Source organism: Dromiciops gliroides, chromosome X (genome assembly GCF_019393635.1).
Source record: "Dromiciops gliroides isolate mDroGli1 chromosome X, mDroGli1.pri, whole genome shotgun sequence".
Taxonomy (NCBI): domain Eukaryota; kingdom Metazoa; phylum Chordata; class Mammalia; order Microbiotheria; family Microbiotheriidae; genus Dromiciops; species Dromiciops gliroides.
The window spans coordinates 24128442-24272620 of record NC_057867.1 but is presented as its reverse complement, the minus strand read 5'-3'; the positions used below and the strand labels follow the sequence as shown (position 1 = coordinate 24272620).

At 42.5% G+C, this 144179-nt stretch overlaps 1 protein-coding gene across 4 annotated transcripts; it reads left to right on the top strand.

Moving 5' to 3' along the window:
- Nucleotides 1-65921: 65921 nt before the first annotated feature.
- ACSL4 (acyl-CoA synthetase long chain family member 4) lies at nt 65922-142529 on the top strand. Of its 4 annotated transcripts, none has more exons than XM_043973904.1 (17): nt 65922-66071; nt 74996-75078; nt 89788-89830; nt 104640-105167; nt 105672-105849; nt 113235-113344; nt 114246-114384; nt 118421-118571; nt 118763-118886; nt 124650-124721; nt 127681-127820; nt 129765-129937; nt 131276-131350; nt 135163-135354; nt 136132-136246; nt 137487-137644; nt 140028-142529. In XM_043973904.1, the coding sequence occupies exons 4-17, from the start codon at nt 104817-104819 to the stop codon at nt 140183-140185; spliced, it is 2136 nt and encodes a 711-aa protein (XP_043829839.1). In that variant the 5' UTR covers nt 65922-66071; nt 74996-75078; nt 89788-89830; nt 104640-104816; the 3' UTR covers nt 140186-142529. The 4 variants fall into 4 exon arrangements, with proteins under 4 accessions (XP_043829839.1, XP_043829841.1, XP_043829840.1 ...); XM_043973906.1 differs by having other exon boundaries at nt 65923-66071; nt 104931-105167; XM_043973905.1 differs by having other exon boundaries at nt 65923-66071; nt 104928-105167.
- Nucleotides 142530-144179: the final 1650 nt, after the last annotated feature.

Genomic DNA, 144179 nt, shown 5'->3' with positions numbered 1-144179 from the left:
GGCCTTTCTTTTTTTTTTTTTTTTTTTTTTAGTAAGGCAATTGGGGTTAAGTGACTTGCCCAGGGTCACACAGCTAGTAAGTGTTAAGTGTCTAAGGTCGGATTTGAACTCAGGTCCTCCTGAATCCAGGGCCGGTGCTCTATCCACTGTGCCATCTAGCTGCCCCTTCCAAGGGCCTTTCTTGTGCCATGATTCTCTAATTCTAAGAGCAGCTGGATGGACAAATCTGGAGGAGTATACATCTCCTACTGTAAGGCCTCCTAAACTTTGAGGATCAGCGTCCCAGGCTCCTTCCTGACAGAGAGGACTCAGCACCTCACAGAAAACCCCCAACAATGTCTAGGCACATGACTAAACCAAGCAAGGTGTCTTGTATTGGAAACAAGGAGGCAATGGTCTCTGAGGTCCCCTGTGGCTCCAGGTTAATAACAATAAGAGCATTTATTAAATGCTTACTATGTGCCAGACACTGTGCTAAACACTCTACAAATATTATCTCATTTGATCCTTACAACAGCTCTGGGAGGTGGGAGGCTGTTATGATCCCCATTTGACAGTTGAGAAAACTGAGGCAAACAGAGGTTAAGTGACTTGCCCAAGTTCATATAGCTAGTAAGTATTAGAGGCTAGATTTCCATTCAGGTCTGCCTGACTCCAGGCTCAGTATTCTATCCATTGTGCCAGCCAGCTGCCAATAATAAGAATTAGCACTATTATAACAATAACAACAACTACTACAACAACAGCTAGCATTTATATAGCACTTCAAGGTTTGCAAAGCACTTTACAAACACTATCTCAATTGATTCTCATAACAACCCTGGGAGGTAGGCAGTATTATAATCAATCCCCATTTTCGAGTTGAGAAAACTGAGGCAGAGAGGGGTTAAGTGACTTGCCCAAGGTCATATAGCCAATGAGCCTATGATCCTGTAAAGGAAGGTTTGGAATGACCCAGTACCTTCTCTTTTCCTTTTCCTCCTTCTCCAGAGAACTGCACATGATTAGCGAGCATAGGAGTCACTTAACACAGGCCACACTGTGGTCCATTAGAAAGAGCTCTAGAGGGGGGTGGCTAGATAGCACAGTGGATAAAGCACCGGCCCTGGATTCAGGAGTACCTGAGTTCAAATCTGGCCTCAGACACTTGACACTTACTAGCTGTGTGACCCTGGGCAAGTCACTTAACCCCCATTGCCCTGCAAAAAAAAAAAAAAAAGAAAGAAAGAAAGAGCTCTAGAGTCAGAGAGATTTCCCTCTCTGATACTCAGTAGCTGTATGACCTTGGGTAAATCACTTCCCATCCCTGGGCTTCCGTTTCCTTCTCTGTAAAATGATGGGTTTGGATTTGACGGCCTTGGAGGGCCCTTCTAGCTCTCGATCTGAGATCCCATGTTCCCCCTTTGTAAAATAAAGGGGTTTGACTCAATGACATCAGAGGTTTCTCCTAGCTTCCAATCTCTATTTGACCTTGAGTAAGTCATTCACTTCCCTGGGCCTCAGTTTCCCCTTCTGTAAAATGAGAAGGCTGAATCAGATAGTCTGTGAGGTCCCTTCCAGCTTTCAATCTATAGGTATGTTCAATGGATTCTTGCAAGGCCAGTGGAATGCAGACTTGTACAGGGAACGTTCTTTGGAAGAGTGCCGGGCTTCTTTAGAACCCCTGGAAGTGCTCCCCACTGAAAACAGGAGAGAATAAACTGAGCATGAATCATGAGGGAAACCAAAGAGGGGAGGGAGAAAAGGCCGTCTTTCCATTGACAGCTCCCTGATCTTCCTGGGGACCTGATGTGAGGAACCAAGGATCTCCCATGTACCTTTGGCTTGTGGCCTACTTTCTTTGCCCAATTTACCACTTCCTTTCCACCCCCATTGCAAAAAACAGCCCACTCATGCTGCTGATGCATCAGTGTAACTTGTGGGAGTTCTCAATAGGCCAGTGACTCAGAGTAAGGAGAAGGAATAAGCTGCCCTCGGTATTTGTATATGTCTGTGTGTACATGACATAGGAGACCTGCCAGAATGGGCCGTGAACTCTACAAAAGCAGCTAACTGTGGCCCAAACATGTAAGTTCCAACCAGGAAAACCCCAGAGGCCCTGTAGAGGAGTATTTCTAGATCAAGTAAAGGAGATGGAATGGCAGAATCTCTGTTCAAAACTCCCATCCAGCCATGACTGGAAGACATGAACTGTCAGTCAGTCAATAAATATTCATTAAGCAAGCACTAGGCACTGTGCTAAGTCCTGAGGCTACAAAAAGAGGCAAGGATCTCATGGTCTAACAGGAGAAACAAAATGAAAAAAACCATGTGCAAAAAAAGTCATAGTCTACACTGGAGATCCTCTCAGAGGGAGGGCCCTATGATTAAGGGGGGACCAGGAAAAGCTTCCTGCAGAAAGTGGGATATTAGCTGCAACTTGAAGGAAGCCAAGGAATCCAGGAGGCAGAGATGAGGAAGGAGCATTCCATGTATGGAGAATAACTAGTGCAAATACCTGGAGGTGGGAGATGCACTGTCTTTAGAACAAATCTATTTCTATTCAAAATCATGGGATTCTAGACTTAGAAGTGAAAAGGACTTAGGAGTCCTAAAGCATTGATCTGAAACTAAAAAGTATGCATTGTTTCAGTCTTTCTATTTATATTATTCCCAGCACATAGCACAGAACCTGGCATACAGCAGGCATTTAATAAATGCTTGTTGAGTCATAGAAGTCAAGTCAACAAGCATTTAGTATTAAAGGGGATTGGGAAAGATTTCTTACAGAAAATGAAATTTTGGATAGAAGAGGCCTCAGAGACCAGTTAGTCCAACCCCATCATTGTGCAAGTAAGGAAACTGAGGCACAAATAAATGAAGAGACTAGCCCAAGGTCACACATAGTATTCTAGATCTAGAGCTGGAAGTGATCTCCTAAGTGGTCTCCTAAGACCAGGTAGTCTAACCCTCTCATTTTACAGAGGAGGAAACTGAGGCCCAGAGAAGGGAAGTGACTTGCCCAAGATCATATAGGTTATTAAGTGACAGATTTGAACCTAGGACCTCTGACTCCAACACTGCTCTCATTCTACCATCCCACCCTTCTTCCCTATTGATTATAAAGGGAATTGAGAGAATGACTAGCTCCTGACTAGTCAACAGTAGAATTTGTTCTCTCTTTTTTTTTTTTTTTTTGGTGAGGCAATTGGGGTTAAGAGACTTGCCCAGGGTCACATAGCTAGTAAGTGTTAAGTGTCTGAGGCCGGATTTGAACTCAGGTCCTCCTGAATCCAGGGCCAGTGCTCTATCCACTGTGCCACCTAGCTGCCCCAGTAGAATTTGTTCTCAATGCCTTTCTTGTCCTTTGGTCAACTCCCTCTGCTACCCCCTGGGTCCATCCCTGGGTTCCCTTCCTGTTCCACCCTCTCCTGAAATGCCCCATGTGCTTGACCAGGGTCCCCCAATAGTCCAATTGTGCTAAAAAGAGAGATTTTAAAGCCCAGTCCAGCCAATCTTTGGGCAGCCTCTGCCTGGGCATTTCAAGTAGCAAAATTCTGGAAGGGTTATCATTTGGGAAAAGAATCACCATAACAGAGCCGCATATCAAATATGCATAATCAAAGAACAGGAAGGGACCTCAGATCCCATCTACTACAAGCTTCTCACGTCACAGATAAGGATACAGGACCCACAGAGTGGAATGGCTTACCCATAAGGCATCATGATCACAAGGCAAGAGCCCCAGTGTTGGAGTCAGGAGAGGCTCGGATTTGAACTTCGCCTCTACTGTAACCATGAGCCTCAGTTTTCTTATCTATAAAATGGGAATAATAAATCTCTATCATCCTTCACCATGTGATTGCGAAGATCCAGTGAGATAGTGTAGAATAAAGCAAATCCTGGAGCAATATGGTAAAGTTACCCATTGGTATGACCATTGTCCAAGTTTGAGCATTGTGCCCTGAAAAGTTCAATTCAACTCAAGGCAGTTCAAGAAGTATTTATTGGAGCAGCTAGGTGGCGCAGTGGATAGAGGACTGGCCCTGGATTCAGGAGTACCTGAGTTCAAATCCGCACTCAGACACTTAACACTTATTAGCTGTGTGACCCTGGGCAAGTCACTTAACCCCAATTGCCTTACCAAAAAAAAAAGAAGAAGTATTTATTAAGCTTACACAATGACTAAAGGAAAAACGACACTGACAGACATCAGAACTCTTCAGGGACCTTCTCCACCCACCTTGGCTGCTTCCTTGCTACTCAGTCATAGTCAGGAGGGAACACAGAAACAAATAGGACCACTTTGTTCTTACCTTTTTGAAAGTTAATGTAAAAATTGTATGACATATATTGAATTGCTTGATTTCATAGGGAGAGTTGAGGAGGGAGGGAGGAAGAAAAATTTAAGAAAAGAGAATTATCTCAAAGACCTTAACCTCATCAGAGTGGGTGAAAGGAGGTAATAACACACACACACCCAATTGGGAGGAGTAATCTATTTAACCCTACTAGAAAGTAGGAGGGGAAGAGGATAAGGAGTGAAGGGTGAATGAAGGGAGGGTAGAGCTGGGGAGGGGGCAGTCAGTAGCAAAACACCTTTGAGGAGGATTAGGGCAAAATAAGATAGAAAATAGAGTAAATATCATGGGAAGGGAATAGGATGGTGGGAAATAGTTATGATGATTGACTACAATGGCAAAATGTATGGTACCTACTCTGCTGGGCTATTGTGAAGAAAATTCTTTATCAAGTTTAAGGTACTATATAAAAGTTATGATGAACAGGATGCTATCAGAAAAACCTGGAAAGACCCACATGAACTGAAGCAGAGAGAAATGTACTGTATACAAAATAAAAGCATTAGTGTAAGATGATCTGCTGGGAAGCATGTGGTTATTTTCAGCAAGGCAATGATCCCATATAACTCTGAAGGACTTATGAAAATTGCAATACACCTACAGGGAAAGAACTGATGGTATCTGAAAACAGACTGAAACACATTTTTTTTGACAACTCCTTAATCTGAAGTCTTGTTTTTATCTGTTTTCTCTCACAACCTAGCTAATGTAGAGATGTTTTCCATGACTATTCATGTATAACTTACATTGAATTGCTTGACTTCTTGGGGTGGGGGCTGGGAAGGGAGGGAGGAAGAGAAGTTGGAACACAAAGTTTTAAAAAATTGATGTCAAAATTTGCTTTTACATGTAATTTGGAAAATAAAATTCTAAACAATTAGAAAGTTAATGTGAAAATTGTATAAACAGAGTAAATAAGGAAAATTTGTGGCATCATGTAAAATTAGTTTGTTCTTGTATTTGAATTGTATTTGAATATCAATCAACAAAAATTTATTAAGCACCTGCTGTTTGCCTGGTGGGGCACCTAGGTGGGTGGTACCAGTGGCTAAAGCCCCAGTCCCTGGAGTCAGAAAGATCAGAGTTCAAATCTGACCTCAGATACTTACTAGCTATATGACCCTGGGCAAGTCACTTAACCCTGTTTGCCTCAGTTTCTTCATCTGTAAAATGAGCTGGATAAGGAAATAGCAAACTGCTCTGGTGTCTGTGCCAAGAAAACCCCCTGTACAATATTGAAAACACTAAATGGGCCCTTAGGTTGGAAGGGTCTGGTGAGCTATAGTCCATGTGGTCTCTGAGAGTCAGACACAACTGAACTGAACTGAACAACAAATATGCCAAGCAAATGTGCTAAGTACTTGGACCACAAGGACAAAAATGAAACAATTCCTGCCCTCAAGGAGTTTCGATTCCTTTAGGGAAGACAAGATGTACATATGTTATCAAATTGCTTGCGTCTTAGGAAGGGGGAAGGGAAGGTGTTATGGGCCCAGAGCACCCTAGAAGTTCTCTGGGGCACATCAAAGAACCTTCTCCTTGAGAAGCTAAACCAAAGGACAGACACACCTAAAGAGATAAGTGGAACCAGATTGTAATGAGCTAGCTTCAGGACCTCCACCCTTCATTCTAGTCTCCCTCTACCCAGGGGAGATAAGATTAGGTGTGGCTGCTGCTTTTGTGTCCTGAGGAGATGGCTTGGGAGATCTGTAGCCACCCCTCACCCAACTCCTCCTCAGGAAGAAGGGAGAAATTTTGGAACTCAAAGTTTTTTAAAATAAATGTGGGGCGGCTAGGTGGCGCAGTGGATAAAGCACCACCCTGGAGTCAGGAGTACCTGAGTTCAAATCCTGTCTCAGACACTTAACACTTACTAGCTGTGTGACCCTGGGCAAGTCACTTAACCCCAATTGCCTCACTTAAAAAAACAAACAAACAAAAAATTAAATTAAAAAAATGCAAGTAGCCCTGGAAGGGCTAAAAACAACTTTGGGGGTGGTTGGAGACTAAGTTGTTAGAGATCACCAAAGACAAAATTTACAACTGAAGGCAAAGAGAACAACCCAAGGAACTCATCCAATCCCCTTCATTTTACAGATGAGGAATTTCTGTGTCTGCACCAAATGGAATTGATGGCCTATGGGCTCCAGCAATTTGTCTTTTGTCACACCTACTCTTCTGAATGCAAATTCCATCACAGACAAACAATAATAACAATCTTACCTAACCTTAATCACTGAGTGGGTTTCCTCAGGCCTTAACTTAAAAGGTCAAGGTCTCTCACTGTATCAGGGCCATCTCTAGTTGTCCAGATATATATCTTGCCTGTGGAGCCTACATGGCTCCAGAAGAGACAGTGATGCTGGTGGCTTTGCATAACCCTACCTTGCTTATATGCAATTCACTGCAAGTCATGACATCAGCTCCCCATGTCATAGTCCTCTTCAACAATAAAAGACAAACAACAAGAGCCCATTCTAAAAATCTCAGACCTACTTTCAGCTCCAAATCAGGTTAGGAGGGAGCTCAGAGGCCACCATTGAGGACAGGCCAAAGCTGCAAAAGAAGCCCATGGAGACCTCTCATGGGTTTGGGGGAAGTCATTTAATTACTTCCTCCATTGTTTCCTCCACCTGGTTGTGTACTTGGTCTGTATCATCACACATGTTGTTCTCTGCTTTAGCAAGCCGTTTCTCTGTTGGTCCCTTCTCCTGGATTTTTTCAGGTTTTTCTCTTCCCATGTCGGTCATTTGAATAATCATTTCCTCCCTCTCTTTCTTAGCTTCATTTCCTCCCACAAAAAGTAAATCGCACACTTCTCTGTGTCCTGTTCTTAGAGTCTTCCCTGGATTCGATCTTGTTCAAATTCTTTAAATGTGTCTTCTATGTGTCTATCTGAGCTGGTCTGAAGGTGTTTTGCACGACTTCCAAGTCCAGCTATTGGTGCCAATACTTTGACTATTTAAATGCTCTGGAGCATTTGGGGAATTGTCCCCTTTATTCTTTCACTTGCTTATTTTATTTTTTGGTTATATTTGCATTATTTCATAGGATTCTGTAAGCCGTTGTCCTTCTCTTTGGTGTCTCTGTTGTGTCCTGAAGTACATGAAAGAAATGACTCCCTTGAACTGACTCCATCTTGACTATAAAGTCCTAGGAATCTCCTTGAGTATATCTCTGAGAAGTGGTTATGGCTAGGGGCAGGTAGGTGGCACAGTGGATAAATCACCGGCCCTGGATTCAGGAGGACCTGAGTTCAAATCCAGCCTCGGACACTTGACACTTACTAGCTGTGTGACCCTGAGCAAGTCACTTAACCCTCATTGCCTCGCAAAAAAAAGAAGAAGAAGCCAAAATCTCCCTTGGTGTCTTTGGTTATTGAAGTGGTTAAGGCTCTGTCTCACTCTGTGTGAGGCTGCTGGATGGGATGTAATGAAAATCTCTGGGGTGGAAACATAGGGGTTCTGTTTCCAACTCCCCCTTACCCTCCAAAGGTATAGTGAATAGGATGATGGTCTTAGAGTTTGGATCCTCTACTCACTAACTTTGTGACTCAGGACAAGTCATTTAACTACTTAGCCTCAGTTTCCTCACTTACTTCCCAAAGTTATTGTGAGAATCAGAAGAGATACAACAATATACACCAAGTAATTTGCCAACCTTACAGCTAGATGTAAATGGTAGCTTTTATCATTACTGTTACCTGGCTGTGTGACTTTGGGCAAGTTATATGTCCTCTCTGGGCCTCATCTGTGAAATGAAGGGCAGTAGATAAAGTGATCAGATCCCTTAAGTCTTGTTCTCTTTGCCTTCAATTGTAGGATAGGCAATTGAGGTCGGTCCTTAGACTTGGGAAAGGAAGTAGAAAAGAGTTTCAGAAAACCGTTAAGAGTATTTCGCCTCCTAACCTCTGTCCCTCTTAGCAGCTCTCCAACCAACAAACAAACACCTCTTGTTTGATTTCTGAAAAGAAAATCGCTTGAAAGGAAGGGATAAACTTGTTTGTGTTCCATTCACTTATCCTTTTTTCATCATTGAAACTGAATGGTGAATGGTGAATGGGTTAGCTGGCTCATAAATTGAGAGGTCTTTACTCCCTGCAAGCTTTCTACACAAAGCACCTATGGCTCCATTAGCATGGTTGGTTAGAGCCCAATACTGGCAAGGCTAAGGTCATGGTCGCTTACATTTGCTTACTTGTCTACCCTTAATTCTGGCCAGCTGAAGTCTTGTTGACTAATGCCACTGATCACCAGGGAAATGGGAAAGAGTGCCTTGCATCAATGTCGTACCTCCCCACTCTTCCAAACCAATTCATAGAATTTTAGAGTTCTCTAAAAGGAACCTTAGCAATCATATCTTCCACTCTCATTATACATGTAACACAGATGGGTATTGCTGTGGAGTGTCTAGTTGGCCAGCTGGTTACACAGTACTTTCTGCTCCCTCTTCCTTAATGGATAGGATTAGAGGTGAATCTTTTCAAGGCCCTTTCTATCTCCTCCCTGGGAGGTATGATCTTTTCTCCAGTTACCCCCTTTCCCTCAAGAAATTTAATCAGTCACAGCCTGTTACAAGAATTACCTTTCTTTTTATCCTAGGGGCAATATAAGGGCCCTCAAGCCCATGTGGTTCCTTTCCCTTTTTTATAAAGTTTATAGCAAAAAAAAAATTATTATGATCACAATAGCTCAGAGCCCCCAGTTAGGAAAATTCCTAACATTTAGACAAAAGTTTGCCTCTCTTCTAATTTGAAATTTTGCTGATCTCTAGCTAACCAGAAACATTTGCAAAAAAGAAGCAACTAGGTGGCGCAGTGGATAGAGCACCAGCCCTGGAGTCAGGAGTACCTGAGTTCAAATCCGGCCTCAGACACTTAACACTTACTAGCTGTGTGACCCTGGGCAAGTCACTTAACCCCAATTGTCTCACTAAAAAAAGAAGAAGAAGAAGAAGCAACCAGAATATGTTACAGTATCTTTTACTAGACAAGCACACAGAAGGGAAGTTGGAGAAAGGGCAGACCTTTTTCTGAAACTTCCTTCAGTCCTTACAAAGATGTATGCAACTGGTTGCTTCAGCCTGAGTCTTTTGTTCCAAGAGGCCCGTGACCAATAGTATACTTTGATCTCCCTTCTCTGCCACAATTGAATCTTCCTTTCACTTTCTCCATTCATCTGTTGCCCCTCTACCACTGATTCTGACTCAGCTTATTAACCTCTGGGCAGAGCTGAGGCATCTATCTCAGAACTGCTTCTGTTGCTCAGCCCTTTAAGTCCCCACTCTTTCCTCACACATATGTTCCCTTTAAGAACTCCGAGAGGGGGGCGGCTAGGTGGCGCAGTGGATAAAGCACCGGCCCTGGATTCAGGAGTACCTGAGTTCAAATCCGGCCTCAGACACTTACTAGCTGTGTGACCCTGGGCAAGTCACTTAACCCCCATTGCCCCGCAAAAAACAAAACAAAACAAAACAAAACAAAAAAACAAGAACTTCCAGAGGGGGCAGTTAGGTGGCACAGTCCATAGAGCACCAGCCCTGGAGTCAGGAGGACCTGAGTTCAAATCCAGCCTCAGACACTTGACACTTACTAGCTGTGTGACCCTGGGCAAGTCACTTAATCCCAATTACCTCACCAAAAAAAAAAAAAAAAGAACTCCCAGAAAAAAATGCTATCCACCTCTAGAAAGAGAACTGATGAACTCTGAATACATATTGGAGCATCATTTTTTCATTTTATTTGGGTTTTTTTGTAAAATGGCTAATATGGAAATATGTTTTGCATGACTTCACATGTATAATGGGTATCATATTTCTTCTCTTCTCAATGAGAGAAAGGGAGAGAATTTGGAGCTCAAAAGAATAATTAAAAAGAAAAAAAGAACTTCCAGACATGACTCAAGTCAACTTTTCCATTCATGACAGTTCCAAATAGCTCTCTCAGGGCTGAGGGAAAATGTTTATCTCTATGAGCTTCAAGTCCTAGAACAGACCAGCTCAAACACCTCTAACATCAGATGAGCACACCAAGATCCAAAGATGAAAATGACTTGTTTAAAGTCACACTGCTACCTACCCAGCAAAACTGATCATAATCTTTCAGAGGAAAAAATGGGACTTTAATGAAAAAGAGGACTTTCAGGTATTCGTGATGAAAAGACCTGAACTGAATGGCAAATTTGACTTTCAAATACAAGACCCTAGAGAACCATAAAAATTGGAGTTGGGGGGACATACCTGGGGTTGTACAGTGGGTGACTGTCTTGTGTCTGAGGATGGGTTTGGGCTGGGATCCCCCTGGGTCCAGGGGTAATGATCTGTCCACTGTGTCACCTAGCTGCCCCATGATGACATCTTTAGGGTTAAATTGAGGGATAAGGGGAATGTGCTGGGGAAGGGGGAAGGGCAGAAGTTAAATCCTACATGAAAGAAACAGGAAAAGGCTTATGGAGTGGGGGAAGAGATGGGAGAGGAACAGGGCAGTAAATGAATTCTACACTCATCAGAAAAGGCTCAAAGACCTTAAACTCATCAGAGTTGCCTCAAAGAGGGACTAACACACACACCCAACTGGGTGGAGTAATCTATTTAATCTGGGCAGTAAATGAGCCTAACACTCATCAGAATTGGCTCAAAGACCTCAATTTCTGTAGAATTGGCTCAAGGAGGGAATAATGCACATATTCAGTTGGGTAGAGTAATCTCTATAACCCTGCTGGAAAATAGGAGGGGAAGGGGATAAAGAGAGAGGGGCAAAAGAAGGAAGGGCAGAGTGGGGGAGGGGACAGACAGAAGAAAATCCTTTTTGAAGAGAGATAGGATGAAAGAAGATGGATAGTAGAATAAATATCATGGGGAAGGGAAGAGGATGGAAGGGAAACAGTTAACAATAGTAATCATGAAAAAGAGAAAAGGGGAAAAATTGTACAAAAAAATATTCATAGCAACTCTTTGTGGTGGCTAAGAATTGAGAATCAAGGGAATGTCTATCAATTGAAGAATGATGGAAGAAGCTATGCTATATGATTATGGTGGAATGGTCTTGTGCTATAGGAAATGACAAACGGGATGATCCCAGAAAAACCTTGAAAGACTCATGAACTAATGTATAGTGAAGTGAGCAGAGCTGGGAGGACATTGTGCATAGTGACAGCAGTATAGTTCAGTGAGCAATTGTGAATGATTTAACTACTCTCAACAATGCAATGATCCAAGACAATCCCAAGGGACTAATGAGGAAGCTTACTATCCACCCCCATAGAAAGAACTGATAAAAAGAATGCTTGTGGATTGTACATATATAACTTCCTTGCAATCTTGTGGAGGGGGGAGGAAAGGGAGGGAGGGAGGGAGAAAAATTTGGAACTCTAAGTCTTATGAAAATGAATGTTGAAAACTACCCTTACATGTAACTGGAAAAAATAAAATAAATGTTTGTTGCAAAAAAAAATAAAAAAATAAAGTCACACTGCTAGTCAGTGGTTGAATCAGCCCTTAAATATCATACTCCAAACAAATAACTCAAAGTATGTACCCCCTAATGGTAAATCAGGAAGTGTTGTTTTCCTATACAGAGGATTTCATGTGGACTTTCTGGGTGCAGAGGATGTGTGTGTTTGTATTTTAGTTGAGGGAATAAGTGGCGTTCAGAAAGATATTTATTTAAGTTTAGATTTTATTGATGTTTTTTGCTTTTTTTTTTTTCAGCAGGTGGCTCAGCGGACAGAACAGTGGACCTGGATTCAGGAGCACATGCATTCAAATTCCAGCCTCAGATACTTATCTGCTGTGTGACTCTGAACAAGTCAGCCTCTCTTTACCTCAGTAGCCTCAACTGTAAAGTAGGTGTAATAATAGCACCCACCTCCCAGGATTGTTGTGAATATCAAATGAGCTGTTTGTAAAAAGCACTTAGTACAGTACCTGACATATAGCAAGCATAATATAAATGTCAGCTATTGCTATTATTATTACTATGTCATAGTTTATCCCTGATCACTTCTTCCACCTCTACCACTGAACAAAAAACAGTTAAGCAGTACTGAAGAATAAAATTATTATAGCCGGGGGCAGCTAGGTGGCGCAGTGGATAAAGCACTGGCCTTGGATTCAGGAGGACCTGAGTTCAAATCCAGCCTCAGACACTTGACACGTATTAGCTGTGTGACCCTGGGCAAGTCACTTAACCCTCATTGCCAAGACAAAAAAAAAAATTATTATAGCCAGCAATGTATACTTTTCTGCTCCTGTAGCCCCCCACCCAATGAATCAGAGGCCAGCGGCTTATTTATGTCATTTTTCAGTAATACTTCAATAGTGGTTGTTTCTCTTTTTCTTCTGCTTCCATTTCCTTCATTCGGTATCAATTCATACGTGTCTCTACATATTCCATTTTTTCTTACTGTGCAATAACACGTATATCTGTTTAGTTCTTCCCCCAGTAGACAAAAGGTTGAGTATTCGCTTTGTTTCCGGGTTTTTGCTACCACAAAAAGTTCAGCAATTGAGTTACAGGTCTTCAAGATAAAGTATAGCCAGTCTGGCCAGGAACGCAGCCCATTCTTTGTATACAAGCAGCTGGCTAGGATTTAGAATTCTATATACTACAGGAATAGTTCCTTCCACAAATAATGCTCCAAGTTCCTGAGTCATGGAACTGTCATTCAATGGACCACTGATGTTTGGGTGGTTGCAACCTCTGTCCCCTAATCCCAGGTGAGCATCTTCCAAAGTAGCTAAATAACTTTGGGAAATGCTGAGTTCTGACCAGTGCTATGAGATCAAATGTAATTGATAGCTTTGCCCAGAAGCACAGAATCTCCAAGTGAATAATCAACAGTCAGTAAGCCTCTATTAAGCACTTCATATGAGCTCACTACATGCCAGGCACTGTGCTAAGTGCGTCAAATACAAAGAACAACAAAGACAGTCCCTAGGGAGTTTCTAATCTAATGGGGGGAAGCAAAAAAGTAGGGGATATGTGGAAGGCACGGGGTCGAAAAGAAGGGACCCTGACCAGGGGAATGAGAGAGAGGGCCAAAGATGTCTAAAAGCAGTGTAGCTGGTGATAAATGGGGAGAAGATTGTATTGAGCCTTCTCCTTAAATAGAGGCCCCAGAGCCCATGCCCCTGCCCTCTAGTCTGAGGCTCCAATTAGAGGGGCAAAGGGGACTGAGGGAATGAAAATACCCAGACAGATTCAATTCTGTAAGCTAAAAGAGAGTTCCCAATCATGAATTTGCTGGGAAAAGAAGGCATGTTGGAGAGGTCCAAGGAAGTCCCAAAGCAGGGTAGCGGTAGGAAATGGACCAGCCAATCTAGATGGGACCAAGAGCCCTTTCTCCAACATCCATGACAAGTGACCATCTAGCTCTGGCTGAGGAACAGCCTGAACCCCATTCCACTGCCATGGCAGCCCATTTCACGTCGCAAGGGTGTCAAAAATGTTCTATCTCTCTGCGTCTGCCACCAAGTTCTGCTTTCCAGAGCCAAACCTACCAAGTCTAAGGCCAGCCCTTCAAATACTTGAAGACAGCTCTCATGGCCCCTAGAAATCTTCTTCAGAGCAAACACCCCCAGTTCCTTCAGCTGATGTTCATATGAAATGCTCTCTAGTTCTCCTGGGCACCTTTTTTCTTCTGGAGGTACCCAGAGTGTTTCTATCTTTCCTAAAAAGGGGTGCCCAGAGCTACACACAGTACTCTCGGTGTGCTCTTGACCAGAGCAGAGGATAATGGATGCCTCTTCCTTTCTTTCTTCTCCATGCTAAGTCTCCCTTGATCTTGCTAGGATAGCATTTTGTTTTCTGGGCTGTCGTAGCCCTGAAGTTGGAAGGACCTGAGTTCAAATCTCATCTCAGACACTTGGTAACTGTGTCACCCTGGGCAAGTCACTTAACCCCAATCACCTCATGTTGAGGTATATCTTGCCACTGGACCCAGGTGGTTCTGGAGGAGAGAGTGAGGTTGTACAGCCCTCCCTCACTTAAATCCAATTCAGTGCAAGTCATGATATCACCCTGATGTCATGGTCCTCTTCGAGAAAGAAGGACAAACAACAACATATAATACTGTTGACTCATGACAAGTTTATCATCTACCGGACAACCTCCCTCCACTCCCTACCAAGACCTAGGCAGGAGGGTACTAGAGTCAGCTCACAGGCCCTGATTTCCCTGTTGCAGACACTGACACCTTGGAAATCAGCAAATACAACAAATCAGGGCTTGATTTAGTGGCCAGGCTTGATACAGAAAATGTTAATAATGCCAATTAAATTGAAAAGTGTATCCCGCCAATTTCTGGAGAGCTACTTTGCCAGCACAACCCTGTCAATTAGTCAAATAAGCATTAATTAATTAATTAATTAAAGGTTGTCATGCCGGGGTGGGAGTGGGGATAAGCTCCCACTCTCTATAAAATGCTCCAATGGTGTGCATCTCAAATAGCCTCTGACAACCGAAGCCCAACTCCTGGCCTTCTCATGGCAGAACTGTTTCCACTAACAGGAGAAGGGGCGAAGGCGAGTCATTGGTGCCTTAAAACCAGTCTCTTCGGGCAGGTGGGGCTCATCAGCCTTGGCCGGCAACTTGCCTAGGGGAAGGAACCCTGATTTTAAACGTCCGCTGCCTTGTGGCTATACCCATATATGGGAAAGGCTTCGGGAGTTAACCCCGAGGAAAAATCAGGAGTTGGAGTCCCTTAGGCAGTTGGATGTTGGACATCACATCCCTCTGGCAACTCCTGTGGTGGCACTGGTGCCAAACTGTATTGGCTCTGCCTCTCCTTTGGATCCACCAATGTCGCGGAGAGGGAAAACCTGCTGCTTGAGCAACAGCTTGTTTTCCATATTGATCTGCCCAGGCCACCGCCCTGGAGAGGACACTCCAGCTACTCCTCATGGGGTAGATACAACACAGGATGCGGCAGTTACTGGTTATAAGTCACTCAGGAGCTGCGGCTCCCGTATCAGACTGCACAGCCACACTGTGGCCTGTGGCTTTTCAAGGAGCTGATCCATGGTCGTCTGCGACTGGCGGAAGCCTTCTGCTATTTGCCAGACACTGTGCTAAGTACTTTACAAATATTATCTCATTTGATTCTCACAACAATCCCAAGAGGTAGGGGTTCCCCTACTTTTCAGTTGAGGAAACTGAGACAAGTAGTGGTTAAGTGACTTGCCCAGGGTCACATAGCTGGGAAGTGTTTGAGGCTGAATTTGAACTTAGGTCTTGGACCCAGAACTCTCTCTGCTGTGCCACCTCTAATATCTCTAATATGGAAGACAACAAATATATTTAAACAAGCAATATACTGGGGGAGGTAATAATTAATAGAGAAACAACACTAGTATGAAAAGGGATTGGCAAAGGTTTCCTGGTACAAGGTGGGATTTTGGCTGAGACTTGAAGGAAGCCAGGGGGCAGAGATGAGGAAAGCATCCTAGGCATGGGGGACTGCATGGGGCAAATGCCTGGAGTTAGGAGATAGAGTATAAAATGAGGGGGTTGGATTAGATGACCTCTTTCTTTCTTTCTTTCTTTCTTTCTTTCTTTCTTTCTTTCTTTCTTTCTTTCTTTCTTTCTTTCTTTCTTTCTTTCTTTCTTTTGGTGAGGCAATGAGGGTTAAGTAACTTGTCCAGGGTCACACAGCTAGTGTTAAGTGTCTGAGGCTGGATTTGAACTCAGGTCCTCCTGACTCCAGGGCTGGTGCTTGTCTACTGTGCCACCTAGCTGCCCCTAAATGACCTTTGAGGTCATTTCTAGCTCTAGGTCTATGATGATTCTATAATGAGGGGAGCAGGTAGGCAATGGTATCTACACTCGGTGATTTTGTTGTTCCCAGAGAATAGCAGGAAGAATTGAGTCCCCAAAGTCACCTCCCATCACCCCTACCCTTTTGCTTCTATGGTGAAGTGACTCATGCAGCTGTCATGGGCCCCTAAGCCCCAGCTGGAAGCTGTCCCCAGATGCACCTAGGCTCTGTCTTTGCCCTTAGATCCCATAGCATCTTGACCCTCAGATAACCTGAAGAAAAGGCGATAAGAAATCTTGAAAAAAAGAATCCCTTAATGAAGCCAAGATCTCTCATTTCCAAGGAAGCAACAAAAACCCATGGCTGAGCTAGGCTGGGCTGGGCTGGACTGGGCTGGGTGGGGTGTAAAACACAATGAGGTCATTTCCCCAGAAAAGTGAGATAGGATGCTTACAGGGAATACATTTCTCTGTGGCTACTTCTACACTCACCTGCTAGGAGGGGGATTCATCTATTTGAAAAGCTATTACAAAAAAAAAGATGAAAGCTATTACATTAGGCTTTTCCGGTCTGGGCCAGTCAAGTCAGATGGTTTAGAGCATTGGCACCAACGACGATCAAGTTTCTAATTTGCTAACATTGTTACCACCCTCACCCCAGTCACCCAGGCTCACAACATCAGTGTCGTCCTTAACTCTCCCCTCACACCCACTACACATAGCCAGTGTGGTCCAAACCCTGTCTGCTCATGCCTGGATTAGTTCAAGAGCCTGCTGGTTGGTCTCTCTCTCCCTCCCTCCCCCACATCTATCCTCCAATATTAGCAAGATTGGCATCTGGGATGAATTGGAGATTCTAGATCCAGGGAGGACAGTTAGGGAGTTAGAACAATAGTCCAACAGACAGGTGATGAGAACTCTGAGGATGGGAGAGGGGTGATGGGCCGGAGTCTAAAGGAAGAGAATGAATATATTTCAGAGGTAGAAACAGCAGAACTTGGCTGAGGAAGAGGACCATGTGCTTCTATCCCTTACCGGTACCTCAAACTTCACATTTATAAAACTGAACTTATGAGGCAGCTAGGTGGTGCAGTGGATAGAGCACCGACCCTGGAGTCAGGCGGACTTGAGTTCAAATCTGGCCTCAGACACTTAACACTTACTAGCTGTGTGACCCTGGGCAAGTCACTTAACCCCAATTGCCTCACCAAAAAATAAAAAAATAAAACTGAACTTATGCTCTTCCTCCCCAAACCCACTCCTCCTTCCAACTTTCTTATTTCTGTTCATGGAGTGGCCATTGTTCCCCTCAACCAGGCTCAGAATTTAGGAGCCATTTTAACTCCTCTCTCCTTCAAGGCTCAATTTTCATGCCACCTTTTTCATTAAGCCTTCCTCATCACAGGATCATGGATGATAGGGAAGGAGAGGACCTAGGAGGTCATGGAGTCCAATCCCCTCATTTAACAGAGGAGGAAACTGAGGCCCAGGGAGGAAAAGCAAGTAAAAAGAATCTCTCCTTTCTCATGAAACTTTGAAGATAACATTCTACCTTGTACTATATTTATTTGTGTAAATGTCACACACACACACAATCTATTAAAATCAAAGCTCTGAGAGAGCAAGGGGCTATCATTTTTCAATTCTGTATTTCCAACAGCTGCCGCAGAGCCTTACACACAACAGGCACTTGGTGGTAAATGTTTGGTTTGAATTGAATTGAGTTTCTGTCAGCATTCCAACTCTTCAGTGGGCAGAGCGCCTTTAAATTCCTGTTTAGGTGTGGTTGCTGACTCTTGGCCTTCTGTCAGAAAAGAGCCCTTGGAGCTACCCCAGAGCAAGGTAGGCCGCCTCTGGAGGTGGCCAGGTCCCACCATTTGGCATTCAGATTCTTGTGGCATTGGCTCTGTCCATTTTTTCCTGTATTCTTCAGAGTCCTTGGCCATGATGTCACCAGCAATGACACTGCCCTGCTGTCATGAGCTGTTCCCCTCCTTCTTCACCCATCTGTGCAGATATGCTTTGTGACTGCAGTCTGGCTCCAATTCTCCAAGCCTCCAGGTGCTTCTCAGTCACAGCCCAACTAGTACTTTTGCTAGGCCCTGTACTAGACCCCAACATAAAGCAGAACTCCTGCCCTTGAGGGGCTTGGAGTCAGTTCCTTCCAGGCATTTATTCAAGCCAACCTTAGGCAAGTGTCTATCCCCAGATTCCCTCATCCCTTTAAAAATTCATTCTCATAATACATATATATATATACATATATACACACACACACACATATATACATACATATATATACTATATATATATATGTATATATGTCAACCTGAAAATTAATGAAACAATCAATATAGAAGAAATAAGGTCTTTAATCAGAGGAGAGGAGCTATAACTTGGAGTATGCAAAGCAAGAATGCTAGGAATACCCAAAGATGGGGATTGAGGACTGGGTTTATAGGGGGTAACAGAACAAAGAGAACTAGGGAAACTGCTCTTGAGTCAAGTATAGAAACTACTTAACTACTTAATGTAAATGAACCTTTAAAAAAGGGAAATATAAGACTGCCCTGGAGTTAAGTATAGAAGCTACTTAATTCTAAATAGAAACTATGTAATGTAAATGAATCCTTTTACATAACAACCTAAAATCCAGAGAGTAAGGCAGGGAATCTTTGGGAGGATATAGTTTGTTTGGGGGACATCCGGAAGACAATCAAAGGGGCAGCTAGGTGGCACAGTGGATAAAGCACTGGCCCTGGATTCAGGAAGACCTGAGTTCAAATCCAGCCCCAGACACTTGACACTTACTAGCTGTGTGACCCTGGGCAAGTCAGTTAACCCTCATTGCCCTGCAAAAACAAAACAAAACAAAAATAAGACAATCAAGTCTGGAACTGACAAAAATGAGTTAGTCCCAGGCATTTCATTGGCCTGGGAATGGGGAGTAGGTTTGGAGAGTAGGTGGGGATCAGTCAGTTCTCAGTAAATTGTGGTTATCATTACATACATATATTACATACAAAGTGACTTACCCAGGGTCACATAGCTAATGAGTGTCAAGTATCTGAAGCCACATTTGAATTCATATCCTCCTGACTCCAGAGCCTGTGGTGTTATCCACTGTGCCACCTACCTGTCCCTTATATCGCATTGTAAATATATGTTCATATATCCAGTACACGGGTGCACTGGATTCAGCTGGAACCAGCTTGCAAGAGCCCATTGTTAAATTTTCAGTATGAGCATTTATATCTTGGAAAACAATGGATGCCACAAATCAGGACTTGATATATTGTTTTTTTTAATTGCCTAGATTTAAGAAAGTGAGGGAGAACATTTTGATAATGCAGAATAAAATGAAAACTGTGCCCTGCATATATATTTTTTTTCAGAGAGCTGGTTGTTAAACATTTACATAAATATCTCCATCTACACAGACATACACATGTCCATGTAAATATACATGGATGTACAAATACATATGCATGTGTGTATGCATGTTGTACACATACATATACATGTACACATACACAAATCAGCACAATAGCTCCCCAGCTATCCTTGTCTGTGTTACCATCTGAACTGCCTTCTTTGGATTTTCTTTAAATGTTCCCTTTTCTTCCATATTTTGGCATTGCGATCACTAACCCTTCTCCTCCTCCTCTTATCTCCCCCCCCACACACAAAAAAACCCTCTTGTAACAAATTAACATAGTCAAGCAAAAAATTCCACACATTAACCATTTTCACGTCTGAAAAGATATACATCATTTTGTACCTTAGTCCATCATCTATATGTCTCATCATCAGTCTTCTCAACTCATTTTTGGCTACTACATTGATCAGTATTCTTACATCTTTTAAACTTCTTTGTTTGCCTTTACGATATTGAAAAGTTGTTATGTAAATTATTTTCCTAGTTCTGCTCCCATCACTCTGTATTAGTTCATAGATGCAGACCTCTCTGAAACTGACCCTATTATTATTTATTAGTAAGTATTGTGATGTTTAAAATCTAATGTGTGGTCACCTGACCTGACCCCAGTGTGGGGGAGAAATTAGCTAAAATTTACTGATAAATTCAGCAAGAGTTTAGGTATTTATTAAAACACATGGAATTTCATAACACCAGAAAAGTCTATCTACTTTCTTCTTTTTCTCTGTCTGCCAGCAAACCGAAGGCCTGGACAAAAAGAGTGATTCAGCCAGACAGCCTCACTTTCCTACTTCCTGTCTCCCTCCCCAAAAGGGGAGATCCTTCAAGCTGATTGGTTGAGGGTGGTCTTCTGTTGATGTCATAGTCCATAGCCTCTGAGAACAACACCCCAATCAGGGCCAGCCAGCTGTGGTCTCGATTTAATCATCCTTAAGTAGGTTCTCAGTCAGTCTCTCAGTCTCACCCAATTCAATCAATTCCAAATCAATCTTCAGGAGGGGGCCCCTAGGCATCCGCCAAATCCCATTATTTTATCACAGTATTAATATGCTAGAGGAATCTAGGGGGTACCCTAGTGGATAGAGCACTGAGCCTGTGGTCAGAAAGACCTGAATTCAAATCTACCTCAGACACTTCCTAGCTGCATGACCCTGGGCAAGTCACTTAACCCTGTGTGCTTCAGCTTGCTCATCTGTAAAATGAACTGGAGAAGGAAGTGGCAAACTACTCTAGTATCTTTGCCAAGAAAATCCCAAATGGGGTCAAAGAGAGTCAGACACACCTTAAACAATTCAACAACAAAAACTAATATCCTGGAGGCCACTAGGTGGCTCAGAGCATTGGGCCTACAGTCAGGAAGACCTGAATTCAAATCTGGTCTCAGACACTTCCTAGCTGCATGACCCTGGGCAAGTCATTTAACTCCTGCCTCAGTTTGCTCCTCTGCAAAATGAGCTGGAAAAGGAAATACCAAACCATTCCAGTATCTTTGCCAAGAAAACCCCATTGCCAGTATTGGCATGGTATAGTCCAAAGGATCCGAATCAGACCTGACTGGACAACAACAATTAATATACTATGACATTCAAATGCCATACTTAATTCAGCTATTCCCCAATTGATGGGCACCTCCTTTATTTCCAATTCTTTGTTATAATAAGTGCTTCTCTGAATATTTTTGTACAGAGGCATAAAAATTTTGTAAAAGTGGCCTTTTGTCTCTTTCTTGGACCTCTTTGGGGTATAGTAGTGGTATCATTGGATCAAAGGACACAGCTTAGTGACTTTCTGGGTTTAGTTCTATAAGGGTGACTAGGTAAGAACACATCTTAATTCATCACTCAATTGAAAGACTATAGGCTAAGTAGAATCAATCTTTGAAAGGCCTTGGATGAAATAAAATGAGGCCAGACAAGAGGTCTGTTCCGATTGGCTACAGATTTTTGTTATGGATCCTCTATAAAAGCACTGTTAGCTGGAATGGGAAGATTCCAGAAATTGAAATGTGTGGTTTTCCCTACACATTCATAAAGAGGAGCTGATGGGGAGAAGAGAGGAGAGGAGAGGCCTCAGCTTCCTTCTAGGCCAGTTGTCATCCCCTTCAACTAGAGGAGGACCATGTCAACTTCAAAGGGGTCCAGAAGATGTTGGACCACTTGGCCATGGTGTCCTACCAATGTACTGGAACAGCAGTGGCTCCCATCTTCTCCTTGATGTCCAATTAGTGTTCCTAAATCAGTTGGTGGCAGTATTGTCAACTGGAGTCGAGGACAGATGAATGCAGATTCATCATACTCAAGGGAAACTTCTTGAGCATCTCACAAGTGGGAGAAAGGGACTACCAGCAACCAGAAACTGTAGCTTTCTACCCCTTTGGCACATATACTCTCTTGGCTTTATCCCACTTTCCCCTGGACTCTGTATGCACTTTTGGAAGAATATGTCATATACTTTTGAGGGTTGTCTAAAAAACAACTGCCTTTATTGGATAACCTCACTAAATGCCTTTTTCTAAAAGCTACTTAAATTTGGCTGACTAACTTATTCCCAACTGAGAATCTTCACAGAAAGTACACTAGTGAAGGCTCAAGATAATGGCATTAGGGAATCACCCCTGAGAAGTAACCAAGCTTGGGGGGCTTATGAGTTGTCAATAAGAAGAGGAGTTATATAATAAGTTAGAGTTCTAAATTGCTTTTCAGAATGATTGAGCCACTTCACAGCTCTACCAACAATGAATTCTTTAGTGTTTCTGTCCACCCAAAGCCCCTGCAACAATTGTCCCTTTTTGGTCATCTTTACCAGTTTCATAGACTTGAGGTGGAACCTCAGAGTTGTTTTAATTTGTACTTCTTTTATAACTACCGATGTGGAGAATTTTGTGGAGAATTTTTTCAAATGGCTGTTGATGTGTTGCTTTTCATCTAAGAACCTACTAAAGGTCATTTTCTTTGGTCAACTATCTATTTTTTTTAGTGAGGCAATTGGGGTTAAGTGACTTGCCCAGGGTCACACAGCTAGTAAGTGTTAAGTGTCTGAGGCCAGATTTGAACTCAGGTACTCCTGACTCCAGGGCTGGTGCTTTATCCACTGTGCCACCTAGCCACCCCTACACCAACATTCTTGAAAGGAGGATGAAAATGATTACCAACTATGAAAATTGATAATGTCTCCTAGCCCTCCTTCCCTCCCAGGAGTCTCCCATGTCATTGGAGAAAAACAAAAAAACTAAGAATGGGAAACTGAAGCCCAAAGGGTCTAAGTGACTGAGAGAGAAAAAGAGAAATTGCAAGAAGATAACATTGTCTCCCCTGACCAATAAGAATGAGATTATGGAGCAGCAAAGCCAACAAAAGGCCAGCAATTTTCCAGCCCAGGATAACCTAGGAGGTTGGCAGGAAAGGTCTGTCACACTGGGGTGGTGGTCTGGCCTAGAACACAGTGAAGGCTATGCTGTGGCAACACAAACAGCAGGCCTTGGAGACAGTGGCATTAGTAGCAACAGCAGCTTTGGGAGCTCTCAGCCAACAAATAGTAGGGTTGGACAACTGATCAGAAAGAGATTACAAGGGATCCCTTGCTGGCACTGGGTTCAAGATCCTGTTGCAGTGCCTATATGTACTTTCTGAGAATCAGAGCACTACCAACCTGCTGAGAAAGATATTGCAGGGAAGCTCCACCATGAAAAGAAACCATGTGACTTAGCATCCAAAAGTGATCTTTCTGGGGTTTTGAAGGTCAGACTGGTGTCAGGAAGTATTGTCTGTTGCCTGTGGGTCGTGTCAATCAGAGCTACCAGCCAATTAGCTTGAAGCTGTGTGTCTGGACCGTCCTGTTTCCTGTTTCACAGGAGGCTTCTGGGAGAAGCCAGGAGAAGTGGGGATCTTTTTGTTTCTAGATTTCAGCTTGGCGGCAGGGGAAGGTAGGATAGGGAAAGCAGGCAAATCTCATTCTTTATCCACGTGTTTCTTTTTAGTAACCCCTAATATACTTTAATAAATACTTAATGGGGGCAGCTAGGTGGCACAGTGGATAGAGCACCAGCCCTGGAGTCAGGAGGACCTGAGTTCAAATGAGGCCTCAGACACTTGACACTTACTAGCTGTGTGACCCTGGGCAAGTCACTTAACCCTAATTGCCTCACTATAAATAAATAAATAGATAGATAGATAGATAGATAGATAGATAGATAGATAGATAGATAGATAGATAAACAAACAAATAAATACTTAATGCCCAAAGATTGGTGCTATACATTTCTAATTTAAAACAACCACTCATTACATTTTAGACATCACAGTTAGAAATTTAGACCTTACAAGTTCCAGGTCACAGTCCCAGGACAAAAAGGAGTACTATTGTTTTCAGCACAGTAAGATTTATGGGCATAGTACCAGGTAGGAGAAAAGTGTGGTCTCTCACAAGGGAGTAGAGACCTTCGTCTCAGTTCCAAGGCAGAAAGGAGTGTTATCACTTTGCAGCTAGAAGAGAACAGGGGGATTTCAAGGGCAGAGCCAAGATGGTGGAGGAAAGGCAGAAAGCTCTCGGAACTCGTGACACCATCAATCCAAGAAACTTCCAAATAATGCCATAGGACAATTCCTGGAGCAGCAAAACCCACAAAAGAACAGGCTGAGATCATTTTCCAGCCAAAGATGGCTTAGAAGGTCAGCAGGAAGGGGCTACTGTGCCAGGGTAGGAGTGAAGCCCATCCCCAGGGTCACACTGATACAGATCCAGTACCAGGCAGACCAAGCCAGGGAAACAGACCCCTGGAGCCTCTGAATCAGCTGCAGCACCAGTGTTGTCTGGAACTAGGGTCACAGTCTGGTGAGAGGGCTGAGCAGTTGGCAGGGGAGAGATTACAGGGGTCTCTGCTGGTGCTGAGGCAGAACTTGGGTTTTTCATCCCTGCTGGGAACCAGGAAACAGGCTTGAGTAGCAGTGGCCCAGGTGGGAGAGGAGCACATGCTCCTTGGAGCTAACAACCACAACACACAAAGTTTTTCTGTCTGGTTAATTAGCAAGTTGGCCTGGGTTATCTACAGACCAGGGAACAGGCCAGGTGAGTGAAGAACCTGCCCTTCCTTAAACCAAAACACCTGGGACCCTCTAAAGCTTGGGACAGTGTAGCTTGGAAGTAGAGGCCCACTATAAGAGGGAGTTAAAAGTCAAGTAAAAGAGGAGAATAGGGGACCTAGTCAAAGTTCCAGGGCCAAAAGGAGCACTAGCAGTTGTGACCACAGGAGAACAAGGTCCCCTCCTGGGTAAAGACCAGACTACAGGCCAGGACAGCGGTGACAGAACCCCAGAAGTATCTCTAAAAACAGCAACACAAAGGGGCAGCTAGGTGGCCCAGTGGATAAAGCACCAGCCCTGGATTCAGGAGGACCTGAGTTCACTGAGGAGGACCTCAGACACTTGACACTTACTAGCTGTGTGACCCTGGGCAAGTCACTTAACCCCAATTGCCTTCCCCCCCAAAAAAAACCCCAGCAACACATCTTAATTCCTGAAGCTTGGGACAGTGCCCCTTCTTCCCCAGAAACAGAGCCCAACCTTGACATAAAGTTAAAAGTAAAGGAATAGGCTGAAAAAGAGGAACAAACAACAAAAAGAAGTTGACCATAAAAAATTACTATAGGGGCAGCTAGGTGGCACAGTGGATGGAGCATCAGCCCTGGAGTCAGGAGGACCTGAGTTCAAATCCGGCCTCAGCCACTTGACATTTACTAGCTGTGTGACCCTGGGCAAGTCACTTAACCCTAATTGCCTCACTAAAAAAACAAAAACAATCAAACAAAAAATGCTATCCACATGCAGAGAAACAACTGATAGAGTTTGATTGCAGATCGAAACAGACTTTTTAAGCCATAATATTCTTGGTTTGGTTTGGTTTTTGGTCTGCATTTTCTTGTGCTACATAGCTAATATGGAAATGTTTTGCGTGACTGCATGGATAGAACTGTTATCAAATTGATTGCCTTCTCATCGAGGGTGGAGGGGAGAGAGAAAATTTAGAACTCAAAATTTTAAAAAATGAATGTTAGGGGGGCAGCTAGATGGCGCAGTGGTTAAAGCGCTGGCCCTGGATTCAGGAGTACCTGAGTTCAAGTCCGGCCTCAGACACTTGACACTTGCTAGCTGTGTGACCCTGGGCAAGTCACTTAACCCCCATTGCCCCGCCAAAAAAAAAAATGAATGTTAAACAGCCCTGGATTCAGGAAGACCTAAGTTCAAATTCGGCCTCAGACACTTGACAGGTACTAGCTGTGTGACCCTGGGCAAGTCACTTAACCTTCATTGCCCCGCAAAAATAACAAACAAACAAAAAAAAATGAATGTTAAAAGAATTTTATATATAATTGAGGTTAAAAATAAAATAAAAAAGACTTTAAAAAATAGTCCAGGGACTCCAGGTTAATGTCCCTTGCTCTAGTCTTCAGTCTTCCACTACTTCTGTTATGGCACAGTCATATGGTCATGTGCCTCATTGGTCTGTTCAGCTTGGTCAACTTGGGGATTAGAGATAACATTGTACCTTTTGCAAACCAGGATGAGTAATTTCTGAAGGTCAGTGGTGGTGTCCCGTGCCCCCTCTCTGTTCCAAGCAACAGGTCTATTTGGAATCAAGGGGGCATGACCTGCTAAGAACAGAAAGCTGTTCCTTCAATTCATTGTCCTGAGTCCTATTGTTCTGGCTGGAGCCTAGTGGGTAAAGAACTCAAAAGAAAGAATAGAAGGAGATTTGGCGAGCTTGGGACCTATGAAGGGGAAGATTAGAGATCGAAATTTAGAAGGACTCAATGAGAAAGTTGGTAAGACTACCAGGTTTGTCTGTGAAAGTGTCAATGAAGTGATTAAAGTGAGGTGGGGAGAGGACTCTGTAGCATAATAGATTTAGAGCTAGAAAGAGCCTTGGAAATCATCTAGTCCAGGGGCAGCTAGGTGGCACAGTGGATAGAGCACTGGCCCTGAAGTCAGGAGGACCTGAGTTCAAATCTGGCCTCAGACACTTAACACTTACTAGCTGTGTGACCCTGAGCAAGTCACTTAACCCCAATTGCCTCACTGGGGAAAAAAAAAAGGAAATCATCTATGGTCCAGCCCACTGATTTTACAAATCTGGAAACTGAGGTCCTGGGATATATGGGTAATCTCATTACACAATCACATCACAAGTATCCCTGCTCTCTCTTTTTTTGTTTTTGTTTTTGTTTTTTTAGTGAAGCAATGAGGGTTAAGTGACTTGCCCAGGGTCACACAGCTAGTTAAGTGTCTGAGGCTGGATTTGAACTCAGGTACTCCTGACTCCAGGGTCGGTGCTCTACCCACTGCACCACCTAGCTGCCCCCTGCTCTCTCTAGAATTTTCAATCTCTCCCCTTCTACTGGTTCCTTCTCTGCTATCTACAAATATGCTCAAGTCTCCAACCTTTAAAAAAAAAAAAGCCCTGACTAGATCCGACATCCCCTCAAGCTATTGTCCTCTATCTTTCCTTCCTTTCTCAGTCAAACACCTGAAAAAAAAGCTGTCTACATGTGTTGTCTCCTTTTCTTGCAGTCTGGTTCTTGGCATTGTTTGTCAACTGAAACTGCTTTCTCCCAAATCACAAGGGATCTTATAATCACCCCATCTAATGGTTCTTTTTGACCTCTCTACAGCCTTTGACCATCTCCTCCTGGATAGTCTCTGCTCTCCAGGGTTTTGTGACAATATTCTCTCTTTCTTACCTATCTGACCATTCCTTCTTAATTTAATTTTTTTTTTAGTGAGGCAATTGGGGTTAAGTGACTTGCCCAGGGTCACACAGCTAGTAAGTGTTAAGTGTCTGAGGCCAGATTTGAACTCAGGTACTCCTGATTCCAGGGCTGGTGCTCTATCCACTGCACCACCTACCTGCCTCTGAGCATTCCTTCTTAAACTCCTTTGCTAAATGGTCATCCATAACCCCTTAATTATAGATGGAATCAAAACTCTCTCTTACATTCTATTCTCCCCGTATACTATCTCACTTGATGATCTCATCAGCTCCCAGGAGTCATCTATGCAGATGACTCCCAGATGTTTCTTCTGACCTTGGGTCCCTAATCACTTACCACCTATTAGACATTTGCAGCTGGACATCTCAGAGACATCTTAAACTCAGTATGTCCAAAACAGATTAATTATTTTCCCCTTGAACTTTCCCTTCTCCTGAACTTCTCTTTCTCCTCCTCACCCATGTTCACAAACTTGGAGTCATCCTAGCTGACTTACTCCCTGATTCCACTTTATCCAATAAGTTACCAAGTCTTTTCTATCTTTCTTCCACAACATCTCTCATATCTATTCCTTTTTCTCCACTCATACAGCCACCACCCTACTTCAGGACCGCATCATCTCTTGCTTGGGCTAGTGCAACAACTAATTTGTCTCTTTGCCTCAGTCTCTCCTCTCTTCAATCCATCCTTTTTTTTTTTTGCAGGGCAATGAGGGTTAAGTGACTTGCCCAGGGTCACACAGCTAGTAAGTGTCAAGTGTCTGAGGCCAGATTTGAACTCAGGTACTCCTGAATCCAGGGCCAGCGCTTTATCCACTACACCTAGTTGCCCCCAATCCATCCTTTCTGCAAGTTGCCAGAGTATTCTTTCTCAAGCTCTGTGCCATCACACACACCCCCATTCCATAAAATTGAGTGGCTCTCTAGACCTCTATGATCAAAATACAAATTTCTCTGCTTGGGGCACCTAGGTGGTGCAGTGGATAGAGCACCAGCCCTGGAGTCAGGAAGACCTGAGTTCAAATCTGGCCTCAGACACTTAACACTTACTAGCTGTGTGACCCTGGGCAAGTCACTTAACCCCAATTGCCTCACTAAAAAAGAAAACAAAAAACCAAAACAAATTTCTCTGCTTGGTATTTAAAGCCTAGCTCCAACCCATCTTTCCATACTTATTATCCATTGCTCCCCTTACTAAATTATGGTCAAGCCAACTGGCCTTCTTGCCATTGTTCCCATGACATCCCATCTCTTGCACAGGCTGTCCTCCATGCTTGGGATGCTGTCTCTCCCCTGCTCTGCTTCTTAGAATTCTTCCGCTCTTCTTTCCCCCAGCTGGTGTTCTCTCTCTCACACTAAAAACAACCTTGTATTTGTTTTGTACACATTCTACAGCACACGTCTATGTGACAGTAGAATGTAAGCTCCTAGAAGGCAGGACCTTCTTTTACCTTGATAAATTTTTCTGTAGCAAGAAGGACCATTGGTCTTCCTGCAAAAGTACTGCCTGGGGGGGGGGGCAGCTAGGTGGTGCAGTGGATAAAGCACCGGCCCTGGATTCAGGAGGACCTGAGTTCAAATCCAGCCTCAGACACTTGACACTTACTAGCTGTGTGACCCTGGGCAAGTCATTTAACCCTCATTGCCCTGTCCCCCCCCCCCAAAAAAAAGTATTACCTATCTGTCATCTATCTCTCTATCTCTGTCTCTCTACATTTATATGTCTACCTCCATCTATCACTTTATTTCTCTGTCTGTTAGATTATGCGCTCTTTGGGGGCAGGTAGGTGGTGCAGTGGATAAAGCCCAGGCCCTGGATTCAGGAGGGCCTAAGTTCAAATCTGACCCCAGGCACTTGACACTTACTAGCTCTGTGATCCTGGGCAAGTCACTTAACCCTCATTGTCCTGCAAAAACAATATAATAAAATAAAATTTTTTTAAAAAAGATACCATGCAAAAAAAAAGATACTGCACAGGGGCAGCTAGGTAGCACAATGGATAAAGCACTCGTCTTGGATTCAGGAGGACCTGAGTTCAAATCCAGCCTCAGACACTTGACACTTAACTAGCCATGTGACCCTGGGCAAGTCACTTAACCCTTATTGCCCTGCAAAAACAAAACAAAAAGATACTGCATTCTTTGAGGGCACAGATTTTTCTTTTGCTTTTCTTTGTATCCCCAGAATTTAGCACACTTCCTGGTATATAGTAAGCATTTAATAAGTTTTTATTTACTGCCTTTCTCTCTCTGGCTACCTTTCTACCTCTGTCTATCCATCCATCTATCATCTTTTTATCACAATATCTAATCATTTTATCTGTCTGTATATCCACCCATCTATCCATCCATCCATCCATCTAGGGTCTGCTGCTACTCCTCGTGGCATTTTTTCCATTGAAAGCATGCATAAAAGTCCAAGCTAATTCAGCAGGCCTCCACTTCACACTTCATGCTCAGAGGAGAGCCAACTCAAAGATGCCAGGAAACAAGTGCTGCTGTCACTCAACTGGACATTGCATCTGCAGTCATCCGAGGATTTAAGTTGCAGCAGAAAGCCATAAAGTAGTTAGTACAAAGCTTAGAAACAGACCTGACCAAACCAAGAACCACACAAGTGGACATGTTCTGTTGACTTGATGCATGCTGCCCCAAGAAGAAACTCTGAAATGAAGTCAAGGTGGTGGGGTTTGAGGGAGGAATTGGGCAGTACCCAGGAGTGCAAGGGGAAACAGCAGAAGGCAGGAGCCACCTGGACTTTTAGATTCATCTTGTTTTCTTGGCACACCTGGAGCTTTAGCTTTCTTGTACCCCCTCCAGGTTTATCTCCAGCAGGGGCTTCAAAACACATGGTCCATCTCTACAGGGCCCAAAAAAAGCTGCAAGAGCAAATCTGGCCATGCCACTCTCCTACTCAATAAACTTCAGTGGCTCCTTGTTGCTTCTAGGATCAACTATACTTTTCTGTTTGACTTCTAAAGCCCATCACAACCTGGCTCCAACCTATCTTTCCAGCTTCATTGGATCTTTCTCCCCCTCCAGTACTCTATAGTGCCAAGAAGGCTAAAGTGACCTCCTCACACATGGCACTCTAACTCCCATCTCTAGCTGTTCCCCATGCCTGAAATACACACTCTCTCCTTACCTCCACTTCATAGCATCCTTCTCTTTCTTTCTTTAAGATGAAGCTCTGGGGGCAGCTAGGTGGCACAGTGGATAAAGCACCCGCCCTGGATTCAGGAGGACCTGAGTTCAAATCCGACATCAGACACTTGACACTTACTAGCTGTGTGACCCTGGGCAAGTCACTTAACCCCCATTGCCCCGTAAAATTAAAAAAAAAAAAAGACGAAGCTCAAACCTAGCTGTGTGAGTTTTGGGGAAATCGTCTCAGACAGACAGCTCCATTTCTTGCCTTCCTGGGAGAGATCAAGGGACTTTGTCTTGGATTTGGATTTCTCTTTTGAGAAAATGTACACAGGGATAAAAGGTTGGGAAGAGGACCCTGAAGGCCTAATTTAAGGGTGAAAGGAACAGACGTGGACCTTAGGGAGACAGGGTGAAGAGAGTCTTCTGGGGTAGTGGAAAAAAAAAGTTTCAATTGGCAGTAAACTTTCCCCCTAATTGTGAATTGATTCAGGCGGTGGTGTACCTTTTCTACCCTTTTCTAAACACTATTATCCATAATTCGAACTGAGTTATTAAGTCAACTTTGACTGGGTTCTTACTTTGTCAGAAAAAAATCCAAGAAGGGGAAACTAGATGGAGCAATGGACAGAGCACTGGCCTTGGAGTCAGGAGGACCTGAGTTCAAATCTGACCTCAGAGACTTACTAGCTATGTGACCCTGGGCAATTACTTAACCCTGATTGCCTTCATAAAAATAAATAAATAAAATTCCAGGAAAACTTGATTGATTTAAACTATCACCTCTATTCAGATAATTCCCAGGCTGATGTACCCAACTCCATTCTCTTTCCTGGGCTTCAGTCCCATATCACTGGACATTTTGAACTGGATGTCCCATTGGTATCTCAAACTCAACAAGTGCCAAACAGAACTCCTTATCTTTCCCCCAAAACTCTCTTTTTCTTACCTTCCCAATTTCTGTTGAGGGCACCACCATTTTTTTCAGTCACCCAGATTTGTAGTCTTCAAGTTATCCTCAACTCTTATCTCTCTTTCATCTCCCAAATCTAATCAGCTATATTTTGTTCTGGGAGCAATACAGAAACCCTGTGGTTTCTTGGGCAGGACAGTGACATGGTCAGACCTGTGATTTAGTACCTGTGTGGAGAATGGATTGGAGAGAAGAGAGACAAACTGGAAGCAGAGAGACCAATAGTCCAGGTGAGAAATGATGAGGTCCTGTAACTAGAGTGGTGGCTATGTGAGTAAAGAGAAGGAATTGGTTACAGGAGATGTCAGGAAAGTTAAATGTGACAAGACTTGGCAACCTATGGGATATGTGGGGTGAAGAAGGGTGAGGAACCAAAGATGACAATGAGGTTGCAAATCTCAATGCCTAGGGCAATAGTTGTGCCTTTAGCAGCAATAGGGAAGTTTGGATGAGAGAAGTTGGGGCAGGGGGTCGGGGTGGGGGTAAAAGAATGAATTCTATATGAGACGTGTTGAGTTTGAGAAGGCTATGGACCATTCAGGTTAATATTCTAGCAGGCAGCAGGAAACTGGTGTTGAAGAATGGTGGCTGGATATGGAGATTTTAGTCATGTGCATAGAGTTGATGGTTGTATCCAGGGGATCTGCTGAGATCCCTGAGAGAGGGTGTAGGGGCAGACGATGAGGAGGTCCAGGACAGAAACCTGGAGTTAGTGAGTCTAGCAAAGAGACTTGGGAAGACTGGTCATATAGGCAGGAAGGAGAACAAGGAAAAGCAGTAATACAGAAGGCAAAGGAAAGAGTGGGAAGAAAAGCAATAGGTGTTGTAGAAAGGCTAAGAAGGATAAGAACACATAGCTAGCCAAGTTTTTTGGTTTTTGGTTTTTGGTTTGTTTTTTGATTTTTGCAGGGCAATGGGGGTTAAGTGACTTGCCCAGGGTCACACAGCTAGTGAGTGTCAAGTGTTTGAGGCTGAATTTGAACTCAGGTCCTCCTGAATCCAGGGCCGGTGCTTTATCCACTGAGCCACCTAGCTGCCCCGCTAGCCAAGTTTTAGAGGTGGGATTTGAACCCATACCTAGCTGCCATGTTTAGCACTCCATCTGCTCTACCTCTATGCTCCACCACCTTTCATCAATACCAAGTAAAGGGGCAGCTAGGTGGTGCTGCAGTGGATAAAACACTGGCCCTGGATTCAGGAGGACCTGAGTTCAAATCCAGCCTCAAATACTTCATAGCTGTGTGGCCCTGGCTAAGTCACTTAACCCTCATTGCCCTGCAAAAAAACAAAATCAAAAGAAAACCATCATTATCATCAATACCAAGTAAGGCATAAAACAAAGAGAATGTCAACAGTGTTCCCCATTGTCATGGAGAACATTCTGTGTGAAAATGTCAACAGTGTTCCCCATCGTCATGGAAAACATTCTGTGTGTATTTTAAACAGAATCAAGATTTCATACTCATGGAGAGATCATGTAAGGGCTCCTGTTCACTGATTGTATCAAGCTACAAATATCAAGTTCGCAGGTCCTGCTCAGTGAAGTCCTTCAGTGAAGACCATGACTGCTTAAAAGAGGTTAGTTTAACCAAATGGATTAAGCATGTGTATTGTCAAGGCTATGACATGCAGTTGGATGGAGAATCCAAGTATATATACACACTTGGTATATACATACAAACACATGCACATATTTATATTTATATTTGTGTTATGTTATATGTATGCGGGGTGCGTGTGTGTGTAGGAATTCACTGCAGATGGATAGTGATCTGAGCCCATAATTGAAAAGGAAAAGAGTGGTGCTGTTATGGTTACAAATCTTGAAAGAGTTAACAGCAACATTGTATAATGATCAACTTAACTCTTCTCAGAAATACAATATCTAAGACAGTTCTAAAAGGCTTATGATGAGAAGTGTTCTCCACATCCAGAAAAAGAACTATAGTGTCTGAATGCAGATTGAAGCATACTATTGTCACTTGGTTTTTCTGTGAGTTTTTTCTTTTGCTCTGTTTATTATTTCACAACATGACTAATTTGGACGATATGTTTTACATGATTGAACATACATAACCTATATCAACTTGGTCTCATACTCTTCAGCTTCCATTTCCCCTCTTTTCTAATGCCTTCCTATCTAAGATTACCTTCCATTTCCACTACATAGATCTTACATCTGCCATAGTTATTTGTGTGTCTACCTCATTAAAATATTAGTTCCTCGAAAGCAAGGACTGTGATTTGCCTTCCTCTATATCCCCAGTGTTTAGTATAGTGAGGGTCAAGAAATGCTAGTTGACCAACTTACACATAGGAAATTATATAAATTTATGTCATGTAGAAAACATAAAATTAGAAAAAAGTGGTAGGCTGGTCATATGGCAATAATATAGAAAATGAGAGAGATGGCTCATGGACTATACTGGTACTCACGGAATTTTAAAAAGAACTGGCAAAAAATTATCCAGTGTGTTAGGTAAAATTTTTGTGGAGAATTTATTGGGAGGATGTGAACAAAGATCTTCCCAGTTGAGAAACCACAGTATGGATGCAATTTGTACTATAAGATGCAGCACCCACATTAGTGATGTATTGCATGTATGGAAGTATTAATGTGAAGTAATGGAATTTAAATTATGAATACTTGGATTCCAAAGAAAATCAATTCCTCAGTTACAGGATAGGGGAATTATGGACAGACAATAGTCTTGTAAAAGAGAACTGAAGAGTTTAATAGACATGGTGTTAGATGGCAATTTTAAAAAAGTGATCTTTACCTATATCCCTAATTGAGGGATAGTACCCAAAATTAGTTCAGAGCTAGCCTCAGACACTTAATAGCTGTGTGACCCTGGGCAAGTCACTTGACCCTGTTTGCCACAGTTTCCTCCTCTATAAGATGATCTGGAGAAGGCAATGGCAAACCACTCCAGTATCTTTGCCAAGATTACACCAAATGGGATCACAAAGAATCATACATGACTGTAAAATGACTGAACAACAAATAACAAATGAGGATTATGATAATCTTGCTGTTCTTTGCCCTAATTCAAACTCCTGTGGTACATCACATTCGGTTCTGGGTGCCACATTTTGGCAGATTTTGTATTTATTGGAAGGCTAAGCATCCTAACAATTAGAGTTGTTCAAAAGCAGAATGGGCTAGCTCAAGAGGTCATGGAATCATTCTCTTTTTGTCATTTAAAATTTTTATTTTAAACTTAAATACAAAATGAGAAAAGAAAAGAAATATTGCTGTGTTCACAGCAGGACATGAGAGGATTCAATATAAAACAAAACATTTCCATTCTAAGAAAACTTATATAATAAATAATACTCATTATTTTCAAAGCTACCCAGCTTTTCTGTGTTTCCCTGTTGGTTTTCTTTTTTTTTTTTTTTGCGGGGCAATGGGGGTTAAGTGACTTGCCCAGGGTCATACAGCTAGTAAATGTCAAGTGTCTGAGGCTGGATTTGAACTCAGGTACTCCTGAATCCAGGGCCAGTGCTTTATCCACTGTGCCACCTAGCTGCCCCAGCCTTGTTGGTTTTCTTTTGTTCTTTGCTGTGTACATGGATTCATTCTTTTTGGGGGGGGGGGGCGCAATGAGGGTTAAATGACTTCTCCAGAGTCACAAAGCTAATAAGTGTCAAGTGTCTGAGGCCAGATTTGAATTCAGGTCCTCCTGAATCCAAGGCCAGTGCTTTATCCACCGCACCACCTAGCTGCCCTGATTCATTCTTTTAGAAAGTCTTCATGTGAAAGCTAGATTGTCATTTGCTGGGGCTCTTGGAAAAGGGATTTCTTCCTCAGGTGATGATTAAACTAGATGACTTCGGATCTCCCATCCTAGTCATTTTTAGGCTCTCTCAGGGATTCTCTGGTTCCAAGACTCTGTAATCTCTTCTGCAAATGTTTTCTTTGTCACAGCCTGCCATCACTTTGGGTGCTTCTCCATTCCTATGCCTTGCCTGAGTGTGTGTGGATGGATGGATGGAAGGATGGATGGATGGATGGATGGATGGATGGATGGATGGATGGATGGATGGATGGATGAATAAGTATACAGAGAGGGGGGGAGGGAGAGGGAGGGAGAGACAGACAGAGAGAGGGAGAGAGGGAGAGGGAGGGAGGGAGAGAGAGAGAGAGAGAGAGAGAGAGAGAGAGAGAGAGAGAGAGAGAGAGAGAGAGAGAGAGAGAACTTACTTCCTGGATCTGACTTTTTGTTACCTATCTCTAGCTCCACTCTGTAGTGGCCCCAGGCTCCACAGCCACCATCCCTTTCCCAGCCTTGCCTGTCAGAACAGTTGTTATAGACATGATCAGCCCTCCCATTTGGGATAACAACTCTTCTAATGAGCAAGAAGATTGGGAAGAAAACAAGGAGCCACTGCAGCGGGACTGGGTTGCTCATGTGAAGATTGCATTCCCTAGCATATTTATGAAGGAAGGGTTGTTATCAGTGCTAGTAGGTTTAACTATGTTGGTAAACTTTTGTTCCTCAAGGGTGGTATAGACTAAACTAGACTTAGAGTCAGGAAGTCCCGAGTTCGAATACCTCAGATATTTACCAGCCTTGTGACAAGTCTTCCTGCCTCAGTTTCCTCATCTGTAAATAATGGAATAATAACGGCATCTACCTCCCAGGGATGTTTTGAGGATAAAACGAGATCATATTTATAAAGTGTTCTTATAGTGCTTAAAGCACTATAGAATTGTCATTATTAGTAGTAGATTCAGATGGTTCCAATGCGTATCACTGTGCCTGGCATATAGTAGGTACTTGATAAATACTTACTGATTGTTGATCACAGATTTGTGTAAAAAAAAATAAAATCCAGGTCAAGCTTCTGGTGAATGGTACTGCTGCATGGCTCAGTTTCCTGCAAAGAAGTACCCAGAAATGGATGTGCCCTCGTGCAGGTCTAGTGATCTGCAGAGAACAAGGTGGGAGAGAGACCTGTGAGTCCTTTCTCCAAGGGTCCGGTGCCTTGTAGTAAGTAGTATTTGGTTTTGTTGTTGTTATTTTTCAGTCGTGTCTGACTCTCTGTGACCCCATTTGGGGTTTTCTTAGCAGAGATTCTGGAGTGGTTTGCCATTTCTTTCTCCAGCACATTTGACAGATGAGGAAATTGAGGCAAACAGGGCTCTAAATGACTTGCCCAGGACCACACAGAGAGTAAGTGTCTGAGGCCAGATTTGAACTCAAGAAGAGGAGTCTTCCTGGCTTCAGGCCCAGTGAAGCACCTAGTACTACTTGGTACCATCCCCAAATAGTAAGAGATCTAGTCCTGGCAAGGGCAGAGTCTGTGGTAATGAGGCCTGTCAGGTAGTTCCAGCTACATTTCTGAGAAGACACCCCATTACCCATGGCCATGTTTAAGACCCTAGGATGAGGGGCAGCTAGATGGCGCAGTGGATAGAGCACCGGCCCTGGAGTCAGGAGTACCTGAGTTCAAATCCGGCCTCAGACACTTAACACTTACTAGCTGTGTGACCCTGGGCAAGTCACTTAACCCCAATTGCCTCACTTAAAAAAAAAAAAAGACCCTAGGATGATGGCACACTGCCCTGTTGTTGTATCTCTTTCGTAGCCTGTTTTTCTAGGGGATTTCCTCAGTCTGCAAGCAAAGGCTGGATGACTGATTGCTCACTGGGAATGTTTTACAGGGTACTCTTGGTCAGCTTCAGATTGGACTTCCCGCACTTAGCACAGTACATAGTAGGTGCTTAATAAATGCTTATTGATTGGGTGATTCTGGGATCCCTTCAAAGTCAGGAAATTCAGGGTGATTCTGTAATTTACTGCAGACCTTTGCCCTGAACTATGTAACAACAACTACTAGTAGTACTAGCATTTATATAGTGTTTTAAGGTTTGCAAAACACTTTACATGTTACCTCACTCTATCCTCACAATAACCTTGAGGTAGGTGCTATCCCCATTTTACAGATGAGGAAAGTGAGGCAGAGGGTTAAGTGACTTGCCCAGGGTCACACAGCTAGTAAGTGTCAAGTGTCTGAGGTCAGATTTGAACTCAGGTCCTCCTGATTCCAGGGCCGGTGCCTTATTCACTGCGCCACCTAGCTGCCCCCTTCTGGATATTTTTGTACCCCATGCTCATACGTCTTATTTGGCTCAGCTTGACCTCTTTCATTAGCCAATAACTAAACATTGAAATGGGAAACTAACCAGATTGACCTCAATGAGGCTCCTCCCTCTGATAGTCATGACCTTTAGTAGCCTCTGAAAGCTATTGTTGACGGGGAAGAGATTGTAATCCAGGTTGCCTTCTAGCTAAACTAGGAGGTTATGGAGAGCTCTGTAGAGCTAGATGTTCTGACCTTGAGAGTAATCTCTCTCAAGGTTCTTTGCCAACCATCACTGCCCCCCACTTCTTCCTCCTGTCAGGCTCTAGGACTAGCTCACCCAACCTGGTTGTACATTGTTTCTTTGTGGTCCTCCTCCCCCAAGCTCCTGCCCTCCCCCCCACCTCCCCAGGGGTGAGCTAGGTGATACAGTGCATAGAGCACTGACCCTGGAGTCAGGAAGACATGAGTTCAAATCTGGCCTCAGACACTTGACCCTTACTAGCTGTATGACCTTGGAAAAGTCACTTAACCCTGATTGCTTCAAACATCGGGGCCTTCTCCGATATATATATATATCTCACAACTGGGCCCATATGGCACTGGAGGAGAGAGTGAGGCTGGTGACCTTGCACAGCCCTGCCCCACTTCACTCCAATTCACTGCAAGTCATGACATCATGGTCTTCTTCAAGAATAAAGGACAAACAAAAAAAGAAAAAGAATAAAGGACAAGGGCAGCTAGGTGGCACAGTGGATAGAGCCCTGGATTCAGGAGGACCTGAGTTCAAATCTGGCCTCAAACACTTAACTCTTACTAGCTGTGTGACCCTGGGCAAGTCCCTTAACTCCAATTGCCTCACCAAAAAAAAGAATAAAGGACAAACAACAATAGACCTCCCAAGCCTGGGCTTTTCCTTGCATTGAAAGCATCTATTAAGTGCCCCTTACACTAAGTGTTTAGGATACACAAACAAAAACCAGGACCTGCCCTCAAAGAGCTTACAACCTCTTATAATTATTGCACATATATGTGCATTATTACCATTATTAGCCAGTTTGGCTAGAATGTGTCTGGGAAGGATTTTACAAGGCAAGCAGAGGATTTGGTTTCTAGAAGCAATGGGGACCCCTTGACCATTTCGTGCCATGGTTAGGTGAAATGGACAGTAATAAAGTCCTGCCACTTTAGGCACTAGTGGTCAGAAAATAGAAAAAAAAGTCCAAGACTGCCTCGGATGCTGACTGCCTGGGTGACCTGGACAAACCTTCCTGGGTCTCAGAAACAGGAGGGAGTTGAACAAGGGGACAATAGACCCTAGATCTAGGGGCCCATAAGTTCTGTTAGGCCTGAGATATTTGCCTCACGGAGTACTTTTCATGACTAAATTTTGTTTTGTTTTGGGTTTGTTTTTTTTTGTAGGGCAATGAGGGTTATGTGACTTACCCAGGCTCACACAGGGACACTTACCCAGCTAGTAAGTGTCAAGTGTCTGTGGCTGTATTTGAACTCAGGTACTCCTGAATCCAAGACTGGTGCTTTATCTGCTATAGTACCACCTAGCTGCCCCACTAAGTGGGTTTTTTGTTTTGTTTTGTTTTTTTAGTAAGGCAATTGGGGTTAAGTGACTTGTCCAGGGTCACACAGCTAGTAAGTGTTAAGTGTCTGAGGTCGGATTTGAACTCAGGTCCTCCTGAATCCAGGGCCAGTGCTCTATCCACTGCACCACCTAGCTGCCCCCCACTAAGTGGGTTTTAATGAACTTTTAGGCAGTCTTGTTTTTATAGAATTGGGTGCATTTGAATACTCTAACACAATACTAAGTATTTTTGAGCATTTGGCCCTAAGCACAGATATGGGCACCCAATCTGACCCAGATATCTCTTCTGAGAGGCTCTGGAGGGGTGGGGGGTGGAGGCTGGGAAAGGAAGGTCCCTGAAGTTGGGACCTTCAGCAAATCATTTGGCTTCCATGTTGTCATCCCTAAATTGAGAGAGTTAACGTAGATGACTTCGGGCCCAACTAGTCTCCAATAAAGAGTTAAAATATTTCCAAGTCCTTATAGGCAAAGTACTTCAAGAACAATGGGGTTATGCAAAATTCTTCTCAAGAAGATGGGAAATTTTCCGAACCCTGGAGCTGTGGACTTTGGCAATCACAAGTAGCTGAAGATAGAATTGAGTCACTTAGCATACTTTCTAGCACTCGCCCACGTGTACACACACACACACACACACACACACACACACACACACACACACACACACACACAAGCAGATGCCAAGATCTAGGTCCTGCAAAGGCTGACTTCATGCTGCTGGTGTCTTCTGTAGGAGTAAGGAAACAGTCCTGTGGGAGTGAAATCTTTGGGACTGAAGCTGTTGAGTTTCCTGTAACTCATAGTCTTGAGAGTTACCTTGGAGAAATTAAGTGACTTGCCCAAGGTTTGAATACATCTGTGGCAGGACTTGTAGCTAGGTTTTCCAACCATCTATTCACACTGCCATGTTGGAACATGGAATGGAAGGGAATAAGTAAAAGAAGGCTTGACAGTTACATTGAGGGCACCTTACGGAAGGCCTGGAATGCCAATCTAAGGACTTTATCTTCCAATGTTGTAATAGGATATTTTCTCAGGCAGGCCCCTATCCTGTGCCAGACAAAGGTATCATCTTCCCACATTCCATTCCTTGAGGGGAGGGACTTTTTTGTTTTATTTGTACCCCCAGCTGCTTGGGGCAGCTAGGTGGCACTGTAGTGAATAGAGCACTGGCCCTGGAGTCAAGAGGACCTGAGTTCAAATCCAGCCTCAGAACGTACTACCTGTGTGACTCTGGGCAAGTCATTTAACCCCAATTTCCTTAAACATCCAGGGCCATCTCCAGTTTTCCTGATGTATATCTTGCCACTGGATCCAGATGGCTATGGAGGAGAGAGTGAGGTTGGTGACCTTGCACATCCAATTCACTGCAAGTCACATGACATCACCCTGATGTCATGTCCTCTTCAAGAACAAAGAACATCAACAACCCCCAGCTGCTTACCACTGGTAGCTGGTATACAGTAGGCACTTAAAAATGCTTATTGACTACTAAATAATTACACTTCAATTTTTTTAAATAAAAAGATGGATCTCCCTCATCAACTGACCATCCAGGTCAACCCTTTTGTTTTTTGTTTTGTTTTGTTTTGTTTTTGTGGGGCAATGAGGTTTAAGTGACTTGCCCAGGATCACACAGCTAGTTAAGTGTCAAGTGTCTGAGGTCGGATTTGAACTCAGGTCTTCCTGACTCGTCTCTATCCACTGTACCTCCTCATTGGCTGGTACATTATAGGAGTTAAATAAATGCTTATTAACTGACTGGCCTCGGAAGTTCTTTCCAGCTCTAAATTGCCGATTTGAGTTCTAAATTGTTTGGTGAAGGGGACCAAGATTGTCAGTTCAGGGTTACAATCCTAACAATCTGATTATCATTCAAGTTGAATGTAAGAATTAGAAGAGACCTTCAAAGCCCTGGGAGCTAGAAGAAAAGGAAAGATAAGGAAGCTAGGTCTTTGTTGTGCACCATGCCCCTCCCGGATTCCCTTCTCCCCACCTTTATTATGCATCTGTTTGTCCAAAACAGAGAGAAGGGGGTTACCCAAGATCAGGGCGCTATTCAATTGCAGAAAGGAGATAAGACCTCAGTTCAGATGGCTAGCATGCATTTTCTCCCCCACAGCAAACATAAGGCTCCTACAACTACCTCCCCTTCTCAGTCTTCCTTCCAAAGTCAGCAGGACTAGAGAAAGTCATGGGAGTGAGGCCAGCATGGATGATTCTACAAACAGAAACTAGGGTTACAGTGTGAGAAGGGAAAGAAGGTTTATTGCTGTTATAATAAGCAGTCTGTCCACACATTTGCTGGGGGAACTAGATCCATACATTCAGGCAGATGAGTGTTTGGCTCAAGTTTCAAGATAATTAAATGCTTAAAGAGGGTAATCTAAGCATATTAGGTTGCCCTGATGAATAAATAGGAGGCAGCCACCTGTGTGGTGCTAGGGGCAGGGCACCAAGAGCCTGCCTGCACCCAAATGTCTCCTTCATCAGCTGGCCACAATGCCTGACATTCCCACCATTAAGGCTGTGCACACAGCTGTTATCCCCAAAGCTTCGGTTAAAATGTAAATGTCAAAGAGCTAACTCATGGTAGCCAGTGAGAACTATAAAATTTACTGAGAACTGATTCCCTACCCAGTCCCTTTTTCCCCAGACATATGAATTGCCTGGGGCTGACCAATCTTTGTCATTTCCAGACTCTCAATTGCTTATTGCCCCCAGACTATCCCCTCCCAAAGATTCCCAAGCTTACTTCCCGGACTTTAGGTTATTATGTAAAAAGGTTCATTTACATTAAATACTTTCTGTCAGTGAGAAACTTACTTTTCCCAAGGACAGTTTCATAGCTCCCTCTGTTCTGTTACCTCATAAAAACCCTGTACTCGGTTCCCATCTTTGGGTATTCCTAGCTTCTGAGCTTTGCCATACCACGAGTTCCTCTGCCCCGATTAAAGACCTTTATTTCCTCCTATATTGATTGTTTCCTTCATTTTCAGGTTAACACCAGCAACTGATACAAGATATCCCCAAAGCCTCGGCATAGTCTTAAGTTTTCAAAGCTTAAAACTGCGCTAAGACTTTTGGGATACTTTATTTGGTGCCTTAGGTCAGTTAGGTGACACTGCAGTGGATAGAGCACTGGATTTGGAGCCAAGAAGACTCATCTTCCTGAGTTCAAGTCCAGCCTCAGACAGACACTTACAAGCTGTGTGACCCTGGGCAAGTCACTTCATCCTGTTTGCGTCAGTTTCCTTATCTGTCCAATGAGTTGGAGAAGGAAATGGCAAACCACTCCAGCATCTTTGCCAAGAAAATCCCAAATGGGGTCACAGAGAGTTGGACAGGATTGAATCAACTCAATAACAATACAGTGCCTTAAAACATTTTATATACATGATCTCATTAGGTTCTCACAACAACTCTGGGAAGTAGGTATTATTGTCGAACCCATTTTACCAAAAGAGCAAACTAGGGCTGTAAGAGGTTAAGCAACTTGTCCAGGGTCATAGAACCAGTAAATGTCTGAGGCAGGATTTGAACTCGCATCTTCCCAGCTTCAAGTCCTGAACTCCATGAGCTTATTACAATATCCTATAGGAGGGTTATCACTCTGAAACTTATGAAAGATGGGTAGAGTTTAAAGTGGGGCAGAAAGAGGAATAGATGTCTAGAATCTGATATAACCAGAATAGGGTACCTCACTGTGGCTGGGGGTAAGGGGGGGAGTTATTACCAACAAGGAGGTATAAGACTTCATAGGAAGAGAAGAGCCAAGAAGAGAATGGAATAACAGAACATCAGTAATAGAAAGCAGTAACAGAACATCAAAGGAAGATCTGGAATTTCATGGGACCATGGATGTCGACCTTGGAAATTATCCATTTCTTTGAGCTCTTATTATACAGATGAGTAAACTGTACCTCGGAGGCACATTGGGCACCATGACTTGCCCAAGGTGCTACAGATGGGGCAAGAGCAGGGATCTGAAGATCCTCTGACTTCAAATCTGCAGCTCTTTCCACTGTAACACAACTGCCCCAAAGCAGTTAGTCCCAGTAATCACAGTTGTCTGATTACACAAAAGTTGTCTGAGCAGACCACATAAGCTTTCCCAGTGCCTAATTAATTTGAAAGATTTGTAGGATGGGGCCAACCGGACAATTATATGCATCTGCTCCCTGAGGACCATCCTAACTACATCACAGAAACTCATCACCCCAGAGGTGGCCACCAAGTGATGAATTTTTTCAGCCAGGGGAATATATAAGGGCCAGTTACTACAGTGGTCCTTATTGTCTGCACGGGTAGAAGAAACCAGTGAGCCCTGCAGCACAAAGGGTTAAGTGTGTTTATAGACCATTGTATTATGGGACCCTGAAAGCTGCCCAGGAAACAGAAGGCCCAGCTTTGTAAACTAAGTTCAAGCAAAACTTGAACTGCCTCTAAGGTAGGCCTAGGAAGAGATGAATGAGGGCCTTCTCTGATCAAACAAAGCAGTTTCCCTAAACAAAGATTGAAGAATTTATCTAAACAATCTAATTAGCCCCACCTCTTTCCAAGGAAGGCTGGTCCCATTTGTAATCTAGGAAAAAGACCAACTCTGGGCTAAGAAGCCTGCTAAGAGTTTCCAGTTCACCCTTCCCTTTGTTCTACTTGAGGTGAGGGGATTTCTAGGATTGCAAGATGCCCCGCCCTTGCCCCCAGTCTGGAAGCAGTGGGAAACAGTGAGGTAATAAGCCTTCAGCAGAGTCCAGTAATAATATGTGTGTGTGTATGTGTGTGTGTGTATATATATATATAGATAGATAGATAGATAGATAGATAGATAGATAGATAGATAGATAGATAGATATAGATATAGATATATATGTATGTGTGTGTATTTATATATGTATATAAATTTTTTTTTTGATGAGGCAATTGGGATTAAGTGACTTGCCCAGGGTCACACAGCTAGTAAGTGTTAAGTGTCTGAGTTCAGATTTGAACTCAGGTCCTCCTGAATCCAGGGCCGGTGCTCTATCCACTGTGCCACCTAGCTGCCCCTTATAAATTATTATACACCCACACATGTATGTATGTGTGTGTATATATGTATTTGTCAATCAGTCCTGTGCAACTCTTTGTGACCCCATTGTGGGATTTTCTTGGCAAAGATACTAGAATGGTTTGTCGTTTCCTTCTCCAGCTCATTTTACAGATGAGGAAACTATCCCTTCTGTCCTCCACTACCTCCCCAAATCTGTTCGAGCTCATGTTGGTTGTTTCCAGCGTCACCTAGCTGTCCCACACAAATTTTTTTGGGAGGGGGGCAATGGGGGTTAAGTGACTTGCCCAGGGTCACACAGCTAGTAAGTGTCAAGTGTCTGAGGCCGAATTTGAACTCAGGTCCTCCTGAATCCAGGGCCGGTGCTTTATCCACTGTGCCACCTAGCCGCCCCACCACACACAATTTTTAAATGGATATTCAAATGGGTTTTCAGCTGGAGATTCTCTACACCAAGTCAAATCCGAGATCTAGGCCCTGTTTCTAATGCTATGGGAGGGAGAGATATTTAGAGATTAAAAACTGGCATTTGAATCATGAAAGAGATGTTCAAATCCCCAGCCATACTTGCAGGAAGAAATTCTTGGTCTATAGACTACATTTCTCTAGTCTTAAATTTCGACCAGTTGTCACATTTCACTTGCCACTTGCCACTTGCCACTTGCCACATGCTATGGAGGCAATTGTTGGCCTTGATCCCTATTAAATTTCATGTTATTAGAATAGTTTGGGATCTGGACTCAATCATGTAATGTGCTAGTGCACTCTCCCACATTCATATTATCAGTAATTTTTTTTCCCAAACTCTTCATGCTGTTAAAATGTAATTCAAATTGAAACATCTTATTATGAAAATAGTTTGGACCTTTCGGACCCTTTGAAAGGATCTCAGGTGCCACCAGGGATTCCCAGACTATACTTTGAGAACCACCACTGTCCTATCCTAACGCCATCACTATTTAAACACTTTATGATTATATAGATAAATGTTTGTGATAGGAAAACAAAGACAGCATGAAGAGTGGTTTGAGAACTTCTAGTAAAGGGAATTCTTAGTGAGGAACCTCCCTCTATAAGTAGGAATGGGGGGCAGCTAGGTGGCGCAGTGGCCCTGGATTCAGGAGTACCTGAGTTCAAATCCAGCCTCAGACACTTGACACTTACTAGCTGTGTGACCCTGGACAAGTCACTTAACCCCCATTGCCCAGCAAAAAAAAAAAAAAGTAGGGATCAACAAATCATTGCAGAATGTAGAAGCTTACAGAGCTGCCTGGGGGCACTGAGAAACTAATCAGTGAGTCAATCAACATTTATTAAGCTCTATTATGTACCAAGCACTGTGCTAAGAGCTGTGGATACAAAGAAAGACAGAAGACCATGCCCTCTCAGCCTCTGAGGAGCTCAGAGTCTAATGGTGGAGACAATATCCAAGCTACTGCATACAAACTATATCCAAGATAAATTGGAGCAAATCTCAAGAGGAACTAAGTGACTTGCCCAATCTCATCATCCTTGGTTATGTGTCAGAAATAGGATTTGTACCTTGGTTTTCCTCTGGGAAAGGTCAGCTCTCTATCCACTATACCAAAACTGCCAATAATAATAATATTGTTATGGGTTTTTTTTAGTGAGGCAATTGGGGTTAAGTGACTTGCCCAGGGTCACACAGCTAGTAAGTGTTAAGTGTCTGAGGCTGGATTTGAACCCAGGTACTTCTGACTCCAGGGCCAGTGCTCTATCCACTGCTCCACCTAGCTGCCCCCAATAATAATAATATTAAAAGAAGAAGAAGAAGCTTGGATTTATATAGTGCTTTATGATTTACTCAGTGTTGTAGACACACAATATCCTTCGACCCTCACAAGAAGCCTGTTAGTAATGATCATCTCTTGCCTTTCTCAGTACTCCCAAACTAGTCTTTTTCAAGACCAACAGAAACAGGAAGAAGCCCAGCTTTGCCAGTCCAATGCATGAACCTCTAGCCTTTGGTCCTCCCACCAGGTGATCACTTTGTCAGTGTCTCAGTAGGAGGGGTTACAAGTACGTGGAAGAGGAAGACAAATTAGGAAGATCTGTATGAAGTGATGCAGAAGTAAGAAAGCAGAAGCAAAAGACAAGACAGGTTGACCACAGTACAATTGTACAATAATAAGAATCCTTTAATACTTTAAGGAGTTAAGAGTTTACCTGGGGGGGCGGATAGGTGACATTTACTAGCTGTGTGACCTTGGGCAAGTCACTTAACCCCCATTGCCCCGCAAAAAACAAACAAACAAACAAACAAAAAAAAGAGTTTACCTGGGTGGGTACTCTCTCCAGGGACCTTTCCACCACTTGGTGGATAGTCTTTGAGAACTGACCACAATAGTAAACAACAAAAGCCAGAGAAAGGCACAAAAAAGAGCCATTCTGAAAGAGAATGGAGAGACAGGACACATTTTGTTACTATGAGATGTCAATGAATAGAAGAAAAAGGATGAATGAAGTCATATGACCTTCACTCATGCACCCAAGGAAAGTTGACTTCGGATGACTCCGACTGCCTTCCAGAGTTGCCCTAGACAACTGGGCAGACCACTTGCCCTGGAAGTCTTCTAGAACAGGGCTTCTTAAACTTTTTTCCACTCAGGACCTCTTTAAGCCTGAGAAAATTTTACTCCACCCCAGGTATAAAGGTTGTTGTTGTTGTTTGTCCTTTGTTCTTGAAGAGGATCATGACATCATCCTGCTGTCAAGACTTTCACTGAATTGGATTTAAGGGAGGGAGGGCTGTGCAAAGTCACCAGCCTCACTCTCTCCTCCAGAGCCATCTGGGTCTAGTGTTATGATATATATCAGAATGACTAGAGATAGCCCTGGATGTAAGGCAATTGGGGTTAAGTGACTTGTCCAGGGTGTGTGTTTAAGGTGAGATTTGAACTCAGGTACCAGGGCCAGTGCTTTATCCACCGTGCCACCCGGCTGCCCCAGGGTATGCAGGTATATAAAATAGATGTCCATAACCTTTCACTGTTGCCAACCTTTTCACAACCCACACATTCAGTTACACCACCCCATATGGGGTCACAACCCACAATTTAAGAAGCTAGGTTCTAGAATACCCTTTGACCAGTTTGGGTCGAGATTTGGAGCCTCAGATCCAGGAGTTCTGAATCTTTTGTGTGCCATCTGGTGAAGCCTTTGGTCTCCTCAGGATCATTTTATTAAGTGCATAAAATAAAATATGGAGAATTACCAGGGCAATAAATTTTATTGAAATAGAGTTATCGAGGGGCAGCTAGGTGGATCAGTGGATAGAGCACTGGCCCTGGAGTCAGGAGGACCTGAGTTCAAGTCCGGCCTCAGACAATTGACACTTACTAGCTGTGTGACCCTGGGCAAGTCACTTAACCCCAATTGCCTCACCAAAAAAAAAAATACAATTATCAAAAGATAAAAAACAAAAGCAAAAACAAATTCTCAGACTCCAGGTTAAGAACACTTACCCCCGAGGCGGCTAAGTGGTGCAGTGGATAAAGCACTAGCTCTGGATTCAGGAGTACCTGAGTTCAAATCCGGCCTCAGACAATTGACACTTACTAGCTGTGTGACTCTTGGCAAGTCACTTAACCCCCATTGCCCTGCAAAAAAAGCAAAAAAAAAAAAAAAAAAAAAAGAACACTTACCCCCGGGGAACCAAAGGTTGAAACTGGATCTTGGGTGTTCCTTGAATAATATTAATAACAGTATTCCTTGAACCCTAAAGACAGCTAAATGCTCTTTTATTTTCAGTTTCTTTATCTTTGGTAACAAGTCTTTGTGGACCATTTTTGTTCTTACCTTTCCAGTACAGGCAGAAAAATCAGAAACAAAATGAGTTGAGTAGATCTTCCTTCTCACAGTCATTCATTGTCATTATCTCATCCAGCCTTCTTTGATCCTCCCCTTTTCCCTAGAGAAAGAAAAGAAACAAAACAAAAATAAACCCAATAGCTTTTTTTTTTTTTTGGGGGGGGGGGGTTGGGCTGAACAGAGCATCTTCCTCCAGCCTTAGTATACTCATGATTTTGACCCTCTACACACTATTTCATGTAGGGCCACACTATTCTCTAGTTATTCTCAGTTAGCGTTAGCCGGCCTTACTTCCATCATCTAGACAAGTCTTTCTAAAATCTATGCTAATGGTGGATAAGCTCCGGAAGTATTCATATTGGTCTCCTTAGACAGCTCATGCTTTCCTTCCTTGATTTCTTTTGGAAATATTTTGGGGGTGGGGCAGGGCAATGAGGTTTAAGTGATTTGCCCAAGGTCATACATACAGCTAGTAAGTGTCAATTTGAATTCAGGTCCTCCTGAATCCAGGGCTGGTGCTTTATCCACTGCACCACCTAGCTGCCCCCTGGAAATATTTTTTTCCTTCTTTTTTGGAGGCAATGGGGTTAAATGACTTGCCCAGGGTCATACAGCTAATAAGTGTCTGAGATAATATTTGAACTCAGGTTTTCCTGACTCCACAACTGTTGCTCTATCCGCCTGCCCCTGAAAAAAAAATTTTTTTTTTGGTTGGGCAATGAGGGTTAAGTGACTTGCCCAAGGTCACACAACTAGTAAGTGTTAAGTGTCTGAGGCCAATTTGAACTCAGGTCCTCATTTTTTTTTAAGGTTTTGTTGATGCCTCTCCACTCCCTGCCCCCCACCCCCACCCCTTAAACTCTCCCTTGGGGGAAAGAAAAACCAACTAAGCAGCAAACTGGCACATCGACCCAGGGCATGAACCCATTTGCCTTGGAGGGCTGTGGATCTCATTCTCTGAACTCTGGGACCAGACAATAACATGGTTCAGTGGAAAGAGGGTGAAATCTATAGGAAACAAAGACTGGAGTTCAAATCCCAGCCCTGCTACTGAGGCCCTTTCTGTGACTGACTTTCCCTCTACTATAAAATGAGCCTCTGCATGAACTACATGGTCCCTTCCAGTTCTAAATAGTAATCCTTTAACCCTAGGGCAGCTGCCTTTCAGACTTGTTATCATTCCAATTATTTTGCATCTTGCCTTCCTTTGTCTCTATTTACATCTTCATAATTTCATTCCCCAGCCAAGAGTTTCTCCTCCCTCTTGGGTTGATTTCCCTGAAAAAAAAAATAGGCCCTGGGATCCTTCCCCTCCTTTATAAATCCTTTGAATTCCATCTGCTTCAAAACTAGTTTGCATGTGAGACTCCGTGGCTTTCCTCTCCACCATCATGAATTCTAAGATAGAGTATCATTTCCCCCCCAAGGTTCCCATTATCTCTACTTCTGGCAACCAGTTCCTCCTTCTGGTTATAATCCAGTCCAGAATAGCAGTTCCTCTCTTTGCTTCTTCCACATTTTGAAGGATGACATTATTAATAATGACTTCCATTTACATAGCTGTTCTTCTTGCATTACAGCTAATCTCCATGGTAGTCCTTAATCTGGGACCTCTGGACCCTCATGATGTCCTTGGAGAGATTTCAGGGCATTCATGGGAAAAAAGTCAAATGCTTATTGTCACTGATCTTTAGCTTCCTTTTGTGATCTTCTCCATTTTTTTTTTTTGCGGGGCAATGGGGGTTAAGTGACTTGCCCAGGGTCACACAGTTGCTAAGTGTCAAGTGTCTGAGGCCGGATTTGAACTCAGGTACTCCTGAATCCAGGGCCGGTGCTTTATCCACTGAGCCACCTAGCTGTCCCCTCCATTTTGTTTTACACATTTAAAAACATGGTTCCTATCCCAATGGACTATGGGACTGTGCATAACCTTTGACCTAGCAATAACACTACTGGGTCTATATCCCAAAGAGATCATAAAAAAGGGAAAAGGACCCACATGTACAAAAACATTTATAGTTGCTCTTTTTGTGGTGGCAAAGATTTGGAAATTGAGGGGATGCCCATCAGTTGAGGAATGGCTGAACAAGTTGTGGTATATGAATGTAATGGAATACTATCATGCTGTAAGGAACGATGAGCAGGTGGATTTCAGAAAAACCTGGAAAGACTTACACGAATTGATGCTGAGTGAAATGAGCAGAACCAGGAGAACACTGTACAGAGTATTAACAACATTGTGTGATGATCAACTGTGATAGAATTAACTCTTTTCAGCCATACAATGACCCAAGATACTTCCAAAGAACTCATGATGGAAAATGCTTTCCACATCCAGAAAAAAGAATTGTGGAATCTAGATGCAGATTGAATCGTACCATTTCTACTTTTTTTGTTTTTTTTCCTCTTTGAGGTTTTTCCCTTGTGTTCTGATTCTTCTTTCACAACATGACTAATGCAGAAATAGGTTTAATGTGATTGTACATATATAATCTATATCAGATTGCTTACTGTCTTGAGAAGAGGGTAGAGAAGGGAGGGAGGGAGAAAAATTTGGAACTAGAAATCTTATAAAAACAAATGTTGAAAACTATCTCTACATGAAACTGGAAAATAATAAAACACTTTTATGATCTAAAAAATTTTTAAAAGAAACAAATAAACAAATAAAAATAAAAACACAGTTCCCAGAAGGGCTCCATGAGATTTCCCAGATCGACAAAGGGGTCCAGGATATAAAAAAGGCTAAGAACCCCTGGATTCCATAGATTCTGGGGTCTCTTCTGGCTTTAGATATGATGCAATGTGTCACCTTGGACAAGTCTCTTCCTTTCCCTTGGAGTTTATTCTTTTTTTTTCTTTTTTTTTTTTTTGCAGCGCAATGAGGGTTAAGTGACTTGCCCAGGGTCACACAGCTAGTAAGTGTCAAGGGTCTGAGGCCAGATTTGAACTCAGGTCGTCCTGAATCCAGGGCCAGTGCCAAGTGCACCTTCAAAGGCTAAGAAATTTATCTAAGAGATGGAGATAAATATGCTTCCATAGTCTGGGTACCCACCAGATTTAAACCCCATTGAAAACCTTTGAGCTATAATCCAGGCTAGACTTGGACAAATGTCCAAGTTTCCCTTAGTATTCAAGGTGATAAAAGTGAGTTTTCTCATCTCCAGTATACCTGGATTCTTTTTTTTTTTTTTTTTGCAGGGCAATGGGGGTTAAGTGACTTGCCCAGGGTCACACAGCTAGTAAGTGTCAAGTGTCTGAGGCCGGATTTGAACTCAGGTACTCCTGAATCCAGGGCCGGTGCTTTATCCACTGTGCCACCTAGCCACCCCTATAGCTGGATTTCAATAAAATATTTGACAAAGGTGCTGATAAGACTATATCTATCACCTTAAAAACCTCCCTTCTTTTCTTCCTTAATTAGATTGTTTACCCTTGCTTCTTCAGAATTTCATTGAAAGCCGACTTCCTTTTTAGAAAACTTTTTGAGATTACTTTCATAAAGACTAAAGGACAGCTATGTTAGACTCTACCTTCTCCTTATCTACTATGAGCTCTAAGAAGAGGCAATTACTGCCTTCCAAGGCCCCTGACATTTTGCTTTGGCAACCAACTCCTTTTTGTAGGTCAGAAACCAACAAATCATTAAATGATCAATTCGATTTACCCAGAAAAGTTCTGGATAGTGACCAACCAACTTAGGACAATTGTATTTTTCCTTGGAGAAATAGGCAATGTGATATTCTTGTGATGAAACCACTTTAAATCTCGATTCAAAAACTTTAAAAAGTTTTCTCAATCTTAATCACCAGAAAGGTTAGAGATAGGGCCTTGCCCTCTGGTTTCATTAGGATAGCACTGTATTATTCCATTGTATTCATGGACTACCACTTATTGGCCAATCCCCAATTGATAGGCATCTACTTTATTTCCAAATCTTTTTTTTTTGGGGGGGGGGGAAGGGCAATGAGGGTAAAGTGACTTGCCCAGGGTCACACAGCTAGTAAGTGCCAAGTGTCTGAGTCCAGATTTAAACTCAGGTCCTCCTGAATCCAGGGCCAGTGCAGTTCCACCTAGCCTGCCCCCTTATTTCCAGTTCTTTGATACAACAACAAAGCGCTACTATAATCATTTTGTTGTCCATGGAGGGAATCCTTTTGCTCTATTTTAAAAATGTTTCACTGATGTTATCTTCTCTATTTTCTTCTTTTTTTATTTTGGGGTTTTGGTTTTGGGTTTTTTTTTGGTATCACTAGTACTACCTTCTCTACTTCCCTTCTCCATAATTCCCTTTGCATTATATATTCCCTAGTAGAATGTGAGTCCCTGGAGGGCAGACAATGTATTACTTTTCATCTTCCTCCTCAGCACAATGTATAATATATAGTAGGTGCTTATTAAATGTTGGTGTGTGCTTGTCATCAAAGGATCCACCTGGTTAAGTCCAGAGAGCCTTATCGTGAGAAAGTAAGACATTAGGGGATGCTGAGCTTTGAAAGCAACTGATGGTTCTAAGATACCAAGGGGAGAAGGAAATGCATTCCAGGCATGGGCACAGAGGTAGGAGAATTCCAGGAACTAATTTAGGTAACCTAATTTATCTGGAACATAGAGTACAAGAAAGGGAGTCTTAGGGGCGGCTAGGTGGTGCAGTGGATAGAGCACTGGCCCGGAGTCAGGAGTTCCTGAGTTCAAATCTGGCCTCAGACACTTAACACTTACTAGCTGTGTGACCCTGGGCAAGTCACTTAACCCCAATTGCCTCACTTAAAAAAAAAAGAAAAGAAAAAAGAAAGGGAGTCTTATATACAATCTGGAAAAGGGGGCTGGAGCTAGCTCGTGAAGGGCTTCAGAAGCCAAATAGAAGGACTTAGTATTTCATCCTAGATCAGGGGTCCATGAACTTTTTTTTTTGGTAGGGCAATGGGGGTTAAGTGACTTGCCCAGGGTCGCACAGCATGAACTTATTTTTTTTTAATATTTTGACAATTATATTTCAATATAATTGGTCTTCTTTGCAATCCTCTATTTTATTTTATGCATTTGAAAGTAGGAATCTAAGAAGGGGTCTATAGGCCTCCCCGGGCTGCCAAAAAAGGCATAGAACACAACAAAGGTTAAGGAACCTGTTTGATTTTCCATACTCTTTTTTTTTGGGGGGGGGGCGCAGGGCAACAAGGATTAAGTGACTTGCTCAGGGTCACACAGCTAATAAGCGTCAGGTATCTGAGGTTGGATTTGAACTCAGGTTGAATCCAGGGCCAGTGCTTTATCTACTGCACAACCTAGCTGCTCAAGGAACCTGTTTGAGAGGCAATATGGCAGCTCCCAAGATTTTTTTTTTTTTGCAGGGCAATGGGGGTTAAGTGACTTGCCCAGGGTCACACAGCTAGTAAGTGTGAAGTGTCTGAGGCCGGATTTGAATTCAGGTACTCCTGAATCCAGGGCCGGTGCTTTATCTACTGCACCACCTAGCCACCCCAGCTCCCAAGATTTTTAAGAGCAATTTGGTCCAACCTGGAGTTTAGGACTATCCCTTTGGCATCTGTTTGGAAGACAAATTAGAGAAAAGCGAAACCAGAGGCAGAACGTTCAATTAGAAGGCTATTGAGGTAGTAATGAACTAAGTTATCCCTTCCCCATAGTGACTTTCCCCATCACTGTTTCAGTATATTGTCAGTAAGCATAGGAAATTACTGGAAATGGGAACTTTGGGGAAAATGGCACAGAAAAAGTTTAGAAACTCAGAAATGGTTAACTCAAATTTTACAATAGGGTAAATACACCCCATAAAAGAAAAAGAAAAAAAATTCAGATCTTCTCTGGTACAAAAGGAGGGCCCCAAGATTTTATGTGGATTTCCCAGATGGGGGTGGGGATTCCCCTAACCCCGGAGATGTGGAAGGGATAACTGTAGAGCAGTGACTGGGTCACCAAGATCCAAGAGATGTTGTCAAGGCAGAATCCTAAAGATTGGACAACTGATGGAAGGTGAAGGGGGAGGGAAGAGCCAAGGATTAATCAAAGGCTCTAAACCTGGAGATTTGGAAAGATAGCAGTGCCCTCAGCATAAATAAGTGTCAACTTGACCCACACCTACAAAATCACAGATCCTTGAATTATTCATTAAATTATTATTAAAGGGTGTGTGAAATTTTACAGAGACTGGATGGACCCACATTCAGCAGTTTTTACAAAATGCCCAGAAATAAAGTTTGAGAAATTATAGAGGGGGCAGCTAGGTGGTGCTGCAGTGGATAAAACACCGGCCCTGGATTCAAGAGGACCTGAGTTCAAATCCAGCCTCAGACACTTGACACTTACTAGCTGTGTGACCCTGGGCAAGTCACTTAACCCTCATTGCCCCCCCAAAAAAATTTTTTTAAAAGAAAGAGGGGCAGCTAGGTGGCACAGTGGATAGAGCACAGGCCCTGGAGTCAGGAGGACCTAAGTTCAAATCCGACCTCCGATACATAACACCTACCAGCTGTGTGACCCTGGGCAAGTCACTTAACCCCAATTGCCTCACCAAAAAGAAAAGAAAAGAAGGAAAGAAAGAAAGAGAAATCTGGGCGGCTAGGTGGCGCAGTGGATAAAACACCGGCCCTGAATTCAGGAGTACCTGAGTTCAAATCCGGCCTCAGACGCTTCACACTTACTAGCTGTGTGACCCTGGGCAAGTCACTTAACCCCCATTGCCCCGCAAAAAAAAAAAGAAAGAAAAGAAAGAAAGAAAGAGAAACGATAGAGAGAAGTAGTAGGGGAAAGCTGTGTTGATATAGAACCTGATGGGCATTTAAGCCCAGCAATTAGCATTCAGTTCAATTGTCCTGTTTTTGTACCAGATATCCAAACAACCATCACTGCTTTGTATCCAGTAACTTATTTGGAATGCCGTTATTTTTAAAAAGATATTTTATTGATATATTTTGTTTTTACAACACCTTCATTTCCCAATATAACCCTTTCTACTCCTCTACACAGAGATCTATCCTTCATAGCAAGAATTAAGAATAAAGAGGGGAAAAAACAGTTCAGCAGATCTAACTGATCCATCAGTCAAGTCTGCTAGTACATGGAGTGTTCCACATTCAGAGGACTCCACCTCTGCAGAGAAGGGAGGGAGGCACATTCTCATGTCTTTAGGACCAACTTTAGTAAAATTAAAAAAAAAATTTTTGCTACTGTTCTTTCCATTTACACTGGAAATTGTGCTGCTGGTTCTGCTAACTTCACTTTGCATCAATCAGTTCAATTTCTTCATGCTTCTCTGTAACCTTTGCAGTCATCATTTCTTACAGCATTGTAGTATCCCATTACATTTATGTGCAACATATGTATTTCACTATTCTTCAATCAATGGACATCTTTGTTTCTAGTTCTTTGCAGTCATAACAAGTGGCTACTTTTCTATCTTTGCCCTCCTTAGGAAATATGCCTAAGGAGGGATCTCAGGATCGAAGGGCCTGAATAGTTTAACTACTTTAATTAGCATAATTCTACATTACTTTCTAGAATGGTTGAAGTAGCTGTCTTTACACCATTTGATTCCTCAAATATTGACTTTTTGCAGCTTTTGTCATCTTTGCCACTTTGTTGCTCCTGGGATGAAGGCTCTGAGTTGCTTTGATTTGCATTTCTAGTTATTAGTGATTTGGGGTCAGTCTTTCATATGGTTGCTAATAGTTTGTAATTCTTTTGAGAGCAGTTTGTTCCTCTTCTGTGACCACTTTTCTTTTTTTTCTTTTTTTTTTTTTGTGGGGCATTGAGGGTTAAGTGACTTGCCCAGAGCCACACAACTAGTACCTGTCAAGTGTCTGAGGTCGGATTTGAACTCAGGTTGTCCTGAATCCAGGGTCGGTGCTCTATCCACTACGCAACCCAACTGCCCTGTGACCACTTTTCCACTGGGGAATGGCTTCTGGTGTTTTATCTTTGTGTTACTTCCTAAATATCTTCAATATCGAGTCTTATAAGGTATGTTTGATGCAGGCTTCCCTGACCACCCCCCTTCTCTCTCCTTACTCCCCTCCAATCACCTGCTTTTCTTCTTATCCTAATTTAATTGATTTTCAGCTTCACGTCATAAAAATGATTGATTTTGTCTTATGTGATGTCTTTTATCCCTTGTTTGATGACAAATTCTCTTACTAGCCAGAGCTTTGAAAGGCACCTGACCTGTTCTAACTTTCTAATGACATGGTAATATTCAGCTCATGTATCCATTCGGAGCTTATCATGGCATATGAGGTAAGATGCTGGTCTAAATCTAATTTCCGCCAAATTGCTTACTCATTTTCCCAGCAGTTTTTAATCAAACAGGGAGTCCTTACCCCCAAGTAATTTGTTTTCTGTCAAACTGCTTTCCCATTTTCCTAGTAGTTTTTTGTCAAACAATGCATCCTTACCTTATGTTCTCTTGCTTATCAAAGGCTTGGTTCTTAAGTTTAGTTGCACTGATTCATCCTTATCTATTTTCTTCTGCCAGTTCACTTTTTAATTTTTAAACCAGTATCAAATAGTTATATAGGCAAATACTTCATAATGGAATTTGAGGTCTCAAAGCTCTATGCCCCCTTCACTCCCATTTTTCTTTTACTACTTCTCTTGAGATTCTAGACATTTTGGTCTTCCAAGTGAATTGTTATTATTTTGCCAATTGCTATAAAGTATCTCCTTGGTAGTTTGGTACAGCAGTAGATACTAAGTATCATCATTAATATTTTTCCACAAATCCATTCTTTGTCCTCTATGATTTTATTGTTTGCTTATTTGTTTTTGCAGGGCAGTGAGGGTTAAGTGATTTGCCCAAGGTCACACAGCTAGTAAGTGTCAAGTGTCTGAGGCCGGATTTGAATTCAGGTCCTCCTGAATCCAGAGCCGGCACTCTATCCACTGCGCCACCTGGCTGCCAGTCCTCTATGATTTTAAAGAGATCAGTATATTCTTTTTTTGTTTTTGTTTTTGCAGGGGCAATGGGGGTTAAGTGACTTGCCCAGGGTCACACAGCTAGTAAGTGTCAAGTGTCTGAGGCTGGATTTGAACTCAGGTACTCCTGAATCTAGGGCCGGTGCTCCATCCACTGCACCACCTAGCTGCCCCGAGATCAATATAATCTTAAGAGTATGACATGATTAATTCAACAAACAGATCTTAAATTCATTATTTTTGCCTTGTGCTTGTAAAAACGAACCTTTCCCCCTGCCCTCAATGAGCTAATGATATCTTGGGCTCAATGGTTCTTTTCTAGAAAGTTGCTACTCTAATTTTTTTTTTCTTTGAATTCCCACTGAAGGGCAACGTGCAAATAGTATTCCATATGCCAAAATCTATTGACACTGGAACCTGTCCATCTGCTCCTGCTATATCTACCCTTCAGAAAATAGCCTAATTTTCCCCCATGTCCAATTATAGCTGATGATATACCAGAAATAGAATTTGATCTGCAACCTGATATGACTCTACCTCCGTTTTTGCTCAGGCGTAACAAAAGAAGTCATATAGAACCATTTAATTTAGAACAGTGGGTTATAGCTATCAAAGACCTGCCAAATTTGAAAACCACACACACACACAAATGATTGGGGTTAGCTACTTTTAGGAGCTAGTCACTTTTAGCGGATGCCTGCAAGCAGATGTACAAAAACAACAGCAGCAGTAGCAGCCACAAGCAGATACAGTTTCCTAAAGACCATTGCACAGCTCTAAAATATGGTTTTGTCACAATTTCACAACAGCTTGTATGATCGATCATAGGGTCAGTGGGTGGGATAACACTGCTTATTAAACTGCAAATGTTCCTCCAAACATGGAACTATGGATTTGTACATTTACTTTGTGGTATGCTATCCATTAATTTGTGAGCTCCTCAAGGGCAAGGATGTCTTTTGCCTCTTTTTGTATATAGCAGATTCTTTTTTTTTTGGTGGGGTAATGAGGGTTAAGTGACTTGCCCAGGGTCACACAGCTAGTAAGTGTCAAGTGTCTGAAGCCAGATTTGAACTCAGGTCCTCCTGAATCCAGGGCCGGTGCTTTATCCACTGCACCATCTAGCTGCATAAAGCAGATTCTTTTTTTTTTTTTTTTTGGTGAGGCAATTGGGGTTAAGTGGCTTACCCAGGGTCACACAGCTAGTAAGTGTTGTGTCTGAGGCCGGATTTGAACTCAGGTACTCCTGACTCCAGGGCCGGTGCTCTATCCACTGCGCCATCTAGTTGCCCCCTCAATGCTTATTTATTTGTTTTTGTTTTTGTTTTTTGTGTGTGAGGCAATTAGGGTTAAGTGACTTGCCCAGGGTCACACAGCTAGTAAGTGTAAATTGTCTGAGTTCGGATTTGAACTCAGGTCCTCCTGAATCCAGAGCCGGTGCTCTATCCACTGTGCCACCTAGCTGCCCCTCAATGCATATTTATTAAGAATCTGCTTTATGCAGCTAGGTGGTGCAGTGGATAGAGCACCGGCCCTGGAGTCAGGAGGACCTGAGTTCAAATCCGGCCTCAGACACTTAACACTTACTAACTGTGTGACCCTGGGCAATTCACTTAACCCCAATTGCCTCACTTTAAAAAAAAACAAAACAATAAATACTTGTTGACTGATTGCTAGGTGCCATACATCGTATGTATATATTGGGGGGTATTAATCCATAATAGGGATCTGAAAGACCTTTGTAAGAATTGTTTTGGGGAGTATGAATGAATGAAAAGGCATTTACTGTTTACTATGTGCCCAGCATTGTGCTAAGCATTGGAGATATGGTTTTTTTAAAAGAAAGAATGTCCCTGCCTTTTAGAAGCTTACATTCTAATCAAGAAAGACAATATGTGAGTGAAAAATAGTTTAATTTGTAAAATAAATTTTATTTTTTCAATGAACAAAAATTATTTTTTTCTCTCACCAAGCCCTCATAACAAATATGTATAGTCAAGCAAAATAAATTACCTCACCATCCATGTCCAAAATATTTAGGTCTCCTTCTGCATCCTGAAGCTATCCCCTCTTTGTCAGGAGGTGGGTAATGTGCTTCACCATTGGTCCTCTGGAATCATGGTAAGTCATTGGGTTGATAGACGTTCTTAAATCTTTCAGTGTTGTTAGTCTTTAGGATGTTGCCATCCTTATATAACGCTTCAGTCTGCATCAGTTCATATAAATCTTCCTGGGTTTCGCTGACACCATCCCTGAAAAATGCATTTATTAAGCAATCATTTTTTGCAAAGGGGAAAGGGGCTGATTTGGAAGCTTAAAGATGGTCAAAGTATGAGTTTGTTGAGAGAAAAATAGAGTCAGTCAATGGGTGCTACATACTCACTTAAAACTCGGACCTTAGGTTTGAAAGCAAAGAGTGAGATAAAAAAAAAAGATAAACTGGATAAAAGAAAATCTTTTTTATGAATTAGAAAAATGAAAAACCTGGATATTCTTGTCTGTTAAAGAGAAAGAATTATGAAGAAAAAAATAGATAGCCAAAACGTGAGTGAAGAACTTTAGGGGGGAATCTGGCATGGGCCATTGCCATTTTCCCTAGGTTGGCTGAGTTAATGGCAAGTAGAGATAAAAACTTCCTGTTGCCCACTAGCCTGAAGGGAGTAACAAGTGCTTTCTGTCCTTTCTTTCTGGTTTTGTTTGGTTTGGTTTTTGGTCTGGAAGTGGGCCCAAGGCCTAAAGCCCAAGGACCAAGGTAAGGTATCTTACAGATGTGACAAATTTCTTTTGGGTATGAAACTCTGCTGTCCACTAGAAATTATATCAGCCTCAGTGTTTCTTATTCCTTGCTTATTTGGGTGGAGAAGTTTTAAAGTTGTGAAAAGACCCACTAATTTCTAATTCTTTATTGCCTTTCCCTGTTGTCCTTAAAAAAAGTCAAAGGATAAAGGGGACGGCTAGGTGGTGCAGTGGATAAAACACTGGCCCTGGATTCAGGAGTATCTGAGTTCAAATCCGGCTTCAGACTCTTGACACTTACTAGCTGTGTGACCCTGGGAAAGTCACTTAACCCTGCCAAAAAAAAATCAAAGGATGGTGATTAGAAAAAAGTGGCAATCTAATGTAATCTAATTAGAATCTAATAATAGCTGACATTTATATAGCACCTTAATACCCGATCTCATTTGAGAACAACCTTGTAAGGTAAGGTACTTTGATTCCCATTTTACAGGTAAAGAAACTGAGGCTGAGTGATTCTCCATGATCATGAAGCTACTAAGTGTCAGAGTCAGGCCTCAAACCTAGTTCTCTCCCAACTCCAAGTCCAGCCCTTTCCAGTCTCCCAGTCATCTTTGGTGTTAGACTGGACTAAGTATTTTACTGAAGGTAAATAACACTTGATCTTTTGATGGTAGCTACATACGCAAAGGGGCAGCTAGGTGGTGCAGTGAATAGAGTTATGGGCCTAGAGTCAAGAAGACTCCTCTTCCATGAGTTCAAATCTGTCTTCAGACACTTAAGTGTGTGACCCTGGGCAAATCACTTGATCCCATTTGCTTCAGTTTCTTCATCTGTCAAATGAGCTGGAGAAGGAAATGGGGAAACTACTCCCATATGTCTGCCAAGAAAACCTCAAATGGGGGTCACAAAGAGTTGGACTGATTGAAAAATAACTAAAACAACAATACACCATAAAGTTTCAATGATCAGAAACCCATGGGAAAATCTAATGGAGGTAGCTGGTAGCTTTGGCCCTGATAAACTGGGACAAGCTCATCACATGGAAGGATTGGTCAGAGAGGCAGTGCTGCACTGTGGGGTATTGCTGCTTTAGAGCCAAGAGGTAGGTGTCCAGGCTACCTGTTCAGAAAATGGACAAAAATGTCATTACTCGCTACTGAAAATAGGTTCATTTTCTATGACCCAAATCACGCCAGTAGCTTTCATCTATTCCATCAGTACTTTTACGTGTAGTTTGTACCATATAGTGCTTGGCACATGCTAATTGTTTGAATGAGCATCAGTTTTGACTTAGGAACAAAGATTTTTTTTTTAATTTAAAATTTTTATTTATTTTTTTGTGGGACAATGAGGGTTAAGTGACTTGCCCAGGGTCACACAACTAGTAAGTGTCAAGTGTCTGAGGCTGGATTTGAACTCAGGTCCTCCTGACTTCAGGGCTGGTGCTTTATCCACTGTGCCCCCAGGAACAAAGATTCTAAGCTAGAAGGCATCTTAAAGTCATCTAGTCCAATTCCCTGATGGTTTTTTTTTGTTGTTTGTTTTGTTTTTTTAACTGATGAAGAAACTGAGGCTCCAATAGGTGAAGTGAACAGCCCATGTTCACTCATAGGATCATAGACTTGGACCTTGGAGGCCATGTAGTCTAACCTAATTTTAACAGATGGGGAAACTGAGGCCCAGAGCTGTTAAGTTACTCACCCAAGGCCACACATAATAAGTGGCAGAGCTCAGATATGAACCTAGAACCTCTGAGTCCAGACAAGCAGTCAATAGACAAGTATTTCTAGAGTTCCTACTATGTGTCAGGCACTGTGTTCATTGCTAGGGATAGAAGTACAAAGAATGAAATAATCTCTATTTGCAATCTAACATTCTTTCCACTGCTTTGTAAATGCTCTCCAGTCTGTTTTATATGGTAAGATGTGTTATTCCCAACCTGACTTAAGTCCAAGTCAGGGCTTTTTTTTTTGGTGGGTCAATGAGGGTTAAGTGATTTGCCCAGGGTCACACAGCTACTAAGTATCAGGTGTCTAAGGTGAGATTTGAACTCAGGTCCTCCTGAATCCAGGGCCGTGCTTTATCCATTACATCACCTAGCTTCGTCCAAATCATGGCTTTTTAAATTCTAGTCCGGTTTGGAGGCCTGTTTTTGCCCCTGTTAGTGTTGATTAATGGGGGAATTGATGTATAACTCCAGATAGCTCACTGGTCTAATGCAGTTAATTTGACCATGGGCAACTCACTTCCCCTATCTGATGCTCAGCTTTTTCATCTGTAAAATGGGGTTTATTGGAAAGATGAAATAAGATGATGCATGTAAAAGTGCTTTGTAAACAGTCAAGTGTCCTATAAATATAAGGTATTATTATTCCCAGCAAATAATGAGAGTTCACAAAATTTTGTTGAATGACCTCCATTGAGCACTCTGGGTAGCCAACACATGCCCTGGGCATCTTCTACTCTTGTTTTCATTTTTTTCTCTAAAATAGTGCTAATTTAGAGTAAGGCAAATTAATTTGTGCCATCACATAAATTCCTCCAAGTAACAATTAATTTTTAGTGGGAAAAGAACAAGGTTAATATGCTGGGGTTTTGTAGTGTTTTTTTTTTACCTTCTCTCCCATCCTCTTTCATTTTAAGAAAAGGGTTATGAGCAACCAGACATTCCTAAGATCATAGAATTTGAGTGAAAGAGAACCTTAGAGGAGGTCATCTAAGGGAGCCCCTCCCCCCCTCCTCCCAGTTTTATAAGTGGAGAAATTGAGGCCCAGAGGTGTGAAAGGACGTACTTGCCCACGATCCATGTGGAGTAAGTGGCTGAGGTCAGATTTGAACTTGGCTCCTCTTATTCCAAATCCCTTTCCTCCCTTCCACACCTCCCTGTATTTATGATTAGGCAAAGCAGGGAATTTTATCATCTTAATGGGGCTGAGATCAACACCCTCGAATTTGGACCAATAAAAATGATTGATTTCAATAGGTCAACAAGATTTGATGAAGCACCTACTTTTTTTTTTTTTTTAGTGAGGCAATTGGGGTTAAGTGACTTGCCCAGGGTCACACAGCTAGTAAGTGTCAAGTGTCTGAGGTTAGATTTGAACTCAGGTCCTCCTGAATCCAGGACTGGTGCTTTATCCACTGCGACACCTCGCTGCCCCAGCACCTACTTTTCTTCCAAGCACTGTGCTAGGCACTGGTGAACAAAGACAAGTGAAACAATTTCAGTCTTTAAGGAGCTTGGCAAGCGGTTGATAAATGAACAGTTGCCCATGGGAAAACAAGGAACTCTTGGGGATTCTACAGGTACATTTCTTTCTTTCCTCTAAATCCCTTGTGTCGGAACAACACTAGGTTGGCAATTACCTAGGACACAAGGCTGGGGAGTCGAGGGTGGGAGAGACGGAGAGGCACAGCAAGGAAGGGGTTTGGGGTTTTTGTTTGTTTTTAATTTCAAACTTTTACACACACACCTTTTCTATTGCCAGAAAAACACCACATTTCCTGGTATGGAGATGTTTTAACTGTGAAGTTTTGTCACAGTGATATCCCAAGAGTGTCCCCTCAACAAAAGGCAGCAAGCGATTTTCAGACCTGGCTCAGGGCATACAAATGTCCCCTTCTATTTTGCTAATCTTTTTAATTTTTTTTGTCCTCTTTTCCCATCCAGCTCATCTAGAGTTGGTTCGGGGTGGGAGGCAGGGGCGGGGGCCGGGGGGGGGGGGGGGAAGGATATGGCTTTGCTGCAGCAATCAATCAATATTTGGGACAGATCAATTTTGCAAGTGTTTTAGTTGAACAGGTGGCCATTTGTATGCCTGTATTTGATATTCTCCACAGTGAGCTCTTGGAAGTGGGGGTGGGGGTGGGAGGCGGTTGTACCTTCCTTTTCGACCCACAGTGCTTTCCACACTCCAGGCACTCTAACAATGCCTGTTGAGAAATGATTACCTGTTTCTGGCATTACAAGGATATCTTGTTAAAAAAAATGCAGGACAATTAAGTTTGTTGTTTGAAGTCCCAAGTTTCTGGGAGAAGCCTGGAAAAGAAAGATGGTTGTATAACTTCCTTAACCATACTTATAGACATAGCCTGTATAGCCTCTTTTTTCCCCCCTTTTCTTTGAACACACAACTGGAGGCCACCAGAGCCACAGACATAGGGAGGAGTCAATATCCCATCACATCCTATAATTCCCAGGGCCTGAATTTCCAGAGAAGGGTAGACTTCTTTCCTTGATTGAGTTGAAATTCCATCTCCCTTTCAGTTTGCAAAGCCTCTCTCTACTCTTGTACACGCTGTCATCCGAATTGATCCGTATTGTGTGGCTGAACTGATCACTGTTTTACCTACTTGTCTTGACAAATAGGATTGTTCACCATCTGTGATTGGATTTTGCCTAGGGAGAGTTTGGTGTGAAGCAAGTAGGATAACGAGTGTAGATGAGAATCACTCCTTCATTCTCCTTGTATGGACTCTTTAGAAAATGAATGAATGATCCAACCTCATATTAGGAACTAAGAAAAGCTGTTGCTATCTATATTTGTATATATGTAGTGTATGTATATAGGTATATATATACACACATATATACATACATATATATACCTATATACACATAAGATGTCCCAAAACTTCAATAGCTTACACTATATATAGAGATATAAATATATAAACATAGATGTGTGTGGTATGTGTGCATATAGATACATATATACACACACCAGATCTAGCTCTAGATATATGTGCAACTCCAAGGGAATCTTCCCCCCTTCTGTTTTTCCCAAGTTTAATTCAGAAAATGTTTTTATCTTTCAAGCTCAAAAAGTGGTGTTGTTATTCAGTATGTAAACTCCTTGAAGTTAGGGGCAGTTTTTACTTTTTGTCCTGAGATGTGCCATTTCCTGGAACACAGTGAGAGCTCAGTCAATGTTTTGTTGCTTTATTGATACTAATCGTAATAATAATACAGTAATTAAGGTGGTTTCAGCCTGACAGAAAGGAGGAAATTTCCCCTTTTTTGTCCATTACTAGAGAAAAGGCAAATTGACAGCTTTATAAAGGAGGGGGGGGGGGAGAGACAGACAGACAGACAGACAGACACACGCAGTGTTTTTGGTTTGTTTATTAATTGAGCTTTTCAGACCATTTTGGTTTTGCTCTCGGTAGTTTCCTATCCTTTCCTTGAAGGATGCAGTTGCTTGCATCTAGGATTTACCGCCTGTGTTCCTTTGGGCACCCCCGGCTCTGGGAGTTGTGCGTGAAGCCCCTTCGGATCCTCCAAATATTGTTAAAAGTAAACATGGGCTCAAAGTGCTTCCAAAGGGCTGACCGCAGACTGGTCAATGCTATTTTAAAAACTGCAAACAAATGCAGCTGACCACCTTCTTCTCGATTTTACCCCAGACAGCTTCTCTATGGCCTTTACATTTCCGGTAGAACTTTTATTGGCTCCCGAGCAAAGTCCGGTGCTAGGGAAATGTGCCTGAGCTATCTCTCGTCTTTCCCTTCTTGTCAACAACACCCGGGGGATGACGATGGCAAACAAGGTGGGAAATTCATGGATGGCTCGGCCTCGGTTTCCTTCCTCCCCATTCAGCCAGTCTTCTTGTAACTGACATGGGACGAAACCGAAGGCGGTGTGATCGTTATTTGTTGAGGATAAGGCAGATGCGGCCGAGGGGATGGGGATGGGCACGGGGATGGGCACGGGGATGGAAAGGATGCGGCTGGAGCTGGGGCCGAGAACCAATAGGTGCAGGGGCAGTAATGGACACCACGTGCCGCGGCCAAGCTCCGGAGAGGGCAGCGCGTACTTTTTGGCTCGTCATGCAAATGGCCTAGGCTGAGGCAAGAGGAGTCCAAGCCCGGGGACGGGAACTGTGAGACGCGATGAAATCACTCCCAGGAGCCGTTAACTGACTTACTCCCCCCGCCAGAACCCAGCCCGGTCCCGCCCCTTCGCGTGAATTTTCCTGCGGGCGGGGGGAGGGAGAAGGGGCGGGCCCTTCAGCCGGTGGTTGTGGCAGCGGCGCGCGCCGCCGGCCGGGCCCCCCCCCTTTCTCTCCCCCCCCCCCCGCCCGTCCGCCCAGGCCGCGCGCGCGCGCGCTCGCCGGGGGCTGGCAGGCCGGCTCTCTCGGGGCCCTGCCCCGCCCCGCCCCGCCCCGCCCCACCCGGGCGGGCCGGCCCGGCCCTCCAGGCCAGTGTTTCTGGCGGCCGCCGGCCCCGGCCCCACCCCCCCCGCCCCCCCGCCCCCCCGCAGGGCGGCGGGTCGCAGCGGGAGCGCGCGCCGCGGCGGCTTTCTTCTGGCCCCCCTCTGCGGCCCCCTCCTCCCCTTTCCGGTGGCGGGCACGCGGCTCCTGTTAAAGCTTCGCGAGAGCGGCTGGCCGGCTCGGAGAACGCTGCGGGAGCGCCTCGGGTGAGTAGCGCCGGCCGCTGCGGCTGCGGCCCGGCTCCGCATCCTCAGCCGCCCCGCCTGGTCCCCGGGAGATCGGGTGATCGCGCGAGTGATCGGGCGGGGCGGCGCGGCCAGGGGCCGGCGCTGCGGGAGGCCGGGCGCCGGGCACCGGGCACCGGGCACTGGGCACTGGGTACCGGGCACCGGGCTGCTGCTGCTCGGCCCTCGCCCTCCTGCTCCCGCTCCCTCTCCCCCTTCTTCGTCCTCGTCCTCCCCCTCCCCCTCCCCCTCCGCCGCCTTCGCCGCAGCATCATCCCGTCCTTAAGCCGCTCCTCGGCTGCCCGGGGAGGGACCGGCAGCCCGGGGCCCCCCACTGCCCCCGCCGCCCAGCCTTGCGCCGTCCGGGCATAGGGCGGCGGCGGCAGTGCTGCTCGCCCCCCTCCCTCCCGGCCGCCGACGGTGCGGGTCATCGCCGCGGCGCTGGCCGAGGAGGAGCCGGGCGAGGCTGGCACCTGCCCAACCTCACCCCAACACCCGCAGGCTTCAGAGGGCCGCCGCGTGCGCTCTGGGACAAGGCTAGCTGGTCCTTTACCAGGGAGTAAACCGAGGCCGCCGCGGTGGGCGAGGGACTGGCCCAAGGTCACCCTTAGGAGCCGAGATCTAGAGCTGAGATGAAAATGATGCCACCTAGTAGAGTTCTCATTTTTACGGGGGGAGGGGGGAAGCCTAGGGAGATGAGGTGGAAGTGATTTGCCCAAGGTTACACATTATGTCACAAATCCATAGCTGGAAGGGACCCCGGAGCTCATCTAATTTTACAGAGGGGAAAACTGAGGATGGGGGAAGGTATTGAATTGCCCAAGGTTACACGGGGTAGTAAGTGGCCAAGTCAGTATTCAATTAAACCTCTAGTACCTTCTGGGACTTTGGACAGATCTCTTTCCTTTCCTGGGCCTCAGTTTCCTCCTCTGCAAAATCAGGAGGTTGGGCTAAATTAGCTCCGGATCTAGGAATCCAAGTCGTCGAGGGCTGAAAGGGACCTCAGAGGCCATCTAATCAAAACTCTTCATATAATGGGAGAGGAAACTGAGGCTCATGGAGATTAAGAGGCCTGCCCAAGGTCACACAGACAGTAAGGAATAGGTCAGAAGTAGGATTTGAACCCAGGTCTTCCGACTCCAGAACCAGTACCTCACCCCACTTTACCTAGGACTAGAAAGGGCTGGACCAAGTAAAAACTTAATTTGATTATTCCTCCCTGATACAATGCTCTCCTCATTCTGCTCTATATACTTCCTCTTTCCATGCTTTTTTTTTCTTTTAAGCCACCCTAGAAAGACCATGGCTATTTGTCTAACTCCCAGGAAATGTTAATCTGAATTAGATCTGACTTTTTAATGACAGCTATGCAAAGTCTGAGATACCAGGTTCACAGCCCTGTTCTGCTCTTAACTATCTTTGTAATCTTGGGTACTTCACATAAATTGGCCTGTTTCTTCATCTGCTAAATGAAGGGGACTTGACTGCATGACATCTAAAGTCCTCTCAGGCTCTTACATCTTATGATTCTATAAACCGCGGAGGTTCCTTCTGTGTATAAAACTGCAATTCATTCCTGCTGCTTGAGGTAGCAAATAGCATAATTTGGGATTCAAAATAACTGGGTTTTAATCTTAGACTGAATAGCTTCCTAGCTGTGTGGTCATGGCAGGTAAACTACTTTTAATGCTTTAGACTCGGGCTTTCCCCACAGTCAGATGGTGCTGATCAAACTTGAACATTACTCCTCTCAGGGTGATGGTGAGGAAACATTACAAATCTTGGAGTCCTGGAAATTTTCATTGTTTAAATCGTACATATATCACCTATATCTGATTTCTTACCCCCTCAGGGAGGACAGAGGTGAGGGAGGGATAAATTTTAAAGTTTTGAGTTCCAAATTTGTTGACTATTTTTAAAACAAACAAAAAAGAAATGGAATTGTTAACATCCCCTTCGGAGCCAATTTGTACTCTCTGAATTCATTTGTTTTTATCTCCTATTTTAAAATGATCTAGTAATTTTATTCAATAAATATTAAAACTCCCACGTTAAAAAATGATCTAGTAATTTTGGTCAATAAATATTAAGATTCCCATGTTAAAGATGATCTAGTTACTTTGTTAAAAACATTAAGACTCCCATGTTAAAAATGACCTAGTAATTGTACTCAAATATTAAGATCACAAAAATGAAAAGTGAAACAACCTCTTGTCTCAAAGATCCTACTTTCTCTTTTTTTCTTTTTCTTTTTTTTTTTAGTGAGGCAATTGGGGTTAAGTGACTTGCCCAAGGTCACACAGCTAGTAAGTGTTAAGTGTCTGAGGCCGGATTTGAACTCAGGTATTCCTGACTCCAGGGCCGGTGCTCTATCCACTGCGCCACCTAGCTGCCCCGGTCCTACTTTCTAATAGATTCTAATAGAGGTGGGGAGAGAGAGAGAGAGAGAGTGTGTGTGTGTGTGTGTGTGTGTGTGTGTGTGTGTGTGTGTGTGTGAGATGGGTAGATGTAAAGAAAAAATCCCGATCAAATATAATGGGGGAATTTGAAACAGTTGAAAGCCTAGTTTATGTGTATATTGAGGAGATAGAGGGGGAGTAAAAAAGACACCCTCCTGGGTTTTTGGCACCTGGGTTGCACCTTGAAGCATAGAGAAGCTTCAAGATAGACATTCTACAGGGCCTGGGAAAAGTGACCAGATGGGAGAGAACGTCAGGTCATTTTTTTCTTTTTCTTTTTTTTTTTTTGCGGGAGGGCCCAGGGTTTACACAGCTAGTGTGTCAAGTATGAGTCTGAATTTGAACTCAGGTCCTCCTGAATCCAGGGCTGGTGCTTTATCCACTGCGCCACCTAGCTGCCCCCTAAGTCATTTTTTTCTTGACCTTTTTTAGAAAAGAAAGTTTAAGGTCCTAGGTCCTTTGGCTACAATTTGAGGGCCAGGATTGTGAGTAAAACTACTAGAACTTTATCATAAGCATGGTGAGAGAGACTAAAAAGAAACTAATAAAAGAAACAGTGAGACTTTGGGGTGTGGGTTAAGGAAACATCTTAGACTGAGGGTCCTACATTTTGAGACAGTACTCCTGCTATAGTTAACATACCCTGTGCCAGTTGATGTGATGGAACTGATAAGGTTATTAAACCATCAGATAATAAACTGTATTGGACATACAAAAAGAAATCATTTGAAACCTAAGAATCTCATAGATGTGACAAACTTTGAGTAAATCCTGTTGATTTGAAATCTTTATAATAAATGGTAATTGATTATGAATGAGGTACTTTTGTGGCGAGGGGAGGTTCTCAGGACAGTGTGGAAAAGAATTTAGGAAATGGGAAAATTCATAAAAAAGTGAACAATGGCCAACGAATCTGGAGACCTAAGTTGTAGTCCTACCCAACAACCAGCTGGTCACTACATGGGAAATGTGACATCATGGGCTAGAAGGGGGCAGAGATTGGGCCACACCGAAGCTGAGGTTCCAGTGATACATATGCCACCTGAGGACCAGCCTAGCAAAATTTTGGAGAAGCTTACTTACAGGTTGACCCCTCAGGGTGATGACTAGTGATTCTAAAAGATCTAGAATCGAGAATTTTACCCCTCTGAGTTTAGTTGTTTGGCCTTGGTAATGTTAGCTTTTTAGCTCTATTAATTTTTTTTTTTTTGTGAGGCAATTGGGGTTAAGTGACTTGCCCAAGGTCACACAGCTAGGAAGTGTTAAGTGTCTGAGGCCGGATTTGAACTCAGGGCCTCCTGAATCCAGGGCCGGTGCTCTACCCACTGAGCCACCTAGCTGCCCCTTTTTTTTAGCTCTATTAACACCTAATAGGGATCTAAAGACCTGGATTCAAATTCTATCTCTACTACTTTAGGACCTATTATGACCTTGAACTAATTGCATCATTTTCCTAATGTCAAATAAGATACCTTGGCCTCTAACTCTAAATCTACGCTCCTTATTGTTTGAAAGCGTTTGCCTTGGAACAGTATTGTTCCTATGTTCTGTGGTCTTTAATATCAATAGTTAATATTTCAAAGAAGAATTCTTTATTTTAACAAGCCTAGACTCAGTGTTTTAATACCTATCTATGTATACTCTTTTGTACCAAAACAGTATGCCTGTTATACTTTTAAAATATAATAATAATTATACAAGAAATATTGTGCTAGGCAGTGGCAGTTTGTTTTATTGCGTTTTTGTTTTTTGTTTCACTTTCTGAATTTCAGCAAAAACTAGAGCTGTCGGTAAAACGGTTTTTACATCACTTTGAAGTATAGCAGTACATTCTCAGTTATGAGCTTTAAAAGTCAGTAATTAAAGTAGTGAATTTTTTTTTTTCGGGGCAAAGGGGGTTAAGTGACTTGCCCAGGGTCACACAGCTAGTGTCAAGTGTCTTGAGTTCGGATCACCTAGCTGCCCCTAAAGTAGTGAATTCTGATAGGGCATGCAATGGTTTTTGTTTTTGTTTTGTTTTTTTTTTTTTAAGAAATTTTGGAACAAGAACCAATTAGAACTGAACTATCTTTTATTGAATAATGCAGTAAGGAAAATGGGTTTTGACCTTTTTTTTGGGGGGGGGTGAGACAATTGCCCAAATGACTTGCCCAAGGTCACACAGCTTTAGTAAGTGTCAAGAGGCCGAATTTGAACTCGGGTCCTCCTGACTCCAGGGCTGGTGCTCTATCCACTGTGCCACCTAGCTGCCCCAAAATGGTTTTTATTCATACATTTCACACAAATGTGGATAATTATTCACTCTACCTGACTTTAAAAAGGAAATCTCTAAGATGGCTCTTTAAATTTCTTATTTTGAAAAGTTAATGTGCAGGTGCTATGAGAAAAACATGAAAAAAATAAGTGCTCTATTTTCTGAGTTTTAATTAGATTAAAAGGCATTTTTGATACTTAGACGTATTAATGATGCCTTCAATATCATTAATTTTAAAATACTCTTATAGTAAGAAAAAGTAAATCGTAAATTTTTAATATTCCACTGGATATTAGTAGGTAAACTATAAAAAATAATGGCAGGGGGCGGCTAGGTGGCACAGCGGATAAAGCACCGGCCCTGGATTCAGGAGTACCTGAGTTCAAATCGGGACTCTGACACTTGACACTTACTAGCTGTGTGACCCTGGGCAAGTCACTTAACCCCCATTGCCCCGCAAAAAAAAAAAAATAATAATAATGGCTCATAGAATCTCAGCCCCAGAAAAAGACACAATGAGCTATTCAACCTATATCTGATCAAAAAGTATCCCCTCCAAGGCGTAGGCAAAAAATGCAGTCTTGGGAGATCTTAGCTTTAGAGCTACCTCTATGGGACTTTAGAAGTCATGTAGTCCAACCCCTCCCTCCCCCCATCTTACAGAGGAGGAAACTAGCCCCCAAAAGAATGGTTGGCTAAACGTCTTGTCCAAGTCATGGAGGGATTCAGAGCAAAGAACACAGAACCCCAGAATTTCTGTTAGAACATCAGTGGTCTGGTCCAATCTATACCACACCTGCAAAAGAAGGCCCTCTATTCCTGTGGGGTTAGATTCAAATAGAAATGGGGGTCCTGCAGGTCACAGTTTGACTTCAAAAGCCACACATCAACATTATCTATGTACTGTGGTATTTTTGTTTATTTTGTTAAACATTTCCCACTGACCTTCTGATTGGGCTGATGCTTGATAACTCGGGTCCTTAACCTGCGGACTGTGAACTTGGATTGAGAAAACAACCGCATATTTATTTCAATATAACTGGTTTCCTTTGTCTTCGTGTGCCCCCTGGGGGTCCGAAACAAGGGTAATCCCTCTTCACTACAGGTGACAGTTCCTCACTCATCCTTGAAGATAGCAGTCTTGTCTTTTCTTCACTAGGCTAACCCTCCCCAGCTCCTTCAGCCAATCCTCATTAGACTCTTGCCTCTCCTGGACACTAGTCAGCTTATCTATGCCCTTCTTAACGGTGGCGCCCAGATCCGAACCCCAGTACTCCAGATGTGGGCTGTTCTTGGCCACCATATCGCACTGTTGAGTCATATCGAGTTATACCATCCACTTAAACCCCCTTAAACTCTAGGACTTTTGTTTGTTTACTGACAAACTGCTGTCTACAAGCCTTCCCCAGCTGTATTTGTGAAGTCATATTTTTTTTAAAAAAACCTAATCTTTTTGTTTTTTTTTGTTTTTTTAAGTGAGGCAATTGGTTAAGTGACTTGCCCAGGGTCACACAGCTAGTAAGTGTTAAGTGTCTGAGGCCGGATTTGAACTCAGGTCCTCCTGAATCCAGGGCCAGTGCTCTATCCACTGCGCCATCTAGCTGCCCCCCAAACCTAATCATTTAGCACTATTAAATTTCATTTTAGTCAAGGTCTTTTTGTATTCTGTCATCTGTGTGTTAGCTGGTTTTGGCTTTGTAGCATCTGCAGATTTGATAAGAATGCTGTGGGTGCTGTTACACAAGTCATTTGGTCATTTTAAACTCAGGGCCAACCACAGATTCCTGGGGCACTCTACTGTAGACCTATTTCCAAGTGAGCTGTTGGAATTTGGCCATTCACGCAATTCTGAATGCATGTAATTGTTTCTATCGTCAAGCTCTTCCACTTTTTCCAAATGAATGAAATCAAGGTACACCCCTGCATTCCTGCACCAGTTTCACAGTCCTGTCCAGTACTTGACTAAGGCAAACAGACTTTCCCGAGTGGTTAGTGACCCCCCCCCTCCCCATTTCGGGTTATGTCAAGAGCTCCAGGTAGCCTCACCACAGACCTTGGTCCTCTGACACCATATCTGGCCTTCTTTTCACTATGTCAACATTGCCTCCCACTGGAGTTGTAGAGATTTTGCTGAGTGGTAGATTTTGCAGGGAGCTGTGTTCCTAACAGTGTCAGGGATCCCTGAGAACTAGTGAGGAAAGGAAACCATAGTAAAGCAACGGAGTTGAAAAACAAAACCAACCCACCCTCACTTCCTACCGGGGGTCCATAAGCATATTGCATATGCTTGGGGGCAGCTAGGTGGCTCTGCAGTGGATAAAGCACTGGCCCTGGAGTCAGGAGGTCCTGAGTTCAAATCCGACCTCAGACACTTGACACTAGCTGTGTGACCCTGGGGAAGTCACTTGACCCAATTGCCTACCAAAAAAAAAAAAGGCATATGCTTGAAGAATTTGGAAAACTATATCCGTATAAGGAGCTTCTTTTATAACCCTGCCCATTCTATTTTATACATTTAAAAAGATGTCTCTAAGCCTTACCCTAGGACATAAAAAAGGTTAAGAACTTCCCAGGGGATTAAGTGAGGCAGGGATTAAGTGAGTTGCCTGGGGCCACAAAACTCTGAAGTAAAAGAATTGTATCTGTGAATCTATTTAGAGCCTACTAAATGCCAGATAAGTAAATCCCGGGATACAAAAGGAGGAAAAAGACAGTCCCTACCCTCAAGGATCTTGTAGTCTAATAGAGGAAATAAGGGGGAATACAGGAATTAAGTGGGTTTAGGAAAGGCTACCCTGGGGGGCACTTGTTTGGTGGGATGGGAAATGTACCTTTCTACCTTAAGGCACGTCCTGTACTGGACGTCCTGTGATTTTTATCTTGTGATTGTTACTTAGTTTCATTCTTTTTTGTAATTTTAGAGAGCGACACTTTTTTTCCTCTAGTTCTCTTGTCAAAAGTATGTATTTTTTTCAGGTGGGAACTGATTGTTTTGATATAGGGAGTTAAGTAACTGGATCAATAAGATCCCCACTGTGGTAGAGGACAGGACATAAGTGTAATGGAGTCTGGTTGAAAGAACGTTACAGTCTGTTTAAAATAAGTGGTTTTAAGGCAGTTGGTCATCTTGTTTTTCTTGAAGTTGTATGGAGAAAATTACAAAGGAAGTTCTCATGAGGTTAAACCAGTTCAGTTCTCTTGGATATAGCCACGACTGTTTTCTTGATTATATCAATCAATATAAGTTAACATTAAATCTCTGTGGGCGCTGTTCAGCCCGAGCTCAGTAGAGCCTCCAAAACTGAGCTGAAATGCCTTTTATCCCCCTACTTTGGATATTGAAATCCACAAAAATAAAAGCTAAGGCATCTCTGACAATATAAAGCTTTTTGTCCAGTGTTCAGGTGTAATTGGCTCCTGTGAGGGATGTTTGTTAGAATTATTATTGCATTTGGGCCAGTGTATATTTTGCTTTCTCATATCATATAGAGTCAACCATACTAGAGCCTCACCTACAGATCTGCCCCAGAGTTCTGTGTTGTGGGGCTGCCTTTCCTCTGTAAGTAATTAAAACTCCCTTGGATGGAATCCAATCTCAAAACCAAGTTTCACTTTGTACTGTTAATAGTGATTTGAACAAAGCCCCAAGCCTTGAAGGTAGTGATTTCTCAGTCTTTTTTGAACTGATGCTTTATATTTTTGCATCATTCATTTTGAAATATATCCTTGTCCCTCCCCTCCCCACAGAGTTTATTCTTTGTGACAAAGAATAAAAAAGTTGGGTAGGGCACGTACCAACTTTTACTTGTCTTTTTAAAAAATTTTTGAGGCAATCAGGGTTAAGTGACTTGCCCAGGGTCACACAGCTAGTGTCTGAGGCTGTGTTTGAACTCAGGTCCCCCTAATTCCAGGGCCAGTAGCTGCTCCCTGATTGTGGTTTTTTTTTTTTTTTTGATTGTGGTTTTTAATAGCCACTTTCCAAAGTGTTGAAGTAGATTTTGAGTAGTCTCACAAATTTCATATTTCTCCCTTGGCTGATAAGTGGGCTCAGTGATGTCAGGATGCTGGAGTGTCTTTTGAAGGCCTAAATGTAGGTGAGGTATCTGTGATCTTATCTGTATTGTCTCCATTGGTGTAAATTGCAAACCATCAACACCATATTCTCCCTTATTCTTCTCCATGTTCTCCTATAGCTCTTCATAGAAGATCTACCTGGCAAGTTGAAAGTCTGCTTCTTTTTATATTTTGTGCGTACCAGTGCAGGACCTGACACACAGTAAGTGCTTAATATTTTTTTGTTCATTCATCATCTGTCTCAAATCATGACTTCTTTCCCCAGTCATACCTTTTTTAGAAGCTATCTTTTGTAACATCTTGCACACAGGTTATCCTGAGAAATATGCTGCTACCCATGTACATCCATTAAGAATCTCTCCCATTGCCTTTCTGGTCAGTTGCAACTTTCCTGGGAAATTCCAGTGGTGACTATTATACATGTGGTGAAATGTGCCCTTTTCCTTTTTGAAATTGGCTGCTACCAATAATGAGTTATTATCATGGTATTTTGATACCATAAAACTATAATGGTATCAAATAGCAAAAAATTATTCGTAGAGAGGGAGGACAGGGGCCACCTGAGTTCTTCTACTTGGTTGACTCCTCATTATTTTTTTGTTTTTTTTTTTTTTTAGTGAGGCAATTGGGGTTAAGTGACTTGCCCAGGGTCACACAGCTAGTAAGTGTTAAGTGTCTGAGGCCGGATTTGAACTCAGGTACTCCTGACTCCAGGGCCGGTGCTCTATCCACTGCGCCACCTAGCCGCCCCGACTCCTCATTATTAATTTCCTCCACTTACTCATTCTCCTTTTGTTACCACTTGTGCATGGGCGTCTATATCCCAGCGCTTTCTCATTGGTTCCCTCTGGTTTAACTGTCACTTCTATGCAGACAACACCTAGATATTTATATCCAATCCCAGTCTCTTTCCTGAACTCCATTTCTACATCACCAACTACCTTTGGGATATCTCCAACTGGACATCCCATTGGCATCTCAAACCTAACTTGTCCAAAACAACTCATTCATGTGCCCCCCAAACTCAGTCTTTTCCCTAAATTGCCTATTCTGTTATCCTTCTAGTCACTCAGGTTCAAAACTTCCTATGACCCCACATATCTAGTCAGTTGCCAAGTCTTGTTATTTCAAGATAAGTTGGGGTTTTTTTGGCAGGGCAATGGGGGTTAAGTGACTTGCCCAGGGTCACATAGCTAGTATGTGTCAAGTGTCTGAGGCCAGATTTGAACTCAGGTACTCCTGAATCCAGGGCTGGTGCTTTATCCACTGCGCCACCTAGCTGCCCCCAAGTCTTGTTATTTCAACACAATATCTCACATCTGTCTCCTTTCCACTTAGAGGCACCACCCTGGTTAAGGCCTTCATTGCCTTTTTTTTTTTTTTTAAGTGAGGCAATTGGGGTTAAGTGACTTGCCCAGGGTCACACAGCTAGTAAGTGTTAAGTGTCTGAGACCGGATTTGAACTCAGGTTCTCCTGACTCCAGGGCCGGTGCTCTATCCACTGCTCCATCTAGCTGCCCCCCTTCATTGCCTTTTACTTGGTCTCCTTAATTAGTTTTCTGGCTTCCCACCTCCCCATACCAGTCAACCTTCCCATATCTGTAAAAAGCTAGCACACATATAATAATGCTTTAAGGTTTGCCATCTAGTATGGTCCAAGATTGAGTTTTGGGGCTGCCTCAGCACACTAAATTCATACATTACAGTAGCTTTCTACCTTTTTTTGTTTTGTAGGGCAGTGAGGGTTGTGACTTGCCCAGAGTCGCACAGCTAGTAAGTGTCAAGTGTCTGAGGCTGGATTTGAACTCAGGTCCTCCTGAGTGCTTTATCCACTGCACCATCTCTTTGTACCCAGAACACTAAATTAATAAAGAGCTTGTAGTCCATGAAGAACCCCCCCTTCCTCAGAGAAACCTTTGTCCAACTGTACTTCTCATTTTCTGTACTTGAAACTGATTTTTTTAACCCTTGTAAAATTTTGCACTTATCTCTTGATACATTTGATCCATAATCAACAGACTCTCTACTAGGCACAAGGATTTTATTAGATTCAGCAATGATCCCTTGGGATACTCTACTGGAGATTTCTTTCCAAGTGAACACTGAACCCGACTGATTGAGTCTAGCCAGTCAACCAATTCAGAATCCAGTTAATTATATTCTCTAGACACATCTTTGCATTTTCCCACAAGAATAATGTGATTTCCTTTACCTAGATTTTAGCAAACAAATTTGATAAATAGAATTTCCCTGATCCCACCAGTTTATTAACTGTCAAAAAATGCTATTTAGTCTGGCATGACCCATTCTTAATGAAGCCATGCTGCTTCTTTGTAATCACCACTTCCTGATCTAGCTATTTACTCCTTGAGTTGTAACATAGGCTATCTCTGGTCTGTGGATAAACTGAGAGCTAGAAATATCCCTCAGACAAGAAGTGGATACTTTAGCTTCAGGCCTAGAAGAGAATCTGCTTTGGACAGATAACCGAGGCAATGTGATATTGTAATAATAGTGATAATAACTAACACTTATATCAAACTTTAATGAGCTTGTACCGTTAAGTGCTCTTACCCCATTTTACAGATAAAGAAACTAATGCTGAGAAGTTTAAGTCACTTGCCTGGGGTCACACAACTAGAAAGTATCTTCTTTTTTAATTTTAGTGAGGCAATTAAGGTTAAGTGACTTGCCCAGGGTCACACAGCTAGTTAAGTGTCAAGTGTCTGAGCCTGGATTGGAACTCCTGAATCCAGGGCCGGTGCTCTATCCATTGCGCCACCTAGCTGCCCCCCTAGGGAGTATCTAAGGCAGGATTTGAACGTTCAGTTCCAGGGCTCTTTTTTTTTTTTTTTTTTTGTAAGGCAGTTGGGGTTAAGTGACTTGCCCAGGGTCACACAGCTAGTAAGTGTCAAGTGTCTGAGGTCAGATTTGAACTCAGGTCCTCCTGACTCCAGGGCCAGTGCTCTAACCACTGTACCACCTAGCTGCCCCCAGGGCTCTATTTTTAATGTCATGCTTCCTCTCTATTCTTTGTATGTAATAGAGCCTCAATTTCCTTATCAGTAAAATGAACAGGTTGGACATCTAGGGTTCTTTCCAACTCCAAATATGTGGTCCTATGATTCTATATAGAAAGGCTCCTGGTAGAGATGATATTCTCAGTTTGAGGCCGCAGAGTTACTAGAAAGCTAATCAGAGATATTATAGATTTGATCATGTGCTGTCTAAAAGAGTAATGTCTACAGTTCATAAAATGTTAAATGGAATAACAACTTCATACCAACTGGAAAATGTTCCCCAAACTTTTCATTTTTAATTGAACACACATGCATACGAAATCAGAATTACTGAAGACATTTAAGCATTTTAGTGTCACACGAGTCATTTTAAAGAGAAACTAGCTCTAGAGAGGAGCCAGGGGTTCTTTAGAGGTAAGTAAGGAAGTGGGCAGCTCCTTAGGGTACACCCTGTGTGTGTACATGGAGGGGGGGGGGAGTGGCACGGCCATGTTTTATTCTTTATTTACTCTGCTAAAAAAAATTCAGTGGCTCAAATAAAATCTAAACTTTTCTTAGGTTGGTATTCAAGGTATCAACCTCTTATTCCATATTTGGCGACCCAGATGGCATCCTCATCTCCCATTCAAACAGTTGGGACCACTTTCCATCCTTTCTGCTAGAAATACCCTCTCCAAGTAGCTCTTCCTTCCAAGACATGGCTCCAGTGCACCCATTGTTTGAAAAGACTCTCTGCTTCCTAGATTGAAAGCTCCCATGGGCAGGGATGATGTTATTCTTGTTTGTAGCTACAACATGCTTTGGGGCACACTGCTTGGTAAATGTTTAATGAGTGATGAATTCAGTGAGCTCAGTTCCTCCAGTTGAACAGTGAGTGTTCAATTACATATCATGCTTTATGGATCCTTTGAGTTTCTTATTCCTTCCATTGAGTTGCTGGTCTGTAGTGGTGCTCTAGTTCAGTAGCCCCTCCAGTGTGGCTCGCCAGAATGCCCTCACTTTCACCTTACCTGACATTCCCTCTGGTAGGCTCAGATGACCGCCTGAATTGATGGATGCCATTAAAATGATGGATGCCAACATTGTCTCTTTTTGAAAACCTTAATGGGTTTTTTTCTGGTGGAGAAAAGAAATGAGTTCTGGCGCAGTATTATGCTCATGCCAATATCATTGAGTGTGTTACTGGATTCTTTTGTGACTGCCTGCTTCTATGCCTAGGCTCTGGCCCAGGAAGAAAATAGAGAATACCATCCTTGGGAGAGTAGTTAGAGAGATACCCAGAGGGGAAAAGTGAGGAATATTTAAGTGGATGGATAAATAGAAGCATTTATGCTCAAGGGGGGATTTCCTTCCCTCCAATAGCAGCCTCTTTTTTGTGCTGTATTCCATTACAATAATCCCTAACACCTCATTGGGATGAGAGGTGTGGCGCCCCTCACCCCCTCATCTGGAAAATCCGTATAAAATTTTTTGGTCCTCCCTTCGACTTATTTTTATTTTTCTTTTATGGGATTTTTACAGTATTAAAAGATATTGTTTATATTCTGAGTTTCTGTACTTTTCCTGTGTTATCTGTTGGCTTTTGTCATTTGCGGCTTTTGCAAAACTCCCCCCAAATTCCAGAACTTTAATTTTTTATGCCAGCCCTATCTATCTATCTATAATCATCCTATATCGTAACCTTGTTGGGGAAAGTCACAATGTGGAAGAGATAACTGTACTCTGATTTCAAAGGAGACCTTTTTCATTAGGTGCTAATTTCCCTTTGATCCTCTGTAACACCTGTAGTTTCTGATCCTTTCCCCAAACCAAGAAAAGCTGTTAAATCACTATTTTGGTCAGGGACATCTCCAGCTTCACAAACCTTGGAGTCATCCTGTATTCACCACTCATGTACTCCATATATCTGCTCAGATGCCAAGTCTGCTCCTTTTTTTTTTCTTTTTTTCTTTTTTTTAGTGAGGCAGTTGGGGTTAACTGACTTGCCCAGGGTCACATAGCTATTAAGTGTCAAGTGTCTGAGGCTGAATTTGAACTCAGGTCCTCCTGAATCCAAGGCCGGTGCTCTATCCACTATGCCACCTATAGCTGCCCCCCGAATCATCTTTTTAAGGCTCCCTTTATGATCAGTGGTAACAGGGAAAAGCAACATGGTACTGGGAAAAGATCCCGCATCTGACCTATTACCTGCATTGCTTTGGACCAATCCTTTCCTCTTTCTGGGCTTCAGTTTCCTCCACTGTAAAAATGAGGCAATTGGATTAGCTTGAGATCTCAGATCTTCCATGTGACTTTTTTTTTGGTTTGTTTGTTGTTTTTTTTTTGGCGGGGCAATGGGGGTTAAGTGACTTGCCCAGGGTCACACAGCTAGTAAGTGTCAAGTGTCTGAGGCCGGATTTGAACTCAGGTCCTCCTGAATCCAGGGGCAGTGCTCTATTCAGCTGCCCCTTTTCCATGTGTGTGAAGTAGCTCACAGTATCCAAGAGCTAGAAGAGACCTCAAAGGACATTTAGGGCCTGACCAGGCAGCAGATCTTGTTCTGTTCTCCCAAGGCAGCCCCATTGCACTGTTAGCTTTCATTGTTAAAGGGTTTCCTTACATCAAGACAAAATCTGCCGCCTTTTTGTCATGTAGACCTATTGTTCCTTGTTCTGCCCTTTTGTGCCAAACCGAACAAGCCGAACAAGACTTGAATGCTCCTGCCAGCTATCTTTCTATGAAGATCCCCAATCATCAAAGAAAACAACACCCAGCCCCCTCTTTCAGCATCTCTGTCCATCACTGGCCACAGAAGGGGAAGGATCTAGCTCAGCCAGCTAGCAAGGCCTACCTTTGGATGCCTCTAGATCACATGATTGGGACTCAGAACTCTAGCCTGGATTGGGTTGGATTCCATACCATGATGTCCCAAGATCTCTTTCAGCTCCATACCTGTTCAGGAGAGCAGTCTCTACCAATATAACCAGCTGGCATATACAGGGGGGATTGGCCCCATTGACACCAATCTCTAAGCAGCAGAGTTTGTTGGACCAGCAGTTTAACAAACACTGGTGTTAAGGTGTCCCTAATTAAAAAATATGTGTAAGCCTATTGAGCAGGTCACTTATTTTATTTAGTACCTGCCAAGTGACTAGAGTAATAGTTGAGTTCATTAAAGACTCAGTAATTTTCAGTTACTTTTTGTCCTTGTTAATTAATCAGTACTCTGTAAAGGATAAAATGTCACGTAAAGATCACCCAGTGGAACCCCCTCGGAGGAAACTGAGGTCCAGAAAGTCACTTAGAAAGAGTCAGGATTTGGACCAAGGTCCTTCTCAGCTACAGAACTGACTTTCCCCAACTCCTCAGCACACGGCCATTAGACAGGTCCCTCTCAGACCCTACTCATCTTGGTTTTTTAAAAATTTTTTTAAATTTTTTTTAGTGAGGCAATTGGGGTCAAGTGACTTGCCCAGGGTCACACAGCTAGTAAGAGTTAAGTGTCTGAGGCCGGGTCCGAACTCAGGTACTCCTGACTCCAGGGCTGGCACTCTATCCACTATGCCACCTAGCTGCCCCCGACCCTACTCATCTTAAAGAGTAAGAAAGATTTAAACACAAGTGCCAGAAACAAACACAACCAACTTCTTCCTGGAGAAGAGAATGACTCAGAGGTGAAAGAATCATCTACCAGTAGTGTTAAAATATATTTGCTTATTGTGGAGAGGACGTGAAGTGAGACTGGGGGAGGAGATGGCATAATTGCTTTCCAGTCTTAAAGTTTACTATTAGGTGTCTTAATTCTGATTAAGTGGCAGGGAACCACTTCCTGGTTCTGAGAAGGGGAATAGTGTGGTTAAGAAGAATCTTCCTGCCACGTCGATTTAGACACACCAAGGGGCTGTTAGAGGCCGGTCATCTAAGTAGGAGATGGGATTAGGGCCAGGACTTATTATCCAGGTGAAAAGCATATCTGAAAAATTTGAGGAGAGGATTCAGTCAGACTTGGTGATGGATTAGATAATATGGGGCAAGAATAGGAGGAATGAAAGATTTTGAATTTCTAGATTTTGGAGCCTAAGAATGGAAAGAATTATGTTCCCGAGGATGCAGAAATTGAAAGTGCAGTATTTGGGGAGATAAAAGAGAATGCATTTCAATGAGCCAAGTTACTTTAGTCTCATTTTTTCCCCTCAGGAGGAAAAGACCAGACTCTGGAATTTTATGATAATATTGTGGGTATTTACATGTTGAATTAAGCCATGATGTTGAACATCTTTTTTAAAAAGATTCCCTCTTGGGGAGGGGGGAAGGGAACAGAGGGAGGAAGAAAAATTTGAAACTAGAAATCTTTATCTCTACTTGTAACTGGAAAATCATAAAAGACTTATGGAAGAAAAGATTCCCACATCCATAAGTTCATCACTAAAATTTGTAAACTAAAACCTCTAGCACATTATTCTCCTGAGTTTTATATAATATCTTCATATTTGATCTCATGTTCTCAATATTACTTTTTGTTTTTGTTTTTTGTTTGTTTTTTGCGGGACAATGAGGGTTAAGTGGCTTGCCCAGGGTCACACAGCTAGTAAGTGTCAAGTGTCTGAGGCCGGATTTGAATTCAGGTCCTCCTGACTCCAGGGACAATGCTCTATCTACTTCCCCACCTAGCTGTCCCCTCAATATTACTTTTTACTGTTACATGTCATTGGTCCTTAGGCTGAATCATTTTATATTTCCTTCTTGCCACTCAACAGTTCAGGTTATATGTTATAACTAATGCTTAGCAGTAGGCTAATAATTTAGTCCATGGGGTTTACAGTGCAAACTGAATTAGAAAATCTTCTCTTGAGGTGCTAATATGCCTTCAGTTTTGCTATCCCCACCCTGATTGACAGGGTTAAGTATACACCTCAGAAACTGGAGTTCTTTTTGGTTTTTAGTAGTAGTATGTTTACCTGGAATCTTTGAGAAATTCCCCTGGATGTCTTGTTTTCCAGCTAAGAAATTCTGGCAGTGCCTTAAAAAGAATTGTGACAAAGGCTCTCTTATTTCCTCTGAGGCACTTCCCCAGTGGCCCACAGTGGCTCAGTGTCAGGAGGAAGATTTGGACCCTGCTCTTTCCCAGTGGCCTAGCACTCTCTACTGTGTGTTATTTTCTCTATAACAAAATGTATCTAATATATGTGGAGATTGTTTTTTCTTAAGTAGTAGCACTCCTCTCCATTTTTTCCCATTCTTCTTCCTTTGTCCTTTATTATCATCAGTCACTAAATACTGTTGATTCTTTTCAGACAATGTTCACTCTTTGGATAACTACAGGCTGTGGCCTTAAACTCACCTCCTGCCTAGACCAGTTGACTGTAACAGCCCCTCTGGCTTTTTCTAGGCTGTACAAAACAGGAAGACTTTTCCTTAAGTGCGTTTTTTAATAATGCTGGCATTTTAAAATAAAAGAGGTCAGTGTCACTCTCATGCCAAAGATCTCCAGTGCATTTTTTTTTTAATTTTATTTTTTTGGTTTTTTAGTGAGGCAATTGGGGTTAAGTGACTTGCCCAGGGTCACACAGCTAGTAAGTGTTAAGCATCTGAGGCCGGATTTGAACTCAGGTCCTCCTGACTCCAGGGCCGGTGCTCTATCCACTGCGCCACCTAGCTGCCCCTCCAGTGCATTTTTAAAAACATATTTTTATATTTAAACAAAATTGAGTTCCAAGTTCTCTCCCTCCCCCACCCATTTGAGAAAGCAAGCAACATGATACCCATTATACATGTGAAGTCATGCAAAACATTTCCATATTAGCCATGTTGCAAAAGAAAAAAAAAGTGAAAAATAGGCACTCAGAGTTCATCAGTTCTCTCTCTGCAGGTGGATAGCATTTTTCGTCATGAGTTCTTTGGAACTGTTGGATTGTATTGATCAGAGTAGCTAAGTTTTTTTGGGGGGCGGGGTTGTGGACCAATGAAGATTAAGTGACTTGTCCAGGGTCACACAGCTGGTAAGTGTCAATTGTCTGAGGCCAGATTTGAACTTCACTTAGCCACCTAGCTGCCCCCAAGTAGCTAAATTTTTCTTAGTTATTGCTGTTACTGTGTAACACTTTTCCTGGTTCTATTCAATCCACTTTGTATCAGTTTAAGTCTTCCCAGGTTTTTCTGAAACCATCTTCCTTGGCATTTCTTATAGCACAATAGTATTCCATTACATTCGTATACCACTTGTTCAGCCATTCCTCAGTTGACGGGCATCCCTTTGATTTCCAGTTCTTTGCTGCTACAAAAAAACTGCTATATTTTGTATATATGGGTTCTTTTTCTTTGATCTCTTTGGGATACAGACCTAGTAGTGGCATTGCTGAGTCAAATGGGTATATGCATTTTTATAACACTTTGGGCTTAGTTCCAAACTGCTATACAGAATGGTTGGATCTGTTCACAACTCCATCAGAAGTGTATTTACCTGTATTTCCACATCTCCTTCAGCATTTATTTTCTTTTTCTATCATCTTAGCCAGTTTGATAGGTATGAGAGGTGGCATTTCAGAATTATTTTAATTTGCATTTTTTATATGATTTCTTCTGAAAACTGCAGGAGGGTTTAATTCTTTAAAGAGTAATACCTGGTGCAGCTAGGTGGTACAGTGGATAGAGCATCGGCCCTGGAGTCAGGAGGACCTGAGTTCAAATCTGGACTCAGACACTTGACACTTACTAGCTGTGTGACCCTGGACAAGTCACTTAACCCCAATTGCTTTACCAAAAAAAAAATAAGGACCCCCCCACCATCACCCATTTCCCCCATGAGATACTAAAGTGGTTTACAGTTTCCTTTTCCAGCTTATTTTATAGTTGAGGAAACTGGGGTAAATAGGGTTTAGTTACTTGCCCAGGGGTCACACAGGTAGGAAGTATCTGAAGTCTAATTTGAACTCAGGTCTTCCTGACTCGAGGCCCAGCACTACTGGGCCACCTAGCTGCCTTGAAATTTTATTATTGCTCAGTCATTTCAGTGTTATCTGACTCTTCATGACCCATTTTGGGTTTTTTTCTTGGCAAAGATACTGGAGTGGTTTTGTCATTTCCTTTTCCATCATTTCTTATAACACAGTAATGTTCCATTACATTCATATACCACCATTTCTTTAGCCATTCTCCGATAGGAGTGCCCCATTCCTATTTCCAATTTGGGGCAGCAAAAATATATCTCATAAATATTTTTGTGCATCTCGGCCCTTTTCCTCTTTTTAATTGGTGCCTAGATTTAGTGGTGGTATTATCGAATCAAAGGATACGTATAGTTTAACTTTCTGGGCATAAATCCAAATTGCTTTCCAGAATGGCTAGATCAATTCACAGCTCCATCAAGAGTGTGCTTGTTTTCCCAGAGTCCTTCCAACGTTTATCATTTTCCTCTTTTGTCATTTGCCAATCCAGTAGATGTGGGGTGGGGTTTTAATTTGCATTTTTCTTGGTAATTTAGAGCATTATTTTCATATGATTGTTGCTAGTTTGAATTTCTTCCTTTGAAAACTGCCTGTTCATATATTTTGACCATTTATCAAATTGGGGAATGGCTTATAGACCCTTAATTTCAAAATTAAGTCCCTAAATCAATGATGTCCCCCATCCTCACCCTTCAAATTTGATCACCTAATCTCCAAAGTAGTCCAATTGTGTTATGTATCTTTCGATCCTTACAATGATTTGATCTGTGGGGAATGCTAAGTGTGAAAACTACACTAATGATATAGATGTGTAATTCCTCTGTCATTTTATTTTATAGAGTTTCCTGGGGCAGGAGGGGGTGGCATCTGAATTTTGTTTGTTCTTTCTTAGTCACCACCTTCATTGGTTTGATCTATTTAGGGCTAGAAGGTACTTCAAAAGCCATCTAGTACAGAACTCTTTATTTTTTAATTTTTTTTTTTTGTGGGGCAGTGAGGGTTAAGTGATTTGCCCAGGGTCACACAACTAGTAGTATCAAGTGTCTGAGACCACATTTGAAGTCATGTCCTCCTGAATCCAGGGCTGGCACTTTATCCACTGCAGCGCCACCTAGCTGCCAGACCTTATTTTAAGTGGCTTATCCACTTAGCCACTATCCGCTGCCTCTATATTCATTCATTCCTTCCATCAGTTATAATACGCCAGAGCTGACACTTTGCAAAAACGTTTTCACTGTTATAAAGTTGAACAATTCACCTGCATCACGATACCCCCTGAAATCCTTTTGGTCGCTCATCTGACCTAATGTGAGTAGTCCTTCTGGCAGTCTGAATTAGATCTTATCCATGTCTTCTCATCGTGTGTATCCTCTCATGAATCTTACATAAAGAACAGATCCAGTTTCGTTCTCATAACAGTTATATATAGAGAGATGATTCACAGGCCACCCAGCTGGGTCATCTTGCCATGTGCCCTGGCAACCCAGCTTCTCCTAACCTGTACCAGCATCCTATACACAGGATCTCTAGAATCTACATTCCAAATCTCCCCTCCCCCCCTTACTGGGAAGTTGGCTCTAGTTAGCTTTAGAACTCCCACCCTGGGGCTGAGCTACGAGTATTATAAACTTTCTTAACCCACTATAACCCCAGACAAGCCCATCCCAGATGGGATGATTCACACCCCATCCCATCCACCCACCCAGGTCATCTTGCCATCTGCTCTGCTGACTACATGCATGTCCTCTTCCCCATTCCTCCCGCCCCCTTCCATCTCTTTGTCTTTTTCTGACACAGCAATCAAATCAACAGTACCCTTTCTTTGGGAAAGGCCATGTCAGTTGGCTGTGCTGTGAATCAATTCACCATTGCCATAACTCCCCCAGACCCAGATTCCCTCCCTGGCCGCTTTTCTTCTGTGTCTGTTGTCTGTTTTATTAGAATGTAAGTCAGGGACTCTCATTTCTTATTTTTCAGAGGTTAGTGTAGTGCCTGATAAATGCTTTTCCATTTATTTATGGGAAAGTATGTAGATTGGTTATTTGTTGCCAATCTCCTCGGTTACCTTTTTTTTTTTTTTTTTTGGGACCATCCAAATATGTGTACCTTTTTTGTGGACCATCCAAATATGTGTAGACCAGTTTTGTCAAACTCAAATAGAAACAAATCTCTTCAGGCTATATATTTTTGTTTTGTTGTTGTTTTTTGTGGGGGCATTGAGGGTTAAGTGACTTGCCCAGGGTCACTATCTGAGTCTAGATTTGAACTCAGGTCCTCCTGAATCCAGGGCCGGTGGTTTATCCACTGCTCTTCCTAGCTGCCACCCTGTGTGTCTACCTTTTACTCCGAAGTCACCAAGTATCAGTGTAATGTTTTGATCTGGTTTAGAGGAGCTCATCAGTTTTTCTAAAATCCTATACAATGTCTCTACTGCTTCAATTTTGAAGTAAATTACAAGTTTTTTTTTTTTAATTTGTGTGTGTGTGTGAGGCAATTGTGGTTAAGTGACTTGCCCAAGGTCACACAGCTAGTAAGTGTCAAGTGTCTGAGGCTGGATTTGAACTCAGGTCCTCCTGACTCCAGGGCCAGTGCTCTATCCACTGCGCCACCTAGGTGCCCCGTAATTTACAAATTTTAATAGAAATGTCAAAGTACTTGGTTCACAAGTATAGGATGAAGGAAGCATAGCCGGGCAACAATGTAACCTCCAATTTCCTTATCTATAAAGTGAGAAAGGTTAGACTAAGGACCATGGAAGGTCCTTCCTAGGCTCAGTGTTCTATCATTCTGTGATAACATGACTGAAAAAGCTAAGGTGCTCTCAGGCTGCAGGTTGCATTCATTTCCTTGAGTCTGTTTATTCACGTGGAAAATGAGATTTGGTGACAAGGCCTCTGAGATGGCTTTCAGCTCTAGGTCTGATCCTGTGATTTTTCTGAATAGAAGCAGCTCTTTGTGGTGGCAAAGAATTGGAAATCAAGGGGAAGCCCATCCATTGGGGAATGGCTGAACAAGTTATAGACTTGACTCTTAGCAATACAATAGTCCAAGATAGTTCCAAAGGACTCATGATGGAAAATGCTCTCCAAATCTAGAAAAAAAAGAACTGTGGAATCTAGATGCAGATTGAACCATAATATTTCTTTTTTTCTTAAAGTATCTCAAAGAAAATATTCAACATTTATTCAAATAACTATTTTTAAAAATCAGTTGTTAATTTACAGGGCTAATCATCAAGGGCAAATTTTAAGGAATTTTATCAGGTTTCTATGCAAGAAGATTCATCCATTTTTGGTACTGAGTTCTGCTGAAGAATGGTCAGTCTCCATTTTTAGAGCAGTAGGTGAAACTTATCTTCGTTTGAATGAAGCTGCTAACAGTAGGACTTTCAATCATGGCTTCCACCACTAAAAACTCCAGGTGGGGAAAGTAAGTTTGGCTACAGGATCACTTCTCTCTGATACTAAGTGCAGCTTCTGCCTTGTAGTCATGCACATTAAAACTGGATAGCTCTCTGAAGATTCTGCCAAGCATTTAGCCCCCTTTCCACCAAAAGCCAAATCCATCTTCAACCAAGCCACCAACAGAAAAAAAAATAAAAGGAACCATAATATTTCTACTTTTTTTGTTTTTCTTTTTTGTGGGGCAATGAGGGTTAAGTGACTCCAGGGCCGGTGCTTTATCCACTGCACCACCTAGCTGTCCCTTGTTTTTCTTCAGGTTTTTCCCTTTTGCTCTGATTCTTTCATAGCATGACTAATGCAGAAATATGTTTAATGTGATTGTACATACATAACCTATATCTGATTGCTGTCTTAGGGAGAGAAGGGAGGAAGGGAGAAAAATTTGGAACTCAAATCTTACGAAAAATGTTAAACTATCTTTATGTAACTGGAAAATAAAATACTTTTGATTTAAAAATAAATAAATAAAAAACAAGGGTTGTGATAATCCCACCATGCTCCCTGGCTTAGACAATATCACATTTTACACCAAGTTGGAGGACATGCAGATGAGTACAACAGTCTGAGCAAAGTCCTGGAGACAATACCATAAGAGAACAGATTGTGGGGGGGGGGAGTGGAATTTAGTGTGGGGAAGAGATTATTGGGGGACATAATTATTATCTTCAACTATATAGAGTGTTAGATGGAAGGATTCAATTCATTTTGCTTGACCCCAAAGGGCAGCACTAAGGTAACTAAGGTGAGTGGCAAATTTTGGTTTGATGTATGGAAAAACTTTGCAGCAGTTATTAACTATCTTAGTAAGTAATGAATTATCTGAGGAAGCTAGGCGGTGTAGGGGATAGAGCACTAGGGTTAGAGTCTGGAAGACCTGAATTCAATCTGACCTCAGACCCTGGGTAAGTCACTTCACCTATGTTTGCCTTAATCCTTCTGGAGAAGGAAATGGCAAACCACTCAAGTATCTTTAGACGCGGTCACAAAGAGTCAGGCCAAATGAATTCTTTCGGTGCAGAGGCTAGATGACCAGTTCTTCAGGGTGATTATTGAAGGGTATTCCTGTTCAGCTACAGGTTAGACTAGATGACCTCTTGAGATACTGTGATAGTTTCTGTTCTTCCTGTTTTATAGTCTGTTTACTACCCTGCTCTCCTGGGGGAGGTGTGGGGTAGAAGGTAGAAATAGACCCACTAGAGTTGCTTTCCATCTGTTCAGGGTTGGATCTGCCACTTTGAGAATGTCTTCAGTTGACTTTTTGGAATTCTAATACTAATACAGTATATATATACACACACAAACACTTAATACTAATTAATATTTATGATGCTAATACTATATACTGAATACTAATAGTTGGGTGTTTCTTCATTTCTTCATCACTCCTTTGCTTTCTTCTTGCCACTTGAGGTATTAATGTAGTGCAAATTTACATTTGGATTTTTCCAGAAGCAGTTATTTTTCCTCACTCTGTAAGTTGACTCATGTTGTCTTTTTGTTGCAGATTTTAATCACAGAAGAAATATTCATCTTAAAATAGAAGGCCTGTAAGTATTGGAATTATTGAAATGTTCTGTTTGCTTTTTTAAATTCCAAATTAAGGATTTCATATACCTTTTTAGAAATGTAGTCCTGTTTACAGATGCTCTGATTTTTCAAAATCTTAAGTACATTTATGGTAACTTGTCCAATTGACACCATTTCCAAGAGTGAAAAATAACTCTTTGCTGTAACCTTGTACATGGATGTACAAAAATTCTTGGCCAAGTACATATCCAAACTGGACTTAGTCTGGTAGTAAGATGAAACTGGTGATTTGTTTCTGTTTGCTGGAGGTACGGAGATGACTGGCTGATTCTCATGTTGGTTTAGACTTCTCTATGACCATCAGAAACTCAAACATGAGCCTGCTTAGTTCTTGTGGGCTTTCGTTCACAATTACAGACCTCATCTTTCCAGCAGAGTTGATAAAAGACCAATACTGAGATTGCTTTACTTGAATCATTAAACTCAAGACTATTTAAAACTCGGCAGGCCAGATTCCTAGTAACCAGGAATAAGTGCTAAAGAGGTTAGAGTTCTTCCATGACTCACTACTGGTCATATTGGACAAACCCATTCCCCAGCAGCAGCAGCAGAATGAAGTAGTCTTACTTACCCAGAATGGGCTTATAATGGCCTAAAAAACAAATAAAGATATCCAAAGAAGGCAAGAAACAATAATTACTGGGAGCTCTGCTAGATGGCGTAGTGGATAAAGCACTGGCCCTGAATTCAGGAGGACCTGAGTTCAAGTCTGGCCTCAGACACTTAACACTAGCTGTGTGATCTTGGGCAAGTCACTTAACCCCCATTGCCCCGCAAATAAAAAGAAACAATAATCACCATAGACATATCCCATATGGTTTCTGGGAAGACTGGAGCCAGGTTGATTAAGCTGCTGATACATACAGGACTTCATGGCCCAAACTGTGGTGGAAAAGAAAGTATTCAGCTTCTGCTGCTTAACACTTGCTTGGTCTTGGGTTCTTCAGTTCTCTAGATCTCAGGTCACTTAACTCTAAGGTGCTTGGGTCCTCATCTCTAAGGTCTTGAACTGCAATGGTGGCCTTTTTCATCTTCCTCTTGGTGTCAGCCACTCCAGAAACGCCTTTTAAACAAAACCACACAATTGCCCTTCTCTCTTCCCTCCCCGGGGCCTCTTTCTCCTTTCAGGGAAGGCCCAAGGAGCCAGACAGGCACTGAGCTTAGAGAGAAAATATCTCTCTTCTGGCCCTGGGTCATCGGCAGTCTCAAGTATACTTTTCAACTGTAGTATGGAGTACATAGCATGAAGGCACTGAGCAAGGAGGCAGGAGAGGAGCTGTGGAACTGACTTTGCTTCCATATTTGGGCTCTGTTAATGAACTTTTTCTTTTTTGGAGGTAGGGGTGGCCCACTTTGATTTCATTGGTGATGGGAAGTCTGAGGGAGGAAAATCCCTCTGCCAGTGCAGACCCACAGCTGTTCTGTGGCAAGTGGCTGGGGTACTCTGATGTAAGGGAGTGACTTTAACAAGAACCACATACACAGTATGTGTCAAAGGCTGGACTTGAACCGGGATCTACCTGACCAGCTAATTGTCTTGCATTTCATTGATTATCTACTTCGCCACCTATTGAGTAATTATTAAAGCACCAGAGATGGATTCAGGAGCACTTGAGCTCAAATCTGGCCTCAGACATTTGACACCTACTAGCTGAGTGACCCCGGGGAAGTCACTTACATTGCCCCTCCCCCCCAAATTACTCGTTCTTCGAATGCTAAACATTCTCATATTGATATTTTAAGCACAAAATTAATTTTCAGTACTCTTGGAGAGTATTTGTACCATTGTTCCCCTCTCAGCATTGAAAGTTGGTTGAGGGGCAGCTAGGTGGCACAGTGGATAAAGCACTGGCCCTGGATTCAGGATGACCTGAGTTCAAATTGGGCCTAAGTCACTTAACCCTCATTGGTTGAATATGGGTCGCTTCACAGATAAAGATTTTTCTGGACTACCTTTTTTTTCCATTTCTGTCCCCTTGTGTACTTTCAAAAATCTTATTTTTCAACTAGAAATTTTTTTGTCCTCCCCCAGCTTAAAAAAAGGAAAAAAATCCCAAACGTTGTAACATGCATAGTTAAGCAAAATAAATTCCCACATTTGTCATGGCCAATCTCTACCTCCTTCTGTCCCCTGAGGCCACACCCTCTCTGGTAGGGGGTGGGTAACATGCTTCCTAGTCTGGTCCACTATCCCTTTCTGAGGCCAGATTTGAACTCGGGTCCTCCTGACTCCAGGGCCAGTGTTCTATCCACTGCGCCACCTAGCTGCCCCCTCTTTCATTAACTCTTATGGCATGTTAGTATTACATTCATACTCAATTTTTTTTTCAGCCATTGTCCTTACTTTATAATTCTTTGCCACTACAAAAATAGTTGCTATAAATATTTTCGTACACATGGGTCTTTTTCACTTTCTTTGATCTCTTCAGATAGAAGCCTAGTACTAGTTTTGCTAGGTATGGGGTTATGTACAACTTAGTGATTTTTTTTTGGCCGGGGGGGGGGGTCATTATTGCTTTACAGAATGACTGGACCAATGCACAACTCTACCTAAAGTGTGCCAGTGTGTCTTGTTTTCCCACAGCCTCTCAAGCATTTGTCATTTTCATTAATATTGCCAATCTGATGTGGGTGAGAGGAAGAGCTGCAAAGTTGCTTTAGTTTATTATATTTCTCTAATTATTAGTGAGTTGGAACATTTTTTCCATAGGGTTTACATATAGCTTGAGTTTCTTCCTTTGAGCACTGCCTGTTCATATATCTTGACTACTTATTCATTGGGGAATGGTTCTTACTTCCTAGGCATTTTTTAAATTATAATTTTAAAAATTAGATGATAATGCAAAATCACCAGAAATACTTCTCAGAACATAATTCTATAGGACTGAGCATATAACGACAATGATGGTATTGTAAGGGGCTAAAATTCTAGCGAGTCTATCTAAAATCTCGAATGAGTGGTCGCCAATAAATTAAAAGCTTTAGCAAGAGTTAGACTTTTAAGCATTTATTAAGGAGAATAAGAATTTGGCGAATTCCTCCCACAAGCAAATGTTACTTTCTGACGCCAAAGAAAAGCTGCATTGCCTCACCCTCAGGCCTTCTCCTCATGGTGGAGCTTTCCTACAGTAAGTCTCCAGCAGGTGGTGTCATTCCAATTATTACTAGCAAACAATGTGTTAATAACTGTAGAAAAAGGAGAAAGGGGAAATTTTGTCCAGAGGGGCAGTCCTTCATGAACAGGCCTTTGACACTGGCCTGCAGAGGGAGGGCCTCTGCAGAGAATACATATTACAGATGGTGTACATAACAACAGAAAGGAATAAGAATCAACAAAACAAAACTGTTCATTTGAAAGTCTTTTCTCAGATGGTTCTTGGGACATCCTCTGGGTGTAGTCATGGAATGGAGGTCTTTTCAGGGGTTGGTACCACTGATTACCAGCATCCCCCCAGGCAGGAAAATTTCCTACAAAATTGAGCTTTACAAAATAGCTTTGGGTTCCTGACTTGGTAGCGGTGGCGGCAGAGGATTTCACAGGAAATTTGAGGAAAGATAGGAATGCCAGGCTGTTGGAATTCTGTTTCTCAATCTTTTTCTTTCTATTTTCCAATAAACCCTTAAAAACCTAAACTCGTTTTATCAGTGATTTTTAGTCAGTTTCCCCCAAAAACTGGGGGAACAGATTAGAATCCACATTTAGAATCTTAAATTACACAGTTAATCAAATCAAACAATGAGAGTTCTCAAAAACTAAGGGAATTCAGAATCTTAGTTGTTATACATGAAACATAATATAACAAAACAAAAATTGAAACATTTTCTAAAACTTAATATTACTAGTCCCCCCTTGTGGAGGGTAAATTGAGAAGACAATTGCTGCGATATTAATTTTTTTTCAGTGACTTGCGGGTCACATGCGATATTAATTTTAAAAAATGATTTTTATCTTTGTTTCATCACTTTTTGCACCATCTGCCTAATTATCCTCATGCCATTATGAGAAATTAAAGAATCTAATTGGTAACAGATGTCAAGGCCAAATCCAACACTATATTTATCATGACACCTGAGATAATTATGGGAGTTACCATAAAAGAACAGAGAAATGATGGGATATGAGCATTCCCACACATGGGCAATATATACTGCCCACGCAGCATGCCGGGCTTAAAATAGGTCAATGGGATATATGGCCACGCCACCGAACATATTGGAGGAAACTGAGTCATACTTAATCAGATGCATGGGATTGAGATGTCCATGGCATCAGGCATATAGGAGGAAGCATAGAAGCCAGATGTAGAATGAGATGGGTGGGATGAAAACTTCCAGGCATCTGTACGATATTGTGGGAAAAAAATTAAACCAACCTCAACATTTGTCAAAAGCCGTTCCCTCGGCTGTACCTTGACTTCATGCATGTCTCCCCTCGTGACAGTTGAATGTCTGCTCTTGTATGTATTCCTCTTGTGATTGGATGGCATCTTGGCCAACTGGCATCTGATAACTCAGAATGAAGGCAATTAATGTCTTAAATGATAAGTTCCCATAATCCAAGTCTCATGGATTTAAAAATTGAGGATACTGATTGCAAAAAATGTGAATGTACCTTGACTCAGAATACAATATACCATTGTGCAGTAATTTCAAATAATACCTCTTTTTCTTACTAAGTATACAATTACTTTTGTGAAAAATCAGAACATATACAAATATGAGTTAAAACACAACAAAATCTAAAAACTTTTTTTGAAAAAAAAACATTTGTAAAAGTTCCCCTTTTTTTGAATATGCTTATCAAAAATAATATTTGCAAGGGAATGCTTTATAGAGTTCAATCAAATAATCAGTTGAGAGAAAAAAATAACAAAAACAAACAACTCAGAATATGGGAGCACAATATTCCCAGAATTAACATTGTATTATAAAATCAAAACCATCTTGCATTGTTTCGAAATTAGATAGATGAATGAATAGAAGAAAATACACATGGAAGAATAAAAGATAATGAAATTCAAATGAATATGAACTTAACATTAATAAGATTAGAAAATATAAACTTGATCACATGACTATAAAAAGCTTTTACAAATATTCCCTTTTTTAAAAAAACTAAGTATAAAACTCAAAAGCATGAAAATCTCTATGAAAATAAACCCATACCATTAATTTCAAAATGTAGATTGTAATGGTATAGAAACCCTATGTAACCTCTGAACTGACATTATTTCTCTGAGTGAATTTGGAACACTTTTCATTCCGATATCTAAAATCCCCAATACTCATATGAATATCATGCTGCTTACTTCTACATTTCTGTAAACTATGTCTTCTTGAAAGAAGATTGTCATTTTTATTCAGCTTAAGTTTGTCTTTAACCCCTCTATTGTCTGTCGGTCCTTTCATTATACAAATGCTTTATAAGGTTACTAATGAAAGACAAAAGCAGGTTAACAAAATTATGAACAAAACAAGCATATCTGGAGTTTAAAGGGTTTTCTAAGGTCGGTTTAGGAGAACCACAGCAGGTCAAGTCAGAATCACAGCCAGGCTGAGGAAGGGCTGAGCCTGACTGCTCAGGTAATTGAGTAGAAGCTGCAAATGCAGGTAGAGAAAGCTGCCTATGTTTAGATCTTTGGACTTCCCTGGCAGGAGGATTAAGGGGTTTGGCCAAAGGAGTAGTAGGAGGTGGCTACTGAGGAGGGGTGGGTAGGAGGTGGGGTCCTGAGAGGAGGGGAGGGGACCACCTCTCCCAGGTGGTACACAGCTGGGGAATCCTGCTTGGTTTGGAATTTCTAGGGGATTAAAGGCTTCTAGAGGCTGGGTTGTTGCCTCCAGGCATGCAAAATTAGAGCAACAATTAGTGTTATAATTTGGAAAAGCTGCAGGAGTCCGAGGTTTCTCTGAAAAGTATTGGGGATTTTAGATATCGGAATGAAAAGTGTTCCAAATTCACTCAGAGAAATAATGTCAGTTCAGAGGTTACATAGGGTTTCTATACCATTACAATCTACATTTTGAAATTAATGGTATGGGTTGGGAGAGGGGGAAATATTTATATTCCCTTATGTGAGCACCTTGCTGGCTCTTCTAACAAATTAAAATAGAAAATCCACAAAAACAAAGCATTAACATGATCTTATCCCCCAATTTGTCTGGTTAAACAGACTAAGTTTAGTTAAACTAGGGGAGTTGAAAAAGCCCATTTGAAAATTTAAAGGGAAAACAGCCAGTACTTTAGAGTTTAAAGGGACAAGGTAGGGGAAATTTCTTACCCAACTGGAAGATCAGAAGATTGTAGGTTCAGCTTTCCTCTTCATGGTCAGCCATCTGTAAGGGGCTAAAATTCTAGCTAGTCTAAAATATCTAATGAGTGGTTTCCAATAAATAAGCTTTAGTAAGAGTTTAGTAAGACTTTTAAGCATTTTTTTTTTTTAGTGAGGCAATTGGGGTTAAGTGACTTGCCCAGGGTCACACAGCTAGTAAGTGTTAAATGTCTGAGGCGGGATTTGAATTCAGGTCCTCCTGACTCCAGGGACAATGCTTTATCCACTGTACCACCTAGCTGCCCCCTTTTAAGCATTAAGGAGGATAAGAATTTGGTGAAGAGAGAGAGAAAAGCCTAGATTCATCTATCAAAGGGAGAGCGCATTTCTACCTCCATGCGTACTGATGAAAGAGAGTGAGAGCCAGCCTTGCCCCCTCTTCCTCCCACAAGCAAACACTTCCTGACACCAAAGAAAAGCTGCATGGCCTTGCCCTCAGAGGCTTTCTCCTCATGGTGGAGCTTTCCTATAGTAAATGTCTCCAGCAGGTGGTGTCGTTCCACACATCACAGTATCAATAATGATGATACCTGATATGTGTTTCTTACTATGTGCCAGGCTAAACCCTTTAAAATTATCTCATTTGACTCTTCAACAACTTCTGAGAGGCTTCATTTTACAGATGAGGAAATAAAGTGCCTTGGGTCACATAGCTAGTGTCGGAGGTTGTACTTGAATTTGTCTTCTGACCCAGGCCAGCACTCTATATACTATAGTGCCATCTACCTGAGAGTGGGTACCAGCCTCTTATGTGGTGACCAGAAATTATGTCTCCTCTCAGAGCAATTATATATAGTTGTCTATAAAGTTAATTGCTATTGACCCAGTTTTCTTTCTTTCTCTTTCTTTCCTTTTTTGTGGGGCAGTGAAGGTCAAGTGTCTGAGGACAGGTTTGAACTCAGGTCCTCCTGAATCCAAGGCCAGTGCTCTACCCACTGCGCCACCTAGCTGCCCCGCTGCCCCAGTTTTCTTGCTCTTTCATGATGATATCCAACTTGCTCCTATGGTAGTAAAGAGCCGTCTAATAGTATTGAAAACTTAGTGGGGGAAGAAATGAAGATCTACCCCCCCCATGGCATTCTGGATATTGTAATTTAGTAGCAGGAGTGTGTGTGTGTGTGTGTACATTCTTATATCACTGCATTTTCCTAGATTTTGTATCTCCTTTCTACCATCAACCATTTTCCTTCTCTTCCAAACCATGTGTATTTCTTCAGTGACTACACATTCCCAGATTCCAGGCTTTTAAATGTCAGGACTTTGTTTCCCACCCTTTTCTCTTTTAATTTGAAAATTCCTTTAATAGAATTGAGCTGTAATGTCTCCAATCACCTGTAGGTGTCACGAGTTAACATTTATCTTTTAGTTTAACCTCATATATATGGTAGATGCTTAATAAATGTTTAAGAGGTCATGCTTGGTACTGGAGATACAAAAAAGGAAAATAATTCCTATTCTCAAGAAACTTCTATTCTACCAGAAGATATAACATGCATGTACACACGTTAAAACAATATTTTGAGAAAGGAGAGAGAACAAAGAAATCGAGGATCAGGAAAGGCTTTGTATAGGAAGTGGAACCTATGCTGAGTTTGGCAGGACATTAAGACTTTTTTTTTTTTTTTTAAGTGAGGCAATTGGGGTTAAGTGATTTGTCCAGGGTCACACAGCTAGTGTTAAGTGTCTGAGGCCGGATTTGAACTCAGGTACTCCTGACTCCAGGGACAATGCTCTATCCACTGCGCCACCTAGCTGCCCCACGTTAAGACTTTTAATTGGCAGGAGTGAAAAAGGATGTATCCTGGGTATATGACAGCCTTTGCCAAGGCAGGGAGACAAGAGATGGAATATCAAGCTGAAGGTCCATTTGGGCTGGATTGTGGAGACATTATCTGAAATAATTCTCACCTTGGATTCATCCTGGCTGCGAAACCCCAGGCCATTCCTGTCCCCTCTGGATGTTCTAGATGGGTCCCCAAGGCTGCAGATGCCAGAGAAAAGGTGCTGAGCTGCACTGGGAGAAGGAACTTCTCCAAGAGTTCCCCATGTCAGCTCAATCACAGATAGAGGGCCTCTCCCCAGCAGAGAATGCCCTGAGTTTGTGTTTTGCCAGTACTGAGTCATAGCTAGATGGGTACCAAGTATAGGGTGGTTTCCCTTCGGGAGAAGGTGCAGGGGCTTGAGAAATCTCCCTCTGCCCCCAGGTCACTAGGGAAGAACTAAGTATTTGCTAAAGGGAGGATCTGACCTTTGTGGGTTGCTCAAGTAGCTTCCAATGGGTATCTTGTGGTAGTTGGGGAACTGGTGTGGGCCAGTCTGGCCTCAGATATTTCCTAGCTGTGTGACCCTGGGCAAAGACCCTGTTTGCCTCAGTTTCCTCACCTATCCACTCCAGTATCTTTGCCCTAATGGGGTCACAGAGGGTCAGACAACGACTGAAATGACTGAACAACAACAAATAGTCCATGCAAGAGGTGATGAGGGCCAGAACAAGGACAAGGGTGCATGTGAGTGGGGAAGAGATGTAAGAAACATCTTGGCACAATACAACTGGGCTACTGATTGGCTATAGAGGATAAGGGAGGCAGGGTGGTACAGTGGGAAGAGCACTGGTTCAGCAATTCAACACTTCCTGCTGCCACTTAGCATCCATGTGACCAAGGGCACATCAGTTTCCTCATTTAGAATGAAGGTCCCTTCCAGCCTTAGAGCAATGATCATAGGAGGGTAACAAGTAGAGCGCAAATTTTGAGGTTGAATGGCTATAAGATAAGGTGGTACTCAACAAAAAATAATGCAGATTTGGTGGGAGAACAAGCTGAGGGAACATTTTGAACATGGTGAGTTTGAGATATTAATGAGATCTTCAGTTGGAAATGGCCAACAGGCAGTCAGCATTGTTAGAATGAACTAAGGGAGAGAGATTTGAGTAGAATCTCTATAATTGGGAGTCCTCAATGAGAGGGAGGGAAGTGCTCAGGAGAAATCCCTGGGGGATACTCACCGTTAGAGGGTGGTAGATGGTTATCCATCATAGGAGTGTGAAAAGACCAGTAAAAGGAGACCCAAGACAGTCCTGGAAGCCAAGGAAAGAGAGGGTGGTAGGTGACATGAGGAGGTCAAGCAGGATGACGATTGAGAAAAGAGGCTACAGGATCGAGCAGTTATGAGATACTTGTGCCTAGGTATTGGTGCCTAGCATGGCACATCACACATATTACATGCTTAATAAATATTTAATGAATAATAATGAATGCTGGCTGAGTGAATGTTTAAATTTTAAATTTTCTCAGAAGCAAAGCTTCAGATTATAGAAAATGAAATAATTTTGCAAGTGTGACATTCTGTATATTGAGTTTACCTAGAAGGAGGAGTACCTGTATGTACTTGTACACAATACAGGTGGAATGTGTAGGCAGCAATGTTACTTTACATATCCATATCCCACAATATTTCAACATTATAGAGATAGGTTCCTCGTTATACCACTCTGACCTAGAAAACACACACACACTCACATACACATACACACACACACACACACACACACACACACACAACATTATCTGATGCATCCTGAGGACATTCTTAAGGCATTGTGGGAAAGAACTCATGCTAGAGCATGAAAGACCATCTTCGACATGGCTGCTGAAGTGCTCTCGTTGCTGGGAAAGGCTGGGAAGAAACTTGCAGGATGGAGACTTCAGGAATTAACATCTCTCAAGGTGATAAAGCAAACAGGCTGGGTTAACCTTGTGGGAGACCCACCCAGAGATCAGACTTCTAAGAAGCTTTTAGTCTGAACTAGCTAGGCACAAGTGGTATAGTGTGGTGTAGTGTATGAGTCCAGTGCCACTATGGGAATCCATGGATTCTGCCTAATTATTTTCTTTCTGCCTTAAAAAAGTGATATTCTTCATTGGAGAGATTGTTAGAGGGTTTAAGGTATTTTTTTAAACAAAGATTTTAGAGAATCTAATAGAGAACCACAAAATGACTGACTAGATGACCAGCTCAGTTAGACCCATTGCCTGATGGCTGGAGATGCTAGTCTTATTAATGCTTTCATTACTTTGTCATGATCACAATTGATTTTCTGGGAGAGAAGCCTGGTCATTTGGAAACACTATGTTTGAGTGTATGTGTAAAGTAACAAACTCTCTTGAATGTAGCAGTTGAGTCTTCTCGAAGGGGCTGAGGTCCATTAAATCTTTAATGTGCTTTGTAAAAGAAAATGTGATTTTTTTTTCACTAAGTACTCCACCCATTTACAAAATTCTTGGTGATGCAACATGTACTTAGCAACACGATTTGTTTAAGTAAATGGGTATCATTGCCTATTTCATCTCTTAGAACCTCTTAGGTTTCATTTCGTATTTAGTAATGCCAGTTATATGCTATAGATCATGTGATACAGAAAGTTGGTTTTTCTAAACATGACATTTTGGGATTCAACTCTTGGTTTTGAAATTATTTACATGCTTGCAGAATATCCTATTCAGGGCAAATAGATTGAAGTTATATTGCTTTTTTTTGTTTTGTTTTTTTGCTGAGGCAATTGGGGTTAAGTGACTTGCCCAGAGTCACACAGCTAGTGTCAGATGTCTGAGGCCGGATTTGAACTCAGGTCCTCCTGAATCCAGGGCCGGTGCCTTATCCACTGCACCACCTAGCTGCCCCTGAAGTTATATTGCAACCAACATTGCCAAGTCCCAGGTTTAACAGCATAACATCTTGTTGGCTTTGAGGATATGGTGCGTTTGTTAACCCAGTTGAGTTTCTTCAATTTCTCACTCTTTATTTGGTGGTGTGTTGCATGCTTTTGGGGAGGTGATTTCCTGTCTGAAATCCAAGCTTTTGATCAATCTGTTGTCTGTTAACCAGAGCTTCATGTAGTAAGTACTAATACTTTTTTTTCTTTGTGGCCTAATAAAACTCTGTCAGAGGCGGTATAAGAAGTAACTGGAATGAATTAGCTATTGGACTGACCTTTAAGACAGAAAAAATGGGGATGAAATAAACCTGGTGGGATTTCTTTCATAGGAAAATAAGATTCATTCTGGGATAGATATTATGGGGTATGTAGGACAAAGAGCAATATTCCACATTGATGCCAAAGCAGCTTTAGTCACAAATCTCATCCATGCCCTGGTAGTGTCAGCATGCCTACATTCACAGGCTTTCACCTACATACAGAGAGAGGTCAGCTCCGCAAGCAGAATCTCTTCTTCCATGGCTCCAGCTGCCCCCAAGCTACCTGTGTCACAAATGCTGCATCCCTTGAGCACAAGGACTAAATGGGACAGACCCTGCATCACTGTCAAGACCCCCTTGTTCTCTGCTAAAGGGAGGTTGTTATTCTCACCCTCTTAAATATAATGTGTAACTTTTAAAATTCAAAGGTGAGGGACTGGGGGAAAGGTCTCATGCCATAGACGACTTGTGTAATCCCCATGCTTTCTCTGCACAGCAGAAGGGTTTTCCAGTTTTACGTAGCAATGTAATGTGTTCACCTGCATGAACAGATAATAAATCGATTTTCTGGAACTTTGGCCTGAAGAAAGGAGTTTTAAAGTATCCAAAGTTAGATAGCTACCCCCAGCCACAGTTTTAATGGACAATGGTACCGTGCCCTCATACCAATTATATACATTTCAGTTCATTTGAAAACACACACACACACACACACACACAAGCACGTTTTCAACAACCCTATCAATCAGATTGATGTAGGCATTATTGTCATCCCCAACTCAGAAGAAGAAACAAGTTGACCAATTTGCCTGACATGTCATAGATAACTTAATGGAACTGGAATTAGAAAGATCACCTAATTCTTGGTTTGGTATTCATTTCTGGGATAGCTTTTATTTTATTTCCTTTGCACTATCAGTAGGATCACTGGATCGCAAAATTTTCTTAACTTTATGGGATAGATTTTGTAAAGTTAAACCCTTTTTTCATTGATTTCCCCCCCCCCCCCAGGATAGTGCCCTGTAGTACCGCCTCCCTCTTTGGGTCCACTTCTTTGCTCCGGGAAGGCAACAAACTTTTAACTTGTAAGTTAAAATACTCAAGTCAAGTTGTGGTGGTGTTGGTGGTAGTTGTGGTGTGTATGTGTGTGACAGCTCATGTTTTTAGACTAAAACACAAAAGAAAAGATTTCTGCCAGTCCTCAAGGAATTTAAAATGTGTTGAGGAAAAGCCCATCTGAGTCCAGAAACTACCCAAGGTTGTCTGTAGGCCCAGGCAAGTGGTAAACCCTCAAGGGCCAAGAGCCATTCTCCACTCTCCTTTGGGTTCATAGTACTTAGCGTTTTGTGACAACAAGCTGATCGGCGCTTAGGAAACACTTATGGCATAATCAAATTCTAGAATGTCCGGCAGAGACTAAGGACTGCTGGAATTCCAGGAAGGGAAAGAGCATTGGAGATGGCTTGAGAAAGAGGTGTGTTTTGAAGGAGGAGGAAGGGCTGGGGAAATAAGAATTTAGATAGCCCCTACCATGCCAGGTACTTTACAAAAATCTCATCCAATCTTCACAACAACCATTGCAGGTGTAGGTGCTATTCTTATTTGAATTTTACAGTTGAGGAAAGACAGTTGAAGCAGACAGTGTAAGTAACTTGCCCAGTGTCACACAGCTGGGACATCGGGTCTTCCCAACTCCAGGCCTAATTCTCTGTCCACGCAGATACCTTGAAGTCAAGGCTTTAGATAGAGAAGTTCGATAGGACATTTCAGAGTGAGGGTGGGAGAAAGGGTGGGGGTTAGGGGCCATGAGACAGAAACAAGCATTTAATGTGTAAAGGCTAGTAAGGAGACTGGCTTGATCAGCACTGAAGGTTCATGGAGGAAAGTAGTGAGAAATAAGGTTGGCTATGGAGAGAGGTAAGGCATTTGCCTAGGACAGGGGCTACCTGATTGCAGGCGTTGATACTCTGTGCTCTTTGACTTTCTCAGTAATTGTATAACTTAGTAGTTCATGATAGCTTTAAACACTATGAAAGGGAGAGCAGAAATTTGCTTTCCTTCCTTGGCTTGACAGGCTTTTTTTTTTTTTTTTTGGAGGCAATTGGGGTTAAGTGACTTGCCCAGGGTCACACAGCTGGGACATATCAGGTGTCTGAGGTCGGATTTGAACTCAGGTCCTCCTGACTCCAGGGCCGGTGCTCTATCCACTGTGCCACCCAGCTGCCCCGGCAGGCTTATTTTAGCAGAAGATGTACTACCCTGTTGTTAACACTGCTGACTCTGCTGTAACCCTTCCTGTTCCCTTTGCTGAGCCACAGTAGCTTGAGATTTAGCATCATATATCATATTATCTGCCTCTCCAGTCTTGCTTCTCACTACTCCCCAATGCCTGGCTTCTGTTTTGGTGAGGCCAGTCTTGCCCCTTCCCTGGCTTTGTCCCCCTGTTGCCCCTCTCCCCCAGTTAAGCTCCTTAGGGATTTTGCTCATTTACTCAGGCTAGGTCCCTGCTTAGAATGCCTTTCCTCCATCTTAATCCCTATCTAAGTCCTGATTTAGTTTTCAGAGCCCCCTTCTTCCTTGAAGCTTCCCCTGACTAGCCCTTAGTGATTTTTCCTCTCCTTCAGAGTACTATAACACTCTGTGCCACACAATATAACACATGCGTATCATGTAATTTGTTTGTTTTATGTTTCACACTTGCCTCCCCAACTACGTTGTGAGCAAGCACCTTGAGGTGGATTATACAACTTCTGTATTTGCTTCTGTTTTGGTGAAGCCAGTCTTGCCCCTTCCCTGGCTTTTGTCCCTCTGTTGCCCCTCTTCCCCAGGACAGTGCTGAAACCATAGGTTCTCAAGAAGTTACTTGTAAATTGTATTATTCCTTCAGGGCCAGAAGGTAGCAAGTAGAGTCAGTTCCAGAGGGCTGAATTCTCTCTCTCTCTCTCTCTCCATGTTTCATGTCAGCTGGGCTCAAATAAGGAAAAGTCAAGACTACCTTAAAGGGACAGTCCACTTTCACTAGTTCTTGAATAGAAATGTTCACTTTGGATACAACATCTATGACTGTTCTGGGTTGCAGCACAATTATTTATTTAAGAGTCAAATCATTGTTTGGCCATATTTAACCATATTTACTCGTGTAAACTTTGGTTTAGATTATTCAACTGCCTTACAAAAATGGAACAATTAAAGGACATTGGTGTATCCTCAAAAACTAAAAAAAAAAAAAAAATCAAAGGCGAACGTTGAAATTGGTCAAAGGAAATTTTTTTTTACGATAATGAACCAATCTAGAAATGCTTTTTTCATACCAGTTATTTCAGCTTTCTGTGTCGAGTTTCATAATAAGATAGAGTTGGTAAGGACTAAATCAGTGAAATTCATGGTGCTGTTAACCTTGTTAACTTTCTTTTATTTTTTTTGTTTTCCCTGCTCTCTGCCTTGGTCCTTATCTTTTTGCCTACAGGTGTATTTTATTGTCGGCTTCCAAAGATTACTAACTTCTATCTATAACTTTAAAATCGAACTGCCTTGGCTATCCTGCTGTTCCTATTGCTGCTTCCATTATTGCCTTCTTCAAAGAACACTCAAAAAACCCCAAAGAATAACAAAAGACAAACACCATTTTTAAAGTCTTTCCTCAATGAAACTTAAGCTAGACATGCTTACTGTTATTTTGTTCCCCATCCACTTGTTAATATACATATACAGTGCCCTTATATTTATTCCGTGGTATTTTTTTACCAATGCCAAGAAGAAAAGCACTATGGCAAAACGAATAAAAGCTAAGCCCACCTCAGACAAGCCCGGGAGTCCATATCGCTCTGTCACCCACTTCGACTCACTAGCTGTGATTGACATCCCTGGAGCAGATACCCTGGACAAATTGTTCGATCATGCAGTAGCTAAGTTTGGGAAGAAAGATTGCTTTGGGACCAGGGAGCTGTTAAGTGAAGAGAATGAAATGCAACCAAATGGAAAAGTGTTTAAAAAGGTAAACTCCTATCTTGTGCTTCTAAATGACGGGTGGCGATTTATTTTTTTAAGCAGGGTGTAACGATTGGAATGATGCCACCTGCTGGATACTTACTGTAGAAGAGTTCTGCCCATGAAGCGAAGGTCTTTGAGGGCTTTTAATTTTTATTCGGATCCTTTGTTTTGACATCGCCATCATTTATGAATATATCCTACTTTGGGAGTTGTCCATTGGAACAAAGAATTTGAAAAGAGGGAGGGTGGGGAGAAGCAATTCAGAAAAAACCCCAGGTCTGATGGTTTTTGCAACCCTTCAAGAAAAATGTATTTCTTTACCTTTAAGCATGCTGGTGTTTTGTTACAGAACTTTGTTCCTCCTTTTGGGGGTTTAAGAAAATAGCTTGCATGATCTTTTTGAAATGTTAGTAGGGTTGATATTTTCACTCGAGGGTGGTTTTTTAATACTGTTTGTATTTTACTTGCCTGAATTAACCGCACCAATCTAAGAGTTTTGCTTCAACAGTTAATCCTAGGAAACTATAAATGGATGAACTATGTCGAAGTGAACCAGAGAGTGAATAATTTTGGCAACGGACTTACTGCATTAGGCCTGAAACCAAAGAACACAATTGCCATCTTCTGTGAGACTAGGGCAGAATGGATGATTGCAGCACAGACCTGTTTTAAGTATAACTTTCCTCGTGAGTATTTTGGGCTCTTTTTGTAAAAAGGCATTATATCAGTCTGTTTCCTTCCTTTAAATTTATGTTTGATGTAGTCCTCTTTCTCATATTGGTTTAACAGCATTAAATTGCTGATTAAAGAGTCCATGGATTCCATGATTTAAAGCTTCATTTTCAGTTGGCTTGGAACTTTCACCTGAATTCCTTTTACCGATTTGTAAGCAGAACAGTTTTTTGTTTTGTTAACTACTCTGGATAATTTTATACCGTGTCTGGCACATAGAAGGAGGCACTTGTTGATTTTATTTGAATCTTTCAGAAGATTTGCATTCACCCAACGGTTCATAATACATGTATCTTACACATGTAATAAAACTTGAATTGACATGAAATGTATTAGGTAGGAAATTGTAAAAAAATTGTTACCGTTAAATATCTTTCTTTCTTTCTTTTGTTTTGTTTTGTTTTTGCAGGGCAATGAGGGTTAAGTGACTTGCCCAGGGTCATATAGCTAGTTAAATGGCAAGTGGCTGAGGCTGGATTTGAACTCAGGCCCTCCTGAATCCAAAGCCAGTGCTTTATCCACTGCGCCACCTAGCTGCCCCCTGTTAAATATCTTTTTACAATTCATATAAGAAATAAAATGATTCTCTGGTGATTAGCTAGTTTATATTACAGAAAAGTAATAATCCCTACCTGTGTTGGGTATTTCTAATACCTGCCATGATTAGAGTTGACTTCTGAGTCAGACAGCCCCACTAAGTTCCCAAAAGGAATGGATCCATGAACCAGAATTGGCCAGGAATCCTATCAATACCTGTAGGGCTAACAGTAGAATGGGCTTCCCTCTGGGGAGCCCACATCTGGGCCAAACCCACAGGCTTCAGCTAGAATGAAAATGACTGGGAACTTTTGTTATTTATTTGTTTTTTCTTTCAACAAACATTTATTTTATTTTCCATTTACATGTAAGGGTAGTTTTCAACATTCATTTTCATAAGATTTAGAGTTCCAAATTTTTCTCCCTCCCTTTCCTCCCCCCTCCACAAGATTGCAATCAGGTTATATATGTACAATCCACAAGTGTTCTTCTTATCAGTTCTTTCTATAGGGCTGCAGAGTATGCTTCCTCATTAGTTCCTTGGGATGGTTTTGGATCATTGTACTGCTGAGAGTAGTTAAGTCATTCACAATTGCTCATTGAACAATACTGCTGTCACTATGCACAATGTCCTCCCAGCTCTGCTCACTTCACTATACATTAGTCTTCAAGGTTTTTCGGGGATCATCCTGTTTGTCATTTCCTATAGCACAAGTCCATTCCACTACAATAATATAACAGCTTTTTCCATCATTCCTCAATGATGGACATTCCCTTGATTCTCAATTCTTTGCCTCCACCAAGAGTTGCTATAAATATTTTTTTGTACAATTTTCCCCCCTTTTCTCTTTTTCATGATTACTATTGTTAACTGTTTCCCTGGAAACTTTTGGTAGTATTTAGTCATCTGACACTGGCGAGAACTGGATTTCTTGTACAACAATAGAGGGGAGCAGATGGGGGGGAGGAAAGGATGGAAAGACACAGGGAAGAGAAGGAAAGGGAGGAAGGGAGGCAAGAGGGAAGAGAGAATGAGATGGAAAGAGACGGGGAGAAATGTAAAGGGAGAGGGAGGGGTAGAGAAGGAGATGAGGGAAAGTAACACATGGGGACTGTAGGGAGAATTTGAAGGGTAAGGCTAGCATTTCTATGATTCTGGATGCACAAAGGTAGTAACTGTCAGCAAGGGTGCTTGTCTCAGTGAATGACCTGCTCTTAAGCTACAAGGCCAGCCCAAATCTTACTAACTGGTCATCTCTGTCCCCACAGGAGCTCCATTACGAAACTTTCTTTCCCCCCTCCCATTATAGAAAGCAGTAAATAAGTTTACAAGGCTATAATCGTTTCTAAAACATTCTAAGCTCCTGCCATTTGTACAGTGAACCCTCAGTTTCCCTCATGAGTGAAATTGAGGGTTGATAAATTAATCATAATCATGAATTACTTCCAAAAGACCTGTGGCGGCACCGGCACTTACTCCATGGCTGCCAGTTGTCCCTCCCCCCCCCCCCACGTCCCTCATGTTCTCTGTGAGTTGTGATCTTGGCCGTTTTGTGGCTGCTTTTTTGTGGTGCTGCTGCTGAAGCTTTCCGATCTTAAGTGAGATTGGGCCTGGGACAACAGGCCCCCTCTTTGACTACAGCCTTGATACCAGAGCTTACAGTCCACTCTCAATAGTGTTTGAGAACCCAATGGCATCTCTTTTCTTATGGAGCATTCCACTACAACTTGAATGTGGAGAGAAATGAGGAAGCTCTCTCCCATCTCCCAGCCTTTGCCCAGGTCTTGCTCTGGGCTGGAAATGCACTCCTTTCTAACTCCTACCTACCTACTAGAATCGTCCCTGGCTTCCCTCCAAGAAAAAAGTTTAAAAAGCTCTGCTCAGAAGGCCTTTCTTGCCCCATCCCACTGAATTTTTTCTGAATATGTTGCTTTCTGCCCCCATCCCCTGCCCCCCCCAATAGATCTCAAAGCACTTAGAGAACTGGAAATGTTTTTGTCTTTATCCCCAGTGTCTGTCATATAGTAGGCATTCACTGAATGCTTAGTGAAGAAAGAAAAGGGCACCACTGAAGATATCTGAGCAGGGGACTGGTCCATGCATTCAGAAACTTCTTTTTGGCCAGCTATTTGAAGGAAAGATTGGCAGGAAGACCATTTAGGGGCCTATTATAATTGTCAGGTGGTTCTGTGAATGGATAGAAGGGGGAAGGCTGCAAGAGGTAGCATGGAGTTCAGATCAATAGGATTTGGCCATCGGCTGAATGTAGGAAGATGAATGAGAAGGAAGAATCACAGAAAGGGGAATGGGGGGGGAGGGTGGGAGAGAGAGAGAGGGAGGGAGGGAAGGGAGGGGAGATCCCAGAGATCATCTTATTATGTATGAATATACATGAATGAGAATCCCACCCGACAAGGGATCATAGTCTTTGCTGAAAGACTTCTGTTGAAGACTTTTTCAGTCATGTCCAACTCTTTGTGACCCCCTTTCTTCTCCAGTTCATTTTACAGATGAGGAAAATGGAGGTAAACAGAGTGAAGGGACTTGGGTCTTTCCAATTCCGGGCCCAGCACTCTGTCCACTGTGTCACTCTTTTAGACAGCTCTAATTATTAGGAAGTTCCTAGATCTGCATCTCTACAGTGTGTGCCCATTCTTCTATTTCCTGAACCATTCCTTAGATGGCTCAAACATGAGGCGCCCTTCACCATCCTCAACACTCTTTTCTGGTGGTTGTTATTGCAACGTGGCCCTCTGAACAGAATACCACTTGCCACATGCCCAGGGCTAAGGACGGGGGTGGGGACCTGTCTGGGCTAGACATGCCAAATACAGGCTTTTGGGGCTTGCCATATCACACTTGTATAAAAACGCCAACTTAGTCTAGCCACAATGCCTCTGGCTTGTTGGAGAGGTGATCTGGAACCCAAGTGTAAAACTCCATTGGCTTCTATTCAGTTTCATCTTGCTTGAAACAGTCCTTTGGGATGCCACCTCTCACCCAGAATGCATGTTCTCCCTGGTAACCTTGGGCCACTCACACATTGTCTCACTCACACCTTTCTCAATGTCCAGCACTGGGCCTCAGTAAGAAAATGACTGAAAGCTTAGCTTTCTTCACTGACTGGGGCATCACAACCAGTTTCGGATGCACTGAACTCGAACTCTGGCCAGCATTTCCTCTCATCTGCTAGTATAGCATGAGAGTCTGTCGCATACATTGTTCTGCTGAACCAACAGACCTGCAATCTAAAAGTCTATTATCGGGGCAGCTAGGTGGCACAGTGGATAGAGCACTGGCCCTGGATTCAGGAGTACCTGAGCTCAAATGCGGCCTCAGACACTTGACACTTACTAGCTGTGTGACCCTGGGCAAGTCACATAACTCCCATTGCCCCGCAAAAAAAAAAAAAGTCTATTATCTGTCAACAAAGGAAGGGGGGTTAGTCTGTCCTGACATGTGTTTGATTCAACCATGCTCATTCTTTTCCTGGTTGTTGGTTTACTAACCTTCCCTTTAAGATGTTCCAGTGGCATCTAGGTGGCACAGTGGGTAAAGCACTGGCCCTAGGTTCAGGAGGACCTGAGTTCAAATCTGGCCTCAAACACTTGACCCTTACTACAACCCTGGGCAAGTCACTTAACCCTCATTGCCCTGAAAAAACCCAAAGCAAAACAATAAGATGTTCCAGAGTTTTGTCAGGAAGCAGTCACTCACTGTCTTGTAGTCCACAGGCTCCATTTCTCTCCCCCCCCCCCCCATTTGAAAATTAAGGGCAATATGTGCCTTAATTCTATGGTATCTCTCCCACTCTCTGTGGCTCAGCAGTCATACCTTGTGGCTCTTGGCACCCTGGCTGGGTGGCTTAAACAGGAGCTAGCTGTTTTCACATAATTGCCTATCATCTCCCAGTTAGGCATTGGCATTCCGTCCCTGTTAGTTGGCTGGGATGGAGGGTGGTGGGAAGGGGCATTCTTCTGAGGAGAAACAACAAAAGCAGTTCCATTTTTTAAATGTTATTGTCCTTTCTGAGACTTCAGCACCAATTCAGCAAGCACATATTAAAACATCCTGTGTGCAAAGCATGGTGCCATGGGCTGGGGACCCAGTGCCAATAGAAAAAGCAGCCACTGCCTTGCGATGAGTGTCTCTATAATACACAGATAAGTACTATCATGTAGGAAGCAATACCCAAGCAGAATGTTGAAGGAGGCAGAAGTGAGGAGGAAGTATGTTTTAGGCACATGACACAGATGCTGATCTTAGGGAGACAGTAAAAGTAAGCAGCATATTTTTGTAGTAGTAACACGATCAGTGTGAAAACCATTTTGGAGAGCAGAAACTGGAAGTAGGGTGACCAGTTAGCAGGCAATTGCAGTAGCCTAGGTGGCCAGAATTTTCCGACTATGAGTGGAGAGAAGGGGATAGATGCAGGAGAATATGCTGGGGCAGGGGGTGTAGAATTGACAAGATTTGACAACTCAGTGACCATGAGCCTTGTTAGGAATTATGTTACAAACCTGGCTAAGTAAATTAATCTTAGGTTCTTGAACAGAAATAGGGGAGTTTGGAGGAGGGACAAACATAGGTAGAAGATAATGAGCTCATTTTAGATATGTTGATTTGACATACTGAGACATTCTGGTAGAGATGTCCAGCAGGCAATTGGAATTTGTGAATGAGGTCAGGGCTATATATGTAGATTTGAGAGTTTTCTGCTTAGAGGTGAATGAACCTATGGGTGCTAATGAGATCATCAAGAGAGGGGATACTTTATAGATACACATACATATACACAATTATATATGTATATGTGTATAGATGCATACATGTACACAAATGTGTCTTGTGTATATATCCACAGTATAAATACATATGAGGGCAGCTAGGTGGCGCCGTGGATAGAGCACTGGCCCTGGAGTCAGGAGGACCTGAGTTCAAATCTGACCTCAGACACTTAACACTTACTAGCTGTGTGACCCTGGGCAAGTCAGTTAACCCCAATTGCGCCACCAAAAATAAATACATATGAGAGGAAAGGGGCCAAGGCTAAGCCTTGAGAGACATTTACTGAGTAGGAGATTAAGAAAGCCTAAAGGGAGAGAAAAAGAACAGAGAACAGACTCACAGAAAGCCCAGGGAGGAAAGGGTATGGGGGGAGAGGGTAGGCGATTGAGAGCTACAGAGAGCTATAGAGAGAGGCCTACCTGAGGAAAGGTCATGGGATTGAACATTTGACCTTAGAGAGGGTAGTTAGAGTAATAGTGGTGAGGTTATAAGCCAGATTTCTGGGGGGTTGAGAAAGGGGGTGTGGACTATGAGGAAGTGAGACCATAAGTATAAATAAGCAACTTTTTCTGTGAATTTGGCTGTGAAATAGAGGAGAGATAGAAGATGCTACGGGTGAGGGGACAGCAGAGTCTGAGGATGGAGGAGACCTGGGCATGGTTGTAAATAGCAAGGAAAAGGCCAGGCAATCAGAAAGACTGAAGATGAGAGAGAGAAGCTGACCATAGGGGCAAGCTTCCAAAGCATGCTTAAAGTGTTCCAGCCCAAGGGGCAAACTTCCAGAGGATGTTTGAGGTGTTGGGACCAAAGGCATGAGCCAGAGGGGTTGCCTTTGTTTTTATTTTTTTTTTTTTTGAGGCAATTGGGGTTAAGTGACTTGCCCAGGGTCACACAGCTAGTAAGTATCAAGGGTCTGAGGCTGGATTTGAACTCAGGTTCTCCTGACTCCAGGGCCAGTGCTCTATCCACTGCACCCCACCTAGCTGCCCCCTGTCCTTTATTCTCAAAGAAGACCTTGATGTCATTCCTTGTAGTGAATTGGATTTAAGTGAGGGAGAGCTGTGCAAGGCATTTCTTATTTTCTTTTTTTTGCATTGTTTTGTTTTGTTTTTGCAGGGCAATGAGGGTTAAGTGAGTTGCTCAGGGTGCCTTTATTATATTAAAGGGACAAAAATAAAAAAATATAATAAAGGCCCACCTCTTCCTTAGATATTGGTGCAATGGAGGAGAGAATTGGAGATTATATAGAGGGGTTTTGAGATGTAGAGTGGGGAAGAAGAGAACATGAGCCCCTTGGCCTCTTTAGAACTTAGAACAGCTGCTCTGGGGAACACAGAGTCAATCAAGGCAGAGTAAAAGGATTGCCAGGTAGCAGCGAGAGCCAGTTGAGGCAGTGACTTGCCCAGGGTCACACAGCTACTAAGTGTTAAGTGTCTTAGGCCAGATTTGAACTCAGGTCCTCTTGACTTCAGGGCCGGTGCTCTATCCACTGTGCCACCAGCTGCCCCCATTACAATAATTTTTAAAAAGGGAGGAACTGGGGCAGCTAGGTAGCACAGTGGGTAGCAGACCCAGTCAGTACAGACGTGTGACTTTGGAATCTTACTTGCAAGTCCCTGAATACATAAGTCACGCCCTTCTGATAGCAAATCTAGTGCTTTCTGTTATACCGTGGACAAGAAAGACATATCCAACAAATGTCGAGCGTCTCAGCTTCCCCATGTTATTCCAAGCCTTTACTTGAAAAGACCTGACCTCTTGAATTCCTAGTCTTCCTCTAAAAGCCCAATACACATGGCTACCTTCTAAGAAACCTGACTTAATCTACCCCCTCCCCCCACCTACCCCAGGCAATAGGAAGATTCTCTCTGAACTGTTGACTTATATCAGACAATATTGCCAAAGCCATAGAGTAGGCAGAGTTCTTGTCTAACATTAATAGCTCCCTCCACACGACTGCCACTTTCTAGTTATTGATTATTTGGTTTTCCCCTATTTTTTTTTTTTGGTCAGTTGTAACTCTATATGCAACTCTTGGCAAAGACGCCGTAATCCATGGGCTGAACGAATCTGAAGCATCCTATCTGATTACTAGTGTTGACCTTCTAGAAAATAAACTTAAGGTAAGTGGGAAATCTACTTATTCCTTCCCAGTTTTCTGGTAATATCATCTGCCTGCCCAGAAGCCTGACTCCACTGCCTTCTGAATGAAAAGCAATCCTGCATCCTCAAAGGCTGAGCCAGTGACCCCAAATCTGGCAGCATCTACTACCCATGTGAAAAGCTTTATGTTGGGGTCCACTCTGGCTGTTGCTCAAAGACTGGCCTGCCTAGAGGCTTATCACCAGGGTGATCACACTGAAGTCTTGGGTGCCAGCAGCTCTTAAAGATCATCAATTGTTTGTAAGTCATAGGGGCTGTGATTTATGGCATTGAAGGAAAGCAGCCGTATTTTTTTTTGCTTGGGGCAATGGGGGTTAAGTGACTTGCCCAAGGTCACACAGCCAGCAAGTGTCAAGTTTCTGAGACTGGACCCAAACTCAGGTACTCCAGGGCTGGTGCTCCACCCAGCTGCCCCGCAGCCACATCATTGAGATTGCAGAATTAATGATAATTTAGTACAATTCATAGGACCATATATGGATTTAGAACTAGGAAGTCCAACTCCCCCATTTGACAGGTAAGAAAACAGGCCAAAAGGTTAAATTACTTGTGCAAGGTCACAGAAGTGGTGACTCACAGGCTTCAGTGTATGCAGGGATCGTTGCATACCATATCTCTTTATCATCCCCATTTTCAGATGGGGAAACTGAGGCTCATAGACATTAACCTAACAGGGACTTTGTTTGCAAAACACTTTACATACCTTCTCATTATTCCCATTTTACAAATGAGGATTTTAGTTTATAGAGGGGGAAACTTCATAGAGGGTGACTTGTCTAGGGCCACATAGTTAATAAACGTCTGAGACAGGATTTTGACTTGTACCTAAAGTAATGGCCAAGGTTTCTTTCTATTTCATAGACGGCACTGGTAGACATCAACTGTGTTCAGCATATCATCTATGTGGGCAATAAATCTGTTGATAAATCAGAATACCCCAAAGGATTTGAGATTCATAGCATGCATTCAGTGGAAGAATTAGGATCCAAGCCAGAGAATGGTAAGTAAGTCTCTTTAAAATCTAGTTAATGGAGCTTTTTTAACAGCCTATTTCAATCAAATACACAGAAAATAGCCTGACTTTAAGCTGATGATTGGATTTTTTTCCCCTCCCCTTAACATTCTTTTAAATTGTGAGTTCCAGATTCTCTCCCTACTTCCCACCTCCTCCCCTACCTCCTGAGAAGGCAAGCAATATGATATCAATTATACATGTGAAATCATGTAAGACATATTGCAGAAAAAAAGCAAGAAACTAAAGATTAGACTTCACTCTTAGAGTCCATCAGTTCTCTCTGGAGGTGGAGAAGCAGTCTTTCATCATGAGTCCTTTGGAATTGTCTTGGATCGTTGACGGACAGTTCCCTTTTTTTTTTTTTTTTTTTTTTGGTGAGGCGGTTGGAGTTAAATGACTTGCCCAGGGTCACACAGCTACTAAGTGTTAAGTGTCTTAGGCCAGATTTGAACTCAGGTCCTCTTGACTTCAGGGCCGGTGCTCTATCCACTGTGCCACCAGCTGCCCCCATTACAATAATTTTTAAAAAGGGAGGAACTGGGGCAGCTAGGTAGCACAGTCGATAGAGCACCGGCCCTGAAGTCAAGAGGACCTGAGTTCAAATCTGGCCTAAGACACTTAACACTTAGTAGCTGTGTGACCCTGGGCAAGTCACTTAACTCCAACTGCCTCACTAAAAAAATTTTTTTTTAAATTATTGTAATGCAAATAAGACTACGTTTGTGGAAATTATTGGTTTTCTTTCACAAAAGATAACTGCCCTTAAAATAGGAAGGAAAAAGAATAAAACAGGAAGAAAAAAAAACCAGTTGGGACTTTAGAATAGTTGCTCATGAACTTCAGTACCCATTCTTTATCAGGTGAAGATAAAAGTTGCTTCTTCCAGGCCCTTTACCCACTTGGCAAACTCCCCACCCCCACCCTCACCCATGCTTGATAAATAACATTTTTGTTAACTAACCTCAAGTAACAATGTTGACTTTTTCCCTTTATTAAAAAAAATCGATCTTTTGTTTTTGTCTTTCCTGGTGTATAATGAAAAAAGAAAGAAACAGGAGGGAAAAAAAACCAGTTCCACCAAACTGGAGTTTCTGACTGCTTTTACAGTGGGAATTTTTCAGAAGGCTTAGGCCTGAATAATCGTCACATTTCATGCCAGGACTTGCTCTGCTACTAATGTGAAACAAGTACACAGGACTGAACCACTTTTGCCTTTCTTATCTCTGACTGGAAGGAGATTAGGTTTTCCTGTTTTTTCCCCCTTCCTTTGATGGAAAATACCACAAGATTTAAAAGTAAAAGCTTGGTTAATATATGGCATATATTACTTGCATGGGCAAAAGCCAAATGGCCCAGGATTCCTTGGCAACAGACAGTTGAGCTCAGCAGGGGGTGGGGGAGCCATCCTCAATAGGACCCCAGATTCATTTAGAACCAGAAAGTTCAAGTAGCTGGTGATCTCATCAAAGAAGAGCTGTAATATTGATTGGAAGGAACTTGGAAGTCACCTAGCCCAGCCAATATCCAAGCAGGAGCTTTCCCAGTACCTTCCGAGGCTGCCCATTCTTTTTGGATAGCTCCAACCTATCTCCCAACCTGCAACTTCTTCAACTTGTTGGTCTTGGGTCATCCAGACTCAAGCAGGTCTAATCTCTCCCCACCGTAACAATTCTTTCAGTATTTGAAGGCAGTTAGCACAACTACCGTTTGGGGGCCTGGTCATTCAACCATTTCCAAAGCCACCCAACTGTGCTCTCTTATAGCCCACATCTCTCCATCTTCTTGTTGAAATCCAGATGTACTGTGTCCATATTATTCCCTTTTGTCAGGGTTGACAGAAAAGAAGGAAATTGTTAGTTTGCCACAATCTGGTCTCCATGAAGCCTGGCTGGCTTCCTTTTCTAAATGGTCGTTATCCTTTGAAATAACATTCTAGAATTTTTGCCAGGTATAGAAGCCAAGCTCACTGGCCACCAGTGTGCAGAACAATAAATCCCCCCCCTTTTTTTTAGGTAATTAGGGCATTTTCTCTTCCCCCCCCATTCCTGTGGTACCTCTGTTGCCTCTGATCTTTCCCTCCAAATCACAAAAAATAGCTCACCAATCACATCTCAGTACCTAGGATGTAAGTTGTCTTAGGCCAGGCAACTTGAAATCACTGAGGGCAGCTAGCTTCTCTCATCTTCTCATATCTTGGTTTAACTATTTTTGTTCTGTCCTTTTTTCCTGGTAGAGAAAACAGAAGTACGATCGAGTTGAAGAGTTTAGCCATCTTTGTCACTATCATTGATTCATATATCTTCAGAAGCTGTTCTCTTCCTTCTTTGAGCTCACTCCTTCTCCCCCCCCCCCATTCTTTTTGTGCCCCATGACATTTGTTGCCAGCCCTGGCTCCTTGGATACTCTTTTTGGTGGGGGTACGGTCGGGGAAATGGGGGTTAAGTGACTTGTCCAGGATCACACAGGGATACTCTTACTGGCCCATACCACTCATCTCTGCTTAGCTGTCCTTCTCTCTCCCTCTTTCTCCCTCTAATATATGCCTTTTTCAAATCCAACTTGGATGTGAAGTGCTCTGGGTAGCCACACTGGTTTCTCTTCCTCTCAATCAGAATTGTTTCTTCTGATGTTTTCAGAATTTCATTCCTGACACCCCCTCATACCTCTTGGGCTGCCATCTTCTGCAGAAGTCTAGGCCTCAGAATCCCAACCCTTTCATCATTTTGAAATCTGCTTTCCCCCAAGTCTAGGGTATAGGCTCCATTTCCCCCTCCCCCCATATGGTGGTAGTCTAGGCTCTAGTAGAACATATCATAGCCTGCTGGCTCCCCATTCATTCGGCATTGCCTTTTCTCATTCTCTGAGGCTGACCGCCAGATTTCCCTTGCCTCCCAGACAGGCTGGAAACAAGAGCCTCTGCCCTAGCTGCTCTTGGGGCTGGCCTGCTTGGTGAGCAGTGGTTGGTGAAGCTCCTCCCTGAAGAAGGCCTCATTTTTTGGGGATTCCCTACAGCAGCTTGCTCAGCTGACTTGAATAGGCACCAAATAGGTTCCTACCACAAGCTGTCTTCCTGGGAAAGGTCTCAAGCAAACGAGGTAGCAGAAAGGCGTTTCCTGATTAGCCGGTGGGATGCCACCTCTCTTCTGTTCTCATAGTCTTAATTTACCTTAGCTTCCCTACTTGTTGTAATTAATTAAATCTTACAAGGATTAAGAGCCTACTGTGTGCCATGCCATCTCCTGGAATTTGTACTACCAAGCCAGTAAGGCCTAACATATAAATGTTATATAGAAACTAAATACGTATTATATAACTCTGTGTTGTGTAATGCGTTTTACAGTAGCCTTTACACTTTTCCAAGTTCTTTCCAGAGGATAATGCAATGAATATTGTCAACCCCTGCTTGAAGACCCCTGATTGGAAGGGAAACTGAGTTAAATGCACTTATTTTCTATTGTTGAGGTACCAGGAACTATTTTGCTTGGCACACTTGGGGATCTTTTTGTTTTGGGTAGGACATCAATCTAGCTGGTGCTCATTAAGTTAGCCTAGCTGCCTATCTAGGCCTAAGGAGGGAGGCCTCCGGTAGTTCAGTGGGAAGTCACTTGGGCCTACCTTGTACAGCTTTTTTTTTTTTAAACCTCCAACCCCGAGACTGTGCCCCATCGGTTAGTCCTGGGTTTTGGTTCTGTGCTGCTGGTGGTTGTTTGCTGTGGTCTTGTGCAGCATGGTGAAAATGATTGTTGGGGAAAGAGGAGAACAGAAGAAAAAAGCCAATTGTCCCAGATTATAAACCCAGCCAGAAGAAACGTTCATGTATCCAGTCCTTTCTCGGTCCTCTCTAAAGAAAGGGAGGATCTGACCTTTGTGGGTTGCCAAGTACCTTACAATGGGTATCATGTGGTAGAGTTGGGACTGGTCTGGGCCTTGAACTGGAGTCTCATCTGCCTGTTTCCTCCTGTTGCCTTTAACATGATAATTTGTTTCAGCTGAAGAGAGTGTGCTTTTTCTCTCTTCATAGCAAACATTCTGCCAATGAGACCAACTCCCTCTGACCTGGCTATCGTCATGTATACCAGCGGCTCCACGGGCAGGCCCAAAGGAGTGATGATGCATCACAGCAACCTGATCGCTGGAATGACAGGCCAATGTGAAAGGATTCCTGGGCTGGGGTAAGGACTCTTCAGCTTTCTCTGTGTGCTCAAGAGTTTCTGCTTGTTGTTTACTGGACCTGCTGCTTTAGAGGTGGTTTCACAATCATTTGATGACTTAATATATCAGAATATAATGAAATTTTAGTTTCTTTTCTAATTTGAAATGCCTTGAAAATAATTTTAATTCAGGTCATTTCTCCCTTTTTCAGACCAAAGGACACCTACATCGGCTACTTGCCTTTGGCTCACGTGTTAGAATTGACAGCAGAAATATCATGCTTTACCTATGGCTGCCGGATTGGATACTCTTCTCCTCTTACTTTGTCGGATCAGGTGACCAAGCTTTCAGTTCATTGACTTAATTATCCTGAGCTGGTTTGTTTTCCTAATAACACGTTACTGGAAAGCAATAGATACTTTAGTTCAACAACTTCCTCTGACCCAACTAGTCCTGAGTATTGTGGTCTGTGCTGTTGTATGATGATGGATTGTGAATGTTGGAATTATTTCACACTAATAATTACTTTGCTTTTCTTTCTCTGAATAACCAAGACTAGAAACAAGTCGGACTTTTCCAGGTATTTCTCCCCTGGACACACATAGGGCTTTGTTCCCATCTTTGTGTCATTTCAAGACTCCTGAAGAAGCTTGTGGAACAGAGATGGAGCAATTCATTCCCACGTGCCTCCTCCATCCCCTTAAAACACCTACCCACAAGGGCAGCTCCTAACTTGCAATTGCTACTTTATCTTCCCAAAAGAACTGTTGACCCCAACTACCTAAGGGGATTGGTTCATCAGTTTTTTATTTATTTTAGGCAATTGGGGTTAAGTGACTTGCTCAGGGTCACACAGCTAGTAAGTATGTGAGGCTAGATTTGAACTCAGGTCCTCCTGATTCCAGGGCCAGTGCTCTATCCACTGCACCACTTAGCTGCCTTGATTCATCAGTTTCTTTCTTTCTTTGTTTCTTTCTTTCTTTAGTGAGGCAATTAGGGTTAAGTATTGCCATAGAATAGTATTAATCAGAAATCCAGAAAGAACTGAAGAGGAAGAATGGAATTTTTAGCCCACAACTAGAAAGTTCTGCTTTACAAATGATCATGGTTGGGGGCGGCTAGGTGGCACAGTGGATAAAGCACCGGCCCTGGACTCAGGAGTACCTGAGTTCAAATCCGGCCTCAGACACTTAACACTTACTACCTGTGTGACCCTGGGCAAGTCACTTAACCCCCATTGCCCCGCAAAATAAATAAATAAAATTTTAAAACAAAACAAAACAAAAAAAAACAAATGATCATGGTTCCTTCCAACTATTTTCCACTACATCTTTTTCTGTGGGGGGAGGAGGGGGATGAGCGGGACTGAGGGTTAAGTGACTTGCCCAGAGTCACACAGCTAGTAAATGTCAAATATCTGAGGCTGGATTTGAACTCAGGTCCTCCTGAATCCAAGGCCAGTGCTTTATCCACTACACCACCTAGCTGCCCCCTTTTCTACTACATCTTTGTAATCCCAATTCTTTTGCCCTCTGGAATATCATATTCCATGCCCTCCAGTCCTTTACTGTAGAAGCTGCTAGATCTTGTGCTATCCTGACTGGGGCTCCACAGTACTTGAATTCTTCTTTGTGGCAGCTTGCAATATTTTCTCCTTGACCTGAGAGCTCTGGAATTTGGCTATAATATTCTCCTTTTGGGCTCTCTTTCTGGAGGTGATCGCTGTGTTCTTTCAATTTCTATTTTACATTCTGCTTCTAGAATATCAGGGCAAATTTCGCTGAAAATTTCTTGGAAAATTTCTTTTCATTTTTCTCCTACCTTTCTAACTTTAACTTCAAAGTCCTTTTTGAGCACCTCTATGGCCTGAGACCAATTCGTATTTTTCTTGGAAGCTTTAGATACAGAGGCCCTGACGTTGACATCTTCCTTTGTGGGTGTACCTCGGTCTTCCTTGTCACTGAAGAAACTTTCTATGGTCTTCCCCTTTTCTTTTTTTAAAGTGGGGCACTGTTTCCAGGCTTCAGTATCCCAAGCTTCAGAAGTAGATGACCCCAGACCAACTTGCTAATCATCCGGCTTTGTGTGTTGTGGTTGTCAGCTCCAAGGAGCCTGTGCCCCTCCCCCACCTGGGTCACTGCTACTCAAGCCTACCTCCTGGTTCCCAGCAGGGGTGAAAAACCCAAGTTCTGCCTCAGCACCAGCAGAGACCCCTGTCATCTCCCCCTGCCAAGGCTTCAGCCCTCTCACCAGACTATGAGCTTAATTCCAGTTCCAGAGGACACTGGCACTTCAGCTGATTCAGAGGCTCTGGGGGTCTCCTTCTTTGGTGAGGCCTTCTTGGGAATGGACTGGGGTTGGGCTCCACTTCCATCTCAGCACAGCAGCTCCCTCCTTCTGACCTTCCAAAGCCGTTTTTTGGTTAGAAGATGATTTTGGCACATTCTTCTGTGGATTTTGCTGCTCCAGGAATTGTCCTATGGCATTATTTTGATGTTTTTTTTTTTTTTTTTTGAGCAATCGTGTCATGCATTTGAGAGCTCACTGCCTTTCCTCCACCATCTTCGGGTAACACATTTTTGAACCAACAACTTTTTTTTTTTTTTTTACACGGGGCAATGGGGGTTAAGTGACTTGCCCAGGGTCACACAGCTGGTAAGTGTCAAGTGTCTGAGGTCGGATTTGAACTCGGGTACTCCTGAATCCAGGGCCGGTGCTTTATCCACTGTGCCACCTAGCCGCCCCCTGAACCAACAACTCTTGATGACCATCCCCTTATAAAAAGGTTACAGAAGGGTTACAGTCGGTGAGGAAGGTACCCATGTTGACAAAAAACTAGGACCTTAAGGAATTGGGGTGCAGGTTACATTATGGGTTCTGTATAGACTTCTGAGAGATAGCCAAGGTGTCTAACCTGTCTTGCTAAAGGTGCTGCTATGTGGAATGTGTTGTGACTTTGAATTAACACGTATTTAAGTTAGGAACTACCCTAACTTATAGGGCATATATTGTTGGATGCATTATTAAGTGACAAGATCAAATTCAAAACCAGTTCCAATATTAATGAAGAACCAGACAGATTAGTTTCATTAAGTAAATTATCAAACAAAACTTAACTTCATCTGGTGAAACTAAAGTCTGGGAGCAAAGTTGTCAATGACTGGATGTTTTCTTATTTTTTTTTTTTTGTTATTAAAATTCTTCTCAGTTTTAATTGTCAGTTGTCAACTGCATGTAAAGGGGAAATGCCTATAATGTTTTAGAGTTACTCAAAGGGGACAAACATTTTGCAGTAGGCTCATAGTGTAAGGTTTTCCCTCATAGGAAGTTTGGAAACCAGCCACAAGCAACCTATTTCTTCTGTTCCTTCCTGGAAACAATAGCTCCAGTCTGGAGAAGCCAAAAGAAATCTGAGATTGTTGATGGCCTGGCTTTTTCCATTCAGTAATTTAAGTCTGACAGTAGAAGCCTGTTAGAAGGCTTTAAGGGATTTAGGACTTGTCTTATTGGTTAACTGTACTATAATGAATCCCTAATCCTTTTAGAAACCCCAAGTTCTCCACAGGAAGTAAGACCATGGGGGCAGCTTCCCCTTCCCCACCCCCAAACCACCCTTAAGAAGTAAGTTACTAGGGCTGACCTTCCTTTTTTGGTATGTGCTGCCTTAACAGCTGCAAAAGTAAATAAGATGAAAAAATCTAGTGAGAGTACTTGGCAGAACAACAGAACCAGGGGGGTGGGGTGTGCCTGCCTGACAGCTGACAAGAAGCTGGAGCTCTCCCCCCACCCCCCAGTCACTGTCAGCAGCAGCTGCTGCTGCTCAACAACAGTCCTGAGGCTCTGGGGAGGAGGTAGACGAGGAGCCATCCTTTTCTCTTAGAAGCCTGAGTCTTCACATTTTCTTACATTCATCTCTTTTTCTCCCTTCTCCCCCCTCCCTTATTGAACACCATCATTCTGAAGCTAGACAGAATCAGAGTAGCCCAAGAGTCGCAACATCTTCCATGAGCAAAGCTTCTTGAAACATCAGGCCTTGAAAGGAGCCTGCCTGCCTGGATTTCCTGTTTCCCTTATTAGATACGGTTTAAGCTGGGAGAAATCCAAATCTGCAGAATAACAAGCTTCTTGATGACAGGCAAACTTGAAAGGCAGCTAAGCCTGATTTGCCTGAGATTATTTGGAGATGGTAACAAACGAGAGAAATGGAACATAGCTATTTGGGTTTCTATTAGCAACAGTCATGGAAGTACCAAATTTGAACTCAGGTCCTACAACAGGATAGTTGGTTGTATCACATGATAAAGTAATGGTAATAGTACTCAAGGTGTGGAGTAATAGAATGTTAAGGGCTAAAATTCTAGCTAAACTGTCTAAAATATCCAATGAGTGGTCGCCAATAAATTATAAGCTTTAGCAAGAGTTAGACTTTTAAGCATTTATTAAGGAGAATAAGAATTTGGTAAAGAGAGAGAGAAAGGCCTAGATTCCTATCTATTAAAGGGAGAGCACATTTCTAGCTCCGCTCTCCACCAGCGTCCTCAGGAAAGAGAGTGAGACCGAGCCGCCAGTCTCTTCCTTCTTCCTCCCACTAGCCAGCGTCACTTCATGACGCCAAAGAAAAGACTCCTGGTCTTGCCCTCAAAGACCTTTGCTTCATGAGCGGAACTCTTCTACAGTAAGTCTCCAGCAGGTGGCGTCATTCCAATCGTTACAAGAATCTCTGCAGAAGGGATAGGTTGTTAGGCTATTTCAAAAAGGGGAGATTTCGGAAGAAATCAGAGATCACAGGTGAGCCTTCCACACAAAAACACAATGGAAAACGAGGTTCTCAACTACCAGTCTAAGTGCCTTTTTTCCTAAACTATATAAATTCTGCATGTAATATCTCAAGACATTTGGCATATTGCATCTCATTTTTAAAGTTTACTTGTTCGTTGAAAAATTAATTTTAAGCTTGATGAATACAATTTTTTATGACTGGGTTTTAAATATTTGCCCTCTTAAAAATTCCCAGGATTTTCACACTAATAGCACCCCAGTGGGATAGTTTATATGTGTTGAGGGGGTGTTCTTCATGAAAACATTAGAAGGGATAGATGTGCTTTTGGATATAATTTTCTATAATCAGGTACACTTTAAAACCTGTGGGTTTCCATTGATGCTAGGTGGCCTTAAATCAGGGAGTGCTATGTTCTCAAAAAAGTAAACTACAAATAATGTGAAGGACAGTGATAAGATGCATGGTGGGTAGATATGTTATCAGTAATGACTTCTTCCCAAGAAGACAAGTCAAAGCCATCATCATTAAAGGGCACTTAGCAAATAAGAATCAGAGGTAGACCAGTAGTAGCGTAAAGACTAATGGATAGCCTTTGTTATCTGTGCACTTGTGAGTTGTTCAGAGAATCCCAAGCATGCTGTTCTAGGAGACAAAATGGGGGCTATTGTTGGAAAATCTTCATGTATACTACTCAGTGCAGATTTTTAAAGCACTTCTGTGTCAGGCACTGTGCCAAGGATTCAAAAAAAATGGAAATATTCTCTGCCCTCAAGGAGCTTACATTCTATTGGATGAGGAGCACTGGATGTTGGGAGGTTGAGTATGGAGATGTTTTATGACCTACACTTGAAAGGAAGCTAGTGATTCTGAGACAAGGAAGACTGAAGGGAGTACATTCCTCAGGCCTGTGCAAAGACACAGGGGATGGAGGATGGAGTATTGTATGTGAGGAAGAGCAGGAAAGGCCAGGTTGGCTGGGAAACCAAGTGTATGAAGGGGTAGTAATGGATGGACTTAGGAAGGTGGACTGTTTGATAGGGGCTTTAAATGCCAAATAAAAGAGTTTGTATTTGATCCTAGATGTAATAGGGAGCCTAGGACAGAAACTTGGGGAACATTAGCTTATAAGGCTTTGGATTCTCTGGAGGATTTTTATGGGAAAGTCTCGTGGATGCTGAGAAATCCCATAGAACTAGTATGGTAACAGATTCGGACTTGTAGCTCTTGTGCATCAGGCTCTGAGGTAATACTTGAATGACACTTTACCGCTTTTCCCCTAAGACAGTGCCTAACGTGTTGAACTTTTTCTTTGTTATAGTCCAGTAAAATTAAGAAAGGAAGCAAAGGTGATTGCAGTGTTCTGAAGCCTACACTCATGGCCGCCGTACCGGTAAGTAGAGGATAATCTCAGCAATGAATAATATAAGAATGGTTCACATTTCTGTAGCACTTCAGATTTACAGAGCACTTTCTTCACAATGGCCTGTGCAGCAGACAGGAAACTAGACCATCAAAGTGGTATTGACTTTCCCAAGACCACCCAGCCAGTGCAGGTGTCAAGCTGGGCTGAAACCCAGGTCTTCTGACCTCAAATCAAATAGAATTTCCAATACATGGCAGTTTTGATCATGGATTTATTTGCAATGTAGGGACCACATGCCTTTTTTTTCTTTTTTTAAAGAACACTCCCTGTTTTGACCATTTCCATAACTTGGCTTTTTATTCAGTGCCTGAGAAAAAATAAGTTTTGGGCAGCTAGGTGGCGCAATGGATAAAGCATCAGCCCTGGATTCAGGAGGACCTGAGTTCAAATCCGGCCTTAGACACTTACTAGCTGTGTGACCCTGGGCAAGTCACTTAACCCTCATTGCCCGGCAAAAAAAAAAAAAAAAGAAAAGTAAGTTTCTCAGTTGAGTGGGTTAAAGTCATTTACACATCTGAGAAAAGGAAAACGACCGTTTCCTAACTATGTACCTGAAAACTAGACAACCCAGTGAGGGGACTTTGCCGAAGTAACCATGGACCTGTTGGGGATAGGGCAGAAGGCATTGACAGGAATTGGACCTTGGAGGCCTCTCCAAGCTCAAGCTTTCACCTAGCCCCAGCCTCATTTTACAAATGAGGAAACTGAGATCCAAATAAGTGAAATGGTTTTCTGAGAGTCACACAGCCGGAAGTAGAGCCCAGGTCTCCTGACACTGGCCTGACTGACTTGCCCCAGGGTCACACAGCTAGTAAGTGTCTGAGGCTGGATTTGAACTCAGGTCCTCCTGAATCCAGGGCTGGTGCTCTATCCACTGCGCCACCTAGCTGCCCCTTGGCAATACATTATTAGCCTAAATGATCCCTGACAAGAGGGAATGTAGTTTGAGCAGCCCAGGTATTCAGAATTCTTCTTTTCCATGTTACTGTTCTCCCCAAGGGGGGGGGAATGCTGACTTCTAGCCTTTTGGAGACAAAAATTTGGAAATGATTTTGAACATAGGTGAAACCACTAGCTAGTAAGATCTTTGCCAATTTGACTTTGCTAAAACGAAAATTGGACCAAGTCTGTTCTGCCTCTGGCAGAACATATATTTGCATATATGTTTCTTGGATGATGAACTACTGATCTTCTACAACTTTTTCCATATTTCTTACAATATCCATTTCGTCATAGGGTAAATCTTAAGAAAATTAAAACCTTTATCTACCGTTCTAAGAAATCAGTGCGATTTGTGGTCTTCCAAATTTTAGGTGACAAAACTACTCCAAGGTAGATTATAAAACTGTTTCATGTGGTGGGAGCTTTCTCTCCATGTAATGATAAAAAGGCACACATGCTTATTGTGCTTTCTCAGCTTTACAAAGAACTTGTGTAGTCAGTAGTGCAAAGGTTACTCTGCCCATTTTGCAGCTGAAGAAACTGAGGTTTGGAGAGGGCTCATGACTGGCAACAGAGTACCAGGGCCCTGAGCCTCCCAACCCTAAGTTCTGGATTTGTTCTTATGGGCCTTTTTAACCTCTCTGATAATAACTTGCATTTATATAATGTGTCAGAAGATCTATTTAGAGGTGTTTAACATTCACATCTCTTGCCTAGGGAATTGAAGTGTGAAAGTCTTCAGCCTGCAAAAGTAAATATGGTTCTCGGCCACAATCTGTATCAGATATAATTTTATTTTCCAAGTTGCTTTTCTCTCCTAGGGGAAAAATACATACAATCTTATTCTCACTAAATGAGGATTCAGACTAAAGCCAGTGAATATTTTGGGGGTGGGGTGGGGTGGGGCAGTGAGGGTTAAGTGACTTGCCCAGGGTCACACAGCTAGTGTCTAGTGTCTGAGGCCAGATTTGAACTCAGGTCCTCCTGAATCCAGGCTGGTGCTCTATCCACTAAGAAGGAGCAGAAAGATAGATGAAGGAAGAGAGAGCAGAATCAAGAAAACCCAGAGAAGGAGAGAGTTTAAAATTCTGCAGAGGGGAGAGGTCAAGGAGGAGGAGAAATGAGAAAAGGCCATTAGACTTGGCAGCTGGATTGGATGTGAAAACTGAGGAAGAAAGAATGGTCTAAGAAATCCCCAACCTTTCAAATATGGGTGACTGATGTTGCCATTGATATTTGGAACTTGAGGAATGTTTAAAACTGGTTAGCCGAAGAATATATTTAAATTCAGATGAGGAAATGAAAGGTCTCTTTTTATGGCAACAACTGTTGACAGTGGCTATAAAGCTGTGACCTTATTCTTAGGGCACCTCACTAGGACATGTGAAAGCCCTCAGAGTTCTCTACCTTGGCCCACTGACAAAGCACCAACTAACCTTTAGCACCTGCCAGCGCAGGTTCACTCCTAAGATTCTCTGGGGTCTGCTGTGCTAGCTGGCCTTTGCTGCAGAGAATCCTGGGCATTTTCTTTCTTTGTTTCTTTGTTTCTTTCCTTTCCTTCTTTCCTTCCTTCCTTCCTTCTTTCTTTCCGTCTTTCCTTCCTTCCTTTTTTCTTTCCGTCTTTCCTTCCTTCCTTCTTTCCTTTCTTGTGTCCCTATGTATTTTTTTATTTCTTTTTTGGTGAGGCAATTGGGGTTAAGTGACTTGGCCATAGTCACACAGCTAGTGTCAAGTGTCTGAGGCTGCATTTGAACTCGGATCCTTCTGAATCCAGGGCCCCTGCTTTATCCATTGTACCACCTAGCTGCATTTTAAAACTGTTAATTATTACCTATAATTGAACAATGCCCCTAAAATTAATTAGGGTTAGGGTTAGTATGATATGCCAAAAATTTTCACCAACAAATGTTGTCAACAAACTGTCTTCAGTGAAATGTGTGTGTTTGTTGCATAGAAGTCATTTTAATTTTCTCTTTACCTTTAGGAAATCATGGATAGAATTTATAAGAATGTTATGAGCAAGGTCCAGGAGATGAACTATTTTCAGAAAACTCTCTTCAAGATAGGGTATGACTACAAGCTGGAACAGATAAAAAAAGGATATGATGCCCCTCTGTGCAATTTGTAAGTACATTTCTTGCTTCCCATATTATAAGTCATCTTGAGAAACCTTGTATTTCCTTTTTTGGTGGGGCAATGAGGATTAAGTGAGTTGCCCAGGGTCACACAGCTAGGAAGTGTCAAGTGTCTGAGGCTGGATTTGAACTCAGGTCTTCCTGAATCTAGGGCTGGTGCTTTATCCACTGCATCGCCACCTAGCTGCCCCCGAAACCTTGTTTTTTCAAAGCTTATTGTGGTGTAGTGGAAAGGGTGCCCTGGATTTGGATGTATGCTAGTTGGCCAACCACCCTCCCTTTTGGGAACTTTATTTTCTTCACCTATCAAATAAGAGGGCTACACCTGGTGAACCCCAAGTTCTCTTCTAGCACTATATCCTGATCCAGAGTTCTCAGGCAGAAGGAGCAAACCAACTTTATTTTGGGAATTAATATCATTGATGGGCCTTTTTTAGCTACTTCCTAGTGTGAAATTATTATAATTCTTTGACTGGTCAGATAACAAACATTACAACATACCAACAGTTTGGGATCAAATTTTCAGTTTCTTACAGTAATGGATGAATTTTAAGGCTGCTCATAAGCCAGAATGAGAAAATATTAATGGAATTTTGGGGGGATCCAGAGAGGCCCCCCACACACACACACACAGGAACTTTGGCTGGTTTCCCATAGTCAGTAGAAATTCAAAAGAAATGTAGATTGACCTTCCTGACTACCTAAAGGAAGTTAACTCACCTCTGCAACCCCTAAACACATGCCAATCAATGGATTTGAATGCCAATTGGCTTGGATCAATGTATAGTGACTTGCCCCTACCTGAGAGAGGATAAAAATCCTTGGAGAGAGGAGTCACTCTCTTCTCTTCTTGCTGTGCCTCTCCCAGATACTGTCTTTACCTTACCCTGGGACTCTCTGCCCAGCCCCCCTCCCTGGTATTGTATGCTGGGTTTACTTACGGTCAATAATATAATAAATAAATATAATAAATGCTTAATGCCAAAGACTGTTACAATAGCCTTTAATTTATAAGTATTATATTCTCCAATAGCTTCAAACAGGGAGAGGCCCACCTTGGGTATCAGAATTGTCACCATTTGCCTTTAGGAGTTAAAAACAGAACTCTTAAACTCTTAGTTTTAATTAGGTAAACGCTTCCGATTTGGGAGAGAAAAGGGCTTAGTGCATGGGACACTGTACTAGACTTGAGTTGGGAGATCTCTTTTGTCTTAGACTCACTCTTCATGAAGCATCTGATTCATTTGTAAAAATGTGAGTGTCAATTTTATGGCCTTACCTGAAATTTCATGCCATAGAACAAGGTAAATGTTCAAAGATAACTGCTTTAATTTCTAAACCTGTAATCTTGGTTGTCATTTCCAGCCATACATTTGTACAGGCTGTGTGTATATATTATAGATAGATAGATAGGCTGTGTGTGTGTGTATATATATAATATATGTGTGTGTGTGTGTGTGTGTGTGTGTGTATATATATATATATAGAGAGAGAGAGAGAGAGAGACAGACAAGTGTTTGCCTTTCTAGCTGTAGCTACAAATAGGACTTCTTTTCTGCTAAGATGGTAAAATCTAACCTAGCTTCTTTTTGAAAGGATGAGTATCTTGACACTTATTGCCTTTTTTTAGTGAGGCAATTGGGGTTAAGTGACTTTCCCAGGGTCATATAGCTAGTAAGTGTCAAGTGTCTGAGGCTGGATTTGAACCCAGGTCCTCCTGAATCCAGGGCTGGTGCTCTATCCACTGCGCCACCTAGCTGCCCCAGTTAATTGCCTTTTAACTCTCATAAGACTGAGGTTTGGGTGCTTAAGAAGCCAGGCAGAGAAATTCTTACTAAAGCAGTTATCATTAATTTGCTCTTTAGATAGCTCTATGGAAGCAAAATTGTTAAAATCTTTCTCCTCTTCCCCTCCACCCTTTTTAAAAATCAAGTCTGCTGTTTAAGAAGGTAAAGGCCCTATTAGGTGGGAACGTCCGTATGATGCTGTCTGGAGGAGCCCCGCTTTCACCACAGACCCACCGCTTTATGAACGTCTGTTTCTGCTGCCCAATTGGCCAGGGTTATGGATTAACAGAATCTTGTGGGGCTGGAACAGTTACTGAAGGTCAGTGTTGTTTTTGTATGATTAATGATGCTAAGGCCCCTCTGGGTATTTCCATTGGGTGTAAACACGAGTATAAACTTGGAAAACTCTTGGGGTGGGGGGGGAGGGAGGGAATCATACCTTATTACTTTCTATGTGCCAGGAATCAGATCTTAAAGTTCCTGGGGTGGAGAGATGGAGGATTACCCCTTCCCCTCAACCAATTTTAAAGTCTCTCCATTGGGGCATCATGTTAAGGTCTGTGGGAGATAATGATGGTTCTGCCCCCTACATTTGACTTAATTGGACCTTAATTTCCCTACCTGTAAAATGAGAAGGTTGAACCTTAGTTCCCTTTGAGCTCTAAGAAATCTAGTCTCATGTCTCCACCTGCCAACAAAACATCAAAACCCAAGTTTATCATCTATCAACAAAAACTCACTTCCCAGCTTCTCTTTTCTGTCAGTGATATTACCCTTCTTCAAGTTTCTTAGGCCAGAAACACTCTCCGTTGTCCTCCTTATCCTACCTTGTCCCCAGGTCCTGTCTCTAAGGCTCTGTGGATGCAGAGATATAAAAAAGTTTTTCTTGGTGTCTTTGGTTTTTTACTTAACCATGGTTCCTCCAAGAATCCTATTTTCCCCCCCACCCCCAGGGGATAACAAATAATCTTTTTTTTCATTGAGGCAATGAGGGTTAAGTGACTTGCCCAGGGTCACAAAGCTAGTAAGTGTCAAGTGTCTGAGGCCATATTTGAACTCAGGTCCTCCTGAATCCAGGGTTGGTGAGGCCACCTAGCTGCCCCCCTCACCATAGGATTCTACGATAAAACATCCCTCCCTCAGCATGGCACTTACAGGTTAACACAACCTGACTTGGCTCTATTTCCAGGTTTATTTCAGCTCACTTCCCTTCCTTCTGCACTCTCTTCGGGTCATTCCATCTTGTACTTCTGTGCTCACAACCCTTTCCCGCTTAGAATCAGTAGCTTCCTGCAGAGCTCAGCTCCAGTGGTGCCTACTGTATGATGCCTACAAGCACCAGTTTGTACAACAGTTTGTCTGCTTTTCTCTTTAGCCGTTATACCCTCAGGAGAAGGTACACCCCTTGACTACTGGGCTGTTTTCACGCTTATCCTTGCCTCTGCAGCTCTTGGCATAGTGCCTGGTGCAAAGCTTGGTGAGGTGGCTTGTGGAAAGAGCAGTACAATTCATTCTCCTTTTCTGCCAGTTCCCTTTCCTTTTCTCCTCTGTGATGCTCCAGCTCATGCCATTTTTCCTCTATTATACGGTCTTGAATGTCCTTGTCAATGGTGCTCCCTTTTTTCCCCTCAGTTTTTTCCTCTTTTCTCTCCTATAGTTACCGACTATAGCACTGGTCGAGTTGGAGCCCCTCTTATTTGCTGTGAAATTAAACTCAAGGACTGGCAAGAAGGTAAGCATTTTTTACGTTCCTAATGCCCTTTGGACAGTGTGTTCCCACTGAAGACCACTCAGGGAGAGCAAGGGGTGGCTCTACCACCCGGATATTGTCAGGGAGTTGGAGGTGGCCTGCCTTGGGGATTCTAGGATCTTGTCTGGCCATTTAGCTATTTCCCATAAATGTCGCTCATCTCCTACCTGGATGCCCCCCACGTGGGTTCTAATCTCTTCCCCCAGTTTTGGGGGAAACTGACTAAAATCACAGTTTAGGTTTTTAAGGGTTTATTGAGAACAGAATTCCTTACAGCCTGGCAATCCCATCTTTTCTCAATTCCCCTGTGAAATCCTCTAAAGTCTATTTCTCTCCTCCACCATGGTAAAGTCTGGAACCCAAAAGAGTTGTCCCCCATGTCTGGAAGTCACTTCTTCCTTGTCCCTTAAACCTGCTTTGAATGAGTTCCCCATTATTACTTTGTACATGCAGAGCCCTCTTTCCACAATAGAACATAAGATACTTGAGGGCAAGACTTCTTTTGTCTCCCCAGAGTCTAGCACAAGGCCAAGCAGGTGACAGATTCTATTTTTTCTTTCTTTCTTTTTTTTTTTTTTTTTTGGTGGGGCAATGAGGGTTAAGTGACTTGCCTTCAGGGTCACACAGCTTGTGTCAAATATCAAGTGTCTGAGGCTGCATTTGAACTCAGATCCTCCTGAATCCAGGGCCAGTGCTTACCCACTGTGCCACCCAGCTGTCCCTGTGATAGATTCTTTTTAAAAGATTTTTTTTAATCATAAAAGTATTTTATTATTTTCTAGTTACATGTATAGATAGTTTTCAACATTTGTTTTTAAAAGATTTCTAGATTCAAATTTTTCTCCCTTCCTCCCCCCTTCCCCAAGACAGAAAGTAATCTGATATGTTATATGTACAATCACATTAAACATATTTCTGCAGTAGTCATGTAATGAGAGAAGAAGAGGGATTGAGCAAAAAATCCATCCAGATTCAACAGTTCTTTTTTTGTCTGGATTTAGAGAGAATTTTCCAATGGGATAGATTGGGGGGGGGGACTGAGGGTTAAGTGACTTGCCCAAGGTCACACAGCTAGTAAGTGTCAAGAGTCTGAGGCCGGAGTTGAACTCAGGTCCTCCTGAATCCAGGGCTGGTGCTTTATCTACTGCACCACCTAGCTGCCCTTGGGATAGATTCTTTTTTTGTGTGTTGTTGGGTTTTTTTTGTTTTTTTTGTTTTTGGCGGGCCAATGAGGGTTAAGTGACTTGCCCAGGGTCACACAGCTAGTAAGTGTCAAGTGTCTGAGGCCGGATTTGAACTCAGGAACTCCTGAATCCAGGGCCAGTGCTTTATCCACTGCAGCGCCACCTAGCTGCTCCCAGGGGTTAGATTCTTAATAAACATTATTGGTTGTTGAATTTAGGTTGTTTGAACAGCTTCCCAGTCAAGCATGGATGGCCTTGGCCACTAGGTTCCCATGTGACAAATCGATGCACCGAAAGGGCCCTCAGTCCCATGGTGTGCCTTGGCAATGGTGGCAGAGCAATAGAAAAGGGGCCAGAGGCCTACAAACACTCATGTAATGATGTGTGCTAACAGCACAGTCAGATTTACCCAACAGTCATTGAGTTGGCAGTGGTGATTCTCCACAATACTCAGGTGACCTGAGGTGGCCCACTTTCCTTTTTGCTGATTTGCTTAAGCTTCCCTTTCGTGGTTGAACCACCCCCTCGGAGTTCCCCAGAAGAAAAGCTTCATGTAATTATACTTGGACTCACTCTGGACGTGGAAAGCTTTGGCAGATAGATAAGAAGATTTCTTTGGTGATATGTGATTCACGTGGACTGGCTTTAACCTGGGTGATTCAATTGTGCTCATCTGCTTTTCAAATCCCCACTTTTCTGAAGTTCCTGTTACTGGTTATTTTTTGCTTTGCCCCTAAAGGGAAAGGTAAGCTTAGGTTTCACCATGAAGGAAGGGAGGAAGGGAAGGAAGAAAAGAAGGAAGGAGGGAGAAGAGGAAGAAAGGGTAGAAGGGAGGGAGGGAGGGAAGGAGGAAGAAAGGAAACATTAACAGCCCTAAACAAATATCTGAAAGTTCTCTTGCCTCCAGGGGCAGGTTTCCTTCTTCTCTCCCGTCCTGGTAGTCAGCACTACAACAGCACCAGAGCTGTGAGTCAAGAGAACTGACTTCTCTGCAGTCTCGGTGCCTAAGTCCTTGTTCTACATGCCACCACTCCACACCACCATCAAATGGTGCCATCAAATCCTTTTCCTTTAAACATTGAATCTTGACAGGTCTACTACATTCTTTCCTCACGGAATCTCTGATCTCATCAATATAGGTCTTCCCTACTGCTTTGCACAAACCCTTCTAAGTCACAGTGGCTACCAGTGGGTTGGGGCTGAGGTGGGGGGCTTGCTCCATAACCTGACCTTTATCTCCAGAAGAGTATCTCTCTGGACAGATGCCAACCTTTGAGTGGCAGACACACAATCCGTTGCCAGGCCTTTCTAGGTTCAGGAGGTGCCTTCAAGTATCCGGATCGCCGTGAGGAAGCATGCCGAGTGCCATTTAAGTGATGAAATGGTATTCCATCCAAAGGCCACATAGCTCTTCAGAGGAAATGTGCGTCTCATTTTATAATGGAAGTCTGCAAGGACTTTGAAAAATGTCAGTCACATTTTTGTGCAGGACATCCGAAATTTGTCAACATATTAGAAGTACAAAAAATGGAGGAGCTTTTGTTAAAGTAGTAAAAAATAGTACGCAGTCAGACACTGATTGTGTGACCCTGGGCAGGTCACATAACTTGTCAGTTTCCACATCTGTAAAAGAGCCATGACCGTATGTATATATAGTCTTTGCTTCCCAGGGCTATTCCCAAGGCTGCTAATGCTCAGTAAAGGGGAGCTGGTAGAAGGAAGCCCCCTTGTGTTGCTTGCTGCTGTTGGCATTTCATCCGTGTGGAAACTTTCCACCAATTCAGAGGAACGATGTGGTCATAAGCCATAAGTCTTTCTGTGTCTTGGAGCAAGCACAGAGACGCTCAGGCACTTTGGGAGAGTTGCACAGCAGCTGCATGTCAAAGGCAGAGCTTAAACAAGGCCTTTCCCCATACTTAGGCCAGCTCTCTGCACTGGGCCATGTTGCCTTTTGGCTTTTTCTTCTGGTTACTTACTGCTAAACTTTAAGACCTGCCCATTCTCATACCTTCTCTCCCCGGCTCTACTCTACTCCTGCTATCCTATTTCCTATAACTGTAAATCAGGCTTTGGCGCAGTGGATAGAGCACCAGCCCTGGAGTCAGGAGGACCTGAGTTCAAATCCAGCCTCAGACACTTAACACTTACTAGCTGTGTGACCCTGGGCAAGTCACTTAACCCCAATTGCCTCACCCAAAAAAAAAAGTAAGAAAATACTCTTTTGCTTAACCCTCATTGCTCTGCCAAAAAAAAAAAAAATCCTCTTTTACTCACTCTTTACAAGGATGTCCTTCTGTAATCAGACTTCAAGGTAAGTTCAAACTGTGCCTCTTCTATCTGTCCTCTGAGGCCGACTAGATAGAACATGGCTAATCCTTTTCTCCCATGTGGCAGCCTTCCTTCCCCGGGCCAAGTTTTCTCCAGGCAAACCATCCATTGCTCTTTCACCTGCTTTTACCATCCAAGATGTTCTCCAGCTTACTTCACAGGAGGCTGAGCCTGTGGCAAATTGTATCTTAGTATAACATGTAATATGTTTTGTTACCAGCTAATTATAGAAAAGGCCCTTGGCTTTGTGGAGCATAACCACTTTGTTTTGATGATTGCCAGGAGGCTATACCATCCATGACGTGCCAAACCCCAGGGGCGAAATCGTCATTGGTGGGCAGAATATTTCCATGGGGTATTTTAAAAATGAAGAAAAGACGGCTGAAGATTACTCTGTGGATGAAAATGGACAAAGATGGTTTTGTACTGGAGATATTGGTGAATTCCACCCTGACGGATGTTTACAGATCATAGGTCAGTATTTTTTACTTTCCGCAGGTTTCAAGTATCTGTCAAGGTAATAAAGGGGAAATCCTTAGCAATTGGATTCAATCAACACATTTTGATAGAGGATAGCTCTGCCAGATTTAGTCATTTAGTCATTGGGAAATGACAGCATCAATAGCAGACATCTTCTTGCTTTGACCCCAGTTCAGAAAATTCCTGGGAAGGTGAATGTGAATCCTTCCACAAGTTCTGAGCAGCTTGGGAGAATTTCACAGGAACATAATTGAATCTCAAAAATCTGGGCCTTTCTCAAATCCCCTTTAGAGCAAGCAGTCTGGCAGGGCGACTCTGGAGGCTCCCTTGGCCTTACAGTATAGCTCTGGAGTGCATGCCAGGCCACGTCTGGGCCTTTAAAAGGGGCATGGTGCACTGGTTGTAAAGCCTCTACTTGCCTCTCTCATGTGCCAATGTGCTCTGACATCATGCTATCTGTAGCTCCCACAGGGCTAAACACTTCAAGCCACAGGATCCCTGGGGCATTTGCCATTTATCAAGTACGAAGTTTCATCACAGTATTCTTCAGGGGTCTGAGATTCAAATATGACTATATAGAATGAAATGTTTGTGTTCTTAGCGGGCATTCAAATAAGTCAAGTAAAATGAAGTGTGGCAAAGTATTAGATGGAGAAAAGCAACCCGATTTGGAGGGATTCTCCTTAGCTTTAAGATTAAGGCAGAGAATCCAGATTTTAGCTAAACAACCAAGTACAATTCTGCATGAGTTAAAGTTCTCTGACTTTCTAGATCGCAAGAAAGATTTGGTGAAACTACAAGCTGGGGAGTATGTGTCACTGGGCAAGGTGGAGGCTGCCTTGAAAAACTGCCCACTCATAGACAACATCTGCGCTTATGCCAAAAGGTCAGTGTCCCCCAGAGTATACTCTGTGTCTGAACTTCTTTCTTGCTATATTTGGTTTGACATAAGCACTTCCTAAGAATCACCCCCATAGGACCCTCTCATTTCTTTTTTGTTTTGTTTTGTTTTTTTCAGGGCAGTGGGAGTTAAGTGACTTGCCCAGGGTCACAGAGCTAGTAAGTGTCAAGTGTCTGAGGTCGCATTTGAACTCAGGTACTCCTGAATCCAGGGCCGGTGCTTTATCCACTGCACCACCTAGCCGCCCCTGACCCTCTCATTTCTTTTTTTTTTTTTTTTTTGAGGCAGTTGGGGTTAAGTGACCTGCCCAGGGTCACACAGCTAGTAAGTGTCAAGTGTTTGAGGTCTGATTTGAACTCAGGACCTCCCAAATCCAAGTCCGGTGCTTTAACCACTGCACCACCTAGCTGCCCCGACCCTCTCATTTCTAATGAAGAAGGAAAAAAGGCAAAATTCTGAAAGATAGAGGGTGCAACTGACAACACATTTTTCTGCTCTTTTTCTTAAGGAAGCATATGTTTCTTATGGTATAATAAGAGTCCAGTACCCCAGTTTTTTTAGCCATTACCCAGTTGTTTGGCAGATAATTTGTTTCTACTTTTTCTACACTGAATGCTTTAATACCTATGGGACCTCCTGAGGTTATAATAACCCAGTTGTGCAACCCCTTGAGAAGAGGAAACTGAATCCGAGGGAGGGAGAGTTCGCTGAACCATCTGAGCTCTTAGATTCCAGGATTCTTTTTCTGCCCCTGAAATACAATCTTTATTCAGCAGCAGAATTGCATATAAAGTTTTATTTAAAACTGAGGCATTGGGGGCAGCTAGGTGGTGCAGTGGATAAAGCACAGGCTCTGGATTCAAGAGGACCTGAGTTCAAATTTGACCTCAGACACTTGACACTTACTAGCTGTGTGACCCTGGCCAAGTCACTTAACCCTCACTGCCCCCCCCAAAAAAAAACCACACACACACACACACAAACCAAGGCATCAGGAGCATCCTGAAATTGTCAACTTAATAACATATAGCCTAAACATGTTAGCTTAGGGTGATGTTGAGCTTATTTCCCCAGAGCAGTGTATTTTCTTTTGTGGGATTTGCAACTTATTCATTGCACCATTAATAACTTAGGAAAGTACAGCTCAGAAATGTTTTGACCACTGTTTGTCCTCATTTCTGATCAACTGCTTCTTGATATGACACATACTTTTTCAATCTTTTAGTGACCAGTCGTATGTGATCAGTTTTGTGGTTCCTAATCAGAAAAGGCTGATGGCCCTGGCCCAGCAGAAAGGGGTTGAGGGATCATGGGTAGACATCTGCAATGACCCTACCATGGAAGCAGAGATACTGAAGGAGATTAAAGAGGCTGCAAATACCAGTAAGTATGACCAACGACAACCAGTAAGTATGACCAATGCCTTCCTGCCAGCATCAGAAGCCACTCATAACCTGAGCTGACCCCATCATTAACCTTCCTTGTTGTGGGGCTTTTCATTTTTCTGTCGCAGTATTCAAGGGATGTCAAATGATTTAAATCATTGGGATAGTACATCTAATTCTTGAATTTTCATATCTTTGAAGAAGAAAATAGAAGAAAATCCTGGTGTCCTCCAAGACTCTATCTTGGTCCCTTTCCTCATTGTATGTTCTCTGTGTGCTCAGAATTTCCCACTGGGAAGGGGGGCAGAGAGACACTGCTGTAGTCTTCAAGTATTTGAATTGCTGTTTGGGCCTAAGAGGGTACCACTGGAAGAGAGGCCTATTTGGCTCATTGCAAGGGAATATTTTCCACCTGCCCAGAAAGTATTGACCATTTGGGGGATGCTGTAGTGGGCAGATTGGACAGATTCACATTCCCAATAGGGATCACACTAGGGCACCTCGGAGTTCCTTTCCAGCTCTGACATCCTTTGTTCCTGCCTTCCCCCAAATTGATAATGTTCCAGTCTTAATCACTGAATGGGTGTTGCCACAGACAGACTGAGACCTGGGAAAGACCTTAGCTTAAAATGGCCAGTGTCTCTCACTGCATTGGGGGCCATCTCTGGTCATCCTGATCTATGTCTTGCCACTGGACCCAGATGGCTCCAGAAGAGATAGTGAGGCTGGTGACTCTGAGCCCTGCCTCACATAAATCCAATCCACTGCAAATTTGTTTTGGTTTTTTTAAAACTTGTTTTTTATTTATTTAATTTTTTTAGTGAGGCAGTTGGGGTTAAGTGACTTGCCCAGGGTCACACAGCTAGTAAGTGTTAAGTGTCTGAGGCCGGATTTAAACTCAGGTACTCCTGACTCCAGGGCTGGTGCTCCATCCACTGTGCCACCTAGCTGCCCCCCCTTTTTTTGTTTTGTTTTGTTTTTGTTTTTTTTGCAGGCCAATGAGGGTTAAGTGACTTGCCCAGGGTCACACAACTAGTAAGTGTCAAGTGTCTGAGGTCAGATTTGAACTCGGGTCCTACTGAATCCAAGGCTGGTGCTTTATCCACTGCGCTACCTAGCTGCCCCCCCCCCCTTTTAAAAAACATTTATTTATTTTGCGGGGCAGTGAGGGTTAAGTGACTTGCCCAGGGTCACACAGCTAGTGTTAAGTGTTTGAGGCCGGATTTGAACTCAGGTCCTCCTGAATCCAGGGCCAGTGCTTTTATTTATTTATTTATGTATGTATGTATGTATGTATGTATGTATGTATGTATGTGAGACAATATGGGTTACTTAGGTTTTTAATATCAAGAGCCAATTTTCCCCTCTCCTTCGCAATTGAATGAAGTCTGTCTAGGAAGACTCAGGATTCATCTCCTATTTTGTACTTGAGCCAGCCAGAAGGAATGTGTTTGAAGGAGCAATTGTACACAGATATAAGCCTTTACATGCAAAAAGCCCATTCAAATAAGGGAATAGATATGAAACCACCTTGTGAAATAATGTTAGTAGAAATATATGGTATTTTGCCATAGCTAGATAGCACAGTGGATAAAGCACCAGCCCTAGATTCAGGAGTACCTGAGTTCAAATCTGGCCTCGGACACTTGACACTTACTAGCTGTGTGACCCTGGGCAAGTCACTTAACCCCCATTGCTCCACCAAAAAAAAAAAAAAAAAGAATTACAGTCTCACACACAGTCCATTAAAGTGAATTAAAGTGGTCTTTTATTTGGTGCTAGGAACATGACCAAGTCAAAGACTTTGTCGCACAAGGCTTAGAAATATTCCCTTCCTCTTAGAACAGAAGAAAGGCAAAAGCTTTCTGAGAGGATAGATGGGGTGTCTTCTTAAACTGGAAAATTCCCTTTTTCGGTGGGGCGGGGAAAGGTTGGATGCTTGTCATATTCCTGAGAGTTGAGGGGGATTTTTTGGAAATGATGCTCCTGACCTTTGGGGTTATCTCTGTCTCCTAGCTCAGGTCAGGTAGTAGCCACACCTAATTGACTTTCCTGCTAGAGAATTTTATCTCCCCTTACTTCTTAGGTATGTCTGTCTTAATATCTAGTTGGTCAATCTAAACTTTAATAGTCCCGTGATTCCTCAGATATGTCTGTCCTGTTATCTGGTCATCTTTGGTTTTGCTTCTCACAGGAAAACCTTCTGATTTATCCTAATCTCCGTGTCATCATATTAAATCATTCTCATCGCGTTAATTTCTCTTGAATCACCTGTGTAGAGAGCATCAAACATGAATTATAGCATTCTGCCTTTTTTTTCTTCTTAGTCCTGTGAAATTCAAAAACACTTGAACTGACTCTCATTCTTCTTTTCCTTTTAGTGAAATTGGAGCGTTTTGAAATTCCAATCAAAGTCCGCTTAAGCCCAGAACCTTGGACTCCTGAAACCGGCTTGGTAACTGATGCATTCAAACTGAAAAGGAAAGAGCTGAGGAATCATTACCTCAACGATATTGAGAGAATGTATGGAGGCAAATGAATGTTGGGGCCTTTTCTCAAAAGTAGTTAGGCCATGCCCTCTACAACTCAAAATTCTAGTGTTTTACCTTTGCCTCTGGCTGTTTAGACTATCCATGTATTCCAAGCTAAAGTTACTCAAATCAAAACAAAAAAGAAAAACCAATTCAAAAATGGCTGTTGGGTCTCCTTTAACTTTTCTTCGCACTGTTCTAATGAAACGTAGATGGAAGTTATTTGCCTCTAGCTACTTTATTGAAGTTTGATTCTTGCCCCCATCTGAGTTACAAAGCAAAAATGTAACTCCCTGTATCTGCCTAAGGTTTGTTTCTGGTTCCTTAAACGCAGCTAAAGTTGAAGCAAAATATAAATAAGGTTGGAGTAGAGGATAAAATTTGCACTTTCCAGGTTCAGTTGTCTTCCTAATTTAGAAGCTTCCTTTTCAGGCTTGACAGACACATCTGTGATCTCATTACTCAGTGCGGCACCGCCTGGGGGGCTTTGACATCCTTTTCCAACTGTTTATCTATGTTATGTAGTTATCAAAAAAACCCCCAACAACTCATGGCTACAGCATCATAGATACAAAAGAAATACTGTATTCTTGGAAAGAGTCTATAAGATAAAGAATTAAGGTTACAGACATGCATGAGAGATGGCATCATCTGTACATCATTATAATATTGTGAATATTTACAGTGCCTGAAGTTTGAATTAAGACAAAAAAAATGCTACTGAGTAATATATTTAAAGGGGAACTGGATTGCCTTCATCATTGTTTGACATCTAAATTCAATAACCACATTCCTTTGACATGTACCAGTGGCAAGTACATTTTTTTTTAAGGTTTCTGGCAAAATGCCTGCCAACACATATTTAATTTGAAAACACAGGATCAAAAGCAAAATGGCGGAAGGTTACATCTCATGTGAAAGACAACGGCGTCAGCAAATCCTAAGAGTCTTGACAGACACGCAACACTCAACGAAGAGATCATGTCTGCAATTTATTTGACGTCTCTGAAGAATCCATTTGAAAATGTACTTTCATTGAAACCTATTTTTTAGGCTTTTCTTTAAAAAGGTTTTTCTGTTGCTGCTTTGGATTCTTGGTATTTTTCATTTTGGAAAGTCTTGTGTTTCATCCTAATTCTATTAGATTACAAATACAATATTTCCTTAGCTATTTTGTCTCTGTCCTCTGGGTGAATGACTTGGTTCCGTTTTGGAAGTTGGTTTAAAAGGGAAGAAAGCATGTCATCCTATTTTTTTCCTCTTTGTGGAAGAAGTTAGAAACTGGAAATTCTGGGTTGGGTGTGGGACCGTTCATAAGGGTTCATCTATTGTTTTTGCTGTAACTTATTGTGCGTGTGTTTTTATTTTTGCTCCTTTTCCCCGCTGGCTAGTCACACTTGAACTATAGTTATTGTTTTTAAAAAAAGTGAATGTTCTGTTATACTGTTATACTTTGCACTTTTTTTTCTTAATCATTTTATGTTGTGTGCATGCATGTGTGTTGCTTACATTTCTTTTTTTTAAAAAAAATGTTGGCCACCACTACAAGATAGTTTTCCTTGCTCTAAAATATTTATATTATAAAGAAAAGAGATTCTTCTATTCATAAATATTTAAATGTTATGTATATGATGGTAAAAAAGGAAAATAATCTGGAATGAAGGTTTTTGTAAAGATTTATCTGTTTCGTGTTCAGGGATATAAAATGCTGGGCAAATTGTTTGTGCAATGATATGTGTATGTGGATATTCTCCCTATCCCCAGCTCTCTTTTGATCTGTAAAAATCAACCGTGGTTACTAAGGGGACAACTCAGCAACTTTGTTTGTGGCCCACCATTTTGAGACTGGCCTTTAGGGACTCTTTTCTTAGACTTTTTAACTTAATGATTTTTCTTTCCATTTTAAAGTTACCTTTGGAAAGGTGACATTGACTAAATGTGTGTGATGTTTTCTCTCAGATTTTCATTTCCCTAATTCTCATCTCCCTAAAGCTAGAACACTGCCAACTAATATATCGTGTAGACCCTTTAGAGTGAGTAAATTAACACTTTAGGTGCTGCTAATTCTTTATGAAAATCCAAATATCATTTAAGGGACCAGGGAGATGCCACTATGCCCCACTTTTTTTTTAAAATCTAAATGCATATTTGTTTACATACACAGAAGTCTTTTCCATATGAATAGTGGCTTTTCAGATATTTGACCTTAAGAGACTGACCCCACGTATTTTTTATACTCGTTTAAATCATTGTTGTTTTATCAGCCATTTCACAAAAGGTGTAAGTAAAAAAAAACCCAACTCCATAGGCATGATTCTAAACTGAATCTTTGTGATTTTTGCTTTCTACACCTGAAATCTCATTTTGCCTCAGTTTCTACTGTTGTTATGACCTCCATCATATGTGGAAGTGTAATTGCATATTTTCCAGAGACTAAATATAGTTAAATGGTTCCCAAAGTCAGAGTGTTCCTTTGATTGCAGAGATGGGTTAGAGTACTTAGCTGATAATTGTCTCCATAGAATATGTAACGTGTTTCTGAATTAGAAAAATAGGAACAGAGAGAGGCTTGTGTGTTCTTTTCTTGGTCTAAGGGGAAATGTTTAATTTTCAGATATGCGCCTATTTGTACTTTCTGTTAAAATGCATGATTGCAAAAATCATTATTGGGGGTGGTGTGTTGATTCCTAATGGGAAGTTTTATTGTATTTTTAAAGTTTGCACTCAGATCTTAAGAAATAAATCCATCCATAGTACCAAGCCCATTTGTGTGCAGTTTTGTAACAAAATTGAGCTTACTTGGATGAGGGGCTGCCATGACATAAGCCCCCATTCATTTTGTCCAGCTGCCCCTTAGGAGACCAAGGTTCATTTGAACTGAGACCATTGGTTTTTAAATGGTTCCTGGGTGGAACTCCTTTCTGGTGTGGGACCTAATGCTGTTAAATCAGTTGGTGCCTTGAAGTTCTTTTGTCTGTGCTCTGACTCCACGCATTCAGCAGTACATTTTTGAAAATACCAGACGATATAGTGCACTGAGAGAAGCTTAATGGGAAAGGTCCAAGGAGGAAGGGTGCCTGGTCCCTGTTATGCCACTGCCTGGCAGGTCGTACTCTCCCTTGGAGCTTCATGAAGAGAAGGGATTAAATGGGTTATTTCAACTCAAAAACTCTCCATACTTCTCTTCCCAAGGCTTTAGTAAATGAGGAAATCATACAGATTTCCCATCTTTGGGAAGACCTCGCTCCCAAATTGGAACAAAATTCCCCATGAACTTGAGTTGTTGAGAGGTTGGTTTTTTTCCATTTTCAGAGACCACACCAAGGCTCCAGATGCTTAAAAAGCTCTAGGCTAGCCCCTCAAAAGGCAGTCTTGAGCCTACTAGATTTTGTGTCCAGGTGTCTGTCCTGTCTCCCTGCATACTTACCACCTAGGGTGACAAAGCACTCAATAATTTTGTACTAGAGCATGCTCAGAAATTGGTAGGGGGCCCATACAAGTAAAGGAAACAGGGGAAGGGAGAAAAACTGGCTGGAACCCAAATAAGGCACCAGCTCAGTTGTGCAGGGAAGGATATGGCTCTGCTAGTATCAACTCCAGGAGAAAAGTCATCCAAGAGGTGTGATGGTCCTTATTTGTTTTCTGGACCATGCATAGCCCTAGGAGGTAGTAAAAGGCAAAGGTGGGATTTGAACCTTGATCCTTTGATTTGAGAGCTTGGCCTCTCTCCCCTGTATCTCATTGCCAACTTCTTTTCTTTTCCACATTCTCTCCCTTAAAAATTCAGTCACTCCGCTTATGCATATGACTCCCCTATCTCTGTTTTTATTCCCATGGTCTCTTAATATCCAGTCCTTTATCTTGGGCAACTGTACCTGGATATTCACTTATATTTCACAAAGTGCTTCCACTTTTTAACTTCTTTTTAACTTTTTAACTTCTTGTTTCTATGGGTTGCACTGTTGTCCTCCCAACTGTTAACAGCAAAGCCACAAAGTCACC

Bases quoted from the DNA above. Each gene is read 5' to 3' on its own strand.
- ACSL4 (XM_043973904.1), top strand. From the start codon at position 104,817: ATGAAACTTAAGCTAGACATGCTTACTGTTATTTTGTTCCCCATCCAC. The intron at 114,385-118,420 runs GTAAGTAAGTCT...CTCTCTTCATAG, and splicing joins AGGATCCAAGCCAGAGAATG to CAAACATTCTGCCAATGAGA. The intron at 131,351-135,162 runs GTAAGCATTTTT...GATGATTGCCAG, and splicing joins ACTCAAGGACTGGCAAGAAG to GAGGCTATACCATCCATGAC.